This window comes from Haemaphysalis longicornis, unplaced genomic scaffold (genome assembly GCF_048455015.1).
Source record: "Haemaphysalis longicornis isolate Haplotype H1 unplaced genomic scaffold, Haemaphysalis longicornis Haplotype H1 scaffold_3, whole genome shotgun sequence".
NCBI classification, from domain to species: Eukaryota; Metazoa; Arthropoda; class Arachnida; order Ixodida; family Ixodidae; genus Haemaphysalis; species Haemaphysalis longicornis.
The window spans coordinates 115,540,346-115,684,524 of NW_027526335.1; the positions used below are offsets into that span (position 1 = coordinate 115,540,346).

The 144,179-nt window shown below is 47.2% G+C and overlaps 2 protein-coding genes across 2 annotated transcripts; both read right to left on the bottom strand.

Moving 5' to 3' along the window:
- Window positions 1–19,231: 19,231 nt before the first annotated feature.
- Window positions 19,232–75,545, bottom strand: LOC144175027 (negative elongation factor A-like). Its single transcript, XM_077704049.1, has 12 exons — window positions 75,304–75,545; window positions 66,078–66,249; window positions 62,704–62,865; window positions 59,246–59,338; window positions 52,352–52,491; window positions 47,831–47,897; window positions 46,707–46,816; window positions 42,005–42,104; window positions 37,353–37,482; window positions 33,690–33,981; window positions 26,131–26,230; window positions 19,232–20,987 (listed from the first exon to the last, which is right to left on the bottom strand). The coding sequence occupies exons 1-12, from the start codon at window positions 75,511–75,513 to the stop codon at window positions 20,812–20,814; spliced, it is 1,752 nt and encodes a 583-aa protein (XP_077560175.1). The 5' UTR covers window positions 75,514–75,545; the 3' UTR covers window positions 19,232–20,811.
- A 43,931-nt stretch (window positions 75,546–119,476) lies between these two features.
- Window positions 119,477–124,781, bottom strand: Octalpha2r (alpha2-adrenergic-like octopamine receptor). Its single transcript, XM_077704050.1, has one exon. The coding sequence runs from the start codon at window positions 124,632–124,634 to the stop codon at window positions 123,015–123,017; it is 1,620 nt and encodes a 539-aa protein (XP_077560176.1). The 5' UTR covers window positions 124,635–124,781; the 3' UTR covers window positions 119,477–123,014.
- Between the last annotated feature and the right edge of the window lie 19,398 nt (window positions 124,782–144,179).

Sequence of the window (144,179 nt, forward strand, 5' to 3'; positions counted from 1 at the left end):
CGACCAGCAGACTACGAACTTTGGGTCAATCCACTTGTATCCCCACCTCACAGGGAGCACCTACTTTAAACTGCTGATTTTCATCAAAGAAGCAGGCATTGAGGACTGCTTTTAGCTGCCTCTTTTTCCCTTTTCTCCCCACTCCATGCTTCCTATCCCATTTCCGACTCTTTACCGAGGCCTCGGGCCATGTCAGGAGGGCACTTCTCTCTCTCTCTCTCTCTCTCTCTCTCTCTCTCTCTCTCTCTCTCTCTCTCTCTCTCTCTCTCTCTCTCTCTCTCTCTCTCTCTCTCTCTCTCTCTCTCTCTCTCTCTCTCTCTCTCTTTTCAATCAATGTGTGGTCAGATATTTATTCTATATTTGCTCTTCGTGTATGTATCTTATTGCTTTCGCGGAATTACTGGTTCGCTCCCGTGTTCTTTGATTATTTTAATTATTCGTCTTCTCAAAACAGTTTACCGTTTCTGGAAATTATGCGAAGTTAGGTTAGGTTAGTTAGGTTAGTTAAATGTTTAAAATCTCCCCACATTTCTGTAGTATGCTGTATGGCGTGCAACATTGCTCGAAGTATTATATATATATATATATATATATATATATATATATATATATATATATATATATATATATATATATATATATATATATATATATATATATCATGTAACTTTATTATATTATTATTATATAGCAAAATCATGTAACTTTACTCTGATGAAGGCAAGTCCCGTTGCCGCTACGTAAGTAAACATTGTTTGTTATTGTTCTTGCTGTGTATCCGACTCTTTACTTATACTATTTCTGCGCGCTTTGTGAGTTTATCTTTTTCTAGATTTATATATATATACATATATACATATATATCTTTCTCTTTCTCTCGCTATCTCTGTTTTTGTTTCAGAGCTATTATTTCCACGCAATTTGTTCTAATTTTTTTACTCTTTAAATGCTCATTCGTCCTCCTTTGTCAAAACTTAACCTTGCCTCTGCCGGCTCTCCTTAATATAAACTTCGAAAGCCGTAGTAAACTGAAGTAGAGTTCCTGTATATAGCTCCCTGCGGGAGCTATATACAGGAACTCTAAACTGAAGTGGATGCAAGCGCCATCTTCAGTTGTGCACAGCCCTCTATTTTAAATTTTAAGAAAGTAAATCGCTTGAAGAATCAGAACCAGCAGGGAGACCAAAGTTCCCGTCTTACGTAAAAAGTTTTTACGGAAAATTTTAAGCTCAAATGTATAATGGAGATTAAAGTGCAGAGAAAGGCATTGCCTTATTACTTCACAGAGGAACCATGACGTTGATTAACGATGTGTGGGTGGCCATCCGTATCTTTCTATCCCCCTTGTACTGGTAATTTCTTGCAATTTTTGGCATAATACAACTTTCGAAAATCGAGAACACTAGCGGGATATCACTCATATCTTTCTATTTTATGACGCAACATCACAACCACACGTGCGTAGCGTTCCAGCTAAGCGGCCCTTTTTACGTGCATTGCGCACACTCTCCCGACACGAAAAAGTTGTCCCGTAAGGTGCACCTCAACAGCCTACGCGTGTGCCTTCGCAGGTTACTCCGGTCCCCCGTCTCTATCTTGAGCCCGACAACCAACAGCGCGACAAGGCGGTCGTTGCAAATAGCCGCTGCGGGGTTCCTGCTTGTGACGGCACGTGCCTTCGTGATTCCAGCTACTCATAGTTTTATCAATCCCGGCGTGATGCTGCTCATTAGAAGAAAAAGAAGGAACAGCACGGCAGGTCTATGCCCCCCTCCTCCCTTTGTCCCCTCTCCCTCTGCTTCTCTTTCCCCGCTGATTTCAGGCATCTTTCAGGCTGCCGACGTAGTTAGAGCGTGTCTTACACCACGCAGCCCTAATCTTTCCGGACTTTCCGTGCATCGCGCCGCCGTAATCAGCTCCATCGCAGCACTCCTCCCACAGTTTTCTTGAAGCCGTGCTCTGAAGCGTCACTAATCGTGAGTTAATTAATCACCGCATCTCCCAAGTCCGGAGCGGTTCGCGGAGCCTCCTCGACACGCGCGTCACTGCCAGCATCCGACTCAGATATGCGATGCGCGGTCTCCTTCTTCAATGAGTTGCGTCACAGCGGCCTTCTGCGCATCCTCCACAGTTTTTCTTTTTCTGCCGACGGCCCACACACTCTCACTCTCTCTTCTTACGGGCTTTTCCTTTCATCACGTCAAGTGGAGCTTCTTTGACTGCTTGCGTGTGGGCTTCGATGGTATACACTGGTTTGTATGATCAAAGACCCGGCTTCAAACTTTCGAGCTCACTTTGGCCACAAAGGCGAACGAAAAACAAAAAGACGACCGATTAGCCGCTTTCAAACTGGAGTGCTTGCTTGAAGAAGCAAGAATAACAGACCAAGAAAGTGCGGATGTAGCGCTGTCTTCTTTTCTGAGTGGAATAAAAGGAGGGAGGGGGGAGGAGGCTTGTCCCCTAAGCACCGAAGAAAAGGGTTTTAACTTCATACTAAGTGTTCTGCACTTTACATTGAATCTGCCTCCGTTGAACAGTGGCTACAGCGTTGTGTTTCTAAGCGCCAGATCCTGCTTTTAGCCTCCGCCGATCCGAAATTTAAAAAGACCCGCGTGTTCCAGGGTGCTAGGGGTGCTTTCTGGAACACGCGTGTTCCAGACCCGCGTGTTCCAGAAAGCACCCCTAGTTGTAGGGATCAATCAGCTGCCCTTCAGACCGCCCACTGTATAATTCCGGTGCAGCTTTGGTGTCTCAAATGTCGCTTTCAATTTGAATTGTTTTCCGTCAAAAAGAAACAGAAGTATTTGAAACAGTGCGATATATATATATTTTTTACATTTATGATGCAATATAAAGCGTTCGTTACCCAACAGCCAATTATGGCTCAAAAATTTTCGCTCACATCAGAATGACCGATCAGAAAGCTCCGTGGGGCTCACACATTCTGAAGGTGCTGATAAACACTGCGGCGAAATTGAAGTAAAAAATTACGCCATCAAGAAATAGTAACAAATATATTAAAATAGCAACAAAAATTCTTATTTTCTTGTCTTCCAGTATCCCTACGTCCAGAGAAATTTTACCGCGTAGTTGTACGTCTTCGTTGCCTTCTTTTTGTTTGTGTATAATAATTGCATACCACCGGTATCTTACCCATGTTTGAGTGTGTGAATATACACGATATGATTGCATAATGCCCTACTCTTCTTTTCTACGTTTGCCATGTTTTCATAGCTTGTGTTCTGTATCCTGCTACAATGCATTGTATCACAACATTGAACCCTGTACTAGACTTTGGCTATGGGTCCAAGCAGTTTTTTTTTACCTTTCATGTTTGAATTGGAAATAAAGTGAAATGAAATGAACTGGAGGAACTTTTGGCGTAGGTAAATATTGACGAAATAGCGAAAATATTGTGGTACGTAAAGCACTAAGGCTACAGTCCAGCCGATGGCCGAAATTTTGGGGCAGCCAAAGTGCCAAGGCTATAGTCGAGCCGATGGAAAATTTTGGGCAGTGAAAGCGGCAGTGCTATAGTCAAGACTATGGTGGAAATTATGCGGCAGCCAAAGGGGAAGGCTATATAGCCCACCCTATCGCGCCAATAATGGGGCAGCCAAGGAGCCAGGAGCCAAGTCAAGACAGTGTTGGAAATTTTAGAGCATGACAGTGCCAAGGCAATAGTCAAGCCAATGGCCGAAATTTTGGGGCAGCCAAAATGCAAGACGATGACGGAAATATATGGGGCAATGAGAGTGGCATGGCTACAGCCCTGTCAATGGCGAATATTTTGAGGCAGTGAAAGTTCCACGGCTATAGTAGACCGATGGCGCAAATTCCGGGGCAGTCAAAGTGGCGAGACTATAGTCAAGCCGATGGCGGAAACTTTGGAACAATTAAAGCACTAAGGCCAACGGCGAAATTTTGAGGGTAGTAAAATCGCTATGGCAATAACCAAGCCAATGGCGGAAAATTCGGGGCAGCTAAGAACGACAAGGCGGCAGTCCTGCCGATGGTGGAAAACTTAGGGCAGCCACAGTGCCAAGGTTATATGCCGATAGCGGAATTTGTGGGGCAGTCAGGGCGACAAGATTACAGTCTAGCTGACGGCGGAAATTTTATTGTGGCTAAAGTATCAAGGCTACAGTCCAGTCAATAATCAAAATTCAAAATGCCAAAGCTATCGTTTAGTCGACAATAGGAATTTTCGAGCAGCCAAAGTGTCAACGCTACAATCCAGTCGATATTCAAAATTCACATTGCCAATGCTATAGTCCAGTCGATAATGGAAGTTTTCTGGCAGCCAAAGTGCCAAGGCTACCATGCAGTCGATAATAAAAATTCAAAATGCACATTGCTATAGTTCAGTCGATAATGAAAATTTTCGGGCAGCCAAAGTGCGAATGCTAAAGTCCAGTCGATAATCGAAATTCAAAATGCCAATGCTGCAGTCTAGTCGATAATGGAAATTTTCGGGCAGCCAAATTTCCAAGGCTACAGTAGAGTTGATAATCAAAATTCAAGAGGCCAATGCGATTTGTGGTGATCCAGTCGAATTGCAGTGAGGCAAAACTGCAAAGGCTACAGTTCAGCTGATGACTAAAATTTTGCGGCAGCCTAGGTGCGAAGTATATCGACCAGACGATGTCAGTATTTTTGGGGCAGTGATTGTGCCAAGTACAGCCTACGGCGGAATCTTAGCGGCAGCCGAAATGCCAAGGCGATAGCGGAAATCTTGGTGTAGCGAAAGTCCAGCCGATAGCGGTAATTGTGGTGCAGCCAAAGTGTCAAGGCTATATTCTAGCTGATGGCAGACATTTTGGGGCAGCCAAGGTGCCAAGGCTATAGTCCATCTTATGGCGGAGATTTCGGGGCAGCCAAAGTGCCAACACTATACTCCAGCCGATGGCGGAAATTTCGGGGAAAGCAAAAGCGCCAAGGCTATACTGTAGCCGATGGAGAAATTTTGAGGCGGTCACAAAGCCAAGGCCGGTCAGACGATGGCGCAAATTTAATGCAGTCAAAGTGCCGAGGCTATGGTCGACCCGATGGCGGAAACTTCGAAACAATGACACCACGGCTGTACTCCAAATGGTGGATTTTTGGTGCAGTGAAAGCACATACGGTAAGCCGATGGTGAAAACTCTGACGCCGCGAAAATGCCAAGACTATAGTCCAGCTTATAGCGAAAACTTTGGGGTAGGTAAAGTGCCAAGGTTGTAGTCCAACCGATGGCGGAAACTTCTGGGCAGCCAAAGAGCCAATGGCGGAAAGTTTTGCGCAGTAGAAGTGCCAAGGCGGTGATGACAGTGCCAGCTAGCTGATGACGTGAATTTTGGTGTTGTGAAAGTGCTAATGTTATGGCGAAAATTGTGGGGCAACGAAGTGCCAAGGCAGAGATTTTGGGTCAGCCAAAATGCGAAGGCAGTTCAGACGATGGCGGAAATATTGGGGCAGTGAAGATGCCAAGGGTATACAGCCCTGCCAATGGCGCGAATTCCGGAGCAGTGAAAATGCTGAGGGTATTGTCCAGCCGGTGGCGGAAACTTTGGAGCAATGAAAGCACTAAGGCTATAATAGACCAGCCAACGGCGTAATTTTGGGGCAGTGAAAGCACAAAGGCTAGAGTCAAGCCAATGGCGGAATCTTGGGGCCGTGAATGTGCCAAGACTGTAGATCAGCCAATGGCGAAAATTTTGGTGTAATGAAAGTGCCAAGACTATAGTTGAGACGATGGTGGAAATTTTGAGGTAGCCAAAGTGCCAAGGTTATGTCCAGTCGATGGTGAAAGTTTTGGAACTTTTTACGATTACCGGATACAACAAACAACCGAGTTAGTTAAGCGAGCTCGAGTTATAATATCCAAACTTAAAAAAGGTGGAGTGCAACGAATGACAGTGCCCTAGTTCCAGCAAGATACATGAATGAATGCATAGTGCATGTACGGAACGAAATAATCTCGTTGTTGTAGTCTTTTATTAATCGAGGAAAGGCCATGTGGCCAAAATAGGGGTCGGGAAAGAAGGGAAGGAGTAGCCCAGTTAAACAGATGATGCGTCCATGAAGACCGCACAGAAGTTCCCTTCAGACAGCGGAGGACAGGCTAAGGTGAAGAACTACCATTAGGGAAATTTCACGACCGGAGTAGGCCCCAGTCTACACTAATCTTGACAGACCACTTTCTACGCCGAACAACCCAAGGAGAAAGTTAGGATCTTCAAATGGAAGGTATTCTCAGGCATCGGGAGGCATATGCATTGGTGAGGGTAGGCCGGTACAGTGAACACTGGGAGGGTGGCGAATAGTCATCCGGCAATGGGTACAGTAAGGAGGTGGAGACCCCGTTGGGTAAATCCATTTTCTAGTGATGTGGGGTGTGAGAGTTGCGTTGGCCCTAGCTTTGTTGACGAATACTTCAGCAGATCGATGCATCGGGGGAGCAGAGCCAGGAAAGGTAACGGAAGAAAGACAGCACTCCGTGCCTGACGTGCGTGACCAAGTTGAAGGCGAGGGCAGGTGGAGGGGGGCGACGCGTTGTCAACCAGGGGAGGGGTATTGTCAAGACGCTCTCGTGCTGCATCATGTGCAGCCTGACAGCGCCCATCCCGATCCGTACGTGTGACCCGGCACCCATGCCAAATGGATAGCGATATCCCATTACGAGCCCGAATGGTGTCATATGTTGGAATTCGTGCACTGAGCATGATCGGTGAAGCACTTGCGCAGCTCTTGGAGGGCTTGGTCAGAGTACGTGAGAATGCAGGTGCGTGGAGGTGGCGGGTTTGCAATAGGGAGGCGAAATGATCCAGTGCGCCGAGGATGCTCTGCAGTTCCGCTTACAGGGGGACAAGTTAAAAGCGTGACGTGTGAGGGATCCGCGCGTCCAGGTCCGGCCAAGCTATAGGCATCGCCAGGCCAGGCCCATATGGGAAGGGGAGAGGCTAGCATCCGTAAAAATATCGACCTTGTTCGGCAGTTTCGCTGCGAGGACGCGCTGAAGGGCTTTTTTTACGAGCAGTACGACGGGAACGCGGAATTCCCGTTCGTTTGTGAGCAGCTGTAACAGGCAGGCTTAGCCAAGGGGGAGGGAATGGTGAGGCCGACGGAAGTATTGGAAGTACACATTCGTCTACACGCACAGAGTGCAGTCCCCTGTTGTGTTCGTGCCCGCCGAAGTCGATGTTGTTGTACGGCTTCCTTTAAGGAGCTCTTCCATCGGAGGGACCGGAGCAGCACGTTCAAGAGCGTGAGTATGCCTTGGAAGTCCAGTGATCGTACGAAGCATGGCCTGGCAAAGCACCGCTAAGTGCTTCTCGTGAGTTGGAGAGGTCATAAGCCGGGGCGCCGTAAGTCAGACGACCGACGGCTACTGCCCTTCAGAGCGTGAGACACAGGGCCGTACCCAGAGGGGGGGTTTGGGGTTCGAACCCCTCCCAAAATCTTTTCCAGGCAGCACGTAAGCAATGCTTACTGTTTCTTTCAGCAAAATTACCCCCTTCCCAAAATCCATACCCCCCCCCCCAAAAAAAAAAAATTGTCTGGCTACGGCCCTGGTGAGACACGATATCGCCGCCAAATTTGTTGGAAAGGCGAGAGATTAGGCGCAGCATCGGTTTCCACTTTTTGAGCAGCTGCGTTATTCATTGCCGAGCACTGTTGTGGCTAACGAGGGGAACACCTAGTAGACGAATATGGCCAATGTGAGGCAATGGGTGTGTCGCAGATGTAGATAGCCGATGCTGACCGTGGACCAGGAGAAATTCTGTCTTCTCGTGTGCCAGCTCAAGGCCGAGGGTTGGGAGAGTGGTTGAGAGGCTGTTTGCCGCCGCCTGCAATTATGTAGCCATGTCTCTAGCGCATTTGTAGTCGGTGGCTTCAACCCACACTGTGCGGTCGTCAGCGTAGATAGAAAAACCAGCCGCAGTGTCTCGTTCCACGTTGCAGGCTACGCGTGCCATGGCCAAATTAAAAAGCAAATTAAAAAGCAAATTAAAGGCAAACGGTACACCCCTATCTAGATAAAAGGTTCTTCGGCTCCATCCAGGATGTGTGCTCTTAAGCCAAATTGGTCAGTTTTCAAGAAAATTCGAATCCAGTTTTGGGCCCTTTGGCTGGGGAAGGCCACAGCGAGCTTTTCGAGGATCGCCAATTTTCTCACGTTGTTGAAGGCTTTTCACACGTCGAAAGTGAGGGTGTAATCCGGACTGCCAGTCCATGATGTGTGATTAAGAACACGTTGGAGCAACCAAAGGCAGTCGTGCGTACTTAGGCGAGGGCAGAATCCGGTTTGAGACGGGTGAAACCACAGACGCACGTATTCCAAAAAATACTGAAGGCGGGTTTTGATTAGGCGCTCAGTAAGTTTGCTGATGGTAGGCATGAGTGAAATTGGCCGAAGGTTAGTCAGCACAGAGGGGTCTTGGTTTGGCTTGGGTGCTGGATGAACTAGCGTCAGTTTAGGTAATTGGGACGCCGCCCGAGGCCCAGTAAGCTATACCAAGCAGCATTAAGTGTGCAGACTCAGCTAAGTTACGCAGGTGGTGCCATGTCACACCATCATGTCCAGGTGCAGAATATGGTTTGTTTGCCCTGGCACGGCCGCTCGATGGAAACTAGGTCCGGCCTGCCGAACGCGCCTCTCCGCCGGTGACGGCGTTAGTTTCCCTTTCCGCCGCAGCGTCAGTCGTGGCGCTAATCATCGGTGAAAGATGAGCGGCAGCTGCCGGCTGCGGTCACGGTTTCAATACGGTGTAAGTTGTTCATGACTGCACCGACGGCCGAAGTCAGCATCCTTATAACTTATAATATTACGCGGTGATAAGTGAGGCGGAAACTCACAATATAGGCGTCACGGACTAACTAGTATTTCAGAAGTAGGCACAGCGCTACATTTGTTTTCCTTTTAGCGTGCCGCATGCGACGTTAGCAGGTGGCGTATTGCTAACGTCGAGCGCAATAGGCGGGTTTCTTTCTAAAGACTTTCCCAAGGCTTTCAGGAATAATATTTGGCATGGCAAGCTAGTCTGAGCAACCGCATTTGTTTATTACAAAACAGCTTACAAGTTGAGCGTACGTAAAAATTACATGAACGTTTCGTGCTGTGTCGTACACGCCCATTTCTCAATGCGCGTTTGACAAATGTGACTGGATATTTTCACACCTTGCTTTAACTGTGTTTTCAAAGAGAACTGGAATAATATAATACCTTTTAGGATCCATTGGTCCATTTGCTTTGGAAATATTGTTCGACGGCGCGTTAGGTTACCGGGTACACAAAATTATGGAAGACACACGAATGAAATGGACAGATCGAACGCAACTATGAACTGATTTATTGCAACAAGAACACTATTTACATGGGAACCAAAACACGGAAATGAGTACAGGATGCAGTAGAATGCTGTAAAACTTCGGCAGTCGTTCTTTGATTTACACTAGTTGCACAACGTAATATACAGTTGGAAAATAAATTAAACTGTATTAAATCCATGTGACATCAAAGGTAAATTTAATACAACATTTAAAGAGGGATTTACTGGGTTTGTGAGAAAATATGCAATTCATCTTCGCCTATGGTTCACCAGCAATCAGCTTTACAAGCGGAAAACTTTTGGCGAGAAATGTTTTCCTGAAAGCTTCAGTAGATTCTCTAAAGAGCTATTAACGTCGCCAGCCCAGGTGGCAAGAAGCAGCGTCAATAGCTTTTTTAAGAACATTTCGCAAAGCTCATGACAGGGTACGGGTCCCTGTTGCTGGCGCACCACATCAGCGGACAGTCTGCGAGGTGTGGGAATACGGTGTTTGAAAGGAGCTTACAAATTCGTCCGCTGTGTCGAACTGCCTGTACAGCGCGATTCCCCTCGAACTTCTCACTTGTTCACGAAATTCGTCGCAGCGTTTTTGCAGTTTTTGTAGTTTTTCGTTTAGTCTGTTTTCTTTCATATTAAGGCGGCGGGCATTTCTCTTGGTGTTATCGAAAAAGCCTGTCAGATCGAACGAAGTCTGGCATTCTCGAGTCTCAAAATTACGTTGGCCGCATGATTGCATGTCCGTGAGAGAGTACAGGATTGGGTCTAACCTCTTTCGGTGAGTGCGGTTGACCTCTTTCTTCATTATCCGTTAGGCCCAGAATTGAACGCTCAATCGTTCCATTTTCTGCAACCATTGTGCTCACTTGCCCTTGATTGCGTACTTGAGATGCCGACGCACACGCCTCGAGCAGCGGCCGAACAAGCGCCCTCCTCCTTTTCGGGCTTTCCGGCAGCACGTACGTTGGGTACGGCGGAAATCTTGTCGACACAGCTGTTGGCAGCAACAACTTGCCCTACAATCCCACCGTGTAGTCATCCTCTTTGAAGTGCAGCGAGCAAACGACCGATCTGGAGCTTGGCTTCCGTTGGCTGCCCTTGTTGATCCCTTGACGGGAGATGTTGTGCAGCCAGGCGTCTCGGAGTCGTTCTTTGGAGGGAACTCGTGGCAGCAGACGCCCGAGGTTTTCTAGGAATTCGACTTGCAGCGCGGCACGCAGCAGTTTTGGGCATTTCATAACCAGGAGCACACTAGTACGATATATTGCACGAGCAGTGCGCGGAATTCGGCGAAACGAATAGCTCAAAGCGCTCACGCGTGCTTCAACATTCCCACCGCTGCTGCTCTTCGCGCCCAAGCCGGAGTATGCGCCGATACGTGGCACCCCACCGCGAGTACAAGCGGCAACCGTAAACTTCGCTTCCATGCCCTCGCCCGTCGCCGACGCGCGATGCTGCAAGCCGCATTCATCCTTCCAACCGTGTTGCTTGCCCGCGTTAATTCCGATTCCACCCTCCTGAAGTTAACATGTGCAGATTATTAAAACTGGAAGCTGAGCTAATTCGGTTCCGTTCATAATGAAAAATGACAAGCAGCGTAAATGCTATACAACATAGAATCACGCAAAAATACACAAGTTATCACTGCCAAGCAGTTCTTTATTAAATCTATTAATATCCACGCAAGCGGCCTATCAGATTTCACACGTAAGATTTCACACATAGGGGAAACTCGACCGCACATGCTAAATCAAACCACGATTCAAACGAAATACGGAAAGAAGAAAGCAAAACAGGTGTTTCCCTCGGGCAAAGCAGCGCATCTACGTACGCCGCGCATCGTACACAGCGCATCTAAGCATTTTATGTCCCATGTTTAACGAGTAAATATCCGGTTTACTAATAAATGTGACCTTCTGCAATTTCTCAGCATTTGGGGACATTTTGGCTGGGATTAAAATTACCGTGCCTGAATTCAAACATGAGACTGCCCTGGGGCTGCTGAGCCTGTGTTTGGCAAGGTTAAAACACGGCCGTTATAGAATTGTCCTTCAGTTAGCATGGTGCATGGGAGCAGTAATGGAGTTTTATATTCCAACACAAACGCGCTGCTGTGTTTAAAGCGAATTAGCATTGTAACATGCTGCACAGTCATATTCCCGAACATCGCGGGAACTGGGTTGCGGGAGCGGCCGCATCGCACTCGTCTTTTTAAACCGCGAACAAGAATTACCGTCATCAAACAGATGAAATTCTTAGGCATTGAAGATATATCTTTGCCGTAAATTGTGGTGTCATTATTTTCCAGATACGTGTGTTAGAACGCGAGTAAACGACGTTTAAAGGGGCGATGATCGTCGATATTCCGTAGGCGCTCCGAAGCGAGGGCCGCGGGAGCCGTCACCGATGTGTGGCGCCCCCGCCGAAAGTAGCGGCGGCAACTGACAACTCCGCTGTCACGCGCCTGCCCATTGGCGGCGCGTGAATGGGCAGGCCGGACCTAGTTTCCATCGAGCGGCCGTGGCCCTGGTGAAGAGCCAATGCCCCCATGGTGAATGGGGCATCGAGATCTCTATCCACGTCTGGAACCATCATGGCCGGCAGCGAAGGGTGGTGACTAAGAGAGGCCTGAGAAAAAAAATTACGCCCACCTCCCCTCGCGGGAACCCTGGTGTGATGCGACGCTGAGGGGGGGTTCAAGCGCAAGCGGAGAGCAACCGTCGACCGAAAGGCTGCCGGAGAGCGGCACACCGGTTATATGCGCAGCGCGCCCGAAGGAGAAGAGACCGCGGAGAGAGAGAGAGTACTGCACACACGCAGCACCGCGCGCAGCTCCGCCCACCGGCGGAGAGAGAGAGAGTACTGCACACACGCAGCACCGCGCGCAGCTCCGCCCACCGGCGGAGTGAGAGAGCGCTGGGCCGCACACCCACAGATATTGAGAGAGAGTGTTCGCTCTTACCTGGGCACGCGCCGGCGCCAGTGCGTCTGCCGCGGCTATGACGCAACACAATCCACTTTAATCCAATCCAATCGAATCCAATCCAATGCCCCTCGCGAGAGAGTGTTCGCTATCGGAGAGGAGAATGGGTGAGCGGAGGAGAGTGCGGACGCCGACGACGACGGACGCACGCAGGAAGGACAGGGCCGCCGACAAGAGATGCTCTCAGCGTCGCATCTAAAATTACGCCCACCTCCCCTCGCGGGAACCCTGGTGTGATGCAACGCATCTCATGGGGGGTTCCATTGGCGTTTTCCGTCGTATTGATTACGCTTATAGCAGGGATTCTCACGCGAAGGGGAGGTGGGCGGACTCACCGTCGACTGAGACCGCCGGAGCGCGGCATGCTGCTTTATATTCACAGCGCTCGAAGGACAGGAGAGCGCGGAGAGAGAGAGAGTACTGCACATGCGCAGCCCGCACAGCGCCGCCCACCGGCGCCTAGCAACGGAGTGAGAGCGCGCTGCGCCAACCCGCAGCTGTTTGGGAGAGAGTGTTCGCTATCGGAGAGAGGAGAGGAGAGGCGCAGCTGTGCGGACAACGCCGGACAGACGCAGGAAGGACAGAGGGGGGAGCATGAGATGCGTTGCATCTAAAACGTAACAAGGCGATGTTCAACGTCCGTCCTCTGGCGTGTCTTGGAGAGTGACGGAAGCGAGCAACATGGGTTTTTGCTTGCGCTTGCCTCACAAGCTCTGAAATGAGCCCCATAGTTTGTAAAGCCCTCGTTCTTTACCAAGATTCCCTCAAAGGATATGCCAATGCTCGTTGGTAATTCCGGATGATTTGGTATAAGCGACGAATCCGGATCAGGCCTTGTTGACGTTTGCCGTTGGTTAGGTAACGAGTGGTGAGAGATTGCACGGGCTTCCAGAGGTTAGTGAGACGCGAGTCCAGGGGAGGTGTCGAAGAATCACATATGATTTTCTCTGTAGCGTATAATTTCGCACAGTGTATAGCTGCAATGAATTGCAGCAGGGTAGCATTTTTCAGGGATATCAATGTTGGCTTGAAAGGCTGTCCAGTTGATGTGCGAAAGGCATTGGTGAGCGCGAAAGCGCTTTCCTCGAAGAGTAAGGAGGATCGGGTAATGATCGCTTCCCCAAGTGGTGGAATAGGTGCTCCACGCACGAATCGCAGCAGTAGTAGAAATGGTAAGTTCAGGCGAACTGTTATTTTGCTGGGGATGAAGAGCCACGCTCGCGGGTAACGTGGGGTCATTGAAAATGGAGAGACCACAGTCCTCAATGGCTGCCTTAAAGGAGCACTGACACCAATTTTCGACGTTAATATTATTGCACAGCTCGCTTCCTTCACTCAACAGAATACCCTGGGTGAAATATGAGCCGCCTGCGACGCGAAGAACATAGTTTAATTGGATCTCATTTATCGCGCCGACGGAGCAGCGCGCGGAGCGGAACTCAGCAAATGGACATCAGCGTGACATCATCCAGGGAGAGCCAAAAGAAGTGACGCGGCAGCGCTCGTCAAAAGCTCGTGACGTCACTTTATGCGCGCGCCCCCACGAGTGGCGAGCGGGCGCCGGTGACGTCCGCACAAAGCGGTGAGGTCAGGCAGGGAGTCTGTCATATGCGCCGTTCGGGATGAAAGCGCGGGAATTTGAAACAAACGATTTTCAGGCCGTTCAATGTAATTAACTATCGCGCGCTGAAGTATTTGAAGTGCTGTTTCAGGTTCCCCAGGCCATAAAGCATCGATAAAAGCAATAAAAGTGCAACATAAAATTTTCGTGTCAGTGCTCCTTTAAGGGGCACTGACACAAAAATTTTGCATCTTGTTTTTTTTGTTGCGATAAGTAGCTAGTGACCTACTTATAACCTGTAGAAACCTCATTTGCTTCAGCGTGCGACGGTTGTTTAATTAGAGGCATTTTCAATGCGGCCAGTCGCAGTTTCGGTTTTAGCGAGTGCCGCGAAACGATGGATTTTGTGTGAACAAAGCTGACCAAGTGACCGTCGGAGGGATATCACAGAGCAGAGCCGCCGTAGCACTGTCGAATCCGCATCGACGGCAGTTTCTGCGAATGCCCCTACGTACTGATCTCGTGAGGGGCTTAATTAAAAAGCGACCGTGGATGTGACGCAGGCGCTGCGAGTGCAAATGCTACCGCGGCTAAAGAACGACGCGCGGCGCTCGAGACGGTGGGTGGCAAGACGCGCGCTGGGAGCAGCCGGCCGGTCTGCCTACAGGTCCGCCTGCAGATGTGTTCGGCTAAGCACTGCGGCGGATATTCGAGTGCCGCTCTCGTAAGCGGTGCAGATGACAATTTTTAATGCAACCCGCCATCGCATCATTAACTCCTTTCTCATGTAAGCCACCATGGTCGGGACTTGGGGACAATTTCGTGCAGCGGTAACAAGCTATCACTCGAGCTACCTGCGCCGGCCTGGGCAGCCTGGGCCACTTCGCGGCCGTGGCCGCCGCCTGCACAGCGACGTTGCGGCTAGCTCAGTGGGCTTTTCGTGCCTCCGGCGCGTTTTCGCATCCAATGGTAATAAAAAGTAATAGACAGTGCCTGGAATCGCTGTAGAACTTTGGTCGCGGCCAGCTGCCCGATGAGCTGACGAAATCACGGCGCCTCCGCCGCCAACGATCGGGTCGTTCGTTCTCGAGAGCAGAAGCTCCGCCCTCCGGCCCTCCGATTGGAGCGGCGAGCCGGGCGAGCCGGCGAAACACGCCGGCAGTGCGGAAGCGGCAAACACAAACTCGTGACGTGTTTGGTTGTTGTCTATTTACAAAATATCTGCGGGATGTCGATTGCGCGTGGTCCTCTGCTGGCTGCTCGGTTGAGTTCCGCACACATTAAAATTGATTTTAAATATGTTCTAGGCTGTATTCGCCGCTGATATTTTGCAGATGATGTATATGTGTTCCCACCAATCTATCTCCGAAGTTATCTCGCCTTCAAAATTTTGTGTCAGTGCCCCTTTAAGGCAGGAGCCTCGGCCATCGGTAGAGGCATATCCCCATGTGGTACTTTTCGCATTAAAATCCCTATGATAATAATGGGAGTGCGGGGGTACTGCAATGTGAGGTGGTGTAGCCAATCATAGTTGATGGATTTTTGGGAGCTGGTGACTGGACTAGTAATACATGGTGCTGCAATTGTTGGTTACCCATCAGGAAGCGAACCTGTACGATAAGCATTGGCCTGGGACGAACAGCTTGCAGCAACCTAGGTCCGATCGTAACAAAACTGCTGCTTGTTCGTCGAGGCTTGGTGGGGGGTGTTGTCTTGCCATGGTGAGTTGTTGGTGGTTCTGAATAACTGGTGTATCCTCCAAGTTTGGACATGGATCGGGTTTCTTGAAGGAGAATAAGAACAGGAAGAATTTGTGACACTCGACTGGAAAGAATATAAGCCAATTAATTGAAACTACGGCAGTTCCACCGTAAAATGCAACGCGACCGCTTCATTGTCCAAGCGTAGCACAGAGGGCTATCTTTCTAGGCGGTTCATCGCCTCCATTTCGTCAACCGGGTAAGGTTTGGAGGTAATTCATCATGGCCGTAGTTTGTTCAGCATATTTTTCTGTGGAAGAGCAGAGCTTTTTCATGTCAGCCATCCGAGCGTGGCATTCTTGCTGAATGTCAGCGCGAATTAATTTTAGAATCTCCATAACATTGTTCCTGTTGGTCACTTTTTGCGAGGTGGGGGTACGCAATTGAAATTAGTACTGCGGCTTTTTTGCTGCTTGGGCATGGAGGGAAGGGGATTACGGAGGGCCGACTTTGCAGGTGCAATAGCAGAAATAGAGAGGGGATAAGCCAATTTTTTGGGTGTGGTTGAAGTCGAGGAAGCTGCATGGGTGGGCGTGGTATGAGACCCCAGCTTGAATGCTGCAAGTTCAGCCTTGAGCTGCGAGTTTTCCTCACAAAGCTGGTGGAATTCAGTTTGGAGGCTGGCAAGTTCGGACAATACTGCCTGCAGAATGGTGTCGCTTGGTTGAGGACGTGGAGGTGGAGGGTGGACTGTAGCTGAAGCAGCTGACGACGCTGCAGGGACGGCATTGGTGCTGGGTTGCCATGATTACGAACACGATCAGCCCAGGAAGCCCCATCTCGCAGTTTCAAATCGGTGCGGGGGGAGAAGGCAGTGCGTGCCGGACGCGTGAGGTCCACTGCCAGATGGCCATCCTTTTTACAAGCCACACAATAAAGCGTGTGCTCGCACGGTTCAGCTTCTTCATGAACGCACCCACATTTACATCACACAGATTGATGCGGGCAGTACTGTGCCACGTGCCCGATGTGGCATGCGAAGCAAACCATTTGCTTGCGCCCGTAAGGAGATACTTTATAGCCATAGTATTGACGACATGTGAAATCATTGGAGAGGCGAAGGTTAAAACAGCTTGATTCGTTTTGCATATCCGTTGCGCTGCCAAGACCTAAGCTTGCTCACAGCAAATCCAATTCAAAGTTGTTTGATCTGAATCTCCAGGTTCCACTGTGATAACTCCACGTTAAGTGTGTGCATGGTTATGGGAGTGCTTGATTTCGATAGGAAGAGTGACCATACGGTTGTCGTGCTGAGAGCAGAGACTTGTAGTTGCAAGGAGGCGGTTAGCGTGCTCTTGGTCGTATAAGGCAATCTGTATGCAGTTTCCCGTGACACCGTATCGGTGCGTAGCGAGTTCAGCCATTTCGGGAGTAGGCGTAAGATTGCCTAACAGACGTGCGAGGGTGTATTGGGGTATAGCGCGCCCACCGATTTTTGTGAGTGGTCTCATCGAGAAGAGTGCTGTGGGCCTACTTGCCCGATCTAGGCGAGTGATTGCAGTCTCCCGATTGGGCTTGACTCGAGTCCACATTTCCCAGGGGCCATCTGTGTCACAGTTGCTGCTGTCTTGATACATCACTTGACCATCTGTGTCATCAAGGGACCGAGTTGTAGGGGTGGAGGCTGTATAGCTTGTGAGAGCGTCATCAGCGGAGAAGTCAGGACCAGTTGAACGGGGGCCAGCAAGGTACCACTGGGAGCATCAGGCGCCGATCTTGGAAGTTATGGGAACGTCAAGGAAGGCAGTATGACCGCCGACATCGTGCGTGAGCAAGCAGGCAGGAGGAACAAGCACGAGGTGTTTGAGCACGTGCGAGGGAACCCCGCCGCAGCTGGCTGACTTGCTGCCATGCAAGAGGCCTAGCTGGCGGGCACAGTTCAAGTCACCAGTAATGTGTCACTGCGTGGTCAGATATGCTGCAGACAAGCACGAAAAAGGAGCTGGCCACTTCGCGAAGCTGTGAAGTTCACACTCAAGGAAATAACTCCAAGAGGTCCAGCACTACCAGCGGTCGAAGACGGAGCCTATAAAACACGCCTACCCTGTTTGAGCGCAGGTGGCGCACCCAATAACCTCGTAACGTCCCAAAAGGCCAACTGCATGGTCGCTGCTTTTTATAAACGCTCCACTTTCTTTGGTCGCTAACTGCATATACAGTAAAACATCATTACAAGAGACACCCAAGGAACCTGAAAAATGTGTTTCTAGTAACCAAGGTCTCTTCTATGCGATGTAGCTAACATGGCAAACATAGGAGTTCACTACACTAACTGCATATACAGTAAAACGTCGTTCAAGGGATCTGAAAAATGTGTCTCTAGTAACCAAGGTCTCCTATATCCGATGTGTCTCTTATAACCAAGCGCTTCAGCGAGCGTTCCGTCATGTACCGGGAAGGCATGTTCCACTTGTCCTTGACATGGCTCATGAACAGGCTGAAGAGTGGGCTCTGGCTACAAAAAGCAACAATAGTACTGCAGAATGTTCAGCAAATTTGTTTTGCTACCATAAAATTGAACCTCCAAAAAAATTAATTCGTCAGTGATTATGTAGAAGCTTCAGGAACGATGAACAAGAAAAAAATGTTACCCTTTTGTGTTGATTTTGGCTTCGAGACAAAAAAGAAGCCACATGGCTAGCTAAGCCAGGTAGGCAAGGAACGTCGCTAGCAGCAATGGCGCCGCCCACGGCGGCCCGCGACTGCAGCGACAGATTTCCCTCTCGTATATATTAGTATGAAACTCTATGACCATTACCACGTATGCCAGCTGCCTCCTCACCCTTCGCCAGACGCTCCCCATTTTCTTTCGGCCTTCACTACTGCGTTCACTCACTCGGTTACACGGACGCCACCCCCGCGAAACCTTTGCAGAGCTATGTGTGGGAATTCAAGTGACGTCGCATGGGTAATCGTTGTGGGTGTCATTTACAGCTTCGCAGTCCGACCGCCTTCACAGCATGGATTGGAGCCCAATTTTTTTTGCCAAGTTCCTGGTCTTTTTTTTTCCCCCAAGAATGTTTTTATAGCAGTTATACTTATTCTTTTCGTAAATAAGGGTGGCTTGGCATCAGTTAGGTCGGCAAAAATGTAGGGCACAGCCTTTTCCCCCATTCAATTTCCTTCATACCAGAACATCTTCCTTCATACCAGAAGTGTCAGATTTGTAGCGATGTGATAACAGAATGTCACACCTTTGGGGCGGAAGGGGGACATGGTTGGAATCCCCTCTACTGCAACTGACTAATTCTTCGTAGAAGAACACTAAAAACTCCATGCTTCAAAATAAAGAACATTCTTCGAGCTAAACTCTGCATTCAAAACACTGGCACTAACAATATCAGTGAACTCAATATTCTTTGTCCCCTCCCAGAACCACCACACTAGTTTTTTTCAGGTACAATACGCGCGGTTTGAGCACCCTGCAATTTGCTTTACAGATACACTTTGAGATGAGAAGGTACTGAACAGACAAAACAAAATCCCTCTATATTCCCAGCACTAGTTCGCGAGCCGGGCTTTTTGCATACAACCTTACTGGGTGGTGTGGTAAAGTTTTCTCAGCTATTTTACCCTTAGAAAGGTTTAATTCATAAATCAGGCTGCACCAGACTGCGCAGAACATTTGCGAAAATATTTATTTCCATTCTTTCTCTTCCTCCCCTGGGCCAGACGTTCTGCTTCCAAAGACGAAATACATGCAGCAGATTATACAGCGAAGGAAGGTACAGTTACATTACGCCAACGCGACTCTGACTCTCCATCTTTTCAGCTGCAACAACAGACACCTGCTTGAAGAAGAAGAAGAAGAAGAGAGGAACCACTCGACGTTTTTTTTTAACGAGCTTTGTTACGTTCGCACCTCTAACCTGACTTTCAGGGCCCACAACAAACAGCACCCAGCATTTCCCTCAGACAAATGCCCAAGTACTCCATCGGAAATAAATACATTTTATGCGACACTGAAAAATTGGCTATATTTAGCTCTTCCCACAAGCTTGCCAGACTGTGTACGCACAGTACACATAAAAAAAAAAAAACTACACTTTTATCATTTTTGCAAGAGATGAATGCACAAGTTGCCTTGTGATGAAATACAAAAACGCAAAACGTGATACTTTAAACAATGTGAACCTTATATACAGTGTAGAAGGAAGGTACGGCAACTACTATACACAGCGTCTGTGGGCAGCCCTTCACTTTACCCAGAAACCACTTGCAAGCCATTCAAAGCTTCAACTGACCCTAACGTTCTATAATACAATTTCAAACGATAAAGAAAACGTGGCCCTTTAAACATGATGTTTGCATTGTCCTCAGAGAATGGCAGAGGTAAGAAAGAAACAATAAAAAAAAATATGGCTACAGAAACATTTTTTCCATAGCTGTCCAGCAATTTGACTGTGGGGTTTACTTTGTAAATGCTGACACCCCGTATAACATACTTCCTTGCCTTAGAAAGCTTGAAAATGATACCTGTGCGAGAAAATACATTTAAACTAGACTTCTACGTTGAATCATTGCAATAGAAACTGTAGGTCTTGTGAACACTTTGCACTGTCAGCAAAACAGAATTTTACAAAAGGGTAAAAGTAGTTGTACAAGGCTCCCCCTTAAAAAAGAAAGAAAAAAAAAAATAGAAAGACAAACCTCTGCATGTCTAACAACCAAATAAATTCACGAGCATTTAACAACGAAAGAAATTAAATGAAAAGAAACATTGAACTCACAGACATGGTGCTACTCACATTCTTGACACTTCGCACATTTCACAAAAAAAGTGGATAAGGGAAAAGGGGGCGGGGGGGCGGGGCATATGAAACAATGAAAACCAAAAACCAATCTGCACTCAACTGTACAATGCTCGCCAGATTGACTCACACGTCAATCAAAAAGACGAACACAAAACACTTCAGAAAACGAGCAAATCAAAGTTGCGGGAGTCTCAGTCCAAACATGTCGCACAACAAACAAGACGGAAGCCAATCGCACGTTGCTGGCTACCAAACTCACTGGCCAATATGTCCGCCCTATCAACGCAACTGCTTCTCATACCATCTAGAGAAAAAAAAAAAAAAAAAAAATGCACAAGGCCCTTTCGAGAGCCAGTCACGACCGCGATGCAGGCCTCTCTCCAACTTCCAACAAAGCAACTTCCAACAGAGCACCACCCAGGGGCGGAGACGGTGGGGCTGCTCCTCAGTCCTCGATCTCCTTGACCTTCCGCACCCGCTTCCACTCGCCCGTGGTGTAGTTCATCTGGAAGTGGGTCTCCACTATGGCCTGCTTTACCATCCCGTTCGGCTGCAGGATCTCCTCCTTGTTCTCGCTCAGCCGAATGGTGATCAAGTTGCCCAGCTCGGGGCACGGATTGGCTGCAAGGCACATCGCGCGAGAGGGAAAACAGCCGTCAGCTGGACCGCACATGGAGCTATGCGTGGAAGGTCAAGAATCCAACACACTTTTCACCTCGGACCCTGAAGACAACACAAGCCTTGCTTCATGTTAAAGCTTAGCCTCACTGTAATTTTCTTCCACCGGAAACGCTGCAGCTGCTGCCGTCACTGAGGAATTAGTGTTCTCACGGGCCATAAAGAAATTTGTCCCTGCAACAATGATACCAATCGTATCGCAAACTTCAAACAAATAATAGAGATATTAGGGAAAACATATGCAGCAGGGCCAACTCCCCAGCCACTTCCGGGCGGTTTTTCTACGCCGTCACAGAGTCTTGTTTTTGCGAGCGGTGGCCGCCGACCCAAGGTTCCGCCAAGAAACATGCACGACTGGGCGACGGTAGTGGGGCTCTAGGTCCCCCTGACTGTATAACTTCAATGACGACTTGCAGCTAACACACTGACAACTACGTTTTTAGTGCTCACCCATATTATGTCACCCCTGCCCATAATACAGTGGAACCGCGATAATACAACTTTCAAGGGACTGCGCAAAAGCGTCGCATGACCGGGGTGTCGCATGATCGGGGTACGGGTGAATGCCGGCCTAGTAGACGATCACACGTGGCAGGTGTGTTTGAACTTTATTCCCTAGACAAGAAAGAAGTCATCGCAGATGGTAGTAGAAGAGAACGATGAGAAATGATGGCGGCGACCGGACGTGTTCTGCTTGTGACGTTATCTAAATACAGTTCTTTTTTCTTATCTAAGGCGTTGTAGTCGCGACAAGGTGGGCAAAGAACTCATTTCAACTACTATATTGAGTACATTCTCGCGTAACTTGCAAACTCCTCACTAAAATCTAAAGTTTCTAAAAATAAAACGCCTATTTTGTGCCCCCCCTCCCCTTCACGGTGTCCACGCTAGCCCACCAGCTATGCACGGCGCGCTGTGCAATCCCCATGCCAACCGGCGCTATTTATAGCCCGCCAGCTCAGCACATCGCGTGCGCGAGATAACGTCGACGCGGTCGAGAAAATTGAGAGGGGAAAAGGCGAGTGTGAGACTGCCAAGACCAAGCAAAACCAACGATAGTACAAAGCGGTGATGGAAAAAAGGTGACTAAGAAAGCGGCGGAGCGACGACACAGCTTTGAAAGACACTGATAATCAGAGAGTAGAAACAGGGGGAGATAGCTGTGAAAGGAAGAAACTTGAATCGAGCAGGCAAGGAAAGCGGGTGTTGGGATGCGTCGGATGCGTTTTAACTTTTTTCAGCTCGATGGTAGCTTCAAATTCGCGGTCCTGCGAGCCACTTGTCTGGACTTTGACTTCTCGCAGTCGACGCGCTGGCGTTCTGCTGCCACGTGGGGCCACCAAAGGTTAGCTCCCGCACCCCATTATTCGCCTGCTTGCTTGAATCTGTTCAGCAAGTGGCCTGGCCCGCCTGCGGACCTTCACACATCAGGCAGAGCGTCAAACAAAGGTTAAGAATAAAGAAAGGTCAGGACGAGGTGTCGAAGAAGTGTAAAAGATGGGGAAAAATGCCGGTTTATTCCCGCCAGGGTCCATCGTACGAACTGGACCGCGTGCACTCGAGTGTCGTATAATCGCTGTTAATGCATTGTTCCTATGGGGAGCTTACCGGGACCGCAGTGATCCATCAAAAGAAGCGGGTCATCGTAATACCGAGGGATATATCAGTGGGGTTCCACTGTACGTCACTGTGGTGCAATATTTGAGTACTTCAACATTTCTTGCGTTTTTCAAGTTAAAGGAGCCATGAAGACAAAATACAAGTTGGGTTTATTAGAAAGACTGCTTAGTCCTGATAACAATGATACCAATATCATCGCAATCTTCAAACAAATAACGGAGATATTAAAGAAAACATGTGAAGCAGTCGCGACCCCCTAGCCAATTTCCCGCAACTTTTCTATGACGTCACGGAACCTTGTTTGTGCGATTGGCGGCCGCCTAACTGACCTGTCGCGACGACACATGACTGGACGTCTGTAATGGGGCCTCTAGCTCGATTTGACCGCATCACTTGAATGCTAACGTGCAGTTAATCCACTGAAAATTATATTTTATTGTTGGCCCGTATGACGTCATTCTTGCTCATAACACGTCACTGTGGAGCAAAATTTGAAAGTTTTTAAATACTTGCTTTTTTTTTTTTCGTTAAAAAAACATCTTTTGTGGCTGTAATGGAGCTGAGTGAGATGCTAAATCCTAGTTCTTTCAAATTAAACGAAGTTGCATTTTCTCTTCATGGCTCCTTTAAGAAAAGAAGCCTTTTGCGGCTGCAATGAAGCTGAGGGAGTTACTCACACATATCTCAAGCATTACAGTTACTGCAAAATGAACAAAGCCACATTTTGTCATTATGACCCCTTTAATTAAAATAAACCAGGAACATACCAATGCGACCGCCCTACTGTTTACGCATCTGGCATTGACTAGTCAACGTCTGATTTCATATCTAAAGCTTACCACCCATATTCAATTTGTGTTTGAACCACTTAATGCATGCAGATGCCTGAGCGTTTGCAAAACCTCCATTACCAAGCCCCGTAAACAAACTACCGTATTTATTCGAATCTAAGCCGATAATTTTTTTGAAATACTGATATATCAAACTCCAGGGTCGGCTTGGATTCGAGGATTTTGAAACACGCGCCAATTTCTATGTGAAATTGAGGGAAGCGGCACGCAGCTAGCGCCACCCAGAAAAGAAAGTATTGTAGCCATTACAAGACGAGCCATTAGCCACTTAAGGGCTGGGGGCGATGCCGCCATTTTGAACTGTGTGGATAGCGGCCTGCGTGCGGTGTGGAGTTTGGTTTTGACAGCGCAATGGCACCAAACAAGCGGTGCCATTATAGTGCCGCTTTTAAAAGAAAAGTTGTTTTAGCCGCAGAGTTGTCGTCGAACGTTCCAAGCCGGGCCGGACTTCGGCGCAGATGAAAAAAATGTCTGTCGTTGGAGGACGCAACGGGAGAGGATATTTGCGTGCGCCGCAACGAGGATGGCATTCGCCGGACCACGAGAAGGCCGTCACCACGAAATGGAGATGGCATTGGCTGCCTTCGTTCAGACGCAGCAAGCAGCTGCCCTTCCAGTAATGACGGAAGTGCTCCAGGCAAAAGCAAGGGAGCTTTCAAGGGAACGAGGCTTATCGCGGGCACACTTAAAAGCCAGTCAGGGCTGGCTTTGACTCAAATGTGCTTGATGGTACTGAGGACAGCGCACTGTTTGAAGATGAGTGATAAAGGAAGCGACGAGGCTAGCGGCGATGATGACTCAGAATGAGCACTGCATCTTCATGTTCAATAAACGTGTTTTCTTTTTGTGAACGCTGACCTCGCCTTTTGTTCGGCCTACATTCAAGGCAAGTTTTTTTTTTTTTTTGGCTTCGGACTTTTGGGGGGTCAGCTTAGAATCAGGGCCGGCCAAGATTCGAATAAATACGGTATAATGCTTGAGATATGTGTGCAGCTCAAATACTTGACCCCAAACCTCACTTCATGCTGCACGAGACCTTCGTCTAACATGCTTGCAGCTGTGGTAGTACCAGTAAGCTTCCTGTAACATGCTGGCATGACCATAAAAGTCAAACACAAAATATCTGGTGGTGATCATCGCGATGAATTCAGTGAAGTCTACGCTTGCAGCGCCATTCAGATGGCATGAGAGCTTTGTGTTGACAGACTCAATTCACTTCACCCCCTCCTTTTCCTGAGGCTTTGCACAGCCGACGACTAACGAGTTATTGAGAAATGGCACCGCTACTGGCAGCCCCGATGAATGTGATCCCCATTTCAGCTACACACCAACACACGATTAGGATGAAGGTGCTTAGTCAAACTAAGTTCTAGAACCCAGAAACTCACGTACCCGGTGCTGCAAATTTCAAAACCAAGTACCAAATGTTCCAATACCGGATCATACTGTGCTTAGCACAACAGGCCACAGCACAACTCGCAACAACAGTGCCACGGGTGGTCTACAAACACAAAAATGACCCGAGCACTTTGTCAGTTCCGCTTCAGCATTGCGCACGATAAATGGACAACAGCACAATTGTAACAATGTACTCTATTTACTAGCATAATGATGGTATGTCCCACTACTGTCATCAAAAAGTGCATTTTTTGGTCCACAGCATTCGCTGTCTAGTATAAAGTCATTTGTGAGTGAAAGTGGCAAGCTGCTGTGCTCACTAAGCCTACTTTTGTCTAGTGATGTCTTTATGGCACAGTGCAACCGACAGCAAGTCGGACTGCACATTTACAAGGCTTTGATGCCTGTTTCGGATGGATGGAAATGGACGAGAATGAAAGCTTTTGTGGCAAAAAAGTTAAGATGATAAGACACTGCTTCCAACAATAGTAGGTAACTAAAGTAGCGCTGATAAAATTGCAGCCACATGAAAGAGAGAAAAAAATCAAACTAAAAATCTCCCACCACTTTTGTTGATATGAGAGTTACAAATTGAAACTACGGTTCATACATCTGCTCCTGCGATAAGAAACTTCGCAGACTTCACAAGGAGCTTCTTATTACTACATAATAAAATGCCAATGTCAAAAAAAATGTTTCTTTTTTCGTTTTTCCCCAGAAATCTGCATCCCTCCCTTCAGCTTTAAAGTTTTAACTAGTTTGGCTACAACACATTTTAACACGAAGCTACGTGATTTCCAATAGCAAGTGGTCCACCTAGAAGCTAGCAGAAAGCACCGGCAATTGTGGGCTCCGGTATATTACTTTCCAATTAGAAGACTCGAAAAGAAGTGAAGAAAGGTCTGCAACATTGCAAGGTGCCAAAACTGTGTCTTTACAATCATGCACATGTAAATGCGCTGAATATTGTGCTTGATGAACGTTGCAAGCGCCGTTACCTGCAAAACCAACAGCCATAATTTGCTTAACAGAACTTATTATGTGAAACTCTTCATTTCATTCTGGAAAATTCTGATACACTTTCAGAAGCCACCAGCCGAGGTGAATCCAGCAAACTACTGAAAAAACTGCTCCCTTCGTTTCCGCAGTGCTTCAACTAAGCACAAACATGAGTTGTTTGTGACGGAAATGCGGCTGCTGATGGACGCAGCACTCACCTCTGGAGCCAGCCATGAAGCCCAAGATGAGCGCCTTTTCAGAGCGGGACACCTTGTTGGAGTTCTTGAACATCTCCTGTGCCTCAGACACCTGGTCCAACTGTTTGGGAAAGTGCGAAAGGCAGAGAAGAGATCCTCACGACTCTGTGTCAGATGCCAGATGCCAAGTGGCTGGTGCCACTTAGGCGCAATGGGCGCAACACTGCTTTTGTAAAGTTAAAACAGCAGAGTGTGAAATGAACAGGCAACTACTGAGCCGTGCTGTCACTTAAGTGGTTACTCACCTGCTAACATTCCTATGGAACTTATTACTTTGTGATCCACGGGCTTAGATACCATTGTGCATCAGTATGAAAGGCTTTACAAACACATATCAATGTTCGCAATGGCCTAGTTTGCTTGTTTTAAAGATATGTCACTTCTGTACTGAAATAAAAAAATAAAACTCGCTTGCTAGACAGCTGGCACCATCTAAGTGAGCACTGGATAAACCGAACTTTGTTTCTTGCTTATTTTTTATCTCAGTAAAAATGAAGTGACGTATTTCTAAAAGAAGCACACTAGGCCGTTGGGAACATTTCTCTCAATTTGTAAAACCTTTCGTATAGTGACACGCTGTTTTTTAAGCCCGTGGGTCATGAATTAGCAAGTCCCAAATGAGTGAGCCCCCTTAAGTGCTGGTCAGGTGAGTCCCCCTTTAAGTGCTGGCTGCTGTCACCTAGGAGAAGATGCAGGAATATACTTGCGCACAGTTTGCCATCAGTGAAGTTGATGGCCGGCCCAGCAGCTTGGCTCACTGCACTAACGACCTCAGACTTTTGCTGCTGCCTGTTGCATATATACACACACTGGCAGCAAGTATGTACAGTGGCTCTCCGCTCACCTATGTAAATACCTTGACTGCACCTGTACGCCAAGGCAAAGCATATCCCTAAAATTGAAACTGAGACAAGGTTTCGTCGCTTGTGGTACTGATTTTTTTTTATTTTACGGTTTAGCACGCTGAGGCTACGCATCACTTGTGGTAGTCAGGCAGTCTTTGCTTTACACTGTTCTCTAGCCAAGTTTTGTCCTCAAAAATTAGCACTCCACAGAAGTTGCCAGACACATTAATTTGGCATTTTCATGCATTTACCCGATCGTCTCTTTCACAAAAAAGACTCTGATGAGTATCGGCAATCCAGTTTCAGCACTTGCACAAATTGAAGTGCAGGAAAATGCATTTGGCCATGACAACCACTTGAGGTACGTATGCATTTTCCTTCGAAATTCCAAATGTGTCGCAATTTTCCTGAAATTTGCACAGTCTTCTTCTACATGGTTGTGAGCAGGACAAAATTTCCAAATCGCGACTTTGCTACTTCCTGGCTCCTTTGAAAATCAGTGATTTTATATATTTCCGGGTCCTGCCAATGACCCACTTTCTGCAAAAAGGGTCTTTATTTGGCTCTTCAGTGCATTTTAGCCGCCAAAACAAAGTGAACAAACAGAACAGAACAAACTTTCAGGCCGATGACGGTGATCAGGCAAAGCCTATAACAGGTCACACAACACATCAGTTACTCAAACACACCACCGTACAGCGCTCTTACCGGCCCAAATCAATATCTGCCTTAACCTTTTTTAATACCTCGCACCTGATGTTGTATAAATACCGCCAAAGGCTTCAAGCAACGTCGTCGGTTTGGAGTGCAATGCTTCAGTAGTTTACGGGAGCTTAAAATTTTATGCAGTGGTGGGAAGTGTGTATGACGATGTAGAATAGGCGTGGAAATGTAAAGAGGCAGTGAAAATGGTAAAACATGGTGTGCAGCGAACGCTCATTCTACGCCATTCGTATTCTCCGAATGCTCTAACTAAATTTGCATACTTTAGCTTTTTTTTTGTAGACAGTAGTCCACCGCTGTCGCTTTGCCGCACCACAGCAAATGAATAAAATTTGTGATACTGTTTTCTACTCATCAAAATTTCCTCATTTTTTCTGCGAAGGTACCATAAAGTTCTGAAAGAACACCTACGCAAAGTACAGAGATTCAAGTGAAAAATACGGGATGAACGAACTGTAGGGTCAGGTGTGAAAAACTAGAAAAATGTGGCCGCACCACCAACCAAAACTGCGGAGATATCCCGAAAAAATATGAGATGGGCGAACTTTCGGATCAAATGCGGAAAGGACGAATAAGTGAGCGCATCAACACATGAATAGATGATTCGTGTTTACTTTGTTCACTCATCAACGCTAAAGCCATCGATTTTAGGGGGTGGGCGATGCTTCTAGGGAGGGCGTTCTCTTGGAACTTTACGATAATTTAAAAAGTACTTGCTGACAATGGCAACTTTATCGGCTACTTTCGGTGATTTCCCGGCGCCTTATCCTACTCAGGATCTGGCAATCCTGGTTGTGAGTTACGTGCATTCCCTGCACCCACACTTTGGCTAGCTACAGAATGAGCAAAGCCCCAGTTATGCGGCCCGATTTAAGACAGCCTTGAAGTAAAAGAGAGTAGGAGGAATATCTCGCACCAAAGATTTACAAAATGCAAGCCTGTTTCTCAAGTTATCAAGTCTCTTTTGAATGCCCGATATGATAAAAATATACTTTCACTACCAATACTGCGACGCCTAAAGGGGTAAAAATGTTTTACCCTCCCTAGAGGGATGGCCTGCTGAGTTGGTATAAGGGACAGGTGAAATTGGAAAAATAAGTGGCCGTTTCACAATTCCAGTTTTCTTTCTTGCTAATGAAGCTCCAATAATGGATGGTTATAGCCCTGGCACGTCACCAGTGCCTAACCAGCTCTGCAAGAGAGCTCGACTTTCCTTTCTGGCAGATGAGGCACAGAATAAACAAATAAAAAAAAATTATGCGAGTGCCACTACTTCTCTTATGTTAAAAAAAAAAAAAAAATTCCTCGGGACACTTAAGTTTGCTTACAAGCTTTGAAGCCAAAAGCCTGGCGACACTGATCAAATACTACTTCACCGCTACATTGTACTTCCATCTTTTTCTTCAGTCCCGTTTTTTGGTCTTTTGGAGTGAATTACTTCAGAAGGCAGAGACTGGCGGCACTTCATGCCACATCTTCCTCAGAATCAGAGTTCTTCTCTTAATTCTTTTTCTTTAATTCACTCTTTAAAGCGGTAGCCATTTTCTGTATCACATGACGACAACACTACCTTTTGCACATGTAGTCAAGAGTTCGACGAAAGTTCGTCTGGTCAGGTATCATGATGAGAACGAAATGCGGTCACTGACCAAGTCAAGGTGAAAAACACAAAGACGTTTCGGAACCCGTACGGGTTCCTTGATCACACTAAGCAGGCAAGAGCCGTAAGTCGCTTCTTATTCTAAAATGTGACGTAATGAACGGGTGTAGCTTGCCGGCAGACTGCCATCTGTCGTATTGATAGTGTCTGCTGAGCCAGGCGTTCCGCTACGGCTCATCGTCGACTTCACAAGGTCGCCGCTGCACCGACTTTCGGGTTACCTACACCAAGTGTTGGCCCCGCTCGCCGGAAAGATAGCAACTCACATTGCCAATTCTTCAGCTTTCGTGGAGAAAGTCCGCGACATTTCCCTGGATGAAGACGATGTATTGGTGTCCTTTGACATCAAGTCGCTCTTCACTTCGGTTCCTGTCGACTTGGCCGTAGCGACATGCAAGGAGGTCCTGCTGGCAGACGAAATGCTCGCGGAACGCACACCTTTGGAATTTGAACACGTGTGTGAGTTGCTGGAATTTTGTTTAAGCAACACATACTTCACCTACCGCGAGCAGGTTTACCAGCCGATCCACGGAACTGCCATGGGAGCTTCCATATCCGTTACTACGGCAAATTTGGTCATGGAAGTCATTGAACAGAAGGCCCTCGCTGGTTTTGATCCCAAGCCCAAGATATTCATCCGCTACGTGGACGACTGCTTCTGCATCATCAATAGGAACGATGCCCCACGGCTCCTGCTTCTTCTTAACTCGATAGAAGCCTCCATACAGTTCACTGCAGAATATGAGTGTGACAGCAGCCTTCCTTTCCTCGATGTCCAGCTGAGGCGTACCGGAACTAGTCTTTCGTTTGCTGTGCACAGGAAGGCGACGCATACCGGACATTACCTGAATTTTACCGTATTTACTCGCATAATCCTCGCACTTTTTTTTTCGGAAAAGTCAATGCTAAGTTAGAGGTGCGAGAATTATGCGGGGGGAAAAAAAAAAAAATAAAAAAAAAATAAAAAATCCGGTGCACAGTGTTGCCAATCTGCCTCCTGCCAATCCCGCTAAATGTAGCGGTCGTTTTTTGTACATGTAAGCTCAGTGTTGCCAACAGCAGCTATTTCTTTTTATTATTTGCAACGTGAACAGTCTCCCGTCGATCAGCGATCATGAAATTGCCGCCTTTGCTTTCTGGCGCGCGCCCTATCTCGTCGTCGTCATGTGCGTGCCCTACCCCAGTAACGCACGTTGAAGTCGGTGACGCCGAAGTGCCTGCCTGCGGCGCGGTTGCCGTGTTTGATCGCGTACTCTATCGCTTTCAATTTGAAAGCGGCACCAAGCACAAAACAAAAAGATCGGCACCAAGCACAAAACAAAAAGATCAAAAAGTTCTCAAAATGGCAGCGAGCTATCCACCATTGACGCGAGTGACTCACTGACTGCTGCTGCTCAACGACGGGACCACGACGACGACACGACAGCGGGCTGCGCGAACGCCGTCTAGTTGCGCGCATGCGAAACCGGCTCAAGAACAGTGTGAGCAGCGTGTTAGGGCGCCTGTTAGGGAGTAGCCATGCAGGTGATTAGGGCGCCTGGATGGCCTTGGATACACAGCGCTCTCCGCCGACCGGAGAGGCGGCGGGGGAGGGCGCGCGTTGGAGAGCGCGTGCACCATGCGGGTTTCGCGAGCAGGCAACTTTCGCCGCTGCAAAGTTGGGGGTGCGAGGATTATGCGAGGAACCAAAAAATCCAAGTTTTGGTGGCTCACATTAGGGGTGCGAGTATTACGCGAGTGCGAGGATTACGCGAGTAAATACGGTAATTCGTGCCACCCAGCCTGTCACAAGCAATCCGTCGTTTCTTCTCTTGTGACGCGGGCAACACGTATTTGCTCAAGTGACGACGAAAGGAGGAAAGAACTTGAAACCATACATCAAGAATTACTGATGAACGGGTACCCTGAGAAATTTATTAAGAATGCCGAAGACCGTGTTCTCAATTCCAGGGCATCCCAGGGCAAGTCATATCGAAGACGCGCCGGCATCCCATACGTTCCTGGGGTGAGCGAAGCTTTAAGCTGTATCTTTTCAACGTATGATCTTCGCGTTGCCCACATGCCGTCCAACAAGCTGAGGAATCAGCTCGTGAACGTGAAAGCTTGGACAGCAAGAGATACCCCGGTGTTGTCTACAAGATACCATGCGCAGCATGTAGCTGCAGTTACATCGGCGAAACTGGCAACTTCAGAAGGAGATTAAAGGAACACCAAAGGGACGTGGGAAGCAACAAGAAAGCGTCGAATGCCCTGGCCAAGCATGCCGATGATCACGGTCATTCCATCGACTGGGATAACGCCGCTATAATAGCAAAGGAAAAGAACCCAGCCACGAGATTACTTTTGGAATCCGTGTTCATTCAAAAGACCAAGGACACTATCAATAGGACAGATGGCAATCTGCCGGCAAGCTACACCCGTTCATTATGTCACATTTTAGAATAAGAAGCGACTTACGGCTCTTGCCTGCTTAGTGTGATCAAGGAACCCGTACGGGTTCCGAAACGTCTCTGTGTTTTTCACCTTGACTTGGTCAGTGACCGCATTTCGTTCTCATCACTTTTGCACAATGAGGCACTCAAGAGGCTTTCGCATTAGAAGGGAGAGAGAGAGAAAAAAACAAACAATGGCTCCAGTTTACCACTCTTAGACATAGTTACACTATAATCTCGTTACAAGAGACACTTGAATGAAGGCGGTTTGGTTTGTTTTCCTATGTTCGACATGTTAGCAACATTGCATGCAAGAGACCTTGGTTACAAAAGGCACGTTTTTTGGCTCCCTCAAGTGTCTCTTGTAACCAGGTACTGTACCACTAGCAAAAGCAAACACAATGCACGCAGTGTTTTGTGAAAGTTTGCCCTTTCTCAGGATTTTGCAGCCTGCAATATAGTTGTACCGGCCCGATGATTGGCACCATCCTTTTGATTGCGCGGACGGGCATGAACAGGCAGCCCAGCAACCGCACCGAGTCCGAAGGGCCAAGTGCTGGCGAAGCTGCCGTGCCATCCTTGCCTGGTTAGTCCCATGGTGCTACAGTCGCTAGAAATTTGGCTAGTCTGCTGTCCGGGCCAGTCTTGCATTACAGCGGTGCGACGCCGCAGCGATGAAAGCGGGCGAAAAACAGCCCACCGGTCGACTGCGGCACCCTCTCAGTGCACCTTGCAGTGCAATCACCACGCTTGCCAGAGAGGCACTTTTAAGAACCAAATTGCTGTACCACTAAATTTTTATTAAAAAATTATTTGCTTACTTTTTCGCACCTCCATTATTTTTTCTAGCGCTTAACTTAAAGTTGAAAAATTAGTGTCGTCTGCTTGCACGCTGGTTTTAGCTGCGGTCATCTGCCCTATGCTGTCAGCAGACGATCAGAGGCGTCAACAGTACTGTTTACAGTTTAAAAATTCCTAAATAAATTTATTCGGACCCCAAAAAGGATGAAAAGAAATAATCTTGCCAGGAGAAGGTATGAAAACAACTATTTAGTTTTCCATAAAATCTCTAAGTAGCAAAAATTGCCAGTTTACTGACAGGGCGCTGCAGACGACTGGTGTGCTGTCTGTTTGAGGCTTTTGTCGCCAAAAGGACCTCGCTGAAGGCCTCGGGCGGCAGACTAGCCAAATTTCCAGAGACTATCGTGGTACCGCAGCGGCAAGGCCCCAAAGGAGCGAAACGATAAGAAAGGTGCAGCTCGTGCACCGTGGCTAAGGTCACACGTGACATGATGAACGACCTTTTGCTCTAAAAGCAAAAAATTAAAGCCGGTCCACTCAATGTGAAAGTTGTCGGAACAGCTGTACCACCGTTATCCGCTCACTGCTACCACCCAACGCAATTCAAATTTCCCGCCTTCGCAGTGCTCACGCACCCCCTTCCTGAAACTGCACCAGCGGGAGTTCTCTTCTTTTTGTGCTTGCTTTTCCTCCCGCACGTGCCAGCATTGCACTGCCATTTTTTTTTTTTGCTTACTCTCGAAAAACCAGCCCAATGACCGTTCTTAACTAAATGAACGTGGGCGCTGCCGGTTAATTATGTATATTTTGCCTCAAATGTACCTGCAGGTTTCTTCGCTCTAAACAATGGGGAGATGTATGACAAGCGCCAGCAATTCACGAGTTTCAAACGCTTATGACTACATAAACCGCTTGGCTTCCGAAGCCTCTGTAAACGACGTGACGACAGCCGCTATGATGGAACGCCGTGTGGCTCTACTAGGGTCCAGTGAGTGAGCTGCGACGACAAGGCGAGCCCCTAAAGTGATTTGCACTTCAAACAAGCTGACTGCTGCTCACCGAGAGGGAGAGGCCCACGCGCTGCTGCGACTGGGTGGTGACCACGACGGCCGTCTGAGGCGACACCACGGGCTGCACCTTCTGCACCGCAATGTGCTGCTGCTGCAGGGTCAGGGCATTGGGGTTGTTGCTGTTGGTCAGGGCAGCCAGCTCCCCAATGGTGGCCGTGGTCGTGCGCCGAACAAGCGGGGGAGGAGGGGGAGCCGCCACCGACACCACCGTGCTCGTCACCACGGGGGCCATCACCACTGTCGTCACCACCGACGACGCTGATGCCGCCGCGGACGCCATGCTGATGGGTACGGGGGCAAAATAAAGAAAAAAATTGCACCATACACCCTTTACACTGTAACCGCTTGTAGTGTGAGGGTGGATATAATGCGGGTTTTCGTGAGCACCGGTCTGCTTCCCGTAGAACTCAATGCATAAGCATACCACTTAAAACGCGGTTGCCCAAAGCACACATTCCTTGGCAGGTCCACTAATTGACCGGTGCAGCTGGGGCATCGTTGTAGAGTTGCCACACACACACACACACAAAAAAATAAATAAATAAATAAAATAAATAAATACTGAATCAGCGCGCGCTCCCTGCTCTCCTCCAACTCATTTCCACTGTTTGTCCGTTTGTTGGTATACCTTGAATGCTCCTTCTTGCCCACTGCTTTGTCATAAGGCAACCCATACAACTGTCTCTAGGCTGAAAGCTAGTGAGCTTGCTTCTGAGCCCAACAACCATGCCGCCAGCAGACACTTTATCATTGATGAATTTTGTGACCACTACTGAAGACATCACAAGAAGCTATTCAAATTTTTTTTTTTTCAAATTTCAGCGGTTAAACGCGTTAAAGCAACACCGGGGCTTTGAGGTGCGCCATAGCAGGCCGCTGCGCATTGATTTTGACCACCTAGGCGTCCTTAGCGTGCACCAAAATCTCGACTCATGGGTGTTTCTGCTTTCTGCCTCCATCAGAAAAGCAGCCGCTGCAGTCAAAAATGAAATAGCATCCTTGACTCAGTAGCACAACGCCTTAGCCACTGAGCTACCACGGCGTGTACATCACCAGAAGCTAAAGAAGAGATGTGCCATGGTCTGAAGTCTAGCAACTCTTCCTGCATGCTGACAGTACTCCATGAGTACATCAAGGCTCTCTGCACAGACAAGTAACCATATAGGCCGGTACATAGGTCGAGTGTGTTTCCAAAAAAATCCACACAAAAGTCATCCCTTGTTTTATATACAGTTAAACCTCGATGTAACGAAGTCAGTAAAATTTGTAATTTACTTCGTTACATTGAAATTTCGCTACATTGAAATTCGCAGTTATAATGAACTGTTCATTCCGTGAAGCATTTCCGGCAAAAGAAAACATGGCGCGCATACATGGCTGGCGCACTGTTTCTGCTTCTATCGGAGCTTAATCGTCTCTACGGGTCAGAGTGAACCGCATGGAGCGTTTTCTCCCCACAGAAATGCATCCCGCAAGACACAGGCACGCTGACGCAGCCGCGGAGACAACCTGCGCGATGTGAGTGGCTCCAGCGACCGCTTCCGCTCGCTGAAACGCAACTCGAGGGTAAGGTGGCCCCATCGAGGGGCATGCGAAAAAAAAAAGCGGATAACGTGGGCGAAATTTTCACTGCAAAACGTCATACGCGCTGCTTATGAAAGCGCCCATCAAATATCCTCGGCATCCCCGAGCGATTCGAAGCTCCCGCCATAGGGTGCGCGCCTCCCCATTGGCGAAATCTGTCAGGCTCCTAACACTGATGCAGCGCGAGTCACTTCCTGGCGCAGAAGCCGCTGCCACCGCGCAATCGCGGACGCGAGTGTGAAAAAAAACGTGCGCGCAAGGCTCATAAAGATTCACAAATGCTTGCTGGAACGATGAAACCCAACAAGCATGAGCGAACTCGAACGAACGGCAAAGTGGCGGCATGCGGCGGTGGCGGCCCCGCAAGAAGCCGCGACCGCTTAGGCTTACCACCACTTAGGCTTACGACCGCCTAGGCTTACCACCGTAAGCCTCTTAGGCTTACCACTTAGGCTTACCATTAGGCTTACCACAGCGGAGGATGTTTGATGGGCGCTTTCGTAGGCTTACCACCGCAGAGGATGTTTGATGGGCGCTTTCGTAAGCGGCGTGCATGACGTTTTATTGTGAAAATTTCACCCACGTTAGGCGCTTTTTTTTTCTTGCGTGCCCCTCGCATTTGCCCCTCGAGTTGCGTTTCAGCGAGCGGTTGGAAGCGGTCGCTGGAGCTACCCACATCATGCGTGTGGTCTCCGTGGCTGCGTCAGCGCGCCTGTGGCTTGCGGGGTGCCTTTTGAGTTTTTGTGGGGAGAAAATGCTCCATGCGGTTCAGGCTGATGCCCGCGTAGACTATTAAGCTCCGATAGAAACAGAAACAGTGCGCCAGCCGTGTATGCACGCCATGCAGTTTGTAGGCAAGGAACTCGCTCACAGGCCCGTGGCTCGCTGCATCCAGAGCATTGGGCGGCCCGTGTTGCCGTTCGTGTTTTATTGAGACCCCATTTCGGCGCTTGCATCTCCCAAAATATACCTCTAAAACTTAAATTTCGTGCCTAGTTCTCCATGAAACTTCGTTACATTGAAATTACGGCAAATGGGACTTCGTTACACACAGGGTGAAAATACATGGTGTGCATACACTTGAAGTTACGAAAATTTCCGTGGTTCGTTACATTGAAGTTCGTTACATCGAGGTTTAACTGTAGCAGTCATCGGCAGAGTGTAAATTGTTGTCTGGCAACAAAGCGTGAGCAGGCAGCGCAGTCCGTCGCCATCACCCCCTTCGTACGGACTGCTTTCTCTCTAAAAGGCCTTTTGTACTTTGCTTTTTGCTTTTCTCAAGTTTTTGGCTTTTTACTTGTGTGTGTGCGTGTTCACCCATGTTTGTGTTTGCTCCGGGATGAGTAAAAGCAGATGGTGTCATGCACTAATCATCATCTCCTTGCATGCTTTGACATCCGGGTCTGTAGCTTCGACAGAGTAATACACTACATCAGCTACTGCCGTCCTTAATTTGTACCCAGGTATAGTAGCCTCTCCAAATAAGGGCTGTTGCCCTTCGTACTTATGTTGAACATGCGCTTTTATTACTCGGGTAACTCCTCTTGGGAACAAAACTTTCCATTTCTACTGTGGCTCACATAAAAATTTTCCTTCCGTAATTATTGCACCCCTAACTTCACCTCAATATTTTTTAAATGAGAGTGCGAGCATAACGAGGAGAGATACGGTTACTCAGTTCCCAAACCAAACTAAACCGGCAGGTAGCAGTCACCTGAAAACAGGCTACAGACCTCAATACAAAACTTGCTACAGGAGGCCAAAGAGGGCGGCAAAGATTTGAGTGCTGTCGACAAAGCCCGTGCTGGCATTAATGTTGCGAGAGTGTCTGCTATGAAGCGGAGCCACGAAGACGACGACGATAAAAGGTTCCCCTGTGCAACGCGTGGAGGAAAGTTTGTTCAACAGCACGCACTTGGGAAGTTGATTTGGCTGAGCAGCACTTTGCATGAGGCCTCAAATTTTTGGTAGCTCCTTCTTTTTTTAGCAGTAGAGGAACGAGTTCACATAAACGAATCTCCCTCTGGTCTTGCCCTCAACTTTGGCTGTCGCAATTCTTGCCACGTACCTGGTGCCTGCGTCGACGCTGGTCCCAGGCGGCATGGCCTCGTGTGGTTGTTGTGCGGGTGCAGCCACGCTCTGCTCCAGTGTGACCCCGGGCTTGCTCACCACCTGGCTGCCGCTGCTGCCTCCAGAGGCTGACGGGGGAGAGAAGAGGGGGGAAAGAACCGAGGCATCACGACATGGGACAAAGAGCATTAGAAAATTTCGGCACCCGCGTTTCTCCGTAACTTCCTGCAATCGTCTCATTCTGAGGCAAAGTCAATGCCCTCGTTTGGCTCAAGATATACAGTTCCCGGTTAACGCTTTACTGAGAGATGAAAAAAAAAAAAAAAGTTCACTTGCCACGGAGAGCCACATACCAAAGGGCCAATATACACCGACCGCATGGACGTGCAAACCTTTTCGACTGCGCAGTCCTGTCATTGGATGCTTAAGGGGGCAGACTGGTCTTAGAGCTATTTTTTTTATCTACAAACCAATTGATGAAACTGCACAGCATATTGCGGTTTTTTTGTGCTGATTTCAAATTTGCCGTTAGGTTTTTTGCAAGTTGATTATTTTTTTGATAATGATGAATGGCCATTATTTTCGGTCACAATTACGAAATAATCACTCCATACTGAATGACGATTACCCCATGGCTAGGCAGACAAATTAACTAAAGAATACAGCGTTGGAAGAATTTTTTTGATTTAGCTATTTTTAGTCATTTTACAACACACTGAACTTCACTCCTCCCGCGCTCTGCCAGAAATGGATCCAAGGTGGTGTCAATTGAACACAATACTAATTTTCCAAAGCCTCCATTCGAAAAAGTTCTTTCCAACATTGTATTCTCCGCACATTCAGGTATCAAAAGCAAAAGAAAAAATTACAGTTGCACCTGCTCTATGTGCCTAGATATCTGAGGGCGAAATGCTAGCTTAGCGTTGCAAGAAAAGTGCCGCTTCATCATCAAATTCTGCGCGAACTGAGCTGTAGAGTGCGCTTAAAAATGCTATTTACAATAAAATATGGTACACTATGATGAGGAAATTTGCAGACTGATAGAAAAATGACCGTGGATGCCACAAATGCCATTTTCCAGAAAACGGCTTTTTTGACCGCTTTTCGGCCCCAAAGACCCGTCTGGCCCCATAAAGGTTGGCATTTCAGCTGCACCTCCAATTAGCAAAAATACATGAAAGCTCATCAACAGGACTGTAAAAGTAGCCTTTGAAGCCTCACTGACTACTGTATACCAAACAAAAGCCACAGGAGTAAGCCCCGAGTGGTTTGTTGTGGAGTTGTGTTTATTAGGGCAAAACGACCACACCAAATGCGAGTAAAAATCACGCCAACACCCGTTTGCACTTCCCATGAAGTGAGGCAACCACAAATATGGAGTTAGGTTCCCCTGAAATGCCTTCAATGTTCAAAATGTATCTTTTTATAACTTCTGCCTTTACTTCTAGATTTCAGGCAAGCCACACAACCCTTTTACCTAGCACAAATCATCAACCAGGACAAAAGCCCCTCAAACTGGTTCCAAACCAATCCTACCCTATTGTATCACATCTGCTTCAGCCTCATCTTTCCAGTCTGTTTTTTTTAAAACGTCTCCAACCCCAAGCCCCACAGCCAATTGACAATAAATATAAACATTGCCAGTGAGGCAGATGGAAATTTCAGGGGAGATGCGGGTCGTAAAATAGCTTAATTTTTAAGTAAACTCAGTAAAACTTGTTGGGCTTGCTGCTTTTTTCCCAATGATTTCAAATATGCCATTATTTTTTGAGTCAGTTAATTAGTTTAAAGATAATCAGAGATAATTAGCTATTTCTTGCAGGACCAATAGACAAAACAGTGGAAGTTAAAACTGTAACCTTCATATTTTCTAATACATACTATGAACACTGGTGAATGCACTATAGGAAGCGGGTTTTTGATACATCACCTGGAACTAATTTTACAACTCATTAAATTTGGTGGCCAAAGTAGCAAGGAACCATTTTGGACGTCCATTTCGAACGCCAAGGTTTAAAGGGCTCCTGGGATGGGGTTTTTGGGGGGTCAATGGTATCGGAGCGCAACGGCTATTTCTTGAACTAATCGTGACGTAATAGTGCGCTCTTGATTTAATCAATTTTTTACGAGCGTAAAAACATCAGAAAGCTGCAAAAAACATCTTTTGTGTGTGTGTGCGTTTACACAGTCACACATATTTTGTTTTATACCGGAGTGTAAAGCACTTCCACCCCAGGCCAAACCGGGCTTGACGCTCCTCCGTCCTCAGCAGAAGGATACAGTGAGCGCAGGAGCAACGACGCTCGCAGCGTGATCGCTCAGCGCTAAGTGTTTGGTGTCATCAGTTTTCTTTGCATTTGTTTTTTGGATGCTGTACCCGAAAGGATTCTTTGCACCATCTGTGTTTCGAGCGTAGCCACGACGTTGTTTCAGTTATGAGGTTGTAACGAACGGTGCGCCAAGGGAGCGCCGCGCCGCCGCCGAAGGCGGGAGCTCCTCACGCAGCGCTTGGACGACGCCGGGCACTGCTCGTGATCACGAGGCGCATGCTCAAGTTCGCTCAAGCGGGCTGAATAAATCAGTTCAAGCCCAAACGCTGTCGCAGTTGATTCTCTGCGCCGGTCGCGACAAGGGGAAGAGCATGCGCATCCCGTTACGACAACTCCTGCCAAAGAGTTTCATTTCATTGCTTCCCATCAAGTCATGATCGCAGGAAAGTGTGGTTTGGTGCGCCCGCCCTTCTGAATGAACCGCGTTGCCTAGTGACCTTAACGCGCTTTACCGTTTACCGTGTTAATTGAAGCAAGAGTAGCCGTTTGCCGCTGAAAACGAAAGGATTGCACTCTGCAATTTCTTCATTCTGGCGAATTCGTCTCAAAGCAAATGACACAAAAGTTTGTTGCCCAGAACTGTTCGCTTACGCTTGAAATAGTTTGAATCTTGGACGTTTCAGATTAAACTCTCACAATACAATAATTTTCTTTCAAAACAGCTGTATACTTCTGCTGTAGAGCTTAAAAAAATAGAAAACATGATGTTGACGCCGCCATCTAGTGGGAACAATTAGCACCAAGTATTGCATTAACCAGAATTCATGCCTCCGCTAAATATTTCAATATAAATTGAGTAAGATATATTGTAATGATTCCGCAGTTACCTATATTACCTCGCCCCAACACGGTTCTAAAAGCATAAAAGAGCTATGCTAGTTCATAAATGCATCCGAACCATTGGAAGCGTACGTGGGACGCTGGAGTAGGAACGGAGATTTTGCTCGCTCTTCTAAAAAAAATGTCATTTATCATACTCCTGATCATCATTTAGCAAGAATGTAATAAACATCAACTAAGATTGCTTGTATGAAGTGCCAAGCGCAGTGCATTTGCTGTGCCGTAAAGTTCCGAAAGAACACCCATTCAATTAAAGTACAGCGATATCCAGTGAAAAATACGAGATGGGCGAACTTTCGGGTCAGGTGCGAAAAACTACGAAAAGGTGGCCAAACAAAACTCCGGAGATATCAAGAAAAAATTCGAGACGGGCGAACTTTCGGGTCAAGCGCGGAAAGGACGAATAAGTGACCGCATCTACACATGAAGAGAGGATTCGGGTTTATTGTTCACTCATCAGCGCTAAAGCCATCGATTTACGGCGTGGACGCGTCTTTTCAGTAAATTGAATATTTCGCCCGTAAAAGGATGTGGGCGATGTTTCGGGGGAGGGTGTTCTCTGGGAACTTTACGGTAATCTAATCAAGACGCGAGCGTACATTTCGCCGGCGCAGGGGGCTCGCTACTACAGTCGCTAGAAATTCTAGCCTTTGTATCGCTATGTAGCGACGGTAAAAGTAAGTTACCGTTCACGAAACTCTCGCGCATGCAGCAAGGTCGACTTCCGCAGTCACCAGTACCTCCTGCTCAAAGTCCGTAAGGACTGAAAAGGTAGCGTTAAAAAAAAAGGGGGGGCGTCGTCGTCTCATGTGCGACCCACTCGCTGAAGTAACCATGGTAACGACGACGCTGGGAACCAACGCGGGTTGAACCGCCGCCGTCAAAAATTGCGGACATTCCGCCGGCCAACCATGAAATGAGTGCTTCGCCTCGGACGAGGTCGGACTATTACGTCATCGCAAGCTGCCGAGCCAACAAATAGTTCTGTCTCGTCGGGGTAATAACTTTTGTTAGTGTGAGCGAATATGCTTACTATTTTTGGAGTTGCTTCTACAAGAACTATAGAGTAGATTTCTGACACTAACAAAAACACTTTGAAATCCATCTCAGGGCCCCTTTAATGAGCTGTAAAATGAGTTCCAAGCAGTGCATCAAAAAACTGATTTTCTTATGCACTCACCAGGGTTCATTGTGTTGGAAAATATTAAGACTGCAGTTTTATGGCTAACATCGTTTTGTCTAGTGTTCCTCCAGAAATGGCTAACTATCTCTAATCATTTTGGTAACTAATTCACTGACTCAAAAAATAATGGCATATTTGAAATCGGTGGAAAAAAAGCAGCAAGACTGACAAGTTTCACAGAGTTCACTTAACAATTAGAGGAAGCTGAGGAATCTGACGAAATTAGACGATGTTCAAAACTCCCTTCAGGTGTCCCTCTATTTATTCCCCCAAAAGTGCAGCAGAACCGAGACTCACCTTGCAGCGGAGGGTTGGTCTTTGCCGCAATGGCCGGCAGGGCAGTGCTGGTGGTGGGGATTCCGTATGACGCGGCGGGAGACGCTGGAACTGAAGAGAGCTGCAGTAGAGAGGGAAGAAAAGACAGCAGTGAGAGAACAGTCTGGTCAGTGCGACGACGACAGTTTCAAGAGGGCTCCAAAAGTTGTTCCCCATAATTCGAAAGAGGATGAGGAAGAAGGGAAAGGATGCCAGCGGGCGGCATGTTCGACAGACCGGTGTACATCCCGTGGTGCTCAAGAGGCAACGTCCCGCCGAGACGAACGGCTGGCGCACCTAGAGGCATGCGCGACGCACAGAGTGAGGAGGAAAGACAGGCAAGTTGTTCAAACCGGCCAGGAGGAAATTCCCAAAACGTTACCCTCCTTCAGCTAGGAACAAACGGCAGCCTCAAGATTGCAGTTTTAAGCTCCGTTACATGAAACCCGAACACTTCCACTTCAACGTTTTGTTTCAAAAATCGACAGTTCCGTTTGCTGAGGCCGGCATTAAGAACAGAGAGGTCTGTGAGAACAGCCGATGAACTATCGACATTTTTCCAACCGACAACTGTACACGCAAGTAAGCGCTAAAGGTGAAAGCTGCTAAGAACGGCCTGTAAGGACGTGTGCACCGCATCGGCTGCAGCTGCGGCTCATGAAAACGTACAATACTCTCAAGTGATAGAAGGGGGGGAAAATACTTACGAAACGGTAGCATACTCTTCTACCACACTGAATGAGTAGAAGGCAAGCTTTTTTTTTAAGTTAATGAACTTCAGAGTGTAATAAACGCGTTCCCAAGTGCAGCCAAGGCACTCAGTGCATTAGCCCGCCGTACTCTGCCCATGCATAGTCATGGACAAATTAAATGCAAACTTGCAAGTATGAACGGGAAAAAAACAGCGCACTTTGTTCCTCTGCAAGTCAAATTGTCGCATCACTCCATAACAGCGGCAATGTTTGTAAGCGTGACGTTCCAAATACACCAAAACCATGTCATTATGTGATCTCCACAAACCATATCCTTCGATTTTCCGTGTTCTGTTTCATAATTCAAAATCTCAGTGCTCCCTTCAGACATTGTGGTGGAAAACTACTGTTTTAGGTAATGGTTGCCATGCTACAAAAGCAAAAGGATGGTTTCTTATGATTGACGCATTGCACACGGTACATGTTTTCTAAAGCAACTTTCTGCTTGTTTTTTCCGATCCCAATAACCCAGCTCCTCTACTTGGAAACGGCGCCGTAACGGAATTTTCCACACTCCCTGACACCACTGCAAGAGAGCCGAGCGTGGCAGAGCAATGATGCTGCCTTGATCGGCCGAGAAGTCCAGAAAGTTCGAGCCATTCCCTTATAGTTCGGGCTGCCCCCTATCAGCCTTCCAGTCCAGCACAAGACCCTTCTGTCCCAAACCTAGGCAACTTGCCGGACAGATTTGCTCTCCTTAGGGCTTTCCCGCTAACGTCTTGAACCGCGTGGGTAGGACCAGGGAGCTCATGCTCCTCGACCCTGAAACGAGGCGAGTCCCCCACTACGGGGCAGAGTGAATCGGCGGCCTCGGACGGCTTAACAAGCTCGTGTAGACATCGTCTCCCGACCAAGCTTGGGACAGCCGGTCCAAGGAATGTTCCATATTTTGACCAAGCAATAAAGCGTGGTTTGTTGACATCACCGACCCCCTAGTACATCCTCGGCACCTTCCGGTGAGCCGATCAAACCCTCAGTGGTGTCCTTGCAACGCCGCATTGGAGGCTGCGGCTTCGTTTCTCGTGTGCTGGCTTGCCAGCCGGGTAACACAGCCTCTCTATAGCCATGATGCCCATAAACCAACACCGATCTCATCAAAAGCTCTGTTGCAAGGGCACTAGCAGCTGATCGAAGGTAGAGACCAATACTGGCCAACGCCATGCTCACAAGCACCCCATGATTGATGACAGAGCAGCGCAAGCGGTATACCTGGCAGCATCAAAGTGCACCTTTGGATGGGGTGCACTCCTCTACGCCTTGGAGCAACCCAACCACTTGGTTTACGCTGGCCGGTGTCTCGACTGGAGTGCACAGCGGTATTTAACACGGGGATAAGGGATGGGGAAAACTGCACAGGTGACATCCAAGACAAGCCGACCTCTAAGCCATTCCAAATAGACCGCATTTCAAGCACACTGGCAGGAACCTCGAGTAAGGTACGCTGAATGACGAGCCCAAGAAGGGAGTCATGTAATGTTGATGAACAGAAGCTGACATACGAGGCGTTTGCAACCAGCGTCGGAGCGCAGAAAAAGAGCACAGTTACTTTGCTGTTTTTTTTTTTTCCGTCCACCTTTCCAACCTCTCAAGTTATGAGAAAACAATCGACGCTGGCCCACATTTGACTGAGTAGAGTTACCAAGTACCAGCTGCCGAAAAAGAAACTGCCATACTGGGTTGGCTGTTCTCAGGCAACGGAGACATGTTGCTTGCCAGTGACACCTAAGTGCTCCTGACAAGCATCCGCCTCAGGCAAATCGGATGAAACAAACCATTTCAACTCTACACACCCAACACCAAGCTCCTTGACACTTCATTGAGGGTGAACTGCACTCAAATTTTTGTTTTTCCAAAATTTGATTTAAATCAAGTTGTTTTTGCTCTACAAACCCCCATGGCGAAGTTCTAAGCCCGATAGCCACATAGCACAATAACTGCAAGTGTTCAAGGTAGCTCTGTAGCCGACGACCATTGCACCTGGCGGAGAGTCACCGAAACATGCTCCGAGGGGCCTGTGCTGGAGAATGGGAACCTGCCCCGTGGAGCTTGCACTTTGACCAGCACAGCGCACTGCTGGTCAAAGTCAGCAGAGCACACTGCTGGTCAGCACAGCACACTGCTGCTGGCTTTGCTGGCTACAGGGATGCATTCGCCGGGGGTTTCTCCGAGACGCTGCCACACTGTACACGTTTTAAAGCTAAACACATAGGTAGCAATATCGGCAATTTTTTAATGCAACAAAAGAGACTAGAACCGTCCATACTGTACACGCATTTGCGGTGATTCTGGAGTTGGCAAAACTGTTTTTTTTTTACTTGAAGGTAATATTTTTGCTCATAAAAATAGGACGAAACACACACTTAACTGCCTGTACATTTATCATTATGTCACTGAAAAAGGGATCAAGGGATCTATTAGAAATCCTTGACCACTTGCAGTCTGTACGCAGTATTTGCTGTATTTGAGCTGGCCTAACGACACCTGCACCCCTTACACCTCTCCAAAAGTTTGACGACCTAACTAGAGTTGTTCTATGACTTTTTCAGCACTAAGTGAGCCAAAATCAGCCTTGCTCATTGTAATGAATATATTGGCATGAAGATCGACCGCCGTCTCCACTAAGTGTAAAAGCTAACGAAACTGCTCTTCTCGTAAACAATAAATAGACTACGTTATCTTTTAAATTATGAAATAACATATCTACTTCTGCAGAGTGTTAGATTTAGTTTATCTGAAACTAAAATGTTATCAACTCCACATGTTCCTGGTGAAAAAAATAAAAAAACATTGGTAAATGCGCAACCTTTTCCGTGTTTCTTTCAGGACATCATCTAGCTTTGGAAGCTGACATATGGCTTCAAACCCATTTTACAATTCATTTGTCAATGTTCAGTGAGGTGAAAATTATTGGACAGATGTTCATACAGCCGTTTGCATGCCAACACACAGTAAAAACAGTTTGTGATTGATCGAGCCCACATGCGGTTTGTTCCCCTCAAAAAAAAAAAAAGTGAGATGATAGCTAAGGTGCCAGCTAACCAAAGCTGTTTTCTGATATCATACAAGCAAAAAACTTTGTAAACCTGGACCTGGCTTTTTTACCCACAATGCCAAGGATTGCTACTCCGGTAGGTATTCTGACGTAAAAATAACTGCCATACGGTCTGCTTTTTCTTGGTTGATAGCAAAACGATGTCGGAAAGTTCCCAATGTCGGAAAGTAATAGGCGGTCAAATGTCCAGCACCAGTCCCTATGTTGTGATTTTCAAATAATTGGGGTTTATGAATGGGTTTATGGGGTTTATGCATTGAAGCTACACTTGCCATAGTGGAGGACTCTGGATTAAGTTTGACCACTAACAGGGCACCTCTAACGTGCGTCAAAATGTCGACACGCAGGTTTTTTTAGATGCAACTGCATCTCATTCACTCGCCTTGCCCCTCCATACGGCGTTGTTGTCCGTCCACACCCCTCCCCCATTCTCCTCGCCGTGCGAGCTGCGCTCTCCGCCGCTCACCCCCTCTCCTCTCCAATAGCGAACACTCTCTCGCGAGGGGCATTGTATTGGATTGGATTGGATTAAAGTGGATTGTGTTGGATTGTGTTGCGTCATAGCCGCGCCACATTGCGTCATAGCCGCGGCAGGGGGTTCACGGCACGTTTCACGCGATGGGAGAATCAACCTAACGGAAACAACAACGGAACACCCTATGTGTCGCAACTACACAAGGGTTCCCGCGAGGGGAGGTGGGAGAAATTTTTTCGTTTTTTTGCCTCCATCAGAAAAGCAGCCACCGCAGACGGGATCAAACCCACGTCCTTGGGCTCAGCAGCACAATGCCATACCCACTGAGCCACCGCAGGGGGTCCTATGCTGTGAAGAAGCGTAACATCCCCCCAATGTCTTGCACGCTTGCAGCCTCTTCCTCACCTGTGACGAAGAGAGGAGGCCTGCTGCATAGTCTGGTGTCACTGGCGCTGCCGATGTGGTCGGTGTTGTCGGTGCGTCCTTGTCCTTCTTCTGCATCTCTGGCAAGTCCTCTGCACAACACAGCCCACCACATCAGCACTTTCGTGGCCATCAAAAGGACAGCACCTTTCAAACTCGGGAATGCGAGTGCCGGGGGCACAGCCCACCACATCAGCCCTTAGTTTCTTTTCTTTTGTGGCCATCAAAAAAACAGCGCCTTTTAAACTCGGGAATGCCAGTTCAGGAAAACTAAATGAACAGTTAGACATAGTTCAAGATGCCCAAAGAGAATTCGTTCCTTGAGCAATTCTAGGTACATTTCAAGTAACCAGTTTGCGCCCTGTGAGGTCTTGTGAACTGTGAAAGCGGATTGGCAGAGATCATAAAAAAAAAAAAAAAGATTAGGCTTAAAAACGAGCTTGCTAACTTGGGAGCACTGCATCCAACGTTTGTTAGGCAGCTTTCGTGACTTCTGCAACTAATACACCGCTTTTGGTCATGATTTGTGACATTTTATTCAATGTCCCCAAAGAACGAAAGACAAAGGCAGGGCAAGGAATAGGAGAAATTCTTGCCTTAATCAGTGTTCCTCAGCAAAACAACCTGTATAAAACTAGAAAGGGCTCAACTGAACCTGGATTCATGCCCTTATTTTGAAGAAAAAAATATGAGTTGAGGTTTTATATGAGGCATGACACCGTGAAGAGCTACCCATTAATTTAGACCACCTGGGAATCTTTTAACATGCACCTTAATCTCGATGCACAGGGGCTCTTCTTTCTCGCATTTACCAGAAAGACGGTAGCAACAGCTAAAAATTGGACCCTCAACCTTGTGCACACCTTTTAATGCCCGAGTACATTAAGCGGAGATGGGGGATTCAAATGTAACTGATACCAGTGCCTTCCCGTACCAAAGGGATTCCCACATCAAGTGAATTCCCGCATTCGGATTCCCGCATCAGGATTCGACTGTTGTTAAGCCACTGCTATATGCGGCCACTCTGTGATTATCCTCCCCAATCCAACTCGGCAATCAGCCGTGGCTCGCTTTGGAGCCGTTCCCGCCATCCCTTGCCTCCTCACCTGTGGGCTTCTTCCTCCGCTTGGCGTCCCGGCCATAACCGAGGGGCTGCTCATTGATGTCCAGCAGCTGCACAGGGGAGGGAAAGGGTCGCCCCAAAGTTAGGCGGCAACAGGTTAGGACCGAGACAGGCTCTCCGTACACAGCACAAATTCTAATGCTGATTACGTGCCAACAACACCATTTTTTTTCTGCGAGGCACGTTCTGTTTTTTTCCCATTTCCATTTTTCCTTTTTTTTTTTTTCTGCGAGGTATGTTCAGTGCATTGGTAGGTGAACTGCTTTGTACTAATTAATTTTCCTGAATTGCTCCGGGAGCTAGCATGCACTGGAGCCAGCTATTTTTATATCAACTATCTCCCCCGTCTTTTGTCATTAAAATTTCAAATTTTGGCATATTAATGCACCCAAGCAACACCTGGGCTGTGGGGCGTGCCGTTGTGGAGGGCTCAGGATTAATTTTGACCATGTGGGGATCTTAATCGTGTGGCGAAACCTCAACAAATGGGCGTTTTCGCTTTTCGCCTCCACAACAACCGTGGTGGATGTGTCTTTTGTGATAGAATGCCTCGAATCAGCTTTAAAATGGCACTAGAGTGACAACAATGTCTCCGATGTTGTCAGATTACAAAGCCCCAGAATAAAAATGTACCGCTTGCAGATGCATCAGTTGCTTGAGGGGGTCATCAACACGACATGCAAGCTCCGCTTTATTCGAAACATTCATCAGTGCATGCGGCAAGACAATTCTGTTAACTGGAATAGCGTTTCCATCAAAAGAACTGCGCATTTAAGAAGGCAGGTTTCAAATTGCCCCATTGATTCCTAACCCCTACATGTTTAAATTTGCACATGACAAATAAGGAGGTGCAGACAAAAACAGACAGTTGGTATGCCAATCTCGTGTAAAGGGCCCTAGTCCAGCATGAACTGATGATGCAACTATGGGGACACCGACCCAATGAAACTTAGTGGAACGATTTGCCTCTCATGGCCCGGCTACAAGTATTGTGCTTGTTCTAGGCAATTAATCTCACTTAGCTTAGGTTTACATCTGGCTATAATTGGTCAAGCAACACCACAACTGAGTGCTCTATGTTCGAAAGAGAAAAATGGGTGACCTGAGTTGATATTTATCTCGCTTTTGACGTTGCCCACTGAGCACCACTACGCGTCCGTTGCACTGCGAGAAGCTATGCTTTTCCTAATTACATAGCCTAATCAGTGCGGTTTACATTAAACTCGGAATACCCATAAAACTTGTAATACTCACAGGGTTCGTACGGGCTTCAAAAGCAAGAATTCAAGGGTTTTCAAGGACTTTCAAGGACCAAAAAACACATTTTCAAGGTCCCCATTTAATGTTTTATCTGGGACTATTTATAACTTTTTCAACAAAATGCAAAATTTTGATATTGCCTAATACCTAAGAACAATATTGCACATTTAGATAGGCGCTATGGGTTCCTAAATGCTCACCCAGCTTTATTTTTTTTTTTCATAGTTTATATTTAGAGGTTTTTCTTTTTTCTTGGTGTTTTGCTCAGGCTGTTTGATTTCAAAACTTAGTTATGTTGCCTGCATCTCCTGCTTTGTCAGCAAGAGTATCAGCTGAAATTAACTCAGCAAGTGTTGCTGCAAGGCAGGATGAACTATGTACACGTCCACCATTTGCACGTCAGAGCAAACACAGGTGGAGCGTATGAGGCACAGCAAACATGCAATGAAAGGCCGTCCATAGACTAGATGGAACATGCGAGATAGAGAACAGAAGCCGGCTTTTACGGGATTGTATGGTGACATGAATTCTATTGAGGAGTGCTGCTCCCAATTTTGCCTCGTAATAATGAGAATCCACAACTCGTAATTTCACGCAATACACTGAAACTTGATTGTTACAATGTTTCTTTACATTTTTAACACCTAAAATTCACGACAAACACTTTAAATTCTTGTGAAAAGATAGGGCCATTGGTTATCTCCAGAAAAATCAAGTGTTTTCAAGGACCCTTTAAAAATTCCAGGACTTTCCAGGCCTTGAAATTTACACTTCTAAATTCAAGGGTTTTCAAGGACCTGTGCGAACCTTGTACTCATTAATTTGCAACGGCAATATTTTGACGGCAACAAAAATGCATCTGTATTCACAATCCCTCCACTGCGCAAAAAATGCAAAAACCCGAAAACGGGTACCGCTGCGTTCCGACGGGTGACATCCGAAATCGAGCATGGCAAAAATGGCAGGGCAAAGGTTGCGCACGTGTTTTCCTAGAAGGACAGTAAGGGAGAAACGTGTAAAGCAGATTTATCCGGCTACTTCTGCTGAACACACTTCTAAAAAGGTGCCACCTGCATCTGGCAAATTCGAACGAACAGGTTGCCCGTCCACCACAGGCAGCAAAGCTTCCACTCAACAGTCATGTTTTGCCTCAGTGTACAAGTGCAGTCAAAGGGTTTGTGCCGATGAACACAAGAGTGTGTGCATGTGTGTATGTATACAGGTGCCCCAAAAAGTAAACGGAGCACGGGTAAGAGATTTTGAGGGAATTTCTCCGCCATGTGCCTAGCCAGCAACCTCCAAGTAACTTTTCAAGGAAGTCACTCTAAACTAAACTAGAGCCACTTATATTCTATATATGCTGGCAGCCCCATAAAATAGAAATTATTCTAATTTCACGAAGCCAGACTCCGTTTACTTTTTGGGGCACCTGTACATGCACACATATGCCAGCCAGTGGCAAAGTCATGAGATTTAGTAAGCACAATCAGATGAATGACTAAATTGAGCTGTCAGCTCCTTGGATGGCTAATCGAGTGTGGTACAGTATTTGCCAAAATTTTCTAGGTCAAGGCAAACATGCATAGGCCAAAAAAAATTCAAAGTACATGGTTACCTCTCAAGTGAGGATGAAATGTTTTATGCCAGAAAGCTGGAGAGGACACGTTCCTTCCTTACTGCCATGAAATAGTTCGGCCACAGTTCAACGTTAAGCTTTTGCTATGAATTCTTTGTGGCCCAAAACGTTCAACGTTGCTAGGAAATTTTGACAAAGAGTGTACCATCTCTAAGGTGACAGTGTCGCACAGCCTCGATCCCCGTTTGGTCAGCTTACTTTACGGTAAACTTTTACGCCCGGAAGAACAAAAAGGAGAGAAACTGCTAGAGAAGTCGCAGCTTTACTTATTTGCTCCTAAAGCAACTACCGTAAAGTTCCAAAAGAACGCCCACCCGAAGTACAGAGATATCAAGTGAAAAATACGGGATGGGTGATTGTTCAGGTCAGGTGCAAAAAACTAGAAAAAAGTGGCCGCACTGACTGCCAACCAAAACTGCAGAGATATCAAGAAAAAATACCAGATGGGCAAACTTTCAGCTCAAGTGCGGAAAGGACAAATAAGTGACTGCATCAACACATGAATAGATCATTGGCATTTACTTTGAGCACTCATCGGTGCTAAAGCCATACATTTTAGGGGGTGGGCGATGTTTGGGGTCTTTTAGTAAATTGAATACTACTCCCCAAAAGGGGGATGGGCGATGTTTTGGGGGTGGGTGTTTGCTCGGAACTTTACGGTAAGTATAATTTGCCATTCAACAAAATCCAAAAGAGCTTTGAAAGGTGTGTTTTTGTCCAAGAAAAAGGTCACTTAGCTGTTAATGCTGCTCTAATATAAGCCCCTCCATTCATCATTCAAAAGCGCACCTGAGGCAAAATTCTGAGCCAAGTCCCTTTATCAAATGTCCGTCTGTTTCCGACCCATCTCAGACTGTGACGGGGCATTCGATGTATGCGAACCAACTTTCCACCTTCCCTCTTTTGCACACTGTTTGAGCCGTCAGCCTTTAGCCAACCAGTGCCCACCTTTAACCATGCTCACCGAGTCGAAGAGAACTCAAAGTTCCGCCCACATGTCTCGTATTGGCTCAATTTTCTCTGCCCTTCGCAATTCTTCACCGGCCTACATGCTGTTTCACACTGTTAGCCGTGGCACCACCACCTATCACTAAATACCACCACTAAAGCCACGCATGTAGAACGAGACAACAGGGCACGGGAGTCGCTATGCATTCATGCACAAGTCAGTTCAGTATAAGCCGGAGCAACTCAACACACACCAGTTGCGAAACTCCCCCAAAAAACTGGTCCCCCCTGTGCCGCAGGCAAACAGGGGCCAGCATGAGGCAAGCTGACTAGCCTGCCATCTGTCGGCAGAAAGCTGAAGCAAATTTAGAGTGTTTCCAGCAGCAGCCATAAGTCATAAGCGAAAAACTGTGGAAACATAAGAATGCATTGTCTAATTTAATGTTTTCTAATTTGAAAAGCAAGCATTATTTCATTAAGTTGTGCTATTAAGTAAACATTCAGCAAAGTTCAGTTTTAGTCCCCTAGGTGTCGCACCAGTGCACTTGCCGTTGAGCATCAATGAAGCAGGGGTGCTCGCACAGCCCACATTCCGGAGTGAAATTTCCCAAGTGGTGCGCATCGAAGAGCTCTGGCGTGACCAGCCCCTGCGACTCGTACCTTGATGCCGCCGTCCTTCTTGTTCCCCAGGGGCTTGGTGAGCGATCGGCTCAGAGGGGTGCCCGAGCTCAGCCGGTTGCCACTGGTGGGGGTCTTGAAGCCGCCCGTCGGCACACGGCTCGGGATGCCTCGCAACGGACCTGCAGGGCGGTGTGTGACAGTGGACGGTACCTCTCAGAGAGGGAACCAGTGTATCCCCACAACTATGACCCCTTCCCCGCACCTTGCTTCAATCTGCTCCCCACACGCACAACTTTTCAAGACAAAGTCCTGGAGAGTGCAGAGGCTTAAAAGTTACACAGTCAATGTGGGGACATAAAAGGTTCACTCGCAAGCAAAAACTTGGTAAGACCCTACTATAAAACATCTCCTATCTCGTTTTTTTTTTCTTTTTCTGTTTCGTTCCCAGTGTTGGGTCACGTGTGGCTGCCTTATCTTGTCTGAGAAAAAAAGCGTATTTTATCACTTTTCCCCCTTGCCTCATCTACCCTGAACTCTGTATTAGAAATCCCACTGTATGTTTATGCACAGAGCTGCCCTGCACGACCATAATTACCAGGACAATAAATTCTGTGTGGGTTAATACGTTGCTTTTCAACTGTGCACACCAACCACCTCGATTCTGGTTCTTTGCTGCAAGAAGTTTGTTTCATAGAACAAGTTCACCGTAATAAGCTTGGTTTAATTTTAGAATTTCCATCGCCCTAGCTTTTGTGAAGACATGAAGACCCTTGATAAAGAAAACTTCCGATTTAATATGGTCTAACCAAGAAAGAAAGATGCAAAGTGCTAACTTTAAGTTAAGGATAGAAATTGCTTATCATTGATCCCAGAGGAAGCTATGGTGGGGGGCGTTATACGTACAGACAAACTATGATGTAACAAAGTCGGTAAAATTTGTAATTTACTTTGTTACATTGAAATTTCGCTACATTAAAATTCCCAGTTAAAATAAAGAGTTAACCCCCTGAAGCGGTACCTGCAAGCAAAAACGTTGCGCACATGCACAGCTGGTGTACTGACATCGCCGTGGATACCACCTGCACGATGTGGCAGCCGTGAAGCGAAGCAGGTAGCTCAAACTACTTACGATTACCAGAATGGCACAGTTCGTCTGAAAAAGAAAGGGCAACGCACCGTCGGAGCCTAATCGTCTACGTTGGAATCAGCAAGAACTGCTTGGAGCATTTTCTGGACACAAAAACGTACCGCGCAAGCCACAGGCGCGCTGACGCAGCCACGGAAACTACCTATGTGGTGCAGGTAGCTCCGGCGACCAGTTCGAACCACTCATTAAAGCGGAATAAGAGGGGAAAACGAAGTTGAGTTCTTCATGCGGGAAAGAAGCTGATAATGTGGGCGAAAACGGCACTGTAAAACGTCATACGCGCCGCTAAGCAAGCGCCCATCAAGTGTCCTCCGCGGTGCTTAGCCTAATTGTCCCTAGTGGGGCCAGTCGGCGTCCCGAGGCTCTACCCGAGGCCCAAGCCTGCCGTGCCAGAGCACCTCGAAGCTCCCGGCATAGGGTGCACGCCTCTTCATCGGCGAAAGTCGTAAGACTCCTCCCACTGTCTCGTGCGGCGCAAGCGGGCGCAAGTCATTTTTTGACCAAGGCAGAAGCCACTGCCGGCGCACAATCGCTGACGCGGCCGTGAAAAAAAAACACGCGCATGAGGCTCAGTGACCTACAAATGCTTCGTCGCACACTTGTTGGAACGATGAAGCCCAAGCGCAAGCGAACACGAACAAAAGACGAAGTGGCGGCATGCGGCGGTGGCGCCATACGCAGCTTGTAGGCAAGGAGCTCGCTCACGGACTCCGTGGCTTGTTGCATCTGCGGCATTGGGCGGCCCGTGCCGTCATTCGCGGCTTATCAAGACCACGTTTTGGCGCTTGCGTCTCCCAAATTCTACTTCTACAACCAAAATTTTGTGCCTAGTTCTCCATGAAACTTCGTTCCATTGAAATTTCGGCAAACGACACTTCGTTACGCAGAGGTTGAAATACATTGTATGCATACACTTGAAGTTGGAAAAAATTACGTGCTTCATTACATCAGGGGTTTCCTTACATTGAAGCTCGTTACATCAAAGTTCAAATGTATCGCTATGATTCTAGCTCCGATCAAGAATGACAAACAGAATTTGGCAGAATGCTTGACGATACCCTGCGCACCTTATTTTCTGCTTATTCTAGCCCGATCCAACTCATGAAGCACATTCTGCCCCAAATTTGACAAGCTTCTGAGGAAGGTTCGTTTCCATGACAGGCCCGAACCCCTTGGTCCTATTGGCTAAAGATGTGCTTATATCGTAACATCCAATATTTCGCTTTAACCGCAGCCATTGCAAATTGTACTCACAAGCCCTCATATGAGAAGCCTCCACACAAGCACATATCCGAATCTAAACCAAACCAAACCAAACCATTTTAATTAAACCACACATCTAACCAAAACCAACCTTTTCAAACATGTCTCAGTAGAAACGTTAAAGGGGCCATGAAGACACAATATGCTGAGATTTAAAGAACTAGCCTTTAGTGCATCACTAAGCTCCATTCTAGCTGAGAAAGACATTTTTTAACCAAAAAAAAAAAAAAAATGCAGGAAGCTCGCACTAACGCGTAAGACTTGAATGTAGCGAAGCTGTATACAACCTTCACGATCATCAAGATGGTTTAAGCCCACGATTGCAGCTGATTTGCTTCTTCTTCGTTGCCACAACGACATTTACTCCATCATTGTTGCTGTAAGTGTGAGCCTCCTTCCCTTTTTTGGAAGTGATAATCATTGGACAGCACCTTGAAGGGGCGTATGCTAAAATGTGTATTTCTTGTTCCAAGTAAGTGTTGCCATGATTACGGCGAATGCCGCAGTTTTTATTTTTTTTTTTTTTGGGGGGGGGGGGGGGGGGCTAATCTTGGACAATCTCCCTAGGTGGGTATGTTTGGCTTGACAAACGTGCCCCTGGGACGCTGGGCGGTCACCTCGACGCACGCACACAGGAGCACTTGGTGTTTTCTTAGTTTTTTGAACTGCTGGGCGGTCACCACAATCTTGGCCAATCTGCCAAAGTGGGTATGCCCGGCTTGATACACGTGCGCAGGGGCTGCTGGGCCATCGTAGCGAGGCACGCACGCACGAGCGCTATGCATTTTCTTGGTTTTGTTAACTGTGGGGCGGTCTCCGCGAGGCCCGCGCTCACATGTGCGCGATCGGCAATTTCGTGGTATTTTTAACTGCGGACATGAAAAATTACAATTTGCTAAACAGCTTCACTCTTAAAAAACTTAATATTGAAAATTTCAAATTTTGCGCTAATACAATTATGTGTTATGAGCCCGACTGACGTAATATGGTCCAGTGCTAAAGCCGTAGTTAACTATCAGTGGTTAAGGGGGGAGGTGGGTCTTTAGACAATTTTTTTTATTATTAGTGCCAGCTAGATGAAAATTGGCAGTCTTAAGCAGTTTTTTACACTGATATCAAATACGTAATTGGTTTTAACATAGCTTCATTTTTTCAAGAAATACAACACTTTGAAATTTATTTATTGAGACATTTCTTACGGGGGTTTAGAGCAATTTCGCTTTAGCAAACTCATTGATGATTTATACGGACATAATGCCAAAGGTCTACTCTGGGGGGCTATGCTATTTTTATTCATTTTGAAGACTTTTGCAAAGCATGAAAGAGGTGAACATTTGATATCAACAATTCGTATAAAATTGCCTCATTTTTATTAATTTTTGCAAGTAGGTAAACAATGACAGAGCAATAAAAATAGCATCACCCCCTAGATCAATTCAATACGAATACAATGGTACCACTCTTGTCATCCTAGCCTAAGAGCAACACTACAAAAACCCCCATAAGGCAGAGCTTGGTCTTGCAAAAAAAGAAACTGAGAAAAATGAATTTGAAGTTACAGATCACGGTAACTTTTGCTACAGCATAGCTACAACAATATAAACAGCATCATTTTGTAGCTCTATTCTTCACAAAGAAAAGCATACCAAGTATGTGACTGTAACGCAAAAATAACTCTGGAAAGATTGACGTAAATTCACACGGATACCGTACAAATTGCGAAGGAAAATTAAATTTTCTACTGTTACACTTCAGGAACTGTATATCCTCATTCACCTTTTCTGTCAGTGTCTTTACAGAATACAGAAAGGCACAAATTTTTGTGCTACCAATGAGACTAAAGCACAGCAGCCACCCAGAATTAGAGATTGTCCTGGAATGCATCTCAAACCTACAGCAAAGCTGTAGGTGAAATGCACTTCGGTGATCAATGCTTCAGTGATACAAATAGCATCAGCTGCTAGACCAATTCAATACAAATGAAATTATACCAGTCTTGTTATACTGGCTCAAGAGTAAGATAAGGAAACACCCCGCAAGGAAGAGCCTGACCTCACAAAATAAACTGTAGAGCTGCAGGTGGACTTCAATTTGGCGATGGATACCAGAGTGATACAAACAGCATCACCTGCTAGATCTATTTATTGCAAATTAAATGATACCAGTCTTATCATCCTAGGTCAAAAGCCTGATAGTGAAACACTCAGTAAGGCAGAGCATGACATCGCAAAATAAGAGAGAAAAATGCATCTTTAGTTTCTAACTCTTGCTACAGCATGGCCCCATATAAAAAGCGCTGTGTCACTCTGTCCCTCAAAAAAAAGAACCAAGTATGCGACTGTACCACAAACATAACCAGGAAGACTATATGCAAGTAATGAAAACTTTTGTAAACAGCGCTGGAAAACTGCACTTTTTGCTGAACTTCACCTACGGTAGTTCCTACTTTGCACTTCCTTCAACGTCGACGCAAACTAAAGAAAAGCACAAACATATTGTGCTGCAGACTTTTTTTTTCAAAAATAAAACCAAAGCACAACAGCTAACTAAATCTCGACGTTTCCACGCAGCGCTTCTCAGACCAGGTTCGTACGTGACAGGCGATCTCGGCACCGCCGTCGACGGCGTCTTCCATCGTGTTTTCGTACGCTTGCAGCGTGTAGTTCCTTGAGGTAAAGGTCTCCAGGCATTGCGGCACGAGACATAAAGACGTTGTGATAGAATCGCAGTCACTAACGGCAGAGAAAACGCACCCAAATTGAAAATACTGCGGCGGCGAACGCGCGCCTGCAAAAACAAAACGAAAACAAAATGGCGGCTCATCGGCGCCGGCCAATCAGAGACGCGGAACGGGGGGCTCGACTCGAGCGCGCGTGCTCCTGCCAATCAGCGGCTCCAAAACGACCTTCGGTAAATCGGCGGTAACGCTCGTTCTCCTCATGCCACGCCATTTTGAGATGGCGCAAAATACGCACAAAGAAATCAGCTACAAAGCGAGCCCAAGATGGCCGCCGCCGGCAGTCTGCTTCGAGTGTGGCGCGCGCGCGAAGTTCAAGCTTTTTTAGCCCGGTTTTCGGCGTTTTGCGGCTCCCGCTGCGTTTTCAAAGTCATTTTTGAGATTATTCCTGATGAAATTCAGCGGTGAAACTTTTAGAGTAGGTGCTTGAAGGTATAAAGACTTCGAAAATGTGTTTTTCCCAAAATGCGTTTTTTCGCGATTTTGGACCATTCTAAGACCCGCGTCCCCCCTTAACTGCATGTTACCATTCAAATGATGCGATCAAATGGATCTGGGGGCTCCACTATGCTGGAAAGTGGCTAGGGAGCAGTGTTGCGGAGTTACCGCTCCAGAACTGGAATGGCTCCAGATTTATTTCCCCTTTTCGCAGCCCCAGAGTGGAATGAGAATGAAATGGTGATGACCCTTGGAGGAATGGAATGGGAATAAAACCTAAGCCTTTTGTCCGGAAGACAATTGGGCTGAATTTGTTGATGATCCGTGCCAAACTTCAGCTGGGACCTACAGCCAAGCTGGCTCTTGAACCAGCAGAGTTTGCATAGGTGTTATTTGCAATAACTTCCCCTTTTCTAGGGAGGCGTTTTAGGGATGTGAGGAAACCCATGGAGGGGGAGAGGGCGGTTCCTGAAGGCGTTGACAGCTGAGGATCTTTGCTTGGCTTTAGTTTTGTGTCCTGTGGGCCTGACGAAATCATGAGAGAATCTGAGAGCCACTCCGGGTATCCATGTGCACTCAATGGTCAAAAAAAAGAGCAGGCGCTGCCACCTAACCGAAACCTAAGCAATGCAGCTAACCGCCAGCATGCATTGCTTAGAGAAGTGTGTGAGCCTCAGAGACATGCAGAAAATTGTGCCAACTTGTGTCTGGGTAACGAGGGCAGTCTTCGAAAATGTCCTGTACTAAACAGGTAGGGTCAAGACAATCAACAAACAGAATGAGGTTATTGTGGAAGATGTGGCAACTTCCGTACAGTGAATGCCAAACTGCGCTGTATCTTGGCGTGCTCTAGAGTCCACCGCCCTTGCAATGCTCGTCACTGCTCTGCAAAGCTAAGGATTACATGATACACAAAAAGCATAGTGAGGTAACACGTGACAGGCTGTGAAAGACAAAACGAGTCGACGGAAGCGCATTCTTCCTCTAGCACCGTGCAGGAGCAAGCTATTACAACACGCTGATTGGGAATACCGGAATGGAATCGCAGAAGTTCTAATTCCTCAAAACAGAACTGAAATGGAATGGGGCTGCCTATTCCACAACACTGTTACGGAGTCGCCACTGCCTCATCCGTTTTCCTTAAGATCTCAATTATTTGTTTGAAGTTTGCAATAAAATTAGTATCGATGTTTGGACAAAGCGGTCCTTTTTAATAAACCAGACTTGTATTTTGTCTTCGTGGCCACTTTAAGTAAACGTTTCAGGGCATTCATAATAGCTGCAGAAGGCATTGCCACACAAATCCCCCACGCACCGAGATCTGAAAAAGAAATCCCGCAGCGCTTACTAGAGTCGTTGAGATTCTTGGTGAGTCCTCGACATCGGATCGGCACTGACGAGGACGAAGTATTTCGCTTGGCGTTGGACAGGGCATCTTGGGCTGCAGCAACCAAAACAGGAAGAAGGGGTTGTCAAAGTGGCACAGGGGGACAAACATACTGCACTCGTTTGTCAAACAAAACTGACCGCTTCCACAGCAAACGTCAGACTTGCTCCCTCATCCCAGGCAGAGACTGACATTCCCTGTACACTTAACAAGGCAACTGCTGTTCTTGGAAACTTTCCAAGCGTGGGAAAAGCTTTCTAGGCACACACACACACCAACTTTTTTACCCTTGCCCCCACTTACGACTTCAGGGGTTGGTGAACGAGTACTAATATAGTCTCTGATTCCTGTTAACTAATCATCAGTTCATCACAAATTACTAGCACACCGTATCACCCAGGCTATGCACTATCAATCTCTGACCCCAGAATTCTATGTTCTGCAGTCAATCTGAACTTCATGTTTGCTACTTTTTATATAGGAAAAGCTACACTAAACTAGAGCAAGTGCTTTTTCACCAAGTACTTTTAAAGCTTTGCCAAACAAAAAAATTTCAAATTTCAAACAAGCAAAGGAATAGATTTGCAAGATCCATTCCACAGACCTCTTCAAACCAAAAAGGCTCCACTAAAAATTTGCTTTCCGCTACATTTCTTTCCCCAGACAAAGGAAAAACTGAGTGAGAGGGGACAGCACTACACTACTTCCAGGGTACTATTTCACTGCATTTAATCATAAAAAACTATTCTTTCATGTGATGGGAGACCTTCATATGCTCTCCCAGTACCTGGGTTTCATGGCGGCAGCGGTAAAGGTGTCTGTCACCGCCCGCATCACCGAGTGAGCGAACGAAGCAGCGAAGGCAGAAAGAAAATGGAGAGGATCGTCTGGGAAAAGTGTGAGGGAGAGGGCGGCACGCGCGGCTACATCTGTCTCACTGCCTCCCCCTTACACTTTCACCATGCATCGCCGCCAAGGAGCAACGCCACCTACAAGGAGCGCCCTCCCCCTCACCTTTCCCCCAGACGCTGCTCTGTTCCCCACTCATCCGAACCCCGTGACCTTTGCACAGGAGGTTCCAACACGATTTGCAACAACATGCTCGCAGCCGGCGGCGACACTCTGCGGGATAACAGCAAAGTCGCGCGTGCCGCCATACGTTTGCTAATCACGCGATCGCTTCTTGAGACACAGCAGATATGCGCCGTGACAAAGAAGACTGCAGTTCACGCTGCACCCAAATTTCGCTTTAGGGAGTATAGTAATCGCCAGTGCATTTTTTTCATGTCGTTTCATTATCATTTTTTTTTTTCAAACGTGTGGTTCCCTTTGGCATTGTTTACAAAGATGCGAATGAATCAATACTACTGAACAACGCCATCATATTCGACATCATACTCGACGCACGTCGTGTGATGGCTGAAAGCTAGGGTGCTGGAAATTAGGTGGGATCAGGCGTCGAACGCCAGGAATTGAACTTCTCGTTGCTTCAATGTGCCATGAAGAACAACCACAAGAACATCTCTCTAAAACAACTGCTGGAGGCAGAAGCACACTTCGCCAACCTTTCTGCTGTCATAATTTGTGGCAGGAAATTGAATGCTTCGTTATATGTGCATCACAGTCCAAAGAAGGAAAAAAAGGCGAGAGTAGCTGGCATCAGATATTTGCTAACAGACACACCCATTTCTTGCTTCTGGTACCATTACCGCGACGACGAATTAAAAACTTGGCGTCCGGCAATGTCTAAATCATTTACAGAAATGAAGGTGAAGGTGACAAATGTTTGCCGAAAATGCGCAAAGAATTTTTCTTTATGCATTTGTAACATGACATAGACAGTGACTGTGCTTGTAAAGCTCGCTTGTCTTCCCAGGCAAGCTCAAATATATTTCCATTTGAAAGTTAATTGTTGCGCACAAATTACTCTCACATTAAAGACGGCATTGTCTGAAAGTTGTAATCCTTTCAAACCAGATGGACTACCCACGAAATAAATAGGGAGGGGGGTGGGGGGGCGGTCCTAGTCCTTGTGTCCTTGTCTTGTGTGTGAAAGAATCTCTGTCCTTGTGTGAAAAGCTGAGGCTGCAGTCTTGAAGCCACTCAAAAGCAGCGAAAGAGACTGCTATTATGCAATAACGAACTTCTGAAAGTGGACATTTTATGGGCCAGCACTAGCGTATCAAATGTATTCAAGACAAAAAATAATGAACCCCACGAGCTTTGCGTCCATGCCCGTAGCAGAACCCACAATCAAATGGTTTGGGACCCACCCGCCTTTTATAGCCTTCCCACAAGCTACTCTGCCAGTGAAAAATCAAGGAGGCAAAAAGTTCAAGTTGGCGTTTTACACTACAAAGCTGCACCTGGAGTATGAGGCACGCCCCAATGAAGGGTTATGGATCAGTTGAGAACCACTCGACTCCGATTGATTGATTGATTGTAGGGTTTAACGCGTCGACGCAACGAAGGCGATGAGGCGCACTGTAGTGGAGAGCTCCGGATTAATTTTGACCACGTGGGGATCTTTAACGTGCGCCGAAATCCCATACACACGGGCGTTTTTGCTTTTCGCCTCCATCAGAAAAGCGGCCGCCGCGGCCGGGAATCGAACCCGCGACATCATGCTCAGCAGCGCAACGCCTTAGCCACTGAGCCAACGCGGCGGGTCCCCCACTTGACTCTGCCAAAATCTTGCACCCGCATTTTAATTTTTTTTAGACCCTCAGCTAAACAGTGAACAGTCGAACCAGGGATTTCATTGCGCTCAGCCACCTTTGCCACTGAGCCATCGCATCAGATACAAACATAATATCAAGGTTAGGTTCCACTAAAAGCATTTCTTGCATTATTAGGATGATAAGTGCTGGACGCCGAGGAACAGCCCTGACAACGGCGCTTGCCACTCGCATGTGGTTCACTGCATACTAGAGAAAAATCAGTTGCTGCAAATGCGTGCCATCATGGGTGGAAGTGTTCCTTTCCTATTTGGCTTGGCTAGCCACAAGGCTTCCTTTCGCTCTTGAAGCCAAAGCTAACAAGCGAAGGCAACATTTTTTTCTTGTTCATCCTCTATGAAGCTTCTAAATAATCCTCGACAAATAAATCTTTTAACGTTCCACTTTCCTACTGAAAAACCAAGTTTAAATGCTGTTTTAACAATAATATTGTTGTTCTTTTGCAGCCACAGACAACTTCTCCGAGCTTGTTGGTGAGCCATTCCAACTAACGACACAACATTTCTCTGTGGTAGATGACGGCACGCTCACCGAAGCACGGCTTACCCGAACACTGGTACCAGATTTGCCTCTAGTACTTTTATAGTACGGAACTCTATGCGTCCTGTGAGCTCAGCAGCAACAACTGGGATGCTTCGCCAGTGCGGCAGCTACGCAGAGGAGAAGGGGGAGCGCACTCACACTTCTGCAGCAGCTCGGCTCGCAGGGCGGCCGACTTGGGCTTCCGCTTGAGGGCAAAGTGCTTCACGGGCGGGGGCAGCTGGCCCACCAGGGCCGTGAGGGCGTGCTTGTTCAGGTACAGGCACTCCAGGGGAAGGATGCTCTTGTCCCCGTGCTTCTTCACTGCACGCCGCCAGAGGGAACACGGCTGAGTACCCCCGCCCTCACACTAATTCGGCCGCACCTCCCCAAACAAGCCGCACGGCCCTGCGCTGCAGTGCACGCAGCTAACAGGGCAAAGAGAATGCCCCGAATGTACTAATAACATGAAAGAAACGCCCGCACATAGTTTAAAAAGGCCATGGAGGCAAAATATGTTTGCTTCACTAAGGATAACTACAACACCAATTTTATCACCAACTTCAAAGAATTATCACCAACTTCAAAGAAATAATGCAGACATAAAGGAGAACAGATGAAGCAGTGGCGATTCTCCAGCCACTTTCCAAAACAATTTTCTATCACATCACAGAATCTTGTTCAAGCAATTGGTGGCCTTCCAAGTAAGCCGCCGCTATAAAACATGGCTGCACAATTATGGTGGGGCCTCTTATTGCATTTGATCGTATCACTCGAATGCTAATGCATAGTTAACACACTGGTGCTTTTTATTGCTGGCCCATATTACATCATTGCAACCGTCACCAGCCTGTCTACACCCACTGCAGGGCAAAGGCCGCTCTCCCATAGATCTCCAATTACCCCAGTCCTGTGCTAACTGCGACGAATGTATCCCCGCAAACTTTATGCCGCCCCCTGCCACACTTGCCTTCTCTAGGGATCCACTCTGTTACCCTCAATGACCCACGGATATCTTGCCTTCGTACAACATGCCCTGCCCACGTCCATTTCTTCTTCTTAATTTCTGCTAATATGTCCTTAACACTTGTTTGTTCCCCGACCCAGTCCGCCACTGGCTTCTTGTCCCTTAATGTTACACCTATCATCTTCCGTTCCATTGCTCGCTCAGTCGTTCTCAATTTAAGGTGAACCGTCTTAGTAAGAGTGCCGCTAAGATGCAGCTGTCATACAGTTTCTTCTTCAGGGACAATGGTAGGCTGCATTAGATCACTCCTGCCCATGTTGTGTCACTGTAAGCGAAGTTTGAACTCATTCAATACTTCTTCCAGCTTTTTTTCCCCCGGTTAAAGAACATCTATTGTGACTGGAAGAAGCTTTTTGTCTTCATGGCCCCTTTTAAGTTGGAAAACTGAAAGCAAGGTACAGAAGGACCCCAATAAGCTGGGTAATGTATCAACTACAAGGGGACTGACGGAAAAAAGTTGCATTAAAGAGTGCAGTGCAGTACAAGCGACAATTACAAGCTTCAGAGCCTTGGCTTGGAGATTAAGACACAGTGTAAAACAAAGGCATAAACAAAGTTGTACGACACGTGTTCAGGGTCAGGCCGTTCATCCTACCCAGCCAGCACATTGTGACTTCCTGCAATGTTTTTCAAAGTCCTCAAACGTCTGCACCGTGGTTAGCCCACCCGCACAGCTTATCCATCCATTAAGAAACGCGCAAGTGCAGGTATTTCCTCATACATACACAACTTTCGTGGACCGTCCCAATAATTTACTCCTTCAAAATAATGGTGGAAATATTAAAATCTGCTTTCGTGGGGCACAGCGAAAGTTGGAACTTCTCTGCAACGGCTAGTTTTGGCACACAAGAATTGCAGACGATAAATGTTGCCATTTCCAAAAAAGAAGAAAAGCCGAAAATAAGAAAATGTTCATTATTTCGCTTTTTCTCATTCCTACAGCAGTTTTATAAAACTTCCTACTTATTTAATATACACTTTTTCTCATCACATCTCGAGTCTTCGCACTCAAGGAAACATTACAAGCCAAGCCCATTCCAAAGTTAACAGAAACCTGCACTCTTCTCACAAATACAACGATTACATGCGGTTGCAATCTATCGACGACAATGGACTTGATTTGCCCTTGAAATCCCCTCAGCAGCCCTCCCACCCCATTCTTCCCCGGGGGCCACTTTACCTGAACCGATGAATATTTTAAACCCTGCTCTGGTTTTTATGCTTTGCTATAACAGTAAAACCCCATTAATTCGGATATCACAGGAGCAGAAAGGGTCCGAATTATCACAAGTACGGTCATAGCAAGTGAAAAATGCTTTCGATATCACCAAATCTTAAAAGTCAGTGTTGTCATCTGCTGACACAACGACACAAAAGTGTTCGACGCAAAATCCTTGGTCACTGTGGCTGTCGACTAGACCGTTGATTGATTGATTGTAGGGTTTAACGCACCGACGCTACACAAGCGATAAGGCGCACCGTAGTGGAGGGCTCCGGATTAATTTTGACCTCCTGGGGATCTTTAACATGTGCCGAAATCTAGAACACGGAGTGTCGACTAGACCGATGGCCATGGCAATGGGACCAGATGCCTCGTCCAAATTTACTGAAATTCTGCATAAACAGTGGCCGAAGTAACGGGGTTTCACTGCATACATGATTCGACAGGGTCAACCTGTAGCAGCAGCCAGAAGTGAAGCTATAGAGTAGATAGTGTGAGGCAGATTATTTGACACTCTTTACTCTGTTTTAAGCTCCACTGTCATTTTTATTTGCGGCCCCAAGCTCCACGGTGTAATCTGGCAATGAGCACAACTACAAAGATGGCTGTCACAAACAGGCTCGCAGCGCTACTTAATGCGAAAGCATCATGCGCATATCTCGGCCGATTTGCGAATGTAGAAACTTAAACTCTCAGTGAGGCCTCTCATATTTTCCAGTGTATAACCCGCTTGCACAAAAGTTGATGCGCAGTGGAGGGCGGGGGCAACGCAGGTTGGCAGTGGCTAGAGTTCCTGTATGTAGCTCCCCTAGGGTAGCAAAGTTCCGCCATCTTAAGTTCCTAAGTCATCCAGGAAAGCCACCCATCATGCATGTAGGAGCTGCTAAGCCAGTTGCCAATGGCACGACGTTAAGCCTACCACCACACTTCGCAGCTCGACACACAACAAGTGGAGTCGCTTGCCACGTCATAAGGCTCAACTTGAATGTGTCCCAACGTTAGGCTTAAACATAGGACACAACCACCATTTGAAAAAGTACTCATCTTAGTCGTCGTACTTCAACCTGCAGGTACCGGTACTAGGAAGACCGGAAACTATTACCACTCCACGGTCGGAAACGTAAACCTTGCACCTGCAATCTTTACATGCATACAACCTACATAAACATAATAGTATATTATCCCCGTATATGTGGAACCTTATTCCCAGTTCTCTTTCAGTCGTGGCTCTTCCTTCAGCAACGTATACCCATGCACAAGCCAGGGGAGAGACGGAAAAGCTCGCACCTAGCTTGCGGAGGTCGTTGCACAGGTCGACGAAGACGCCCGAGTTCTCCTCAATGTTGAAGTTGAGCGTGCCCGTGCTTGGGAAAGAGCGGAGCAGCTCGGCGAGCATGCTGACCCACTGGTCGCTGTCGGCCGAGGCCACCTCCAAGATGTCCTCCAGCTCAGCCTTCCACTGGGGACGCAAAAGACGCAACACCCCGTGAGACATCTACGGCCAACACATCCCTGCCAGAGAGCTTCACACTCTTATATACTCGAGGGAAATCTGCCGTCACTGCAATTGCATGCTGTCGTCGGCACCGCCACAACAGCCAGCGACTTTGCTTGCTAAACTTGGCTTGGCTTGCCACATGGTTTCTTTTTGCTCTTGGAGCCGAAAAGAACAAAAAAGGGTAACAATTCTTTCTTGTTCATCCTGCACGAAGCTTCTAAATAATTCCTGACAAATTAATCTTTTCGGAGCTCCATTTTTACAACATTTATACAACTTTACATAAGCTTGAATAATAATATTGTTGCTTTTTTTGCTGCCACAGGCAACTTTTCATCCTGTTCACCAGTAATGCCAAGGACAAGTGGAATGTGCCTACCCCATACAGCAGCACGCTCGCTAAAGCGTGGCTCCCTATAGGTAGGTGGATGCCACCTCAGTTCCAATTATTGAATGTTAAAACTGGTGACGTGAACAATAACCGCAGTACACTGCAATTGGGAAGCAGCAGGGCATGTCAACACATTGATGCTTGAGAAAAGCCTGCGATTGCGGCCTGTCTTTTGTCCCTAAAGACGACAGCCAGCACTTCTTGCTCTAACAAATTAATTTAGTGGAAAGCCCCAGCTTCTCCTTGACAACCAAAGAACAGGTGGGCGGCATTTTACCAGGCCGCGACTTCTGAGCATACGGCCACACTATGCTTCGTTCTCCTTGTCGTCATTGGCAGGAACAAGTTTAGCGCTTCTGACCTGTCGCATGATGCCCTCATCTGTCTGTGCACGACACACACACACCTGTACTCGCATCCTCATCAACCAAGTTCACAAAAAATACGCCATCCACAAAGCCCGCAAGTGGGATTTCGATTGGTTGTACCATATTTTGCCTTTTCTATTCTATACAGACTCATGTGTAGGCACAGGGTTTTAGTTTGATTCGACTGATTGATTGTGGGGTTTAACGCGCCGACGCAACGCAGGCCATGAGGCACGCCGTAGTGGAGGGCTCCGGATTAACTGTGACCACCTGGGTATCTTTAAAGGAGCACTGACACCAATTTTTGGCGTTAATATTATTGCACAGTTCGCTTCCTTCACTCAACAGAATACCCTGGCTGAAATATGAGGGGCCTGCGACGCGAAGAACATAGTTCAATTGGATGTCATTTATCGCGCTGACGGAGCAGCGCGCGGAGCGGCACTCAGTAAATGGACATCAGCGTGACATCACCCCGTGAACCCAAAAGAAGTGACGCGACAGCGCTCGTCAAAAACTCGTGACGTCACTTCACACGCGCGGCCCCACGAGCGGCGAGCGGGCACACCCTCTCAAGGAGGAACACCCTCTCAAGCGGGCGCCGGTGACGTCCACACAAAGCGGTGAGGTGAGGCCGGGATTCTGTCATATGCGCCGTTCGGGATGAAAGCGCGGGAATTTGAAACAATTTTCAGGCCGTTAAATGTAATTACCTATCGCGCGCTGAAGTATTTGAAGTGCTGTTTCAGATTCGCCAGACCATTAAGCATCGAAAAAAGCCATAAAAGTGTAACATAAAATTTTCGTGTCAGTGCTCCTTTAACGTGCGCTGAAATCTCAAACACACGGGCGTTTTTGCTTTTCGCCTCCATCAGAAAAGCGGCCGCCGCAGCCGGGAATGGAACCCGCGTCCTTGTGCTCTAGGCACAGGGTTTCCGCGGCAGTGTGCCAGGCATCAAGGTGACACCGCAGTGGTCCGTGGTTCGAATTATCCTAGGCAGAGCCTGCTCGGATTCGAATTAATGGGCTTCTTTGTACATTGAGTCCAGCCAAGTCTCTGTGGAGACTTGGCCAAACCATCAATTCTTACCGTTCGAATTACCGTAAAGTTCTGAAAGAACGCCCACCCGAACTACAGAGATATCAAGTGAAAAATATGGGATGGGCTAACTTTTAGGTCAGGTGCAAAAAACTATGAAACAGTGACCACAGTGCCAACCAGAAACTGTGGTGATACCAAGTAAAAAGGCCGGACGGTTGTGTCTATTTTGCTCAAAATCGAGAGATTGGTGGTGTTCGCGGCGGTGGTACGATTTCCCAGAGGGAGCTCCCCGCGCCTTCAAAGGCATTAAAGCTAGTGCAATTTTAGGGGGTGGGCGATCTTTCGGGTGTTTTACTAAATTTAATATTTCACCCCTGAAGGGGGCTGGCCGATATTTCGGGGGAGAGCGTTCTCTCGGAACTTTATGGTATCCATAAATTAGAATTATTGAAGTACAAAGTAACGAGCTTTCACTGTATTAGTACAAAACTCCATGATCCATGCAACAAGAAATGCCAGAAAATCAGCTGAACGACTGCATTAATGCTACAGCCAGTAAAAATTTACCCTGTCTGCTGTCAATGCCAGTTTTGCATTACCACAGTGCGTTGCACAGTGGTGAAAATGCGCGAAAAACAGCCCACCGGCCGACCATAGCGCCCTCTCTGCTCATTCACCGCGTTTGCCATTAAGACATCTTTAACAATTAAGTTGCTGGTCTAATAACTTTTTCTCATCCAATTATTCATTCTCTTCCTTTTTCTTGCCTGAATAAGTTTTTAGGAATTTCGAAGTGAAAAATGTGCATCATCGGCTCGCACGCCATTGTAGTTCGTGTTTCTCTGCCCTCCGCAATGAGCAGACGGTCAGAGGCGTGCACAGTACTGTTTACAGTTGTAAAACACCCCAAAGAAACTTATTCAAGCAAGGAAAAACAAAAAATAATAACACGAGAAAAAGCTATCAGAACAACAATATAGTTTTTAGAAACAAGTCTTGCTGTAAAGGGCACTGCAGTTGACCAGTGTGCTGTTCGCCAGAGGCTTTCACTGAAAAAAAAAAACGACCCTGCTGAGGGCCTCGGATGGCAGACTAGCTGAATTTCTAAGGAATGCACTAACACGTAGGATGTCCTGGAGGAAAAGCTTAGACCTCAGTGCATGCTAATAAACGTGGGCATGTCACTGATGCCACGTCAACAGCGGGACACACTGCGGCGAAACAGCGCGACTTAAAAAACAAAGACACAAGAAGGAGGAACCAAACAGGACAAGCGCTGACTATCAGCTGAGATTTATTGAAGAAAGACCTGCACTTTTATACATAAAAAAAGAAGAAAACACGAGCACTGCCCATGCGCACACATCATCTTCGTAACATTACCTTCATTCCTGCTTCTGTCTTCGTTACGCCGTGCTGTTCCGCCAGTGTTAGATCAGCAACCCACCGGACTGCTCGTCCTTAGGCGGAACACAGCCAATGTAGTGCTATGCTAGTTTTAGACTGCATCAATGCTTTCTTGTCAGTGTAGCAAATCCTCACCAAGAGGCCACAGGGAGTGCTCACTCCAAAACCCTGCAAGAACTTTTTCTTTTTCCTAAAGTTCCCCCTACAAGTAGGACGCAACTTTCTTGCAAGGAGTTTTCACGTACTAACGCATAAGTACGCGAGTGAGCTTTACTTGCAGGTTAATCAGCAAAGATGAATGAAGGCTTTACCAAAACTTTTGGTAAAAATCAACCTTTCTGCCCTACTCTACCAGCAATCTCTATGCCCAATGAGATCACATCATGTTACTTCACTTTTTTTAAAACTATCAGCAGGTTAAGGACCTGGGCTAGTTGGTGTTTTGTGTGCTCAACTGCACTTACACGTTACCCGGGGCAAGAAAGTTATGCAAAACGCAGAGAACAAGACGGAATGACAAGTGCGTATAAAAAACAAGCTTGTTTATAAATGGGCGAACTGCTTTTTACGAGAAAACACTTTTTTTTTATTTTGCCAGTTAATATGAAATAAACGGTGTGCTATTAGTGGTTAAAAACATTTTCTAGCTCCAACACCAAGCAAGAGACAAAAAAAAAAAAGAAAGAACTGGAAGTCTCTCCATTTCTGGCAACATTAATCTGTAACGAAATAACAAGATGCCTGCAGCTTGAAGAAAAAGGTTCACCGAAGCCGATGCTTTCATGAAATCCTGCAAAGTGCAACTGCTATGCCGTGTTTAGTCATTTCCCACTTCCTTAATGTCACCTGTGTTTTCGCACCGCTCCTAATGTCATGACCATTTGGCATAAAGAGATGTAGCCCCACAAAATGTGTTTGCTGTTCCTTGTTGTCAGCACCCATCTTGGTATATGTAGTGCAAGGGAATCAGCCACGCAAAAGAGAGAATGCAGCGGCACAGTGCCAGATACCAGCGTGACAAGGTTCCACCACATTTGGCGTCGTATGTGAAGCCAAAGTCAAGTACAGTTAAACCTGGATGTTAACGAAGTTGATACAAATTCACAATTTTTCGTTACATGCAGGTTTCTAGTTAAGGCTCCCGGAAATGAAACAGAACCTATATCAAAATGCTAGACATCATGAATAGTGACCTCTCCCCTTAAAGGAGTACTGACACAAAATTTCAAAGCTGAGATAACTATGTAGAACGCTTCCTTTTTATCAGGAGATATCTCCCAGCAAGTTTCAACAGCAACCATTCAGCAAAACATATTTAAAATTCATTTTAATCTTCGCCCGCACGAGAAAGCCCAGAGCGGACCAACATCATCTGCTACTTGTCCCAAACTGCCGATGTCGGGGCTCCCGTGACGAAGCCGACGCGCTGCTCGGGCCTGTGGGGACGGTGAAGACCTCGGCCGGTGTGGGCGCACGCGTGGGCTCGCTCGTTCGCGCTTCCAGAGCGGCAGCGATACGGCAAGAATAGTGACGTCACGTGATACCTCCTGTCATGGCGGCCGCTCGGCATTCGTTTTGTCGAAACCGAAACTGACACGAATAAACGACACCGTAAATGAATGTTTACGCTGCGCTCGACCGTCTAATCTGTCATTCTATGATTAGTGGGCTGGTAGGCACGCATAGCAGCGAAAAAAACGTAACACCAAAATTTCATGTTAGTACTCCTTTAAGAATTTATTTCACAGCGGTTTCCCACAAAGTTATTCAGTGCAGGGTGCTCCAAAGAATCAGGGTCGCTTACCCCTGAATTCGCAAACTTAACTTAAGCATCAATTTTGCATTTTGACACTCTTCGGTGCCTTAACCAGTTTCAAGGACCAAAGGTATACTGAAAGGGCGCCTTTGCGTGAACTCGATGCGCTTTGCCACACTCTTTTTGAGACGGTGCTAGCTGGGATACTGTCCGGACTACAATGTTCATCTTCCTTGCCAGCACGGACGGCACATAAAATTATGAGCTTGTCATGAATAGACAAAACTTATTGTCTTCTGGCAGCACAACTCATCACCGACAAACCTATACCTCAGAAAGCAGCGGGTATGCGCACATAAACACATCTACAGGTGGGATATCACCTAATACCCGTGCCACACGTACACAAAAAATGCCATTAAGTGCTGAAGGCCTTAAGATGCCAAATGACATTAACTGGTGGGGCCGTGCTACACGCGAAACCGCAAAGGCATTAAATGTGTTAGGTATGATGGTGATCATGACCAAAAAGAGAAATTCCCTTTAGAAGTCTTTAACGGAAAGAAAAACATCTTACAAGGGTTACAAATGTTTTTTTTTTTGTGAAAGAAAACGTTATGAGAAACAGTGTTTTCTTAAAAATGGTGTGAGCCATTTCTAAAAGTGGCTGCATCAGCTGCCATCGCCTGCCAGTGGTAGCCAAATCCGAAAAATTTAGCACGACGAGTGACATGATGTTTTGTTTTTTTCCGCTGTTTTAGTGAACTTCGTCTTCTTCAAAACTTCGGCACCATGAGTGCACAAAAAATCGCCTTATTTCGAAGTTCAGCTATGTTTCCGTGTTAACACTGTGGTGCTGAGAGTTTCGTTGGTTTCATTTGGTGCTTATCGCGTTCGAGGGTAGGCAGATTTAAGGTGTTCATGAATGTAAATGAGTTGTGCAAAACTCCTTAAACCAAAATGACATTAGAGCGAATGGCACTAGATTTTTGCGTGTAGCAGCGAATTCATGGCATTAAAAGTGAAGGCATTAAGAACTTAATGTCATTTTTCGTGTACGTGTGGCACGGGTATAACTTGCACAGCACTCACACATGAAGACGCACAGTAGTTTGCGGTGCAGGCGAAATTAGCTAAATTGGGGCATTTGTCCAGCCGATTGTTTAGAAAAAGTGTGAAATACCATGACTCATCAGCGTAGCAAATTCCTTACATCAAGGTTAACCGTCGCAACGCCTTCGTTACACAGAGGCTGCAAACACATGGGCTTCAATGGGGCCGGCAACGGGGAATCGAAAAACACTGTTAAATCCAGGAATTCGTTACACAGAGGTCCGTTACATCCAGGTTTAACTGTATACGTGAGACGTTTGAAGGAGCCACGCAGACAAAATACAAGCTTGGCTCATTAAAAAGGCTGATTCTCCTTTGTCCCCATAACAATGATACCATTTTTGTTGCAAACAGAAATAATTTAGATAATAAAGAAAAGATAACCAGCGGCGACTACCCAGCCACTTGCAGCGATTTCACTACGTCGTCACAGAATCTTGTTCGTGCGAGCGGTGGCTGCCTACCTTGGCCACGGCTAAGGAACATGACTGGGTCACTGTAGGGGCCGCTAGTTCCGTTTGTATCACTTGAAGGCTAACATGCAGTTAACTTAAACACTGATAATTATGCTTTTTAGTGCTGGCCCATGCTACGTCACCCCTGCTCACATTACACCGCTGTAGCGTGAAATTTGAAAGTTTTTCAGTACTGCTCGCGGTTTTTCCGTTAAACATCTTTTCGCGGCTCGATTGGAGCTGAGTGAGTTACCAGAGGTTGGTCCCTTCGAACTGAACAGTGCTGTATTTTGTCTACATAGCCCCTTAAGGGTAACTTGAAATCAGAAATAAGTAATACCTCTGCTACACTAGTGTCCGAATGTCAGTTGAACCAAATGTCCTTTGACTCAAATGCGAAGTTGTGCTGCTCCACTGGGTTTTGAAATGCCATTCGGCTCAAATGACATTCGAGCCGAATGAGCACCCAGAGAGACATTTGGGGCTTTCAAATGCCATTTCTAGCACTCCCGCGCACGACGCTCCAAGTCAGCATAAACAAATACATTACTGGCGTACTTAAAACAAAGTATTCTTAATTGTGGGACTTTGTTTAGTTCTCGTTCACTTAAATCGTGATATCAAGACGTAATAATTCCATACTCCCAGCCCCAGTGGGAGCAAGCAACAAACCAGCTGGCCAGACGGCATAAAACAGCACAAAAAAAAACCTCGACAGCGATTCAGAAATAAGTAAAAACCGTGTCAAAGCTAACGTTATTTATAATGTGATATCATTTTAATGCCAAAGACTGCTGCTAAATTTTATTGTTGCATTATTGTGTAAAAACATAACTAGGCAGCAGCAGCGTAACGTGGCACGGCGAGCGATTGTTAAAGCTTTCAAATGTCATCGAAATTGTAGTGGAGCACGGCAGATTCTGAATGGCGTTCGAACCCCTAATTTGAGTCAAATTTCATTTGGCTCGAATGACATTAGGACGCAAGAGTAGCAGGGGTATAACATAAGCAATGTTCTAGCCAAAATGTGTGTGCCCATTAAAGCCCCAATGAGACCTTGTGTGCCAACAACCACCACTAATATATACTAAAGGAAGGTCAGTAATCTATCTGACGGCAAGCAAACCTAAGCGAAACAGGCTTGCGTCTAACAGAAACAGCTTCCGCAATGTCTGCCGTTTGGGCAGTATTTTGGATACCTGGCGAAGTGTGTGATAGTTTGCTAAGACGCACATAACAGCAATAGTTTGCTAAGACGCACATAACAGCAAAAATGCATACATGCACTCATGGCAATTGACAGCAAATTTGTTTACGAGGTCTGGCCAGCCCTCAAAAATTTCAGTGTGCATTTGGACAGCTCATACTTTCTCACATTGATGAACCAAGTCACAGATTGCTTTTAAAAATACATAAATATACGCGCGACAACAAAACGAAATGCAACGGTGAGCATTGCAAATCTATTTAAAAACCTGGCAAGCAGTTGCACAACCTCCTGTCAGTACGCAAGAGCCCCGCAAATATTTGTAATTAAACAACCAAAAACCACGACAGTGCCCGCCACTTTTGCGGGCAGAACCACAATGATCTGCATATTACTTAAAATTCCTACTGCCGTCAGAATCTTGCGTATATTGACAAAAACAACAAAACGAACGCCGACACTGCGCGTCAAACCTAGGAGCTTGTAGCGAGCGCGATTCTTTGCTAGAAACGTTCAGCTTCGAGCTCGGTGAAAAACGTGACAGGTGTAGTGCGTGAGATACAACGCACCGCGCGAAAGCGGGAAAAAAATGAGGATTCACGGCTTGGAAATTCAAATAAAACATAAACAAACGCGTGTTTGCAAACAAGTTCGCAAAACATGCGGCGTGCGGGCGTCTTTCCACCGTGTGGGCGGGATGTCGCGCCGCGAAGTTTGACCGCTTACAGGACCCATCCTAAACTGCATCGATACAGTGTTGTCGCAAAAAAAGCAAGCCACATATCAGAAATCTCAGTTTTCCGTTCAATTCACAGCACAAAAGTGGCGCGCAAAGGCGGCACCAAAGCCACAGATAGCGCCAACTCGTCCGCGTCCACTAAGGGCTTGGCAAGCGGCTGTCGCGAAAGCGCAGATACACGGAGCAGGATAATACTAGCCTGGTGCTACAATCTCGACCCGGGGACAAGAACTGGCACTAATGGCAAGCGGGAAATTGCGCAAGCACAGCTGTGACGTATACATGCAGTGACGGCGCAGGCAGCGTAGGCGCTAAAGCAGCTTTAGGGACGCCAGCCCCCAGTGACAAACCACAGCTGGCGTGTTTACCAAGCAGCGCGCGCTGCTCCTATTGAGCCGTATCTGGCGGGATAACCTTTCAAACTGCCCCACTACATGCCACGAAGTTACGAAGACGCTTCAGGGTCACGCTAAATCTCAGTAAGCGTCTTCTAAACGCTCTGATTAGGCTGAAAAGCGAGTGGTAGAGCGGTCTTACCTCTTCGACATTGCGCCGCGGTATGTGCAGGAACGAAAGAAGCAGTTTTAGCTTAACCTGGGACTGCAGGTCGATGAAACACTCCCGAATGTTTTTTAAGACGTCCTGGTTTAACTGGGAGCAGATAGAATAGCCCGACCACAGGTCGTTACTTGTTCCCAGCTTATTATGCAGCCACAGCGATGTGTCGCTGTCGCGTACGTACGCCATCTTGAATCGAACAAATTTTCAGACGCCATTTTGAGAACCTCGTAGCCTCAAACCAGCTACTGTGACATCGTTTTAGATGGCTGCCGCTGTCAAACTTTGTCGCTAGTGAGAAGGCAAAACATTGGTTTCGGTTTCAGTTTAACGGTTTAAGTTCTGTTTTTGGCACGATGCTGGAATGATAACAAAAAATAACTGTTTCTTTAATTACGAGTTTGCACTTTGGTATAATTTCTTCCTGTTCAGTGCTTCCAAAGCTTATCAGGGCGCAAAAGGCTAAGGTGTGATCTCAGCGTAGCTTCGACATGCGTTGGCAAGTATCGTGGATGTTGTATGTATCTTTTCGGCGACACAGCAAAAAACTACAGTGGACAAATCAAATTTAATGTATTAGGTTTCATCGCTCCCGTAACAAATGAATAAGAAGCGTTGGTAGTGCTGTGGCCTTTCCATGCACACAGTTTCGGCTCCTCTGTAAATACGCAAACACGCTTTTTTATGGATGAGAAAGTTTTATTTCCTGCACGCCTAAGAGGAAATAAAACTACTGTATTAGCTGGTAAATTCTACAGCACGTTGAGATGTACTGCGAGGCATGTTAACCGTGTACGCTAGCTGTAAAAAATGCCTGTAATACATTTGTTTCGGGTCATCATTTTATTTTATTTTTTCATCTTTCAGATGGGAAGCCAACACTAAAGCCAGAATTCAGACGGACCCAATTCCCAGAAGTAACTTTTTTTTTTTTTTGCTTTCACTGGGCGCAGGGATAACGCTAGCTGGGAGCTGCGCCAGCAATGTTCGTTCATCAGCTTTGCTCGCTTTCATCTGAAAGCTTCTTTCCCATACACACATTAAGGTTGCCAGTCTTATCATCTTTCTTTACTTTTGGTTTGCAGTGGCGCACTCGCGCTCTCCATTTTGTCTTTGCTCCAAACGCGCTCATCTGTCGATAGAGCACGTCTTTCTTACTGGCGTCTCCTGTCACATTGCCGAGCAGCAGAGATTATTAGGCAAATTCTACTAGTAGCACCCACCCAATCTTCAGATTTTTGTGCGTGCGTGCATGCGTGTGTGCATCCGTGCGAGCGGGAACACCGTGGGCCCAAATTTGAACAATAGAACACGCTGAGGTGGAACGGGCACGCCCCGAGTGTTGCAAAGGGCAAATCATTACTCCGCCTTTTTTTTTAGAAGTCGGTCAAGACTTCTTTATGGAACATTGAGATTTTATACGCAACGAGATTCAATAGCCCGGAAGGAGAAAAAATAATTAATCATGCCTCGTATTCTTTGCTCTATCTAAGCACCAGATATACACAGGCCGTTATTCCGGAAGTTCGTCCGTGGGGTCAAAAAAATACATAAATAATGAAAGAAAAGAAAAACAAAGGAACATATAGCATTCACCCACGTGTGATTACTGCTAATATTCGGCAAGACCAGTCGGTCGTTTAGATATGGAGAGTCACCTTGGGCGAAAAAAGAAAACAAAAACCGGGGTTGATTCCTGTCATATGAATCAGTAAAACACGAAAGTGAAATGTGCAGCGAAATCTGCAGCTGAGCATGATTTGCGGGTCGGCGGCTGTCTTGTGGGTGTGCTTGGCGAGCGACGTCCTGCTGGCGAATCGCTTCAGCAAAGGTGTACTGGCGTCATTTCCGTCACGGATATGACGTCAGTGAAATATTGGTGTATCCCGTCACAAAACACTTTCATGTTAAAATGTAAAACCCGAAAACGAACAACCCTAAGTTTAACGCACTATCTAGTACTAAACGTTGCTTCCCCTCAAGGAGACCGTGCCTGCACGGTGGCACCCTTTACAGGCCGCTTGTTTCGTTGTACTGGCGTCGTTTCCGTGACGGATATGACGTCAGTGAAATCTTGGTGTATTCAGGAATAAAACACTTTCGTGTCAAAATCATTCCGCACTAAAACTCAAAGTATGACTGCAGACGACGAGGAAAGAAATTTAGGCACGCGTACGAATGAGAGGATCGGTACGTTTCAGTTATGCATACGCAGTTATTTTAAGAAAGCTGTCACACTAAAAGGTAAAAAGAAATCAAGTGCCACTATTCGCCAATTAATCGCCAATGAATGTTTGGGACGATTCGGTTACTATTTTGTGTGGTTCCGGCTGAGTTGCGACGTATGGTGCCTTCACTTTCGTTTTCACGCATAATGATTTCGCTCACGCGGAGTTGGCGCAACATTTGTTGTTGGGCCACGTATTATAAAGGGCCATGGCTTCCAGGCGCGTGCGTCCCTTGTCGATACGAATAATCATTTTTACTCCGGCGTACCATTCCGTGCCGTGTAAACTAACACCAGCCCTATACGTTTGTTTTTGTCCTTATGTCGCTTGGCTCACCGACTCTCGCGTTCCAGTAGTCTTTGTAGAGTTAATGTTTGGGCAAGTTGATTTAACATTATTCGGGCTACAGCGTGCGCGCGCTGTAGCCCGAACACATTGCGTTGTATAGCCCGAACGCGCACACGCACGCACGCACACGCACAAGCGCGCGCGCACACACAAACAAGGACAAGAAAGGGACATACGCAACACTGACTTCCAAATGAACTTTTGACAACACGTAAAGCCTTTAAATACCTAAAAGATACGACTACACAAAAAAAAATTGACGCGGCTTGAAATATTGGTGCAGGGCTGGAGAAACAGCACAGCTTACGGCCCCTCTTCCTTCGTCTGAGACACGGCTGTTGCACATCACATGGATTTCTGAACTTGCCGCTGAAGGTTCTGCATGGTCACGCCCGCATCGTTTCGTCCTCAGCCTTTCACATCTCTCCCAAAGTGGACCGCGTTAGCCCGTGCTAGAAGCGGCGGCAAACGGCTTCGCGAACACGGCGTTCATAGCGCGAATAACGCACGTGAACTGGCGAGAAGAACAGCACGCGGGAGATGACGCCACGAAAGCTGGGCAGGGTGTTCTCGAAGGTCGAGCTGGCCGATGCCGGATGCTCCTCACGAGGCGCACGCTCACGTGTGTTTGGTATTTTTTCTTGGTATATTTTTCCGGTAACGCTCGACGGCGGAACTTAAAGCTTAAACAGCTCTGCTATTAAAACAGCACGAAACAGATAAACAACAGATAAATAATTAGTCAGGAAAGCTTGCCCTCACGTGCAAGAGTTCATTGGCGAAGCAGTTGTAGGTGAGCATCGCCGGACACATACTACATCTTTCAGTGGCATTGTTTATTTGCATAGTTGCGGTGCTATGCATCGAAGAGGTCGTCGTCTTCTTCGCGGCGAGAGGTGGATGCAAAGTCATCCTCAGCAGTGTAGACTTCCACCAGCTCTTCGTCATCGATTCGAGACAGCGGTGGTGGGATCTGTAAGTCGTCCCGGGAAGGATTGGCACACTCGTATACCCATGTCTCCAATTATCCATGATGACTTTAGAGAATGCGGCGGCAGCGGTGACCTCTCCCAAACAGGGTCTCTGTTCAGCTTTAGCATTAGCAGTGGGATTTTTTAACAGGCGCGGTAGCGCTTCACAACAGCGCTGAAGTTTATTTATTTATTTATTTATTTATTTATTTATTTATTTATTTATTTATTTATTTATTTATTTATTCTAAAGCCACTGCGCGTGCCGAGGACGCTCGGCGGTCGACGCGAGGTACGCGTTACGGGCATTTCCTTGGTATTTTTCCATGCCACGGTGAACTTACGGCTTGTACACAGCTCCGCTGCTAAAATTGACGCCAGTCCCACGCCTGCGAAATTTGCTGAAACATCAGAGCTGACTTCGGCACTCTGGCGGCCACCTCCCGCACGGTCGGGGGTCGCTCACAACGCCACTCGCCGCGGTATGTTCGAAGTCGAAGTTCTGGTAGTTTACCAGGGCATATATAGGGCGATGGACGTGCACCGCGTGCCCCGGCGCACGAGTCAATATCGCGCACTGGACGGCCGTTGATGGCCTAAAGGGGTACCTTCGCCTGGCGTAAGGGAAATCTTCAACCGGACATTGCGAGCCCTTAAACAGCTCCGCTGTTAAAATGCATTACACTTAATCCGCCTGCCGTTGCCGTTCTGCGCCAACACCTGCACGCTTCGATAAAGTAAACAAGTTCGTTCACGGGGAGAGAGATATATAAGCCACACTGATACTGTCGTCACCGGACCTTCCGCTTCAATAATTTCTACGGTTGTCTGACTGGCACTTGGATTAGACATTGTGGGGATTTTCGCTGTCGGACTCTCCGACAGCAAGGACCCTTGCATTCTGGGCTTATACGTGCTAATTACGCAAAAGCATACAACCAAGCACTCGTGTCTCATTAAGCATTGTCTTCTATACAAATGAAATACTGACTCGGAAAACCCATGGCTCGGACCCGTTACCTCCGCGAGTTTGCTCCCATAACGAATGCTAGCGACGTTCATCCAGTGAGCAGGCGGGAACGGCACGGAGCGAGGCGTGTGTTTCCGAAGTAGTTCCTGTGGCTCAAACAAATAAAAAAGAAATAAAGAAATATTCACAAAATAAAAGAACGATGTACCCATAACTGTTGCATAAGTCGAACATGAATATTGAAGAAGGTGCGTATAGCCTGGCACCAACATCGACAAAGCGCTTTCGGAAAGGTGAAAAATCGCGCAACAACCGGTCTCCATACCGGAGTTGCGCTCAAGCTTCATTCGAATGTCATCAATTTTTTTAATGCGTAGCATTCTTTGCCGAGTACCCCCCCTCCCCCCCCCCCTTCTCAGCCAGGGCCTGTAACGCCCTGCATTTCCACAATAATGGAGATTAGGCGAAATTTCCCCCTTTAATAGTTTTAATGGTGTAAACGGAGATAATTGATCAAACAAAATTTCGAGAAACCAATAAATAAGAAAAACATAAACAAAATAGCGAAAATGGCGAATTTTGGAATGCCCCGCATTTCCGCAATGCGAATTTGGCGGAAGTTGCACCTTTAATCGTTATAATAGCGTAAATGGAGATAATTGGTCGAACAGAACCTTAAGAAACCATAAAATAAGAAAAATACACAAAAAATAGCGAGAATGGCGAACCGTGTAACACCCTTCATTTACAAAAGAATTCAGATTTTCACATTCTGAATCTGAATTCTGAATTCAAAGAATACTATGCATTAGTAGACAATTCTCTTAATTTCTGCAGATGTTTTATTCTACGCCTCCTTCTGAGCCCAGCGAAAAGGCACACCTTTGTGACGGCCTAAGGTTGTTGTCACTCTTGTTGTTTGCGAGAAAGAAAGTTCTTATTTTTGCACTGGTAAAAAAAGGGAAGAGCAGCTATCAGGACAGGTGCTTGGTCTCAGAAATGCAAGAGTAGACATTTCCGTTGCGGAAGCGCAGCGGTGTGTCCCCGAGCGGAAGCAGAACGGGTGCTGCCGTGGTATATGACCAAATCGGCTAAATTGAGCGGCGAGCTGTCGTTGTCGCATTAAAGAGAAGCCGTGGCCGTACTATAGAAAAAAATGTTCTATTGTTTGATGGTCGCAGTGGAGAACAATAAGTTAGACCATACCGGTGCGGTGGAGCATGGCGAAGTTAAGCTGTGGAACTCTAGACCGGGTGCTCGTCAAGATCATTTCACATTGACATCCGCGGAAATAGAAATTAGGGCCTATAGGGTATACGTGGGCGCAATGTTGAGAAGAGCTGACGACACCCTCCTGCATTTTCACTATAGGCAATGATGCGAAAAAAAAAACATTTTGAACCTTCAACGTGGCAGAGGACAACCGAAGGTTCATCAAACGATGGTCTTGCCGTATACATAGGATAAACGTCTGTGGCCGGGAACCCAAAGAAGGCAGATTTCGCGTAAGCTGGAATGGGTGACAGCCGAACAAACTGGTAAACAGGGATAGACAACAACGGCATTCAAGCTCCGAGGTAGCAATTTTTTTCAAGGCCAGAACTATTGCAAGAAACTTCACTTGTATCGAAGTGCCGTCAGCTAGGCGAACGAAATGAGAACGACGACGCAGTTAAATTGACAGTTTTCGTTCCAGCCCCTTCCGCACGTTGCGACGCATTGTTCACTAGAGAAGACAGGACCAACGCCTGCCCTGACTCTTCTTGTGAACGTTTAGGGCCTCAACTTTTCCTAAATCAATCCAAACCATCTATAGCCCGCATCACAGCGCACAATTCAAACTATCCAGGCATACGGGCTCAGCGGTACCGCCAGTTGTTTAGTTGTTTGGGAGTAAGCATTTTGTCCTTGTTGGGTAAAATGTCCAGAAAGATTAAAGGAAAGGGAAGTACCCCACAATACTCCGGAAATACAACGGTAAGGTTGAGATTTAGCTTAAATGGTAATGTTGGACAGTAAAAAACATGCCGAGGACGACTGGCTCGATTAAACTGAGCTAAAAAACAAGCTAATAGGTTGCGCCGCTATAAATGAAGGATATCTGCTAAGGCAGGATTCGAAAATGGTCAGAAATGTCGACGCTGTTCGAATCCGAAACCCAGAATCAAAAAGCGGCAAATACGCCCCTAAAATTGTACAGGATGTTATTTCCCGTATATCTTGGGAGGCCGAGACACCACGGTGAGACTGGGATAAACAAAGAACTCTATTTAGAGACGCCTAGTTACACGTCCGAACGACGCGATCATATATATACAAAATTAGGGAATATAACTGCCGCTTGAATGTACTCAATACTTTTTTCCCAACACTATTAACAACTGGAACGCGCTAAACCTAATTCTAAACCTAAAACCAGATTCTAATTTCCTAATAGCAATTGAAACAGCATTTTGAGTTGATAAAATAACCGACAAATTTATGTTATATTCAATGTGTATTTACTTTCCTTGGTTGCTGATGTTTATTTTACGTTACGTGTTTCTGCTTAGGTTGTAATTATGCGTTATCTACGTTCCTTACAATGCTTTGCTGTAAGTGTTTAGATTTATGTTGTACAGTGCGCAATACCCTTGTCTATAACACTGAGTTTAACTTGAATTGGTTATCTCTCAAAACTGCGGACTCAAACTTGTCACAAAAAACGTTGAGGTCAAAATATATGGTTAAGACTTCAGAATGACACAATAGTTTTCTTGAAATGTTTTTCGGCCTAGACACAATAAGGCTATAAGTACGAAACCTGTGTTATAGACAAGTGTGTTGCCCTCTGTACGGTGCTATGTGTAATTGTTGTTTGGTTATAATTTGCTGTTTTTCTATTTTTTTCTGCTGTAACCCCCTACAACAATGCCCTATGGGCGATGTAGGTACTTAATAAATAAATAAATAAATAAATAAATAAATAAATAAATAAATAAATAAATAAATAAATAAATAAATAAATAAATAAATAAATAAATAAATAAATAAATAAATAAATAAATAAATAAATAAATAAAATCAGCAGATGGGCTCCAGCAGAGTTAGAGGATGATGTATCCAAAAAGAGAACGCAATAAAATTCGCAAATAGTAATAAGCTGCCTCTTGTCATTCTGAACTTTCGCTTGATGACTCTGTAAAACACAGTGCAACAGTCGTTCCCCTATCATCGTCATGTGCTTTATGCGAGGGCGCCTAATCGAGCGCACTATCGAAGTTAATGCCGAGTACTGTGTATCACGTACTGCATCCTATAAAGCACGCGCATGCGGCCGGTTGAGTGCCCGCTACCGCTACCTTCAGGCAACACTTGTCACATCCAGCGAACTTTATCCGGTTCAAATTGATTAACTGCTTTATATTGGCGCGACCCATATTCAGTGAATCGTTTCCTTGCCAGCGCCTGACCGCAGAGGGTTATCTTATCAAGTGCTCGGTGAAAGCGAGAATTTCGTTTGTTCCGTCTCATATCAGGCCCAGCCCGGTTATCTAGTCTGACAGCAGAGAGAGTAGCCCGTCGCTCACTTGTCTGGAGTGCTGTTGTTTGATGGACAATGCTTCCGATCTGACTGGATGCTCCTGGGAACGAGCGCGCTCCCGGATACATGCATGCAGACCGAACTCGGCGCCATCCGATTCGTCAACGCTCAGCTGTGCACGTCATAGAGTTTATTACTATTTACACTAGAGAGGAATCTGGCGCTAGCGTCTATGCGGCTCACATCAAGGCCGTCTGTGTCGTCATGGGACGCCATTATACCATGTGCTCGCCTTAGTTTCATCATTGGCTTGGATTGACACGTTTTAGTGGCAATATATTCGAACACAGTGCCACAAAAACGCAAACAATGCTGTGGTATTATATAAGTGGAAAATAAAACAGGCCGTTTTAAAGCTAAGAAAGGAAATAAAGCGTTTTTTTTTTTGCCGGAGCGGTTGTGCCTAGTTTACTATTCTGGAGACCAAGCTGGTGGTTAACAACAATGCTAATATCTTGTGACAAACCTATTAGAGGCTCTTATTTTATTAATTTTACCACTATTTCAAATAATTAGTTGTTTAAAGTGCCTGGAAATGTTTTTGAGCGTGCCCACGAAAACGTCGCCTTCGTAGTGAACCGGTACAGCGACCGTCAGCTGCAGTTTAACAAGACTTGTGGGCGAAGACAAGATATGGACGGCCGCAGGTGCCCGCATCTGTCGTGTCTGGTCTTCATCGAAGTACGTTTGGTTTATTTTTTGTAGCGTGAACTACACTGGCCGAGGTTGAGCAGTTTCGCGTGGCTCCTGGAGAGCCGTGCTGCGCACGCGCGAGGAGCAGTGACGTCCCACGCCGCACAGAACGTTGCTCGCTGCCCGGCGTCTCTCACACATCCCCCGCGCCCAGCGTCTTCGCCGACCTCCGCTCCGCACGTGGGGGCCCGGTCCACTTGATGATCATGCGAGGTGTGGCCGATTGTGGAACCGATGCGCCTGTGGAACCAGCTTAGCTCTGGGGCTGACGCTGCGCCGGAGCCGCTTGATAAATACACATGTATTACATAATGCGTATACTGTGTGTGTGTCATTGAAGCAGCAGTAAGCATGATAATCAGGCTAATCCTAGAGAAGCAGGAAAGCTAAGAATAACCAGCTGAACCTCAGCTCACGCTACGTATATCCTTGCATAGCCGAGATAGTGCACTGATAATTTTTTTTCCATCAGCTACAACTTTCCCGGTGGCATATTACCCGCTCAGTCATACGTTTCTTCGACTCTGGCATGACCAACGTTAGATACGATTACCCAGAGCCTGCTGTTTCACAAAGCACGCTGTTGCCACCAGTTGCCACCAGTTGCCACGGCTCACGGCTACCACAGAACAGCTCGTAGACGTGTTAATGCATAGTGAAGAAAGCAAACCCAAAAAGCGCTGAAGAATACAATTGTCATCCCAAGCCCAAGCCAGAAGCTGGGATCTTACCATATATACCCCCACGCCGACATGAATTCCAAGGTGCAGTCTCCTTTTTAGTATACTAAGATACTCTACGGTGCACGTCACTTTGTTGATTGTGGTGCTTAAAGGAGCCATGAAGAAAAAAATACAACTTCGTTTAATTTGAAAGAACTAGGATTCAGTATCTCACTCAGCTCCATTACAGTCACAAACGATGTTTTTTAACAAAAAAAAAGCAAGAAGTATTTAAAAACTTTCAAAATTTGTGCCACAGTGACGTGTTATGAGCAAGAATGACGTCATACGGGCCAACAATAAAACATAATTTTCAGTGCGGTAACTTCACTTTAGCATTCAAGTGATGCGGTCAAATGGAACTAGAGGCCCCATTACAGACGTCCAGTCATGTGTCGTCGCAATAGGTCAGTTAGGCGGCCGCCAATCGCACAAACAAGGTTCCGTGACGTCATAGAAAAGTTGCGAGAAATTGTCTAGGGGGTCGTACTGCTTCACACGTTTTCTTTAATATCTCCGTTATTTGTTCGAAGATTGCGATGATATTGGTATCATTGCTATCGGGACTAAGTAGTCTTTCTAATAAACCCAACTTGTATTTTGTCTTCACGGCTCCTTTAAATGAATGCCTCCGCTCTCTTCAAAGATTTCCACGGCGCGGCTCTTAAATAAAAGTGGTTTATATGAAAATTACGCATTTCCGGTCCTCAAACACCTCTACGTTTAACAGGGCTATCCCGGCTTCGCAGCCACCTGTCTGCAACATTGTTCTTGTGGGAATCGGAGAAGCACGCGCCGTGGACACGGCCGCTGAGCCGCTTGTGGAGGATTGTTAGAGCGCTTGTCCTTCTCACAATCCGAACACAGAATCAAAAACTGTGTGTACTACGTACATCATCTCATTTTTTTAAAGCGAAGGCTTACTAATGCTAGACCGGTTGGTCGACCGAAAAACTCTGATAAGATCTCCGGACACACGCTGCGTGTGTGAAACTGGGCTTCCATCGTTTGAGAACGGTTACTTGAAAATCGCGAAAAGGGAACGGTTCTAGATCAGACAATATATACACATCGATAATGAAGAAGGAGTGCAACATTATACTTTTATCTCATAAACCACTTATCGGCATGCATTTAGATCGTTCGTACATGCGTTAACTTAGCGCACGAAAAATTGCTGCGTGGATTCATTTTTCATTTGTAATTTAGGCCTTTGAAGAATTGGCGATCGATTGAATTTCGGGCCCACTTTTAGCGAAGGTTTCGAAGCACTTTTGAGACAGTTTTGATGTGAGAAAGCTTTAGCGCTTGTCTCAATTTTTTCAGGAAGGGGTGGTAAAGTTGTTTTATCGTAAGCTCAGCTAAAGCGAAATGTAGGCCTACAACGACACGTATGAATAGACTGACAAAGCCATAACGTCCGTTATCGATACGTACATGAATTTGTTAACTGAGCCTCAGTGGCGCGAGCTAGCGTACGGACTTCCATACTTCAAATGCGTCCAGGTGATCCTTTTTTCTGATCTTGGTATAAGTTCGCCAGAAGGCATCGTGACTTCATGACTCTGAAGTGCTTTGTTGCAGCCCTGAGACCTTTTTAACTGACGCATGTGAGATATGGAACAGCCCATCTACAGTCGCTGAATGTATGCAGCCGTGCAGTGAATATTCACTGCATTCACTGCCTTTAGTTCCTTCCAACACTCCCGATGCATTTCTGCCATTCACCTTTTCTCTCTGCCCGCTGCAGTGGAATGCATCAAAGTAGAATATGTTGCTACTGGCTAACACAACCAGGTCTTCATCCTTTACGTTGGCTGTCAATAGAGAAGACGTGTAGAGGACTCGAGCTGCTTTCCGCCTTCCCGCGTTTGGGCGGAAATATTTTGTACATAAAAGAAATGCCTTAGCCTTGTTACTTGCTCGTTTTGTTAGCAATCCGTGAACGTGTATGGGTAGTAACCAACCGTGTTTTCATTTCGATCGTCGTAGCTAGTTGAGTATCGCTGCTGGTATGAGACTCTGTAATAAGAAGTGTCAACGACGGTAAGCACCAATGAAGTCTCGAAACTAAACCAGTGGCTCTACCGACGCAAGGGAAAGAATACATTTTTTCCTTTTCCCCATTACCCGAAATTTCCCATAAATCCAATTTGTAGTCTCGATCTTACACATTTAGTCTCCCACGCGCTCAATCAGATGGCAATGTTTTCACTTAAAAGTGGCCTCGCACGTGTGGTTTGGAGGAAGGGCGGGGAAGGGGGGGGGGAGGGGCTGGCTACCCTGTCCACGTCATGGTAGATCGTGTTAAACCAGGCTACCCGTTTCAAGGTCGGCCAGCCTTCCTTTATGCGATCACTTGCGAACCGGCGGGACAACTCTTCATACTGCTGAACTGATTGATACTGTCACTAGTGAAGCGAAGACGTTCCCCCTTCACGGAGTGTCCCCACATCATTCCTTTCAATCTACTTCCAATCCCACAACCCTCTCCCCACTACACCATTTATTTGAATAAATTGTTCTACAACTACCTCCCCATTTTTCTGGCTTTGAAGGCAACAACGACGCGCTGCCCAGCGCTCCTGGTCATATGGGAGGCGCTCAAAAAATTCGCTGTAACCTCGGAGAAACGTCGTAATGTATTTTGTGCGAAGATTCGTTGCCCACTCTACTGAAATTATTCACAAGAGCCGGCTATGAAAGATGCTCCTTACATTTAATGCACGGTTTTGGATTAACAAAACTTCGGCATCCCTGAAGAAAACGTCTTCCCCCAAATGGACAAGGCAGCGTGGCGTTTACGGATCGCATGCCTCGCTGTCAACGCACACAACGTTCATTTTCTATCAGGTCATTGGTCTCGGGTGTAGCCGAGGCCAATATTGCGTTCTTGCTTTCTTGCTTGCTTGCCTGCTTGCTTGCTTGTTGACTTGCTCAAAGTCAGACGTTTTATTGCAGCATTTCATGTAGTGGACAGTTTTCCCGGAAAAATTTAAAACAAATGGCCACTTCTACTTAAACAGCTTCCAACCTAGGAGGCAGAGATTGACTGCCTGTTCGATTGAAAATACTACGCCTTAAAATATATGAGCATAGCATCGGTCAAAACTGACCTGTTTTGCTACCCCAGTGGAACGCTTGAATATCCGTCAGATAGGGCTAACAGAAGAAGTGCCGAATAGATAGCCAACTCCAACCGATCAGTACACGAGAAGCCATCTGTTATTGCCAGAAATGAACCCGAATCCGAAACGATATCGTGAACACCACACTGAACCCAAGCCGGGAAGAACATAAAAGGTGGTACGGGATGACGGCGGAATGACTCATCAGGCGTACACTCCTAACACTTGGAGCCTTTTGTAATTACGCTAAGGATATATATAAAGAAATTCTGGGAATTGTATCCCAATATGCGTAAGCATTTCGATGCTGCGGGTCTTAATTTCTGTTTTTTTCCCTTGGGCCAACAGCGAACATTTATGTTAATATTTAACAATTACATATTCATACTTCACCACTTATGCATTTTTTGCGACAACAGGGTGCACACTGCTGGAACTCTTTGCCCATTTTGTTTTAGTCTTTCGGTCCGTTTTTTGTTTTCTTTTTTAGGGGGGGGGGAGGGGGTATTTATTTTGCTGGTTCATTTTTTGCATTTATTTGTTTTCAATTTTTGTTTTCATAATTTTATTTGCCAAACAATCTTTATTTACACTATTATAATGATTAATTATGCTAGCTTCGCCAATTACGTATTTTTGTGCAGATAGAGGGCTTACACGGTTGGTGCCCTAGGGTACTCGGCAGAGAATGCTCGCGCATTAGAACGAAATTTCACCCTATATGTTTTCGCTTTGCTTTTTGCTTGGATTGATTTTGTTGTAGCGCGTATTTTCTCTCAGCAATATGTTTGGGGTTTCCATGCTTTTTCATATGCGAATAAAAGGTACGGTGTTGTGTGCCGACTTACAAGCCTGGATTTCATTATTGTAATAAAGGCAGACGTGGGCTTTCAGGACATGCCGCATTGAAAACGCAGTTACAGGCGGTTATTTGAGAATGAACTGAGACAAGTAGTGAAAATAAAAACAAGAAGAAAATTCGCTTTTAAAGCGGGCTCTGCCACAAGCACAGCTGCGCTGAGGAAAAGCAAACCACAGTTAGGAGACGGGAGTCTGGTTTATCCCGGAGCGAAGTACTTATAATCGACAGTACCCGTTTCTGAAAGGAATCAGCTCAAGTTAAGTGCGTAAGCGTAATGCGTAATCACGAATTCATTCTTGTTATCGCTGCGCCTGTACAATTTCGATCGCGTAGGTGGTAGTCAGTAGCGGCATTGCGTTTTCCATCCCTTCCTGCGACAGCCTTCTCGGTTTAACAAACACATCACGCGACTACGCGAAAAGTGTCTAGTGTTTGAGACCAGGTGTGGACCCACTAGGTTTATTTAAACGTGGCTGGCTCGCACTCTGCGTATTGAATAAGTGGAACAGAAACGCAGCTGCGCTTATTCGCAACGCCGACTGTGAGCTACACGCACGCAGTGTTTTGTTTTGTTCGTGCCCTCATTCTCAAGTTCGAGGAAGTTCTAGACAGTTGGTTAATTTATTGACGCGTACATTCTCTAAGAGTGGAACTCCTAAGCGAGAAATTATAGGGATGCAGAGTAGGGGGATAGGAGAGACGACGCCTTACGCCCATAAAGAACTGTGGACTACCCGAAAACAACAACAGACGGCGACGCGATTATGCGCCGAGTGTGAGGCTACAGCTGTAGAACGAAATGGGGCTTCTCAGCAGCAGCAGAAAGTTCTTGAGGTGAAGCAAGGGATGCGAAGTAGGCGGCAATGGAAGAAAAATTATTGTGGCTGCTTATGTGCATAGAGATAGACAGAGAAAGAGAAAGAGTGATATATATATATATATATATATATATAAGGTTAGTAGAGACAGAGACACACGAGAAGGACATTGAAAATAAAAATAAAAGTTTACTGACGTTTCAGGGAGAGGACTCCCTTTCTTCAGAGTCCTCTCCCTGAAACGTCAGTAAACTTTTATTTTTATTTTCAATGTCCTTCTCGTGTGTCTCTGTCTCTACTAACCTTATTTTTTCGCGCTCTGTGTGAGTTTTTGATTCCAGACTATATATATATATATATATATATATATATATATATATGCTCTGTATATATATATATATATATATATATATATATATAGAGAGAGAGAGAGAGAGAGAGAGAGAATAAACATCTTTAATTACGAACGAGCTCGTTGATGGAGGATGGTGAGAGCAGTTAAGCCTTAACATGAAAATATGGCCGCGTATCTGCTCCTTTCTTTGCAAATGTCGCCGAAAGACGATAGTCGACTGGCGCCCCTGCTAAGTAAAGGCCTTCCTTTTCTTTCCCGCTCACCTCTCATGCTGTTCCTTTCCCGTCTCGGTCCTCTAAAGATAACACGCTGATGGTTTGCTGAAGTCAATTTATATCTACCGCGTTCTACTGCTCCAAGTCGGGTGTCTCGATGCCAGCGCTGCCGTATGGCGGAGACGCGCGTGAATTGAGGCACCCTACTACAACATTTATAGAACCACGATGCCCTACTGCACGAGCGTTACAAGCGGAACGTGAATCCCATCTAGGGGAACCTTTCGTTTCTATTGCCGTTTGATTTCTTAAATGCCGCCAGGAGGTAGCGCTGGCCACAGCAGGCGACTGTTTTCTGCCGTTGATGTAGTATTTCATGTGCTATCGCATAAACCAAGCATACATGAATTTTTTAATAAAGGAACACTGCGAATATCACTTATGTATTGATTTTCTGCCTTATATTTGCGTAATGTCTTGTTCTTGTTCAGCAATGTTGACAAGTATGGACACTGACACCGGAATTGACGGTTAGATTTGGCTGAGTGTTTATAAGACAATTGTGCAGATTTTATTTTACTTTGGCCGGGTAGCTGAATCGAGTCACAGGCGGAAGACAGACAGACACATTAAAAGCAGTAACATTCAAGGTTTTTGATTGCAAATGACGGATGTTCGACAACTAGCGTACGCGGATGACATTGCAGTATTCTGCACTACTAAAGAAAGCATTCTCGAGGTAGTACGAACAGTGAAACATTTTTGCTTGGCAAGCGGGAGCGCAGTAAACTGGTCTAAATGCTTAGACTTTTGGCATGGCAAATGGCAGTCCACACCAAGCGTTTTCGCCATCATCAAGTGGGTCACGAGTTCTGTTAAGCAACTGGGGTTGCCACTTGACTGTTATCAAGAAAGTGACCCGTACTGGGCCAAGCAACTCGAGGAACTTCGAGGAAAGACAGAAAAGTGGAAATGGTGGGGTTCATCAATGTTTGCGAGAGCCACAGCTTGCAATTTGTTTTTTTATAAGCAAGCGCGTGATATGTAGTGCAAGTTTTGCATTGTTCAGGGGCTAATGTTCAGAAATTTCATCGTGTGTTCGCCGTGTTTATCTGGTGTTCATCGTGGGAAAGAATGAACAGAGCGAACGTTTTTCGGAAAGTGCGTGAAAGCGGACGCATTTATTTTTTAGGTGGTCAATAGATTTCTGTTTCTTCGTGATGTTGAAGACGCGTTTCTTAGGACAGTTTGTCAGCTGCGACTTAGAAGACTTTTGCCTCAATTTGTTGTGAGCTCTTAGTACATGAGGGGCTCTGTACGAGGATTTTGTAAGGAGGTGGTGTAGTCATACCGTGTTCTATCAGTGCGTTTTTCTTTCGAGTATTTAAGGGGGGTGAGTCGGAAGAAACTGTACAAAGATATCGTCGAGAGTGTATTGCCAGTGTCAATATACCGCAGCAGGTATAATCTAAGGCCTGAGAGAGATGTACTTAAGCAAGTTAAAAAAATTATTCCTGAGCCCTCCAATACGGCGCGCCTCATCGCCTGCGCTGCGTCGGTGCGTTAAACCCTACAATAAAATCAATCATCAACCTCTCCCCCCCATCAACCCGTGGAGCCAGTGGCAAAGCAAAGAAAAAGAAAGCGAGGGCGCGCTTTGTCGCCCCTCTGCTCTGGTGGACAGAGGCGCAGACTAGGAGGATAAAAAAAAATATTGCCGAGGAGGATTGGGCGTTCGCTGGTGCACAGGGAGATGTCCTGAAACTTTCATACAGCTGTATATAGGCGGAGGTATACGGCCTCTTCTCATCACACTGAGGTTGATATAAAACACGGGCCCTGCGCCGGACGCCAATTCGAGTCAAACCCTGCCGTAACCGGCATGTAGTAAGTGAAACGATCCTGGCCAATCCCCCAAGTGGGTATGCGCCACAAACTGCGCAGGAGGCCGCCTGGTTCTTGCTGCGGCAGGAAACTAAACATCCCCCTCGCGAGAGGCACGATCAAATGCAGAGCATTTCCGGGGGCGCACGACGTTAAGTAGTTTGCGTTACGTTAATGTTGTTGCACTTGTTGCTGTTGGTTGTTGTATTGTAATTAAATGAGGAGACGTAATTACGTGGTCACGTGACATCATTTATTAGCAGGTGGGTATGACATCATTTATTAGCAGGTGGGTATGATTATTGTGGCGCAGTGGGAAGAGCACCATGTACCTCGCGTTCCGCCCACAGGCAGTGAATGCGTTGTATCAGCAGTTTCTTGACGTAGTTTGAATGAGTCAAGGATATAAGGCGCGTTCGTAGCCCTCCATTCTGTGTCGGCTTTGTGGCGTACTCTCCTTGTTTCTACGGGTGAGGTGAACCAAAAGCCGCCATGGGGTTTTCTAAAAGAAGTTGTAGATACTTTTCATTTTCTTACTGCGCGGTTTTCTCTGGAGTACCTGTTTAGTCTTTCAAGGACGGCTATGACGAACTCTTTAATTCATAATCTATTCCCCGTGCCTCTTTATCGCCAGCCATACTTGCGGGACCATACGAATAATGTTTCAGACCGTGTCAAGCGTATGTGCGTGCCGCCAAATGCCAAAACGTTTTTCTTTAAGCTTCATTCGCAAACGCTTCCAGTTAAAACATGGCTGCGAGACAAAGGAATGTCGATCCCTTGGTCAGACAATTGCCGCTTGTGCAACCAACCAGAAACTATTGACCACTGTTTTGTGCTGTGCCGTGACGCGGTGTTTTTCTGGGACGTTTTGCAACGTACACTAAAAAAGGACATTGACATCACCCCATACACCATTCGCTTCTTGCCATTTGAGGACGTTAATCGGGTGCCATATGACGTTTTTGTGCTCCTAGGTTTGTTTAGCTTGTGGAAGTGCCGCATGACTGATCGGCATGCTGAACCCCCTAGGCCGACCAAGGTCATTTTTAGGGAACATGCGGCATTGGTACGGAGCGTTTATGTTGCGCAGAGTGATCCCCCAGAGTGGCTGCATCTTTTGGATGCGTGCGTTTGCTTGCCTGAGTTTTGAATTGGTGCCGACCTTTGTTAGACTGACGTGCTTACCCTTTGCTGTCTGTTAGTGTTTATATTGTGTGTCAATTGTCTTGGCTGACTTCTCTCTAAAATTTCCATGTATTAAAGAAAAAAAAAGTCGGCTTTGTGGCGCAGTGGGTAGAGCACCATGTACCTCGCGTTCCGCCTACAGGGTCGTGGGATCGAAACCTGGGGCCGGTAAGTATTATTTTTTTTATATAGTGTAGGGGGAGAAGTGCGGACGACGATGGACAACTAGAACGGGTGACATCGTGAGTTAAAGAAATGCTCTGCATTTAAAATGCCGGTCCCAGGTGGAGTGAAATCTTTCTTTTTTAAGCTCCATACTGGAACACTGGAAGTAAATACCTGGATGGAGGAAAAGGTACGGTTTGTGTCATGGGTTGGGCTGTGTTTTCTGTGGCGAAAACCAGAAACAATTGAGCATGTGTTCTTGGACTGTTGGGGAGGGGTGTTCTTTTGGGACAACCTCCAGCGAACACTCACAAAAGATTTGCCTGTGGACACTTACGGTATTAGGTTTTTGAATGTTGAAAATGAGGACGGTGTGCCGTTTGACACAATTAGGCTGTATGGACTACATAGCATCTGGAGAAACGGGATGGCGGCACGCTACTCCGACCAAGATGCCAGTCCCATCCGACAGTACTTCGAAGAGTCAATAGGTCTTTTGTGCAGATACAGAAAGTTCAGCCCTCTAAACCAGAGTGGCTACCCACCATTGAAGCATTGTTGGTAATGAAAGAATACTGAAATCACCCCGCTGGCTCAAGAAGGGCTGCAGTTTTAGTGTTTATATTGAGTGTACACATCATCATTCACGTGTGTTTTGTTTGTCATCCTGTCAAAGAAGGCAACAAAGAAAAAAGGCAGACAGACAGACAGACAGACAGACAGACCGACAGACCGAATTTTCTGCGTTTTAGTAGCACAAGAAAGACTATCGTCTTTTATAATGAAACAGTGAGATGACGCGCCGAGCGTCATAAGGAGACAGGACGGCTGGGTGGCGAATTCCAGGGAATAAAAATCTCGTTGGGCCCCAGAACAGAACAGGTCTCAATTCAGAGCAACTTATTTGACGCAGAGCACTGAGCGTAAAGCATTGGTTCTTGAGCTCAGGAAACTGTTAGGAATAACAACCAGCGTTTCCGTACTCGATCGTTTAAATTCAGCAATGAATCTAAATGGTAGCTGAACTTTTCCTGAACCTGAAGATCACCAAGTGCGCAAAAAGTTGACATAATCTTTCTGCCACGCGCTAAGCAAATAAGAAAGCGAGTGAGCAGGTGAGCAAGCGAGCACCGACAGTCCTGAAACAAATGGGAGAAAACTACTATCCGATAGGTGCATTGCGGAAAAGCTAAGTTGCAACAAGGCGAAGCCGATGTGCAGGCGAAGCGTGCGACCGAGAACCTGAAGCAGAGTAGGCGAAGCGGAAAGGGTAACTACAATGGGCAAACTGAGTCACGACAAAACGCCTAGGCTGGGGCGAAGGGCCAAAAATCGCGAAGCTAGAGACGAGACGGGAAAGTTGAGACCATGGAGATTAAATCCCGGGCACACCTCGCCACCGCATAACCACCGCAGCAATCACCGTGCGCACGAGAGACGGCACCGTCATCCCGCGAGTGCAGTCCCTCCGAGTTCTCGGCATGATACTTGAGAGCAATCGCTGCAACGGCACTACAGTCAACCGCCTCACCACCAAGCTCACGACAGCCACCCGCCTCATCAGGCGAGTGACCACACGGCACCACGGCATGAAGGAGGCCAGCCTCCTCCGACTGATACAGTCATTCGCCATCAGCCACGTTGCATACGTGGCAGCATATCACCACTGGAAAACGCCAGAACGAGCCAAAATCGACGCCGCGATACGGAAGACGTACAAGGCGGCCCTCGGGCTCCTCGAAAGCACAAGCACGGCGCGGCTCCTCGAGCTGGGCATCCACAACACCCTCGACGAGATCGCCGAGGCCCACCGCACGGCCCAGCTCGAGCGGCTCTCAACCACGCGCACCGGTCGCTCCATACTCGACCGGCTAGGCTACGCATCCAGAGCAGTCTCAACCTCTAGTACACGCCCGCTGCCAGACGCCGTCACGCGCAGACTGCGGGTTAATCCCATACCAAAGAACATGCATCCCGAGTACAACCGCGACCGACGAGTCGCCCGAGCCAAGGCCCTCACGGAGCTCTACGCCCGCGACACCGGTGCCCTTTACGTTGACGTCGCCGAGTACCCCGACCGACCCGGCACGTACGCAGCGGTGGCAGTCAGGGCTACCACCGGTGACATCTACAGCGCCTGCAGTCTCCGCGTCCCGGTCGCGCGTCATGCCGAGGAGACGGCCATTGCCCTGGCCCTGACGGACCCTCAGTGCACCACAGTGCTAAGTGATTCGCGCTCCGCGATACTCAGTTATGCGCGAAACAGTGTGTGTGAAAGTGCAGTGAAAGTGCGAAGCAACACCACGACCCCATCAGTGTCCGCCACGTCCCTTCGATGGTTCCCGGCGCACATGGACTCGCTCGGCTCCAGCAACGGCCACGCCAATCGCAACGAGACGGCAGATGCCGCCGCGCGCGAACTCACCAACCGCGCGGCGACCCCTCTCGCCTCTCGTTCGGCTAGGCAGCCGGCCATCAACCACGAACCCCTCACGACCTATACCGAGGTCCTCCAATGGTACCGGCTCAGCCGACGAACTATGCCACCACCTCATCCTCGGCTCACAAGGGCCGAGGCCGTGCTCTACAGACAGCTACAGACAAACTCTGTGATCACACCCGTGTTGGCGCAATACGTGTGTCCGGGTGCCTACGACAGCGTGCAGTGCTGTGTGTGCGCGAGAGCAAACGCGACTCTGGCCCACATATTGTGGGATTGTGAACGCAACCCAGACGAGGCGGCCGCCCCGACGCGGCTGCCGGACAGTTTCACGAGTGCCATGATTTCGTCCGAATACACGACCCAACTCCAGGCCGTCCAGCAGCTCGAGGCAGCTCTCGCATGGCAGAGACTCGGGGAGGCGGCGAGGCCGAGGGATCCACCCCCTCACTGCCCGTCAGCCGAGCCAGTCGACGCCTGCGGCGCACACCACGAGGACGTCCAGGCCGCGTCACGATAGGGTGCCTCTCTAGGAGGCGATCCTCTCGTTCTGCAGGCTAGCCAATAAAGTTGTCTCTCTCTCTCTCTCGCCTGAGGGAGCCTAACATGAAATGTCAACAAAAGGAAAGCCGTGTAGAGGGGAAGCACCTGCCATAGGCAATGGTAACAATGACCAGAGAGAGAGAGAGAGAGAGAGAGAGAGAGAGAGAGAGAGAGAGAGAGAGAGAGAGAAGCCTCTAAGCAACTTTGCGGGCAGTGGGACGCCAAAACAGGGGGGAATGGCACGCAGCCGCAGCGAACGGCAAATCATCTGATGAAGCTGATGCAGAAGTGGAAACCCGCAGCACTAAGCCGCAGCAGAGCCGCGTCGACGGAACCTACAATTCAATGTAGAAGTGATGCGCTAAGAACAAAAAGGCGTAGAAGAGAGGAGGCGCAACAACGAAAACCAGAGGCGGAGTTACACCAGGAGTGGAATCATAACTCCGCTTATGACGCGAAACATAAATGAAAATTATGTCTGACACATTTTGTGGTGGAAGGCCGCGTCTGATGTAGATTAACCACGCGTCTGAGGTAGATCAACTAGATTCTTCTCGGGTAATCACCTATGAGAACGCGTCGTATCTCATAGCCGGTACTGATGACGTTTCATCCTCATCCTCCTCATCAGCATCAGCATCACCGTCGTTGCCATCATCATCATTGACGTATCGTCGTAGTAGTAATGCTGTTGCAGTAGTAATTCCTTTAATGCTGTTTTCGCCGTTTTGTAGAGGATGCCCAAGTCGAGGGAACGACCTCTTGACAACAAATAAAAACTGTCTCCGATCGTATAAAAACGTATCATCTGACGCTCTGGCCGAATACAACGAAGCAACCCGCCGTGAAATAGACTGGGCCAATACGAGAATAACGCAGAAAGAGAAGAGTTGGACTTCACGGCTTTGTCTGGAATCCCTGACAATCCGAACCTTACTTTGTCGCCCTATTGCCTTCACAAGTGCTTACTCTTTCACTATTGGCATGGCCAACAGCGCTGCTTGTGATGTGCGCGCCACCGAAGAGACCATTGAACCACTGAGACCGTTGGGCCATTGAGACCGATTCACAACGCCGAGTTAGCAGCTCTCCACCCCATTCCGCCGACTCGACGAGCACCCCTTTACTAAAGCACAGACTATTAGGGTCATAGGCGTTCCCCGTCACAGTCTCACAAGGCTACAAAAACTCGATATCGCTTTTTGAAGAACACAGGCCTATCTAAACGATTGCAGGGACGTTACTACAGTGCAACGTCCTTCGTTCGCTAATTTTGTCAGTCTACCGTATTAGGGTTGTGCATTTTTTTGTGGGTGCTTTGTTCTGTCTTTGTACTTACCATGGCCACGCCTTGTGTTTTTTTACTCTTCTTCCGCCTTTTCGCTCTTTACGTATGTACCGCTGTCATTTCTCTCCCTTTGTATTCCCGTGTCCCCCTCCCCATGTGTAGGGTAGCCTACCGAACACTTTCCTGGTTAGCCACCCAGCCTTTCCTGTAAAGTGCCTTCCTTCTTTTCTTACAATTCGGACCGCGGACTCGGAGCACACACTTAAGCGCAATGGCGGCAACTTCCCACACGTGTACGCACGTTACCTACGTCACATCTTGAAGCCAACATCACCGGCACAAGCCAACATGCTCATTTTATTGTGAACTAGGCTCCCGTACGGGAGCTGAGACGTCTTTGTTTTTATAAACTTTCTTGGTCGGAGTCGGAGTTTTTATTTGTTGTCATGTATTTTCCCGACCAGACGGGCTTCCGTTGCACTCTTGATTTGAACGACCACTTGTCAATTTTCCATTCCTTGGCAAATTCCTTGCGAGCAGTTGTGCCATATCATTGCTTATGGTGATAACTTCCTTCTGCCATGGGCAGTGTCCTATTCAAAAGTGGCAATGATGGCGGTCGCTTTCCCTCAGGACGCGCCGGTTGTGTGGCAGAGACCCTTTTCAGGGCAATACCACTATAAACTAGGGCGGAATTATACATTAGTCTGTACCAAAAAGCTCCCTTTCATGCAGATGTAACGCAAGTCCTAACACTACCAGTGCACATTTAGTATTGTTACGTGGTGGAAGAACAAGTGAGACGAAACATGCTTGAAGGTGAAACGATGTGTTTACACGATGTCGGTCACGAGAGATAGTCCGCGCAAGCTGCTTGCTGCGCACATCTTCGTTTTCTTCGTCTTCTTCTTCTCCCTGTAACAATGTCAGCCATGCATTGACATGTCACTCTAAGTAACTACGCTTTTAGAATGAACGAACGCCACAATCGTGCCTCCGAGCTAGTCGCGCAGCGTTCATAAAGGCGGCTTATCTTCGAGGCAGACAGGACTGGTAGGATGTCTCTGGAGTAAACAGACGACAAAAAAGGAGGAAGGAGCAGGGAAGAAATACTATTAACGACCCGCTCACCCCTGTCAAAGTCTAGAGGTTTACCACGCAGCGAAGGCCACACCAGAGGCAGAAATCAAACAAAATGTGGCGGGGATTGCGATGAGCCAACGAAAGGTTGTCTCGCACCTCGTAAAGCCTCATACGCTAATCCTAAACAATCACACAACGGAAGGCTTTGTCAACGAGTCTGTCAGCAAGCTTAGTCACGGGGACTTTGTAGAGTATGGTGAAGGGCCGCGTCTCTGGCTGCACACATACTAAGGCGGTCCCAGCGGATTTTTTGCGTCACATGAAGACTGAGGACGGTTGCTGAAGGCAGGTAACCGAAAATCAAGAATGATAATGCCTTCACTGATTGTACAGTCATGGAAAAAGAAAATCAAACGGAAAAATATGAACCGGAACACACAAACAGCACAGTTTCTTTCCTTGCAACTGAAATTTTCGCATGGCTGCACAACTGCGACAAAGTTTGGACACGCGGCTTCCCAAATATACCACAACCGTGCGTTCATGTGATCCGCACGAACCACATTCCTCGATTGTGTTGCTGGTTCATATTTTTGTGTACATTTTCGTTGGTGTATGGCTGTACATACGCCAGTAAGGGCCCAAAACGTACTACCGCAGCAGATATGTAACAAAGGTGGTTTTGAGCCCCGAAGTTCTTAATATGTATGTTACAATTTCGGCACATATTTGCTTTTTTACCGACGTCGTATTGTTGCTTGTATCTGAAATATTTACTTCTTAATATTGTCACCCACGACCACACGTGGATGCAGGGGAAGAAAAATATGGCCGTGTGATTATTCCCATTTAGACCTTGCTCATCCCAGAGCAGTCCTTAGGGCATGGACTTAAGAAAGGCTAAAAGTAGCCGCCTGGGACCATTTTTTTTATTGCCGAGATTTAGAAACCCAAAGTTCGGTTCATAACCTTGAGAAGTAACGGGCTTTGACAACAGTTTGCTAACTCCTTTCTTTTCAAGGAGACTGTTAACAAGGAAAAAAGTAAAATTTTAGAAAAAAAACAGGCATGTTTGTAAGCTTAGAGGATAGTTTGCTACAATGCGAATGGGAATGGGACAAAGGGGCAGAAAAGTTGAAAGCATGAATTTAGAGGCGGAAAAAAGAAGAAAAGGCCGATGGGGGCAGGTAGGAACATTATTTAAAGGGATTCTGTTCTGGTGCCGATAAACGCCTTCCCTCTCCACTACGTGCCTGGAAGCACTTCAAAAGCTATAGTTTTCGCAAGCACACAGCGGCACTGCGGGATTTGCTTGCTGCAGAAGACACCTCTCGTATCCCCTGTTTGGTAGTGTTGCGAATGCGCTTATCGCTGGAACCGAAAGAAAACCGTGGAATAGCAGGGATATTGCTTGTGTGACGTCACACACGCAAGCAAAGAAGAAGACCCACGTTTTGAATAACGTTAAGAAAAACAGGAAAACATTTTGAGCGAGCTTTTTAAGGTATATGATTAGTGTATATATTGGAGCGAAAGTTCTACTACGCTATTATTCTTGACTGTGCTTTTGGTTACAAGGCACCCAGATTAGAAAGCACAAACGAATGAATTGTACAGTACAAGAGCAATAACTTCGTTCGTTTGTCCTTTCTAATTTGTGTAGCTTGCACCCAAAGCGCAGTCAACAACAATACAAAACCAATTAGTCCAATTCCTTACTCTGTTTACTGCATTACATTCTTCGAGGTCATTTATCGCGTCGCATGTGGCCTTTCAGCCGCCGACACGCAAGCTGCGTCTGTCTTTCTTTCCCTTCGCTCGCTCGGAGCTTCGCCACTGCGGTACCACGTGACTAGGCGAGAGTGAAACGGCTGCTTCGCCGACGCTTGATAGCTCAGCGCTAGCAGTTGGGCCGTCGGTACGTGCGCTTCAGCGCAAGCGAACCACGTGACTAGGCGGGGGTTTAACGGCTGCTTCGCCGGCTCAGTCTCGCCATCGATGGCGCCCTGGTTTGACTGTCTATGCATGCTCTTCTTCTTCTTCTTCTAGATCATCATCATCATCATCATCCTCATAATAATCCCCACCACCCCCACCATTACCAGCCTAAATGCGCCCACTGCAGGGCAAAGGCCCCTCCCATTAATCTGAAATTATGCCGGTCATGTGATGCATGCCCTTTAGTTGAAGCGAAATGATGAGTCTAAACATTCAGTAAATATAGCTAGACGGCAGGTTGCGGGATCTTAAGGAAAGGCAAACTTTCACAAAACAGTATCGGCATAGCCTTTGCTGTTACTCATGATATTTAGGTTTGGAAGCGTTAAGCCTCAATAATTTTTTACTCGGTTATTTTATGTCCACCTTGTCTAAATACTGGGAACGGTTATTGACCACGCTTTAGGAACACCTTAGAAGTTGAAAATAAAGTTGAAACAGAAAGTGCAGCAGGCGCCCTCTAAGGTGCTAAAAGTTCAAGCGCATTGAGTTTCACTACAAAATCCTGCTAATGCATCGTTGGGGAGAAGCATATGAGCATGTTCATCGCTTCCTTCGTTGACGATGGAGAAAGCAAGTGTTCAAGGATATACACTTCTGGTAACGGTCCTCTAGAGCACAGGTTAGACAGAGTTGCGGAAGGCTGCCATCTTACGGGGAAACTCGCATAAAGGGTGTCGTATGACTGTCTCCAACGTGTAGCTGACTTCGCACGCAGCACTTACCTATGCAAGTATGCGTTTGTGATGCCCCTTCTCGCCAGTGACAAAGGAGGGTTGTGTCAAGTCGTGGTAGACCGAATGGATGGAGACGCTGGGGATTCGGACGAAGGCGCTAATACTTGCGGTCGCAAATGGTCGCGGGCTCCATTTAGACAATGCTGCCTTCAGAGACAGTGTGCGGAAATCATTAGTAGAGCGCGTTCTAGATGCCGGATTTTGTACAGGAGCTAGTACTTTATATGTACAGTTAGTGACACCATCCCCAATTTTATCGCCGGTAGTATTACGATGGCTCAGGAGCCACTTGAAGGCATATCACGACGAGTTGAGGCAGCAGCAATATGGTAAAGTGGTGTTATTTCCCCCAGTTATTATCCCCAGCACCCCGGCCCAAGGATGGCTGGAACCATTGAAGCGCAGGCTTTGAACCACAAAAGGTCACCCATCATCAACACGAACCCTGCTCAATAGTGTGAAGAGGTCAACGCAAGGTCGCAGGATCTGTAACCATGGAATAAGTGGGCTGATCAGTCTTATATTTCGTCCAGATATAGTAGCTGAAAACGCGCAACATACTGAACAAAGAAAATCACAGTGTTACTTCATTATCAGTCTCGGCCGCTTAGTTAAATAATGCCTTCTTTCTTGCGTGTTCGAAACTGTTCTTTGGACTTGCTAGCTATTTTATAAGTTTGATTTCATACTCTCGATCGTTAGTTCCTGGTTGCTCACAGCCGCCCCATCTTTTCTTTCTCTCTGTCTGGGCATTAATTCACATCGCGGGATAAAGCAATGTGCAATGCCTCCTCGTGCTGTCTGATTCTAAACTGCCTTTGGCGGCCTTCTTTTTTTATTTTTATTTATTCAAAGGTATTTTTAGTTATTCAAAGGTCTATTTTAAAGGTAGACGCACTAGAGTTGTGCTTGCCGAGGATACTGGCGTATGAGCGTGCGTCTCCGCGTCGATGAAGGCGCGGGATGAGGATTGCGAGTGGAATCTGTCACAACCTTTCGCTCTTGGATGGTTAGGTGTCCTCTCGGACTCGGGCTTCGATGAGTTACTTCATTGCATAGCTGGGGTGTCCTTACATTGGTCTTGGTAAACCTGTATTAACGGGGAATGACTCCTGGTGTATTCTTTCTAACTCAGCAAAGTGTACTGTTGGGCTAGTTGGTAGGCAGCGCTCGTCCTGTTGTGTTAGAGCGCAAGCTCTTAAGTGCCCGCTCCTGTGGTTTGGCGGCGCTGTCGTTCCTCGATGTAACCGAGCGAGCGAAGAGAACACGGAAGACGGACGAGATACAGGGAAAAGAAAAGTAAGTGGAAGATGTGAAAGTATGGTGAAAGTGGGAGTGGGAGGGCGGTATGCCGAGGCCGCATGAAACATTCTCGGCTCTTGCGCACGCCGTTGTGCGTTTGACAATGACGCAATCGCGTCCTGAGACGAAGGAAGTGCTGCGTCTGCCGCTGCAGCTGAACGAGCCCGCCCGAGTAGAGGTTCAGCGCCGCCGACGCCAGAATCCAGATGTGCACGCCACTGAGAGAGAGAGAGAGAGAGAGAGAGAGAGAGAGAGAGAGAGAGAGAGAGAGAGAGAGAGAGAGAGAGAGAGAGAGAGAGAGAGAGAGAGAACTTTATTAGGAACAGTTGGGTAAGGGAGGCGGGGTGGCCACCACGCTGGTGGTGACTAAAGCAGCTCGTTCAACCAAGAGCTCTTGGGTGGCCATGTCGGAGCTGCCCAGCGCCTCCTCCCACTGCTCGCTGCTGGTGATTGGGGGAAAGGAGTCTTGAGGGCATTCCCACATGCAACGGGTGAGTGATGCATACGCACCACAAAGGAGACATTCAGGAGAGGGGAATTCTGACGCGTGAAGGTGATGGAGAAGGGATCTCGTTGGGAAGGCTCCCGTTTGAAGGAGGAGTCGCCATGTTCGTACTTACGTTGTGGAAGAGATGCATGCGCCGCTGAAGCAGCAATTCTGCGCCTCGCAGAGACCACAACATGGGAGTAGCTATCTACTTGCGTACGGGTCTGTCAGCAATGTCCATCGAAATCTTTGGTACGTCCAATGAAGTCGGCGAGCTGCTGTGTGCCGCAAACTTGGACAAACCACTGACGTCGTGCACTTCCTGCGCCTCGCACTAACGGCCCATCGGTCTACACCGATGTTAGTGGTGGGGAACTTAGAGGTACATGTCAAGACAAACAGGAATTTCCTACCGTTTGTGTGCGAGAAAATCCCGCTACTCCCCGTCGTGACGCCTCCCAAGACTGTCACCACCTCATGAAATACTTGCATAGAGCTCGTCTTCGAGAACCAGGCATTGGTGCAGCACTCATATCATATCTCTTCTGAGACAATCATATCTCTTCTGAGTCGGACCCAAGAAAATTATCAGCATTCTACTTGAAGGCTGGACTTCAAGAGGAGTGTTTCTGGAAGAAGGCGTGATACGTGAAGAATAAAAGTGGTCTGTAACCATACATGTATGTCTGTCCGAAATTCTTTGCCTTAACATATTTTGCACAGCCAAAACAACTAAACAGCTGCGCCCCAATTTCGCATTAGGGAGTACGGTAATTTTCCACCACTTCTTTCTTGTTTCTTGTTCTTTGTCGCGCTGTTAACAACTTCAATATTTCTTTAACTCGCATGTTCGTGCCTTGCGTAGATTGGAGGGGAGCATTCCGTATCTTATGTGTGACTAAACTAAGGCTCTGACCAGATTCCTTAAAGAGGCCTCGAGGACAAAATATGTTTGGTCCATTACTGCTTTGTGTTAATTTCAATGATACCAATTTGATGGCAACCTTAGAAAAATTGCCTAGATATTAAGGAAAACAGACCAAGAAGGGGTGGCTACTCCATATCTCCTTCCCGGTGATTTTTCTATGACGTCACAGAATGTCATTTGTGCCATCGGCGGCCACAGACCTAATCTTCAAGAAACATGACTGGACCATTGTAGGGGTCTCTAGGTGCGTTCGATTGTATCACTTGAATGCTTACGTTCAATTAACACACTGACAACTATGTTTTGAGTGCTGGCCTACATCACGTCCCTCCTTCCCATACTACGTCCCTGTAGGGTGAAACAAAAATGGTCTAATATTCACTGCACCTTTTCAGTAAAAACGAAAAAAAAAAAAAACGTATGTAGCGGTTGAAATGGAGCTGAGTGAATTACCGAAGACCAGTTATTTCAAACTAAACAAAGTTGTATTATCTATTCATGGTCCCTTTAATGTCGCTGCCGCAGCCCTGGATATTCTTTAGTCAGTTATAAAATAAATAAACCAATAGCGGTCCATTTCGTTAGCCACCAGCTGCTACATCGCATCGCACGCGTTTAGGTTAAAGAAATGGGTCGTACACTGTACACGCATTCGGAAAGTTTTCCGGTTTTCGGAATAGGAATCATCCACGCCTCCTTTCATTCTGCCGAACTTCTACGCCGTCGACCATAAGCTACAGAAAAGAAACCATGCCAGATGTTCAAATATTCGATCGTTAACACTGAGACACGTTCCATACAGTTATTTTACTGTTTAAAAGTGGGTTCGTTGAGGCAACACTGCGGCCTTGCAGCAGGATGCTTGGAGGTCCTTTAAGGCTTTGACGGTGTCCTATCTTTTTTTGTTTGTTTGAAGCACCTACAATATTTCTCTGAGGAACTCGTTACTTACCTGGTACACACACATAGCAGGACACAGTCGAAGCGAAGAGAAGAAAGGAAACGTCATTGAATTTTGTTTTATTTACCTCAAAGGTATCCACAGCGGAATACGTTGCATAACAGGGGTTCAAATGATAAACAAATGCCAAGCAAACAATACACACGCAGCGATAAACGAACAACAGGTTCCGACACGCACTCAGGACAGCGAACTTCAACGGCGCTTCTTCTTTTTTTCTCTTTTTTTTTTCTTTCGTGCACAGTGCTAGCAAAAGTATTCCTTCTACCACCATCGCGTCCTGCACAAAAAGGGGTGATTGCAAAGAGTGCTTGCAAGAGGCAGCGGTTGCTTCAAAAAACGGGGAGAGCAACGTCACTGCGAGCTTGTTTGTTCCTCTCGGAATATTGCGGCAGAAAAAAAAAGAGAAAAAAAAACAGAGCAATTTCTTCCTGCTTGTGGAAGACTCCGACCCGAAAAAACACCGCTCTAAGTAGAGCTTTTTTTTTACCGCTAGTTTGTTCATTGTTACACTTCTCTTTTCTCGTATTATGATCCAGTGCAGGCGCCGGTAACAGTACTCGCGTATGTCCTGCCTGCATGCAAATCGGGAGATGGAATTGGCTGCGTTCCTTGAGCGCGAATAACATCTGGGTTGTTCGAGACGGGCATCGCAAGAGGCATAACAATGAAACTCATCTCCTTCGCTGTGGAGCGACGTGGAACGTGTCGCGCCAAAACGAAAACACAACAAAAAACAATGAAAATGAACTCTTTTGAAAGCGATAGAGGAATAAAAAATGTAAAAAAAAATGCCACACATGTTTTGCAGTTTTGGAGGTGTATGGCACGCCAAAAGGGGGCATTTTATTCGAAGAACCTGCCGGCCTGTCTAGCAGAACGCGCTGGACACAAAAGAGCAATGACACCGGGTCGGAAATGTTGGAAGAATTTTAATTTCCCTCGGCATTTTTGTTGTTTTTTTTTCTTCTACAGGCGGAGAAGCGGCTGTTACAAGGCCCTTTCTTGGGCTCAGTTTGTTCCATACGTTGCATGGTGTGTGGGGATGGGGGAGCAACTAGACCCGGGGGCCCAGTGGTACGGTGGCCATTCTCGTTCAAGAGCCATGTTGACAATGGTAGTCCAGATAGAGGTTTTTTAACGCAGCACTTCCCTGAACAATTAGCTAAATCGTGTTCACGCTGCTGCTGTTGGGCCTCGCCAGCGCCGAAAAAGTCAACAGCGCGATATACAGTTGTTCGAATGCCGTGATTAACGGGCTAATCGCCGTTCGAAATCACGTGACACGCCACTAAAGAGCTGAGTGCCAAATCGCCAGCCACAAGAAGTCACGTCTAGTGCAGGCCAAAGAGGAATGAAACATTTCTCAGCGTTTTAATGATCACCCTAACGGGCCGTATCTATCTCAGGTATATATTAGTACGAAACTCTATCGGTATTGGTACCCCATTGCACGGCCGCCCTTAAAATATTTGCGTCAGAAACGGGTGCTGTGTACCAAAATAGCATCCGGATGCGGGTAGAATTGAGGTAATTCCGACACTAGCACGTGCGAGATGGCTACATACCAGGCGATTTATCTCGGCACATGACACCTCGTGGGTCACCTGAATGCAACAAAAGTGTCACTGCGCATGCGCAAAGAAGCATTCCGGTGCCGCGCAGCTGCAGTTCTGCTCAACACTGACAGCATGTGAGGCGAACAGCTGTTACACTTCAAACACCCTACGTCGTGCGGAGCGGATATACCTTGCAGTTGGGAGTTTGAAGGGAACATCATTCACACCTATGACGGGATTTTGTGACATTTTGACGTTTGTGCTCGCCTTGCAGTGCCATATGACAGCGCTGCCACCGTGAGCACACGCCCACAATTTGACAATGCGGCGCCAGTGTGACCCCGTACAATTAAGGCGTGTCGCAGACGCCCGATTTCTCGCAGCGTGAACAAGCAAGCCTTCACAGCGGGACTTAGCTTCAATAAACACGACAGCCAATGTTCCCCACGCCTGGATAGATGCGAAAAGCCCCCAAGCACGATAATAAAGTCTTTGCAGAAAAGCATTTAAATTCGCTTGCTCGTTCACAATTGTATACCATGTGTGGAAAATACGATTGAGAAGAAAGCAACCAAAACAATAATGAACAAAAGTTTCATAGGTGCACTTTTTTTGGAGAACATTAGAGAGACAATCGTGACCCAACTAAGGCGTTTTCTCTAGGTAGTAATGAAAATGAACGAAAGCTACGTCAAAGAACAGCTATGTTGCTATTTAACTTTGCTGTTTTTGGTTCAGAACAGGTCTGGAAAATACGGTACCCCTATCGTTTTCGCCGCCAACAAATTTATCTGGGGCTTATCCAGTTGTCGCTGTTATTTTTTTAGATTTTCAACCACAGCAGGCGGCCATTTTTTTTAAAATGAAGGGAATGGACCTGAACTTCGTTTATCAAACTCGCTTATGTTACTGGATGTCCAATCAAGCAAAATTAAATGCACTCCCCCTCCCGTTCCCCCATAAAAAAGGAACAAATAGAATGAATAGGCGGAGGAGGTACAATTAGTTGTGTATTTGTTGTAGCGGCATTTTTCGTGCTATGTTCTTCCCTGTATACAGATGTAGCCGGATTTGCCCTTTAAACGTTTTGCAACCTGCATTGTCGAACAATTGTTGGGACAGGGTAGATAAATTGCTCCCTTAACCTAACATGATCAAACACGTCTATAACCACGATCATTATGCTTTCAAGGTTCAATGTGGCCGATATAAAACACTGCACAGAAAGCACACGGCATTCATTTGAACCGAACACGCTTTTCTTAAGTAGTGTGCAGTCGAGAACATAAACTGGCAACCACTGCGCCCCCAGCAACCATGATTTCCTGCCCCGAGATTACTCACAAAGTTTATACAATCCAATCCAATCACAAGTTTTAAAAAATTAAGGTTGGCTTCTGGGGGTGTAGCATAAAAGGGATTCCTACCACGCGGTCGTTTCTGCCAACTTGTCAACGTGATGCAAGATGACCAGCTTGAGTTATTCGCGGTATTCAAGAGGACGTTCGATTCCTGCTTTAGCTGTTTTGCAGTCGTCCCGGTAAGAAGCCGAATTAGAGAACGGGGATAACAAAAACAGCGCACAAATCAGAAAAGAGGCAACGAAACGCCAAGAAGAAATCAGTTTTGTTCTTTTGCTTACGACATGGGCCCGCAGCCACGAGTGAAGTACGAAAAACTCCCCAAAAACGTCGCCGCACCTAATAACGCACGAGGCAGCACGTACACGACCAAAAACCTCCGTTTCCTGTTTAGCTCGCCCGGGTAGTGCAAAATTGAATTTCGCGCCTTTATTACAAATTGCGGTAGCAAAACGTTACGCGTTTCGAGCATGCCGTCTCGGCATCTCCGGTATTGCATTTACGAACTCTCCTCGACATTTATGTTCTCTTTGTTTAGCAGGAGCGACAGTGATCCGTGTAGTACTGAATAGACATGTCAGCCCTTCGCGTTGCAGGTTACACTCTCGGTGACGTGTTTGCGTTTCTACTGCGAGCGCGGTACAAATATAACCGGTTGTATAGTGCGCCGTAGGCAAATGTATGAAACGCCGTGTTCGACAAGCACCATGGTATTCAGTTCTGTGTGGCGTATGCCGTCCAGCTCTGCTTCAGTTAACGATAAAAATGGGGGTTTCTGGGGAAGGCTGTCAGGGGTGAGAGGGGGGGGGGGGGGGGCGATGCTGTTCGGGAATAAGGGATGGGGGTGGGATGCTCCTGTGAATCGAAGCACGAGTCAACAGCAACGAATTCATCGCGTCTATAATAGAGAGCAGCCACCTGTGGTGTTCTTCTTGTTGTTGTTGTTTAGCATCCCGCTTTTTTTTCTCTTTCGCGTCGTAGAAAAAACAGGCCACGTATGCATGGTGTCCTACCGTCAAAACCGATTCAAACTTGAACACGTTTGTACTGGCCAAAACACATTGAGAACTCTCACGCGACGAACACACACATACACACGTACACGAACACACGTCATCACACTTTTTTGTTGTTGTTTCTGTCATTCGGGCTCTCACGCACGCTCGCGGTGTCGTACATCTAGAATCTTATGTATACATAATATATTTATATGTGTATATTTATATATCCAGTATGGTCATATGTATTTGCAACGTACTATGGTGTAACACTCATTATACTCGGCAAAGGGCAGGTCACGAACGGGCCACGAGATGGCAGCTCCTCTCACGTTTCCGGTCCAGCAGACGCGGGTAAGCCTGTATTTATATATATATATATATATATATATATATATATATATATATATATATATATATATATATATATATGCGTGTGCGTGCTCGCGGTAGTGTGTTGTGTATATGTATATATATACGCGCACGATACACTTGCAACCACAAGAACAATCACGAAAACCAGAAACAGCTCGGAACAAGGCTCGCGCCGACCGTGAACATCACGTGCTTGGTACAGGACAACCACAATGTCTACATTAAAGGCAAACCACAACAGCAGCAGCGGCAGCGTCAACAGCGCATTCGGTGATTACAAAGTCTGGTGCCGGAAGCGCGCTTAGAACTCTACGGGAAACAGATAGAAAGAAAGCAGCTCTACGACGAGTTTATATGTGCATCTACATATGCCCAACGGGGACAGCTTGTTGCTCATTCAGGCTATGTAACGATCAGCTAGCCAACCAACGAAATTAAACAACCGATAACTGCGACAAACTGTACTGCGAACGTACCTGTACGTACCTGCGAACGTACCTCTCTCTCCGGGAATTCACAGCCCCCGGTGGATTATGGGAAAGCGTACGACATAACGGTAAGCAGTAACTAGAGTAGATGTTCTACCTTCCCACGCGGGGAATAGCGGGGTAGTTGTGCGCGTGCTAGCAATGCTTTTACGAGAAAGCCTACGCCCTTAGTATTTCTTGCTCGTTTGGAATCGGGGAAAGGGCTTTCTTTTTTCTTGGCTACAGCATGCTTTGGTTGAAAAAAAAAGCCATCAGCAGAAAGTGAGCGCGAATCCTTCTGAACGTGCGTTTTAACAAGAGCAGAACATGGTGTACCCTGGCTCCGCCGGTGATACGGAATAACGTTACCCTACATTGTGAAAGAAAGTTCGGGAAACGCAGGAGGGCTCTTATGCTTGCCTAAGAACGATCATGGAGGTCCATCTTGGAGATTCGTTATATAATCTACTACGCCTTAGTTCGTTTATCTTCGTACTGTCCGTTCAAGCCAATCTCAAAAGGCCACAATGGCGCCCTGGTCAAGCAGTACCTCGCGATTTTAACTTACTTAATGTTGTTTCTCTTGTGTCTTCACCCATTCTCCAACCTACGCCAAACCAAAGAGGAAGAGTGGAAGACCGTATGTTACTGGAATCAGCAACGGTGCTTTGGAATATTGTACGCGCTTTTAATTATTTAAGCAGCATAGTTTCATGCAAGGCTGGGAAAGAGAGAGAGAGAGAGAGAGAAAGCTCTTTATTAGAGGAAAGAAGAGAGGTCTGCTGGCATGTTGACGCCGACATGCTACTCTGCGGGGTACGGGAGGAGGGAAAAAAAGTTGCAATAGGAAGAAAGGTGGAAGAGAGAGAAGATAGGAGAAAATAAAAGAAGTGAAAAAAAAAAAAAGGAGGAAGCGTGTGCGTTGGGGTCCGTCAGTGCGACACGTGAAAAGTCTATGGGCGGTTGTACAGTGCAAGAATGGTCTGGTCCTATATCAGCTCAGCGACGCCGATGTCATTGAGATATTCAAATAATGCGGTTAGCCCTTTACGCTGAGAGGAGGGAGATGGCCATGGTCCCAGAAGTGCTTCTGAAACCAATTTTGTAGACGCAGCGAGATATTCCTTGCAAAAGTCGCCCAACCTGTTTGCCCGGTGGACAAATGCGAGCTTAGAGCGCTTAATGCATACATTTATGTACCACACACACAAAAAAAGAGACCAACCGAGGGCACGTTTTCCCTCAGAGGTCGTAAGTTTGATTTCAAATGTTGATGCAGAGCGGCCGTTGCACTTACTCCCAACCCCTTTCAATACCATTGTCTTGACTGTGACATAGGAAGAAAAATAGGTTTTGATTTCGAATGTTATAGAGGTTCAGCTCCAATTCTGCATTGATTGTTGCAGGTGGAACGGTGCTGGACAAACGTGTTTCAAAGAAGCGTTAATGAATGCAGCTTAGACGTGTAAGCAACTGATGCACGCGCTATTCGCGCGGAACAGGGCGTTGATGCCAACAGCCCTCACCCCGATCACCAAACGAGCGAACAGGAAATAGAAGGAAGACGCAAATCCCTACAACTCATGCAGATATTCACCTAGACACTGGCCCAATCACCGTAACGCGCGGCGGACAAGTCAGTGACGGTCACGAGAAAACATTTCCGTTATCAGGCAGCAACAGCGATGAAAGCGATAAGGACAACAACACTGAGACGTAACACTGATAAAGATGTCACCCCTACGGTCATGTCTATTCTTCCTGCCTTTGCTTACCTTTCCACTTTCACTCTTCCTTTAAACATATACACACGCACGTGAAGTTCGTCTGCCCTCCGTGAGAAGCCATCTTGTCAGGGAACAACACCGAGGGTACGGGAGCGCCACACGTTCACTGCAGTGCAAGGCGTCCTCCCTTCATCGCGGGTTTTACAGCACCATTGAGAGACAGTGTTGTGGTGTTGGTGTTTCCGTGCTACCTAGGTGTTGTCGTCGTGGTGTACCCGGGGGTGAGAGTGTGTCTCGCCATTTCAGAGGAGGAGGTAATTAAGGAACGAAAGACTGACCACGGGATGGCTGCTAGTTGTCGTAAGATGTAGCGCTTACGGAATGAAATTAGGTACAGCGGGAGAAGTGAAAGAACGAAGAAAACAATGTTTGAAACTAGTGCGGCCTGGGTTGTTGAAAAATTGCGTCGCTATGAGTTTACTTCGTCATTTATAATCGCCCAAAGGTCAGCCCAGCCAATGGTGTCTAGGTCAGACAGCAGTTCCTCTCGCACAGCGCTCCGATGTCGCCCTTCCTGTACGAGAAGCAAGATTTCGAGCTCCTGAATGTAGTTAACGAAACACTGTGAAAGTAAACGTCTGACTTCTTTTGCGCACGTGCAACAGGCACGCCCACGCTGCGGAGTGCGCAAATGCTGATAAAAAGTTCAAAACCTGCACATAGTTGCCTGGGTTTATTCGAATTAATCAGCGCTAAAAATCGCGATATGTTCTATGCGTTTATTATTGAGTAGAAAATGAGAACTTCAGTGATAACTGGAGCTATGTCGCTTGACGCACGCAGCCACATACCATCTCATAACATTGTTCATTTTGTACGAGGCTGCAGGACTTTCCGTGCGAGGCTGCAGGACTTTGTATTGAAACGCTTTTATGGCACTACACTTGGAATTATATTTACTTCACCGGCCAGTTCCTTAAGGAGGTATGTGCTGTCGGACTGCTGTTTTTACAAGAACACTACCCGTTTTAGTGTTGGCATATTCTAATATGATTTCCTTTTGCTTTTCCCTGTCCAACTTCCTAAAGTCGGCTTTCTTTCGTTGCGCAAGTGCTTACAATGAAGCACGCTTTACAGACCTTACAGTGCTTGTTTTTGGCGCACACGGCGAACGGCAGGGAGCCCGCAAAATGTTCCACTGACTGCTGTAACTACCAAAATAGAAAGCAATAAATATATGTGTGAACATACCAGCTAGTTTGTGCAGGCTGACCGGAATATATCTGCTTAACTGTCGTTGATCGTCAACCATGCCCGGAAATCCGAGATGGGGACAAGCAGGACAGCAAAAAGCTAAACAAGTTCACTCGATGAATACAGTAGACGAAAATGAGGTGCAGTCATTGTTTTTGCATTGCGTGTAAACATGCCCTGCAGCATCCGTTGAAAGGGCATCATGTTAAACGAAGCGAGACAATACCTAATACCAGTATCTTTCACGCCTCTCTATTTTTTGTGGGCGTGCGCATGTCTTATTTTGTTCGCAACGTAGTCTAGCCTCCGCTTACATTACGTTTATCCATCAGCTATATCAACCAGAGGGCTGCAAAGGCATGGCTTCTTTTACCTAAGGTGTGCGAACTCCTTGCTAGGCGGTGCATCTAGTCGACGACGGAAACCTAGGGACCGAATCTCTGCATAGCTCTGGTCGAGTCACGTCTAAATCGGTCCATACTCGAGACAGAGTTCAGGATGGCATTCTCCTTTTATTCTCCTTTTCGGTTCGTTATCTACACGCAGCACAAATGCAAACCTATGCCTCAATGGGGCACGTTCAACTGGCGCGACAAAGAAATAAACACACGGACAAATAATAAAAATGCAGACCCTGTGTGTTTCTTCTCTGCGTGTTTTGGTCTTTGTCGCACCATTCGAACCCCAGTGTGCACGACCTAGCTCAATGATCTTATCTCATTCTCAGAATAAACCTTGCCGCTCACTCTAACCGAAATAAATGCAGCGACGTGAGCGGGCCACGTGGGCACGTGCGGGGATTGTTGCGAAATCTTATTGACGGAGTGGTCGTTAAAAGTCTACGAATCCACACGAGTATTTGCATAGTGGTTGACTTGCCTGCAAAACAGTTCCTATATTTTATGTATACCTTATGCTGCAATTCCGTAAAGCAATTTAGAGAGGGCGAATGCACTATATCTGCTACTTAAGGTGAACGTTTCAGTTACTTACATTGGCTTGAAGAGTTTCATCTGCACCTTTCGGGTGTGCCGAACAGAAGCGCAACTAGCTATTAACAAAAGCGTTAAGAGTGGTTAACAAGCGTGTTGACCACACATCAGTTACAACAATTACAAGGGCAGCTTCTCCTTTTTCTCACATCCTGCCTCGCATTTTAGGAATCACCCGTCAAATAGTGTCCATTTCTTCGGAGCAGCTTATGTCTTCTTTCATATAGGCTACTACAGGCTGCCTCTAAGCCACTGTCGTGTAGCAGCGTCACACGAACTCAGTCTCACGGAATGCAACACTTCGCGAATGGCACCTGCCAGTACATCTCCCTTCGTGAAGCAAATAAACAAAGACTAGAGATAATCACAATTTTATGGCAAAAGAAATAAAATGTTTGATATTTCGCTTATGTTTGAAGAAAGCGACTAGGAGCGCTTTGCGAGCGATCCGCTTGCGTTGCGACATCCGGTCGGCTAACTAGTCAACGCTGCGCTGGATAAATGCACAGGTCGTTGAAATCAAGGAAGAGCGTGGCGTGCGTTTGGGAGGGTGTGTGATGTGGCGTGTGTGAGGCTGTGTTCGTGCTCTGCCGTGCCGTCGAGGAAATGCTGAGGCGTGCGAGGTGATGTAGTCTTTGGTGCTGCTGTGCCCGGCTATGTGGGGCTCAGATAGGGAAGAAGGGTAGGAATCAAAGCGAATTCAAAAGAAGTACTTTCAGCGGTGATAACCGCAAATGCGCGATAGTTGAAAACGTGAAAAACAAAACAAACAAAACAAACCGCCCTTAAAAGCCTAACGTTCCATGAAGGATGCTGCTTAAAATTTTGACGTACCGAGCTGTCTATCGCTCCCTTCTTTCTCGCTTGCTAAGCACACTTGCTAAGCACACGGATGCATCGGCATTTTTTTCTTTGCGAATTTCGCCTTCTTTACTGCTCCAATTTTGCGCTTGTCGCCAAGTAACGTGGAGTACTCGGTGCAAGTAAAGCGAACAGCTAAATACAGCAATAAACGCTTTACGAGCACGGCGGAAGCAATCTGAGCTAAGTTTATCTAATTACCGTCGACCGCTGTCGTTAAAACGGCTTTGCTAAACGTAATAAATATTTGCGAGTGTGCCTCAGTTTTTTTTAATTGGCTCGCGAAATCACTCCGACCGCTGTGAATCGTCTTATCACGCAGTTTCTCCAGTGTTTACGGCCGCCCCTTAAAGCAGTTTAAAGCTTATTTTAACGAGCTCGAGCTTCTTTTACTCCCAAATACCATTGAATACGGGGTCCGCCTGGTGCATATATCAGGGGGCAACCGACTTCCTTTTAATTTGATTGCTTTTAGGGTTTAACGCACCGACGCAACGCAGGCGATGAGGCGCGCTGTAGTGGAGGGCTCCGGATTAATTTTGACCACCTGGGAATCTAACGTGCGCCCACATCTCGTACACACGGGCGTTTTTTGCTTTTCGCCTTCATCAGAAAAGCGGTCGCCGGACTTCATTTTAACACACGCAATTAAATTTCACGGCCTAGCTGAACGAAATACTCCTAAGGTTTTTTGATACTGCTTTTTGGGAGGGACAAAGAAATAAAATAGCATCAGTGTAGTAACGCGAATTAAAGTATTTACTTTGCTTGTTGGTAACTCGAAATTCGGTGCCGTTTTCGTTCCGGACAGTTCTCACTAGCAGCCCCTGTGAACGCATTTCTTTCTAAAACGTTTTTGCTTTGTTTTAGGCTTTCTGGCTTTGACAGTGTTGCCGACAATAACTTTACCCCACTATGATTCTTCTGTCACTGGCGCCGTCAACACATGGCCGTACACTTTATGAATCTGTTGTGCGTCCGTTTCAGCAATGCCATGAAAAAAAAAAACAAAAAAAAAAAACGTAGGTTTACGGTTATTTTGAGTGGGAGTAATTCGATCTTTTGTGAATCGTCGTGTGCACGTTTCCGGTTTCCGAACTCGGCTTCCATATAAGTGTTAGGCAAGTGGTTCACGTTAGGCAAAGTGTTTTTTTTTTTTCATTGCTCTTTGAGTTCACCGCAAAGTTCAACTTGTTTGAATCCTTCCTCTAGCGGGATGGGATGTTGCTGCAACAACTGCAACGCTGTCGAGTACGCGCGGTGGTTATTCTATTCTTTCTATTTTGTCCTTTCCCACCAAACGTGGACTTAGTTATTGTGAGAAACTAAAACGGGTGCTTTGTTTCTTTTCAAGAACAAATTAAATCTTCGAACGTGAATGTTGTACCTGACAAAGAAGCGCAAGACCGGGGGATTCGCTTCCCCTAATATAATTTGCACTTAATTATGGTTATAATATATGATCGACCGCACTGCGTGGGTTTCGGTTTTCTAGCCTAACCTGTTAAAGAAAGTGACTTTGTAAGGTCAAGAACGTTGTCGGCATATGCCAATAGAGATGTTATTGCTACCGGTAGTAATGTTGTGCACTTCTCAGCAGTTTTAAAAGCAACCAATTTTTTTTACTACACAATAGGCCAGACCCTCATTATCGGGTTATATCAATGTTTAAAATCGATGGGCATAACCCTGGCACTATATTGAAAGCGGGCAACCAGAAAGAAACCGAAGTTCTAGTAATGCCTTCCACGAATCTGCGTTTTGTATTCATTTACTTCGGAACTTTTACTGCCAGGAGTAACACTTTTTTTAGTTGTCAAAGTGTTCAACGGTTGCACTAATTACGAAGAAATAGAAACAGCGTGAATTTTTGAGCTCCCACCATCTTTGCAAGCATTTAAGCGGAGTCGTCTTCGTCATGCATGCGTGGCAAAGTCGGAGACCCTTCAATCCGTGACAACAAAAAACTCGAATGAGGCATTTGCTGCACACGTAGGCTGATGTAAAGGCGTCTGATAGCTTACTTTGACATATGTAGTTCAATTTTCGGAATTCTTTTTTTTTTTTCTTCAGGCACATGCAGACGCAACTCACTTGCAATCAAATTTTCGCAGGCCGTCTCGGAAATATATAAAACTTATAATGTTCGAAAGATTACTTTTGAGATCCGGAATAGGGACCGCCTGTAACTCACAGCTTTATCGTCTGTAGTCCTGCGCGTTAGTGCTAACCAGTACTATCAGGTAATACGGCAAACCTGTTTGCAACTGAGGTTATACCCTAGGGCAGGGTAGATTAACAGAGGAGTTTGGCACCGGGCTGGGCTGTAATGCGCTGGAATTTCTGTGTGACGTATGGTGTATGTAGAGTAGGTCGTGTGCGGCGGGGTCCTTTCGTCTCGTTCCAATGTGTAGCTTCTGTCTTAGGCACAAAACACCCTGGATAGGAGAGCGATGAAAAGGGGCGACAAAAAAGGTCGCCGCATTCGTCAGTGCATATATTGCTCGGTTCACCCATTGCGAAAGCAAGCAGCTTCGGCTCATGAAGGCAAAAACAGGTTCTGGTTCTACCGGTGTTGCGTACAACAGATATCCTGTGTACGAGTTGCGGAAAAAGAAGAATACAAGGCGTTGTTAGGAAAGGGAAAACCAACTATCTTTTTCCAATACTTTCGTTTTAAATAATAACAAAAAAGATTTCAACTATCTTGTTCTAACGAAAAGATGGAACAAGGTACAAAACGAGAAGCCGACGGGGCCTTTCAAGCGCCGTTTACCGTGTGCTCTGCGCGGTAGCCTATCCACTGCGCTACGGGGTAACAGTGTTGGTACCGGATAAACGGCAACCGTGTTGTATGTCTCTTTTGTCACCAGAGCTAAATGAGAGATGCAGGCCGCTTATGAGCTCTTTTACATTCAGCCGTGAAATGCTTTGCAATGACGTATGCCTTCCTCGAACCTAAAACACAGTGCACATGTGCAATTTCTACAATTTTTAGTTGTTAGTCAAAGAATCTTGCAAGGATATTTACAAGTGGGGTATATCTGCGCTTTCTTACTCTGGGTTGGCAGAATTCCAGGGAGAAGAAAAATGGTTGGAGATGTGTTACGCGACTTGAAACCACGATGGGCTCACAGAACCGCCTAAATCCGCACTTTTTAGCGCCAACAACGAACAAAATCAGTCATTCATGTTATAGATGTCGGTTGGTTTGAATTCCTGCACTATGAGGGCGTTGAATCTAACGAAACCGTAGTCGCCAACTTCGTTAAGCCGAACGCAAGTCGCTGCCGTCACTGGGCGAAATCACGCAGTCAACGTCCGGTCAGCCGACAACAACATATTAATACTTTGCTTTTGCTCATGTCAAAACTAGACTCTCGCAAGAACTACCCTGCCTGCCTTGTGCCGCTCAAGACAACCTCCTTTCGATTTCTGGCGCCTTGCTGACGATCGCGTAAGCCATCAATAAGCGTCGCAAAAATCGTAAGAAGAAATAAAAGAAGTATGGTGGCTCAAATAGACATTTAAAAAAAAAATCAATTGCAACGAGTTCGGTCCTCCGTAATTCCTAGTTTCCGGAATAGTAATTCCGCTGAACGTGCAGAATCCCAGTTCAAATCGGTCCGCAAAAAAAAAAAAAAAAAAAAAAAGAAAAAAAAAGAAACCAACTTTAAAACACTTCTTGCCTGCCCGTTGGCATTCCTGAACCTACTCCCCTTTCCATGTCTCCTCTTCCTCTCCCTCTCTGGTAAATTCATTTCGCTATACGCTCGAAACAGACGCTGATGGTTCGCCCCGCGTGCTGAGGTCGGTACCGGTTTGCATGTTTCCTGCGCTAACGACGCAAGTCGTTTGTCAAGGAGAGCCTAGGTATAATACGCCTTGACGCTGCGTCTGGCATTTTGCTAGACCAAGTCGCGGCCTTATCGTGTGCGCTAATCAGATACCGCTGATCAGTATGGCGTAACCTACGTCGTGATGTGTTTGCGGGGAATTCCTCAAAAAGGGCGGGGGGATAAAAAGGGCACGATTTTTAGACGCATCGAAGGTGCACTTTCGTAAAAGTTTCCTGCAAGCATCGTTAGCACAGGGTGCCGATTCTCATAATTGAATCATTTCCATATTGCTTGTATCTCCCAATTAGCCGCTAACGTATGTTATGTACTGCGGTGTTCCAGGTGGCCTTCTTATAAGGAGAGGAAATGCACTTAAGATAAAAACTGTTGCTGTGTACGTTCGAATCGAACATACTCGGAATATTATATGCAACATATACATAGCATCTGTCTGTATAGCTGAATGGTATGCGACCTTCATTGTGCAATGGCGTTAAAGCTGATAAAATTTTACCTTATGCGCGAAGGAGAAGTAGAGAGGAGGAGTGAGAATAAGACGGACAAGACCGATTTCTACATTTTTGGCGCAATGTTCTATTGTAGGGGTTATCTTTTACCCAGATTTTTCCATCTCCCATGGTTGCAGAAGCCACACGTCAGCGCTTTTGAGCGCCCTTTCAGCCGGAAGAGAGCGGAATGAATATTGAATACACATGAACGGGATCAAACTACTTCAGCCAAGTTCTGACCCAAGAATTAAAAAAAAAAAAGAGGGGAAGAAGAAAGAAATGAAACAAAATCTGGCTGGCTCAAGGAATTCAGCTTCGGCGAGGCCGTCGACGCGCAACGAAGATGGCGCACCGACGAATAGCGAGGCGCGAACATGGTTAACTGACTCAAGATTTCTCGTAAAACGGCAACTAAGGTCAGGAGTGATGTTATCGATTGTAGTTTGTTTATGAACTTGAGACGTTGCGGCTATGTCCCTCTTGCAGGTGCACCTGCGCCAGTCTTAGCGCCACAAGCCACACGCGTGTGCTCCCGGTGTCACGGAGACGGGAGAGGGACCGTGAGCAGAAGGGTCGCACCCACCCGATTCGAGCCGTATACACGTTGATTCCATAAGTAAGCTAATTTAATTTTGTATCACCGTGCAAGCGTTGCTGTAAGATGCGAAAGTGCTGAACTGAGCTGGTGTACGCTGTTGATTCTGGTGCTCTGAGAATGCAATCAGCTGACAAGTCTGTTTTTGACATTGAGGCCTCGGCCGACAGCATGAAAATGATAAGGCTGGCCGCGGAACGTGCGCAGTAATAAAAAAAATTAGGTCGCAAGAACAGGGCTATATTGCTTATTAAAAAATAAAACAAAAATGAAACGCGATAACTTGTCCTGGCATGTTCTCTTCACGTGAGCTTTTCCGGCTCTGTGGACCTCAGGGCAACGCAATCAACCCCAGCCACGTGTCGGTAGGGGTACCTCTAAAGCGCAACCTTTGAATAAAAGTTGAAATGTCGCTGAACATTAAGGACTGGGCAATTAGCCCATTTATTCTAACGCAGGTGAACTTCTTTTAGCTTGAAGATGATTTTTATCCGAAGGCCGCGGCTCGGGCATTGCCACTTCACCAGAATTCTCGTTTAGCAAATAGTTTCCTTTAGCTTTCGACGAATTCGGGTCTCCAGCAGTTGACCTATGTATTGTACCAGCCTACACCTGAGCATACATGGTAGTATCATTCATGGTAGCAGTAAGGTAGTCGAAAGCCGGGCAAGACCGAAAAACCCACGCCAAGCCAGAGGTTTTCTATCTTTTTTTTCACATGGTCATTGGCGAGCCAGGCGCGTAACATTGCATATTTTGTGACTCTTAATTACTTGTGAGCGTGTAGACGGCAAACTTTGTTTCCGCTTGACGAAACGTCAAAACTTACAACGAAAGGAAATTTTAACGCTAACGCCTCAGTTGAAATCGGTGTGATTACTGATAACATTCCCTGCCTCCAACCAAGCATCAAGTGCGACAGAGCGGACGAAACAAGTTCAAGCGCATAAAATGCGAATTAGAAACCCGGTTGTTTTACTCGGAGAAGTTATACGTTGCTATGGTAACGAAAAAAAAAGTTTCGTGTGACTTGCGATACTGCATTCCCATGAAAGCCAAATCTGAGCAAAGTTGAAGGAGCAGTAAAAAAAGGATATGCAATGTGGCGCAAAAACTTTTCCCTGTAAGATCAGTTTACGAAACTCAGCAACAGAGACCCAAAATTCCTATTCGCACTCTATAGGGGTAGCTTTCGGGAATAAAATGACGCTAGAAAAGCAAAGAGATGTTTGACGATACCGAGTCGAAGAACAAATAATTTGCTGTTTTGAATGAGGGGAAAGCTGCACAGTTGCATGGGTGAACGAGCATTTGTTTTTGTTTTTTGTTTATCACTCTTCGACGCGCGCGTGTAGTCTCTGCCGGCTTGAGAAACGGGAATAAAAACACGGAGGAAAGCAAGGGGGATATGCAGACGGGGTGAAAAACAAGTGCACGTCTCTTTGTACGCGATTGTGTGCGTGTACGTGTGCTTCGAAAGTCGATGAAGCGTTGCTGGTGACGACAAATACAGGCAAACTTATGTGGTGACGCCGTTTCAAAGGTATACATATATCTGCGGTTGGCGCCCACCGGAAACTCTCTCTCTCCCTTTTTTTTTCTCCCCTACAACCATGTGTACGTAAACACCGACAATAACTGCAACAGAAACCACATTATGTACAAAGCGATGGCTATATGATAAATAAATGTATATTTGCAGACAAAAACATTGATCACTCATTCATTGATGTTCCTCTGTCTGTTGGCTTGTGCGTGTGTGGTTCGGTATTTCTATGCGTGGTGTCTGCCCATAAGCGCGCCAGCAGACTGCCACTGTTTCCTGTGTGGCTGTCTCCAAGTGCAACCGGCTTCTTGCAGAAACTGGCCTCGTGGATTCAAAGTGGTTTAATGGATTTTTAAATTTTTTTACACTGTTTTCTCCGTTAACTAAGCTGGGAAGGAGTAGAAATAATTGAGAAGTGACGTAAAACGGAACGGACGTGATTTAACTGAATGGACCCAATTCGATGCAGCTGCTCGCGCTTCATCACGGAAGGCGTTCACGACGCGTTTGATGACATATTTGCCCGTGATTGATGACGTGTATGCTGACGTTTGACAACATGCGCTCTGAGCGCGACACATTGGATGACATGTGTGCGGACTTTTGATGACGTGTGCCAAGACAGTGCTACCACACGGCCAGAAAACACTTCGTCTTCGGCTGCCGCGTCACCAGCGAGGACGGACCCTAAAGTCGTGTTTAAACGCCCGCGGGCTGGCGAAGAACAAGCACAGAAGGCGTCAAACTAAGCTAACCCAGCGAGACAGTGTTATGAGGTGTGGACCGTTTGCAGTGCTTGTTGCGACTGCTGTCTTTCACCCGCGTAAGTTTGGTACTTGTCACAGCACTGCTAACATCCCGGTCGAAGGTTGTGAGAGTTGGCAAAAGGACCCTGATACGAGACGTCGGCCTTCCTACCCTGTTTCTGACAGATGGCGTACGCGAAACGAAAAGAGAAACGAACGTACTGCCTCGTTATTAAGCGAGCAGACCATCCGCCCCGGAACTACAGCAGCTTGTCTTAAATGGCCGAGTGCACCTCATCGAAGACCCTGGCGAGAACCTCTAAATCGTGTGTTTATTTCGTTTCTGAGTGTCTCGTGTGTGTGCGTGTGCGTAGCGAGGCATTAAGAAAGAAGAACAACGGAGTACTGTAAGTAAAAACAGCGGGCATCGAAATCGCGCACTAAGCCCCATTACACATATCCCTCGGTCAGTTCTGGAGCTTGCCCCGCCCTTGGGGGCCACCATGACCCGGGTATAGACAATACGGCGGCGGGGGTGGTCCGTGGAGTGTGCGGGGTTTCTCAGTGCGCACAGCGCGCGGCGGTGCTCTCTAAAACGGTACAGTTAACAAACAGGTATACACAGTCGTGTGCGGTCGTGGCACGCATGCGCAGCTCGGGCACAGCACAAGAACAGCAGCAGGGCGGCGAGGGGGAGCCGCGGACACTGCAGTCGTGGCACTGTCGAGACGCGAGACGCACAGGCCACCGACGGACAGGTCCCTGGGCGCGCGCGGAAGGCGGTCTGAGCGCCTTCCCTCGGTCCGTGGGGGAGAGCCTCCTCGCGAGGCTAGCGGGGTGATCGACAACAGCGGCGGGGATCCTTCGACGGGCGACGCTGCGCCGCGGCGGCTGCGGACGACGACGCCCAGGCGGCGCCCTGGAAGACGGTGCCGGGCCTGATGGCGGCGGCGGCGGCGCAGGATCACTTGAAGAGGATTTTACGGAAGGCCTTGCGGAAGTCCCGGTTGAAGATGGTGTAGATGATGGGGTTGACGGCCGAGTTGCAGTAGCCGAGCCAGAAGGCGACCGCGAACACCGCCTCGGTCATCTTGCACGACTTGCACAGGGCGCCCAGCACGTACATCACGAAGAAGGGCAGCCAGGCAAGGATGAAGGCGGCCATGATCAGGCCCAGGATCATTGTGGCACGGCGTTCGCGGGCTTTGGCCAGCTTGCGCTTGTGGCGGTCGGGGTCGGCCGGGCTGTGGCGCACCGCGGCGCACGGGAGGCCCTGCGGGGGCGCGGGCCGCCTCTTGGAGGTGCTGGGTCGAGAGTCGCAGGCGCCGCGCTTGTTGGCCGCGCCGCCGCCGCTGCCACCCGACGACTCGCCCCCGGCCGCGTTGGAAGACTCGCACAGCTCGCTGTCCTCGTCGCGATCGTTGAGCGACAGCGTGGAGCCGTAAGGGGATCGCGCGACCCGCGCATGCGGCGCGCTCAGCAAGCCTGGCGCATCGTGCGAGCAGCCCTGCAGAGGCGCCGCCTCGGACTCGTCGTGCCCGGAAGGGCCGACGTCCGGGGCCCTGAGCCCGAGGCCCTCCTGGCGGCGGGGAAGTAGCGGCGATGGCGGGGCAGAGCTGGGCTCTTCCGGCGTCTCGATGATGATCTGGGGCGCGGCGCTGGGGAAGAGGACCCTGCGCTGCGTCGTCGTCGCGCCGCCGCCGCCGCCGTTCATCTTGTGCGCCGCCGAGGAGTCCGGCGGGCTCGGGTTGCTGAAGCTGGTGCACGTTGTGGTCGTGGTGGTGGTCGACTTGTCGCGCGCCGGATCGTTGGTGAGCTCGGGGACGTGCCGGGCCTGCTTTTTGACGTGCCGCCGCGCGCGCGACCGGGCCGCCAGGAATATCCGGATGTACACAAACACCATGACGACCGCGGGAACGTAGAAGGAGCCCATGGCCGAGTAGAGCACGTAGCCCACGTCCTCCGAGACGGAGCACTGCGGGTATTCGGAGGTCTGCTGGGACTTCTTCCAGCCGACGAGCGGAGGCAGCGAGATGAGCGCCGAGAGGAGCCACACGAAGCAGATCATGGCCATGGCGCGGGAGGCGGTGCGCTTCTTGAGGTACTCGACGGCGTGCGTCACGGACCAGTAGCGGTCCAGGCTGATCAGGCACAGGTTGTTGATGGACGCAGTGCAGATGAGCACGTCCAGCGCCGCGTGCACGTCGCACCAGAGCGCGCCGAAGATCCAGTAGCCCATCAGCTCCTTGGCGAGCGAGAAGGGCATGATGATGAGCCCGATCAGGAAGTCCGACACGGCCAGAGAGGCGATGAACCAGTTCTGGATGGTCTTCAGCGTCTTCTCGGTGGCGATGGCGATGCACACCAGCATGTTGCCCACCACGATGAGCACCATGATGCACGTGACCACGAAGGCGGTCACCACGAAGCTCAGCTTCGAGTAACGGCTCGGGTACGGGGAGCCGTCCCACGAGTCGTTCCCCGTCCCCGGTTCGTCCAGGTACGTCGCATTGCCTTCGAGCGTTGCGTTCAGCGCCGCCACGCCGCCGTCCAGCCAGCTCAGGTTGGCCGCGCCGTTGCTCATGGCCGCGCGGCCTCGGCCAACTCCTCGCACCTTCGCTGCCCCGGGCGGCTAGGGCACGCCGCTCCGCCGCTCTTCACGGGCATGGCGGCCGCCCGCCGGGCGGGGGCCGCTGCTCGCTGGTCGTCGTCGTCTTCGTGCGCCGCCGCCGCCGGCTGCAGAGGTCTGCCCGCAGGTCCTCCTAGGCGCCTTCTCCGGAGACGCCTCACCGGTCTGTCGCCGCCGTCCCTCTCCGGGAGTTGCCGCTCGCTCTCCTCTGGTCCGCCGCGGGTCCGCGCCTTCCTCCTGGGCGAGACAAACAGGCGCAAATGCGTGAGAGTCGAGACTCAAGTGGACGAGCAGCGGCGGGGCCGAGATTACTAGCCCAGCCACGACACCCGTTGCTTCTACTGCGGAAACGCAGTGCCGTAATTCGACGGACGCTCGGCGGGCTGCACTCCCCTTTCGTTCGGTTCGTTCGGACTTTTGGTCATCAGTATTGACCCGAAAAGGTTCCTAGCCTATGCTAGCTGTTCAACACTTCGTGCTCCCGAAACGTGGAGCCCCACAATTGACTCATTGCTATGCCACGGCGGTGCCTAGGTTAAATGTTTGTAATTAGCAGCGTTACTCGCTGAACCCTTCGTCCCGAGATTTTTCTTTTGCGCCAAAATAAAGACAGTCGACCCCAGTTTCAGATTCAATAGTCACGAGTGTGGCGGGCCAAATTTCCTGCCTTTCAATGTTTTGCCGTGCCTGGCTATACTCCTCTAAGTTACCGTCAATCGCAGTACCAACTCCAGAATGTCCCTGAAAACGCCGTGAAATATTTTGTGCCATGCTGTGCCTCCCCCTCCCAGCGTCTATTTGAGCGCAAGAAACAGTCGTGCATTCGCCTTCTTCCGGGTTTATTAAACGACGGAGATTCGCAGCGTCAGCACCGTCGAGCCAGCGGAGCACTGCAAGAGTGTTTCTACCAACTAAACTGCTGACGCCACTTGATCCCCTGCCGGGTCTACACGCACATGGACGTGGCTTGCGCTGCGATTGGGGCTTTCCTCCTCTCTCACCACTGGAGGCGGCCTGCTAATCATTGTGCAGAGAGCGCGGCCAGCGCCCTCCAGCCTTCGTACGCTAAAGGGAAGTTGCAGAATCGGCGGCACGGCACGGCACGGCACGGCACGGCACGGCACGGCAGACGAAAGCCGGAGAAGCAGCGTAAGGACGTCTTACGTCAAAGAATTTAAGCCTGGCGAGCAGCTAGTCAGGTGGGGAAGGGCAGGACCGGCCGCTTATTCGCCGATCTGTGAGAGGCACGCCAAGATGACGAGGCGGATACGAGGAGAGGATGTGATTGATAGATGGAGGCAAGGAGAAATGAGGCCGCGACGTCGATTAGTTAACTCATTTTATTAATATGGGTCTTTAGTGTACTCGAGAACAAAACCAACAGCACAGGGAATTTGTTTCTCTCAGGTGCGAACGTGGACCTCGGATGTTAAATGGAGAAATAAATGGATGTTAAATGGAGAAATGGAGAAATAAAGGAACACTAATAACGATAAGAGGAAAGAAAAGAGGGAAGGAAGACAAGAAAGTAAGGGGTTCTAAAGAACACGGCAGAAAGGATAGGGTATAGAATGAATGGGGAAGTAGGTGATGGCGATGGGATAACTAGGGTAATGTAATAAAACGTTCGTGAAGAACGCCGGGGGTTCAAAAACCGGTAATGGGTAGTGCGCTTCATTGAGTTAGTAAGTTTAAACATGGGAAGTGCTAAGTTACCCGGTGGTGAGCGACGCAAGCGGAAACACCCCGGTTAAAGAACGTTTCTCGTATGCAACACGAGTGCGTAGCAATTTTCCGTACATTTTTTCTCTCATTCCAGTCATTGTTTCCGATTACGGTTTTGATACACCACCCCATCTAATGCTCACATATTCTGTCACGGATGTCTCAGAACCATAAATTTATTTGTCGACAAACCGAAGCAAAATCTACGTTCTGTTCGCGAAAAAGGTTTAAACGAAATTGGAGAATCCAGCTTCTTCCCAAATGTTTTTTTCCGTATTGCTGAGTAAAATTAATTTTACCTTATTGAAAAATGTGAACATGGGGAGTGTATTATCATCATAGTGTATTATTGTAATAGAATTTATGACAACATGATGGATGACAGCATCAGTGTTTTCTTTCTTCCTCGTTACTTCTTGATGTGGCACAAAATTGCAGCCGCCTCTGCAGTTTAAGTGAGCCGTAGTGGGAATCCCCCGCGTCGAGAAGGAGCGTTCACAACGAGAAGGAGCAATTCAATTCGTCATCGAATTGTTCAAGCGAACAGTTCAGCATTACATGGTGGGATTAAGCGGAAAAACACGAGCACACCAGAGGTTGAAGTCAAGGGTTTGACGGACAACCGTCTGGTCGGGAGGGTACATTTGAAAGAGAAAGAGGGCACCGACCAAGTAACGAAAAAAAAAAAGAGAAACTTAAAAGACGTTTCGGCTCCCGCACGGGAGCCTTGTTCACAATGAAAAAAAAAAAAAACGACCAAGTAACGAAAAAAAAAAGGAAAACTTAAAAGAAGTTTCGGCTGCCGCACGGGAACCTCGTTCCCAATGAAAAAAAAAAATGTCTGTCTCTATCACCAGAGGTTATTTCTGTCCTTTATCCGATGCATGCTCCTGCTTGTTTTAAACCAGCACAAAACCCCCCACAGGAACAAGCAAACGGCCATGTTCTTTGTTCCTGCATGCGGTCTGCGTGTGGTCTGCTATACACTTGTTTTGCGTGCGAGAAACGTTCTCTAACCACTGTGGTGCAGACGGTGAGCCCACGAGCCCACAACGTGCGCAGCATTCCCAAATGCACGATATAAAGGCAAAGTACGAGTAGCATACATCATCAATGTAACATATGTGTGCACGTTTTATAGTAATGGGCAGGGCGAAATCCGTATGACAACCATTATGCATCTATGGCAAAGTTAGCGTAGTACGCACAGGTGTTTTAACGCGAACGCATTAGCTGACTCTCGGTAGTTTGAAATTCCCGCTTAAACGAGAGACAGCACATAAAATGGCCAGTGGCGCAACGAGGAAAAGAAGTATTTAATTGAGTTGAGAAGAACATTTGGTAAATTACGGTTTTTATGGGAATCGAACCCAGATCCTCCGGAATGCGATATGAATACGCATACCCTACGCCACCGCAGCTCGGTGACTATGGCTGACTTAAGGGGGACGTAATGAATGCGCTGGGGCCTACGTCGGGAATTAGATCGTACTTATTTGATGAGGAGCAATAGGACCCCGAGAAAATTTTCCGCGAAACGTCCTTTCTTTGCTTGGCGATGCAATGCGTGTATGTACCGATGATGATGATGATGATGATGATGATGATGCATAGCGGATTTCCCTTTCTAACGGCGTGGCGCTGCACAGCGGCCTTAGTCGTAACGCTACTGTACAGTCCCCAGCCTCTACTGCTGTCCAATTCACTTTTCCGTGAACAAGCTTCCAGTTTCCAGCTTCCAAAAGCTTCCGGAAGCTGGATGGCTTCCTCACTAAGGACTGGACGGATACGTTTGCACTCCGTTACAATATGTCGCATGGTTTCTGGCTCCCTGCCGCAGCCTGCGCACAGTTCTTCGTGTACCGGCTCGCGGATACGCGTTTTTTTCCGCAAGCAACCCGCCCGGGCTTCAAAGAGCAATGCACTCCCTTTAGCATTATCGAAGAATTTTTCCTTTCTGATCTCCTCCTTTCCGATCCTGTAGATATCTGAGAACTTCTTCGCGTCCATTCTCTTTTTCCAGGTCATTGTCTCTGATTCTTTCACTTCCTTTTTTATTGCGTTGGTCGTTTCCCCTGCACTTCCAGGCTTCATATACTTTGTCCCGCGCCTTATGGTTCTTTTCCTCCACTGTGTGTCCACGCTTTTCATGCAAAGAAACCGTAACACTTTGGCCGCCCATCTCTGGTCATCAATTTTCTAAGTCGCTCTTCAAAACATATTTTGCTCTGTGCTTCTCCCACTTCAAAGCAGACCCATTTCATGTCTCCTTGCACTGCCTCATTTGTTGTTTTACTGAGTGCTCCTAATGACAATCCTACCGCCCTCTGATTTGCTTCTAGCCCTGATTGAATCTCTGATTTGACACACACCACTGCGCATGAAAAGGTGAGTGCTGGTACCGTTACTCCCTTTCAGATTCCTCTCACTACTTAGTATCTGTTATATCCCCACAGTGCACTATGCTTCATTATAGAGGCGTTTCTTTTGCCTTTCATTCTTAAATGATCCTCATGAGTTTTTAGATACGCCTGACCTTCGTCTATCCATATGCCCAGATAATTGCGTTCCGTTACCCACGGTATTGCTGCTTGTTGAACGATCGAATACCGTTACGGGCGTCTTCATTAAAAACCAGAACTCCCGACTTTGCTGTGCTAAACTCTAACCCCAGTTGAGTGGCTTCTTCCCCGCATATATCTGTGAGCTGTTGCAGACACTGTTTGCTATCTGCTAGTAGTACTATGTCATCTGCATATATCAGTCATGGGATACGTTGTTCCACTTCCTGTCCTTTGCGGCCATAACACAGATTGAAACCTATTGTACTGCCTTCAAGCTTTCTTTCTAGTCTTGCGATGTACAGCATGAAAAGCAATGGCGACAGATGACAATCCTGCTTTAAAGGAGCCATGAAGAGGAAACACAAGTTTGGTTCATCCAAAAGATTGCCTCGTTCGAATCATACGGACACCACTTTTAACGTAAACTTCGCTCAAATAAGCTACATAATTAGGAAAAAAGGGAATGGCCATGAGACCCACGAGCTCATTTCTCGCAACAGAACCTATGATGTCATACCAGACAGCTCTGCGATTGGCGGAGGACGGCAAAAGCAAACGCAAAAGGCAGAGCTCATTAGCTTGCCGAACCAGCTATTTGCGTTTGAATTTAGGGCAGATTCTTTTTAAAGCCCTAAGAATGGTGTGACAAACAGTGAAAGTTACGAAAGCCCACGTAAACATAGAAGTACCGATGCGTATACTGCTGTTGGTACTGCGCGCACTATGCTTGGTTTAGCTGCACAGGACTGCGGGGCTTTGGGGTTGTTTCAGACGACACTGGCCGATCGACGCAAGCGACTATGTCATACGTGACCGTATTTTTCGAGCGAGCACCATGTTTCATGAAACGATTGTGTCCATGAACAAAACAAGCCAGGCACAAATATGTTCACAAGCAAACCAAAGGCAGAGAACGGTTTGCCGCGGTGTGGTCGCGCAATCTAGGTTCACTAAAGGTAAACAAGGCCGTGTGATATCATTACAACCCGAAAAAGCACCATTTAGCGGGAAAATCAAAATTTTAACTTTAATTAATGAATTTCTCAGTGAATAAAGCATCGCTTGCATTCGGACAAGCGTTGGGGGCACTATAAGGCCCGAAATCTTTCGAATAACACTAACATGCGTTTTGTCTTCATGGCTCCTTTAAACCTCTATTTGTGACTACCGGTTCCGTGCACGTTTGGTCCTCCCAGGTAATTTGCACCTCGCTTTCATTGTAAATTCCCTGCAACAGCTGCATAAAGTCCTGGCCTAATCCCTCCCGCTCAAGTATGCTCCATAGAAGTTCTCTATCTACATAGCCCTGACGTCAGCAGCGCCACATTGCGGCAGCAACTGAAACCCGCGACGGTACGGCTTTGCCCAAAAATGAAGCGCGAACACCACTAGGGGGGGGGGGGGGTATATGCCATTCTGATGTTACGGCTAATGTTAAGCTCTGAGCTCTGGCGTCATCAAGCGGCGATGCTCGCAGCTCGACGTATGTCGAGTTTGACGTAGCCTCGCACGTAGCAAGTGTTAGCGTTATACCTGTGTACCCTTGGCCCCAACCTAACAAGGACCATTTGACGATGCCCTCAGTGATTGTGAAAAGGAAAAAAAGAGGAAAATGAAGAAAACAGAAAATGACAATGATGATAATTAGATAACAAGTACTGCAATTCGCATTCACTGCACCGTAACGAGCGTTTAGACGTCCTCGTAATTCTTCCTTCGTCTTAGCGTGCCCGGCGGCACTGAATGTTTCAAGATGACCGTAAAGAAAAAATTCAGTGCCCTTCTACTTTGGGAAGAAGGATGACCAGCGACGCTCTTGCGCATAATCTTAGAGTAATCTCAGGGGCTTATTATCATATCGTTTGTTTCCTGATAGCTCCGGTAAAACAACAGTTAGAGCCGTTTTCTGTAAACATACGTTCTCCGCAGATGACCATGCATTGATAACAGGCAGTAATTTTATGCTTTAAAGTTAAGTTATGTGTTACTGTAAAGTTACAGTTAAGTAAAGTTAAAGTTACAGTTGAAGTTAAGTTACAGTAAAGTTATGCTTTAGTTGAAAACAAAAAAAAAGGCTTCTACAAAGAAATTGCTCGGGCACTGAAGTCTGCTTACGGGCTTCGAAAGCGAAATCCAGCGATTATCGACGAATTCTTGACTTCTGCATCGTGTTTGCGACTTTTCCTTCGTTTTAATTTCTTCGTCTTGTGACGCGAATTACCCTTACGGGCAGACTTGGCGTAATTCACGCAGTGCCTTCCCCAGAGCGAGAGTTCTCCTCCACGTGACCTGTTCTGCTCACGCACCGTCCCGTTCACCTGCCACAGAGCACACATCAGGCGAATGATTGTTCCTTTCTGCCATGGTGCCGGGTTGGCCCTGGGGTTAGCGTATTGGCTGCTGCGCTGGCGAGCAGGGTTCACATGCCAAACTAACTAAGAAGTGTTCTACTTTATTTTCCGTTTACAGCGGCGGCCATTTTGGCACCACGCGTGTTGACGTCGACGACAACTACGGTCACTTTTCGCTTTGGTGACGCATCTAAGGCTTTCGCCGTAATAGGTTTTAGCGAGACGAGACCGATGTGCTGCGGAGCGAAGCCGTGGGCGGCGATAGTGGTGTAGCCGCATACAATATCACATTGGGCCTGCGCGGCCTGGTTACCACGTCAGCGGAACCACGTGATGTGTCTTCGCGGTCACGACAAGCAAAACATTTTAAGAATTCACGGAGCAAGGGCGCAGCGCCATTAACGGTGCCATCAGCTGGGAAGGGGCCTGATGAACCAAAGCTGGCAGTACGCTACGACTTGCGCCGCATACAACGGGCAGCTTGGGACGAATTTGGGCCACCCGGGAGTCTGTAGCCGACACCAAACATCGCATGCACGGGCGTTTGAAGCGAAGCTTACATAGAGTTCCATGTATTTTTTTTTTTGTGCGAGAAAGAAAGGGACGGGCCTTTGAAGAGTGAGGTGCTCTGCAGCGCGAGGCGTTGGAAAACGAACGTCCTGGTGTGTGTACGCTATTAGCAAGCAGTCACCCACAAGTCGGGCGCCCTTCAAAACATAACTTAAACAACAAAATTCTACGTGTCGTCATTTGGATATGCCACCTCTGAAAACAATAGGCGTCATTTTCCAGATCAAACCATAATTCGGACCTTAATTTACATGTATAATTACTGGGATATGCATTCTGAGTACATTAGCTATAATAGGGCACCATTTGCAATACCAGTAGGGTCAAAATAAAAGTGTGCGCGCGTATGCATGTGCCTCTCTTTGGAATTCCCGCCATCAAATCTCAAGAGAAATAAAACGTTTTCATACCTTTTGCCTTATTTCTGCGTTCCCTCCGTGTGGCGTTCTCAAAAGCTTCGCTGGTCACGCACCTTCACAGAGTGTGATGGCACATGTCTTTTTTTTTTTGTACTTTGCTTCCAAGAAGGGTGCCTACACAGCATTCGCAGCCAGGAAATAAAACCTCCTTTCTCTCGCTCAGCAGCAAAGGTCCGGCACCTGATCGTTCCAGTGAAGGGGCTCCAAATTTAATTTGAAGTGGCGTGGTACTATTTTAGAGGCAACACAAACGCGCCTACAAAGCCAACGAAGAGCCTTGGGGCGTTTGCCACAGATGCACAGGCACATGCCCCCTGCCTAGGTTTTCTAACACGTGATGCATGGGATTGCATCATTCTTGGCTGTGAACGACCGGCGCGGGCAGGGGTCATGCAAGAGCAATTACGAGTTTAGCACAAAACGCAGCAAGGAGTGCCTCTCTGAGACATTAAATGGCCTAGTGTGCTGTGCCCTTCAGGCCCCCAAGCACAATAGCCCCGAGCTGAATGGCACAGGGATGGTGTCGCTGTATCGTCGTGGTTTCGAAAGCTTAATGAGGAAGTAGCGCCGTTATTACGCACACTTTGCGCCGCGCGAGTGTGGAGCTCGAAAGCGACGTTATACCAGCTTGAAACCGGCGTTAACTTTCGCGTGTGCTCCAGGCGGGAGATTTAAAACCAGGTGGCCGTGGTGCACGAGTGACACGACCAGACAGAATGAACAAAAACAACGTCATGGCAGTTTGAAGGTGTTTTTACTCTTTAAATCAATCACCAGAGGCCGTCAATACGCATGGCGGATCTTTTAGCGTCATTTCTTTCTATTCCTACAGATGACACAAGGTACCGCCAGCGGGTGTAATGACTCCTAAGGGCTGTAATGGATCGATCACTGCAGTCAAATCTAGGCGCTCAATAGCAGAAGTAAGGTTAACCGCAGAAGCATCACTTCCTAATTTATGCATTTCCAAAAGTTAGGCTTAACTGACTTGTATTTATCTGGCGTCTCCCTGTACAGTAGAGTATCCAAACGCAGGATGCAGTTACAAACCTAGACTAGAGTCGATAAAAAAGGCAGAAACGGAACGCAAGTGCGGAAATGACCCGATTATTAGGGCGAACTCCATGCAGGTGAGTGTGACAGCGCCACCAAAACCAGTATTTTTGTTGAAACCAGTGGGAAGGAAGCAAAAGAAAAACTATTGATTGATTTATTGTTGGGTTTAACGAGCCGACTCAACGCAGGCGATGAGGCGCGCTGTAGTGGAGGGCTCGGGATTAATTTTGACCACCTGGGTATCTTTAACGTGCGCCGAAATCTCGTACACACTGGCGTCTTTTTTTCCGCTCCATCGGAAAAGCGGCCGCCGCGGCCGGGAATTGAACCAGCGTCCTCGTGCTCAGCAGCACAACGCCTTAGACACGGAGCCATCGCGGCGGGTCAAAAGAAAACCTAATACATGAACGCGGTCAGCATGAATTCTGTTGAACGGGTATGCAACTGATAAACCCGAAAGTAAAAGTCCCAGCATGCGTTGGGGTTTTTTGATCAGCCAGTAATCTATGTCCCCAGCTAAAGAAATAAATCAGCATTTCAGTCACCGGATTTTTAATGTGGTAGCTTTATATGTTTCGACCTCCGAAAATCGGGCGCCGCTCGTCGTTTCGCCTGCGGTGGCACCAAATATCCCATTGACCGAGTTACTAAAACACCCATCCACAGTTCTCTTGCCGTTGGCTGCGAACGTTGTTATGCGCCGTCCTACCATTCTCATTGAGTATGCGATGCTACGATGTATGCGATGTATGCATTGAGGACCGATGTTAGGCCTAGAGTTACGCTTTGAGGCCTAATGTCGTCAACCGATACCCCGGCTTTACGTACAGTGAGTTTGACGTCGTACCACTCGAGTACTGGCCACTCAAGGTATCCCCCGTAACACATATAATGTACCTGAGGTGACCGATTTTTTTCATCTATAGCATCTGCCACGTGTTGCTGTGAGACTTCGTTCTTTTGCCGTATTTCTCTGTGCCGTATTTCTCGCCACATCCTGGATTTCCACTTACGTGGTGTGCACCGTGGACAGGAGGTATTCCGGCAAATAGACAGAAAAAATTGCCATTTTGAGACCCACCATACAACAAAGAGGCACTCGTCGTTATTGCGCTATAACGCAATAACGGACAACGCCACACAGCCTAACGGCACGCACAGGGCAACTTCGTATACGTCTAGTACGTGCAAATAACCGCTTCTCACAACTTTCCGGACTTTAGCGAAAATGAAACTAGAAAAAAAAAAGAAAACAGCTAGGAGGACATTAAGAAAGTTCTAAAAGGGTTTTGCTACACCTTCTTCTCTCATCTTATTTTCTTTCAACCTTTGCTCTCCGCGCAGGAAAGACTGATATAATCCGGATATTACAAGGGCTGAACTGATAAACTAGAAGAAAACAAAGCGCCCCGGGGGAACACATCTCACAAAGACAGCGCATACCCCGATGGATACCATATCGCACGCACTCTGAGTTTCAAACAAAGCGGAACCAAAGGCGCAGTTCTCCTCCCAAAATAGACGTATACAGAAGCAACAAATGCCACGAACGGAGGACAGAACCTTCAAAGCCGAAACACGATATTGCAAGGATGATACATTCTCGTCGGGCGATATTTCCCTCCAGGCGCTCAGCGCTGCGATGAAACCAAAGATCCGGGCTCGGGATGCTAGGGAAGGAGAGGAGAAGGGAGCTCGGGGGGAAAGAAGCGCGCGTAGCAAGCCTCATCGCTCCGGATAAGCAACGGGTAGGACCGGAGAATGAAGAGGAAGTACCCAGAAAAAAAGAGTCGGAAATGAGAGAAGAAAATAAAAACAGAGGCGATGAAAACAGGAGGAGCAGCAAAGGGCCGCCTCTTTGCTCGGCAGAAACAAATGCCGCGCAGCGTAGCGTATCGCCGATAAATATTGTGTCCGGCGTGGGTTGCATTCGTCAGCGCCGCAATCGCAACAGCATCATCCCGGCGAAGGATCCGGCCGCCGCTCCTCCGCATCTTTCAAAGATGGGCGCGGACAGCAGAGGGCTTGCCCGAAGGGAATGCCGCGGCCGGAAGGAAGAGGCTGCGCGGATGGTGCCATGTGGGGGAATGAATTTCGATCGGGGGGGTAGACGCCTTTCGCAGGACACGCGTGAGCGTGAGTGAGAGAGATAGAAAGTGGGACCACTGATGACAAAGTTTTAGAATGGCGGGCATGAATTGAACTGCAGATTTATGTAGACGGTTGGAACGATGAAGGAAGAGTAGGAGCACGACGAGGACCTGAATAGAAACTTTCTTTTTCGATTATTCGTTTGCTTAGATAAGGAAAGGCTTTACGTCCGCGTATACCGAAAATACAGGGTGACGTTGTAGACTTGCAGCGGCCAGACGGGACGTATATACAACAATATGAAACATGAAACAACGGTAAAGCTACGAAAGAAAAAATGTGGCGCTTCACGGCGCACACTTCTCTTCAGACTGTTCGTGTGCACCCACAAACTTCAACAAAAGATGTTTTTAGACTGTTCCGAAAGCTATTAATAACAGAGCAGAATACAGCATCAATCTTGCCGTCAAACTCTTAATTGAACTCATAGTCGCGTTATTCATCGTTATATCTTATCGAACTCACCACTCTCTTCTTCGCCATTCACACCACACCCCTGATTGGGAGAGAGAGAGAACCAACTTTTGTTGAGCCCATTTCAGGCGACGCTCGCAGGCGTCAGACGGGGTGGAACCCTATTCACGAGTCCCATACGAGCCCAATAGCTCCTCACCCCTGCACGCGAGCTCTTGCGGCGTCGACAGGCCGAGGCTGGACATCAAGATCTCCCATCGCTCGGGTAGGTGGGGAAGGGAGAGGGGTAGGGAAGGCAGGGACGCCTAGTGAAATCCCCCCGTATACAAACGGAACGTATCCGCTTGTCAATATTCCCCTCCTTATCTCTATCACCGTCAAACTCCTCATCGCGTGCGTTTTAATCACCGGGTGTATACGAGACTTTAAGCGTGCACGGATATTTAGTTCTTCCGTTTCGACGGAAGCCTGTTGCCTTGTAACCGTAAGTTAATCCCTCTTTTCAGTCACGGCCGAGTCTTCAGGGACGAGAAACGCATACTATACACACAAAGCCCCACGATGTCGTCCATAGCATCGGAGCTTGCTTGCGCAGCGAATGTGCGCCTACCACCTGCCGGTTCACCGCCTCATTGAATTAGTAGCGTCGCACTTGGCGACAGGATAATTGTATTGAGCGTAACGCGATTCTGAAGAAGAAAAAAAAAACAATTATTCACATTTAGTTCAGCTTTTCAACTACACGGGTTGTTGTTACAGGAGAATTCATCGGCGTTTACACCGTATATACACGCACACTTCCTCACTGGTGGGGGCTGACGAGTGACGCGTTATTAAGCTGAACGAGACGCGGAATTCTATTTCCACGCTTCAAGAGGGTAAATACCGTGTCATTATACTTTGCTATTTCGCCGGCGCCACCTCCGCCATGATGATCATCATCGTCATCGTCATCAGCAGAAGCACGTTTGCGTCCACTGCACGACGAAGGCTTCTTCCATGATCCTTCAATAGTTCTCGTCCTGCGATGCCCTATTTCATTATTTTCCATTTTGTCGTTGAACCTCAGAAAGAGTGGGACGACTACCCTTTATGAAGGTGATATACTCATCACCCCATAAATGCTGCGCCCTCATAATGAAGCTGGTCATCTCCGGTTGGGGAGGAGGTGATAGATGATGGCTGTGACGATGTATCTTGATGTGCGCACGTACGAAAGAAAAATATTCATCGCAGGCAGGCACGCATCGTATTACAGTCAAACCTCGTTATAACAAAGTAGTATAAGCACAATAAATTAGTTCGTTATATCCGATATTCGTTGTAACAGTAGAGGTAAGAATCGGCTCTAACAAATCGGCAATATGGCTGGCGCAAAAATCATAGATAGAAAAATGCATTATCCTAGGCTCGGACCCACTATAGACGCGGGAATCCTTACCTGTTTCCTCGTGGCATTTCAATCTAAATGGACCGGAACAGAACATAAAATAACAGAAAAAAAAACGTTCGTTTGACAAAACAGGCCTGCGTTACTATTTATTTGTTTAATTATTCATAATCTATTTATATTGTTTATCTATTTATTTGGTGGCTTTTCACAGCTCTGAGTAGGATAAAGTTGTCCTCAGGTTTTACGCACGAAAGGGCCTTTTCTACTTGTGCAGTTTTGAACGTCGGGAGCTTTTCCAAGTTTCTTCAAAATATTTGTGTTTTCTTTTCATTATTTATTTTTGCGTTTTTATGCTAGCTTTCAAGCCTCGCGCGAACCAATAACTTATTTCTTCGTTACAGCCGATATCACGCAAGGCTCGCGGTTTCAGCTTCGTCATAAAAAGGCTGTCACTGAAATGAAGGGTGACCAACCAAAGTTCGTATTTAGTTCGCTGTAGCCGATAATTCGCTATATGAGTGTTTGTTCTAACCAGGTTAAAATGTATAGGATAAACTCATTCGGTTTAAGAACGTTTGTGCCAGTGTCATAAGAAACATGTACATTTATTTATTTATTTATTTATTTATTTATTTATTTATTTATTTATTTATTTATATTTATTTATTTATTTATTCATTCATTCATTCATTCATTCATTCATTCATTCATTCATTCTCTGCAATGCAATTGTAAGGTTGATGGCTATAACAGGCCGGGCAAGATGTCGGTTTATCGATAACACTTCGACCCGCCCGCCAACAGTTTCCCGATGATATGCATATCCAAATATCCCCGCTAATGCTTAAAGCCCTTGCTGGCGCGTTTGTGCCGACCGTTCGACTACGAATATCGGCGAGACCGCAGGAGAACGGCGCATACACGCTAAAGAAACATCGTAGCAGGACGCTGTGCACAGACGCACTCGAGAGGAGGCGAGGCCGCAACACAGGCCGTCCATTGTCCCTGTCTTTCCGTAACAGACAGCCATTCTTCGTGCGCCTTGCGACGTGCCGTAATAGATGAGCGCGCCGGCCGCAGGAGGGCGGACGACACAGCGAGGCAGCCGAGCGGGGAAGCCGCCGCCAGTCTGTTTGCCTCAAGGTGCGTCTCCGTAGGAACAAGAGAGAGCGGCGTCCCCCTTCATCTCCTCCCGAGCCGTGTTCCGGGTGTCCTATTTGTCACGGCAACCGCAAACAAGGCATGACGGCTGTATAGGCAGCATCCACCGACGACGCGTCTTCCCTACCCCCTCTCACAGCGCGCACCCCTCGAGATTTCCATCCTTCGCTGTCGTTCGCCCTTCGGCGCGAGAAATGCGTGGCTCTGTTTATCCACCACCTTCCTAAGACGTTGCTTACTTTCTCTGGTTCGTAGGAGCGATTGAGGTGGCGGCGACTGGCCCGAGGGCAACATTCGAAGCACAACCAGGCAGCGAGAGGCAAACGGAGACCAGAAAACAAAATAATTAAAGGACGATTCTTTGCAGATCCGTTATAGGGCCGTAAGCATCAAAGCGTCGTCGTCCAGACTACAGCCCGCTACTATACGCGGCGTCATTAACACACGTTCGACGGTCCCTGTGCTCAGCTTTGTCGCGGGCGCCGTTGCTGATCGCGGAGGCAGTGCACGCCACGGCAGTGCGCAGGCGCGGCGTGTGCTCGAATCACGCGTGCTGTTTCTTTTTTGCTTTACTATCGTCCGTTCTATCCCGGTGAGCGCTCGCCTCTCCGCGGCTTCAGACACGTGTGACACGAATTCCTACGATTCGATTCCGCCTAAGCTTACCCGTAGCAGAAACTCAAAAAGAACAATTAGCGTAGAGATCCTCCCCGAGACTCCCCGATGGATGGCGCATGTCCGGAAAATTTCGCGTCGCTCCACAGGGCCGCGTCGATCTGTCAACAGAGAGAGTGGCAGAAGAGCACAGAACGACAGAAAGCTAGCTGCGAGAAAGGGGAGAGCTGTCTTCGCAACAATGCCGACGTTGCCATGGTGACTTCAAGCGCCGACGCGCAACGCGCCACCTGCCTGCGCGCCGTCTCGACGTGCTCTGTGACTCCCGTCAGCGCTTACACGTGCTGTATAACCGTGTGTGCAGCAGTGCAGGGCGGAAAAACATGAAGCTGGAGCAAGGAGTTCGCATTGGAACGAGCCTCAAGTTCGCGAGGGGGGGAGGCACAAGATGCATTCTTAAAGACCCGCCAATGAACCTTCAAACAATTTTTAGTATACTAGAAAGCTATTTGCGAGAGCACCTAGCGGTACGAGGTCCAAGCTATGGAAGTAAGTTAATGCGATTTCCGTAATCGGTGAAAACTCGGTTTAATTGTCCGTAAGCGAAGTATAAAACCTTAGATCATTGGATTCGTTGCATTCAAACATAGAAGGCAGACAGCAGATACACTATCTGCGATAGCTGGAATATAGTACATACACCTTGTTCTCTGCCTGACCTGCTTTGATAAAAATGAAACGAAACAAAGGAAAAAGAAAAAAAGAAAGAGTGAATGCCATGCGAATATCAAACGGCCCAGGACTGCCCACCATACCCTGCTTTGAGCCATTTTGAGAGCTACAAGCTCACGGCGTATACACTCGGGCCATTGCCCAACAGGCTGCTGTCGGCGCCGAAACGCCGACCTAAACACGGGTCATATTTCGCCTTTCGCCGCCAATGCACAATATTTACCCGTATCGGCGATAACACTAAGAACGGGAGGTGCATCGTCTTTTTCCTCCGCTGTTTGCCTTCACGTATAACTGCAGCTTCGCGAGGCACGCCAAACGCCCTCACAGCGAAGCCGTTGTTTGCGGGGAACACGGTTATCGTGCACCCAGACTCCGGCCATGAAGAGGAAGTGCGGGAAAACAGAGTGGAAGCCACTTCGCTTCCGCTGCGCTTATTTGTCCTGGACATACAAGTGTATATATTACTCGCTGGACGCATCGACGGCTCGGTGGCTCTAAGTGGAAGTTACGTGACACCTTGAAGGGGCGGCCCATGCCCAGCTCGGGACGAAGAGGCTACTGCGTAGCGATCCGCGGGGCGGTACTAGACGCTGACGTTCTTCGACCTCGGGTTCATTCGGAAGTTCTGGGTGGGCGACGACAGTTTTTCAGGCAGCTAAGAGAGTTCCTCGATTCGCTGATCGTCGACGCTCAAAATTTTCGGCCAAATAAAGTCTTCTCTCTCTCTCTCTCTCTCTCTCTCTCTCTCTCTCTCTCTCTCTCTCTCTCTCTCTCTCTCTCTCTCTCTCTCTCTCTCTCTCTCTCTCTCTCTCTCTCTCTCTCTCTCTCTCTCTCTCTCTCTCTTATGTCTCATCTTAAATATACCGATTGCTGATGCAACTCCCGGTGAAATTCCCGGATGTTAATTCGACGGTTTCGAAAGGCCAATAATTAAGTCGATATCAGGCAGTGAAACGATACGCAGGTCCCCAAGTGATTCGAAAGAGATGGCTACTTCGAGCTAATGTGCCAGATAACGGCGGAACGTACTTGTCCATAGTTTGCAATCCGCCATTGCAAACCGCCCTACCTGTCCCATCGCCGAGCAGTAGTCCAAGGCCAATCGCCGGGTCCGGCTTTACCCTGCAGCTTTGCTTTGATGCATCGTAAGAAATTATAATGCCGTTTTGTGAATTGGACCCTCCATTTGAAGGGCTATACCAGGGAGGGCGTGATTGCTATAATTTTATGGCGCAGTATACGTATATTTGTTTCTCTCTGGCACTTAATTTAATGTATGCCTGAAGATAAAGTATTTTAACCCGGTAGAAAACCTTGGTAGAAAACTCCCACTTCGTCAACGACTGATGCTACTCCTCAACAGAACTTTTATTACATAATAGAGTCTTTTGTAATAACGTTTTACGACCAATAAATCGGTAACTCAAGGAAATATTTGCTTATTCGTGTGTACCATGTTTGTCCTTTTACAAAAAAAAATCATTTTTTTGTCTAGAACAAGTTGGTTTATGATAAACGGGCAAGCAAAATCTTGGAAATTGACACTGCAGTATTGCCTATATTTTTCGCAGGCAGAGCACACGCACTGATCTCCACGTCCCAGCCAGAAAACACAACGTTAAGTCGTCGCTGAGACCTGGTGCGCGGTACAACACGGTTAAACTGCAGGCTGGATGAAGCGCTCCCTTTGAAAAGCAAAACGGCGAGCAAAAACGTTTCTGTGGACGATCACTTGAAGGCAATCCGGCATTCAGCGTCAGCGAAGCCATTTATAGTATCTCGATGTAGACGAAATATCGGCACATTACGCTAACATGATCCTCCTCTGATTATTTTCAACTTCACATCTTCATAATTTCTGGTCAACACCGCTGCAATCCGCTTTCGGTTGGAGACAGGTGGGGGAATTTATCATCAGTTGTTTGTCTAGGGAAAAAAAAACTCGTTAATGCCGCTTAATGAACGGTAGGTCCTAAAATAAATGCATAGAGTAAACTGTCACTGCAGGAAGTAATGGCTGAACACAATGATGGTCGCGCACAAAAAAAAAAAAAAAGTACGCCGAAATTCATGAACCTTTGTGCGGAAACAACACAGCAAGTGGCAAGAGATACGGGGCACGAACAAAAAAAGCAAAACATATCAGGTCTGCTATAAATTCCGGGCCATCTCCACTAACGTGAAACCTGGGGAGGGGCGAAGCGTGCAGTGTACAAGTGTATTCTTGGCGCCTTGGCGTTTTCGCCCACCGAGATGAAACCGTTAGGGGGTAGAAGCATACAGCTTTGCTGCAAGTCTTGTGTCTTTGAAGCACGAAGGATTCTAGCGCGAGACGTCGGAAAACTAGTGTCCCGGTGTTTTAGCACAATGACTACATGATACTACGACGACATGAGACGACGACGACATGAGACACCGACAGTTCTAGCCCCGAGTAGTTTGCCTAGGAAAAAGAACATCGTTAATAGCACTAAATGAGCGGTAGTTCCTAAAATAAATGCCTGGAGTGAACTGTCACTGCAGGTAGTAATGACTGAACACAAGGCCAACCCTTTTACGGGGCTTCACCCTATGAAAGGGTTGGCCAGCTTAGGAATGCTTCCGACCGGTATGTCTGAAAGATTCATGTGGCTTGCTGAGATCCAGCGGGAATAATAATCTTTCCTAACAAGAATTATTTGGAGAAACATGAATTGCATATAGAGAAGGGAAAATAGTCAATCAAGGTGAGGACGAGATAGATAATTCGGGGCAGAAGAATGGGTTCCTAAGAGGCATAACTGGAGCGGTCGGAAGTTTGGAGCGGCCTTCATCCTGAAGTGGGCTTGATGATGATGACGAAGACGATGACGACGATGATGATGATACCATATAATTGAAAATAAGTTCAGAGAAGAATCGCGTAATTAAGCAGTAGATTAGCACGGTGCTGACCTTCTTTTTAACCCCCGGGCCGTGCCTCGAGTGTCTACGACATGTCGAGAGTGGTCGACCAGCGTTGAACCCTCTTAAGCTCCCTATGGCACCAAGACTGCTAGAACAGAGGCCCTCGCTATGCATATAGCGAATCAGAATAAAAAATGAAGGGCTCGTTGAAATAAGACAGAAATAAGGGTTGACAGTCAAGAAAACCTCCAAAAGCAAAGGGGAGGATGTGGTAGGTCATTGAAAGAGATAAAGAATTTGTGAAAAAAGAAAGTCGAGAAAACTTCATATACACACATATTATATATATATATATATATATATATATATATATATATATATATATATATATATATATATATATATATATATATATATATATATATAAACTGTCCGTCTAGTAAAGGTTAAATAGTGAAAACGCAATAAAATAACTTTACTTCGAAATATCACTTTACATCGACGTCTGAGACTAGGACCGCCCTTTATCAAGAGATAAAGGACTCCAAATAAAAGACGGTCACCTTCCGAAACGTCGATGCAACGTTATGTTTTTATTGTGCCACTTTTTGCTATATATATATATATATATATATATATATATATATATATATATATATATATATATATATACACGCATCCGCACACACACACACACACACACACGCACGCACGCACGCACAGCTGTTTAGAGGTGGTGCCGAGGTCTGGTCGCATTCAGCCAGTAATGGCAAAAACAAAATAGTTCGATGCGCACAACAGGCTTTCCCGTGAAGGTTTGTTCATCGACGTAAATCTGGAGGTCTGTTTTTTGTTTAATATGATAGCCCGGACAGCGTTCGTGTCAAGCGACAGCTGCTGCACGCTTGTTACCTTTGGGTTTTCAACTACAAGCACCTGTTGGGGACACGTTACGAGGAGAGAAAGGAACAGAATAAGACAGAAACGCGTAACGCTGAACAAGAAAGAAGTGCAATGTCTTGAGATACCTTGACGGACCTATTTCGTTTCATATGTCTTCACATATATATATATATATATATATATATATATATATATATATATATATATATATATATATATATATATATATATATATATATATATATATATATATATATATATATACACGCACAGAGAGATAAAAACAAATTTATATAGCTAACCACCTACAGGCGGAGACAGCAAAACAAAAAAACCCTTGAGTGTCTGGGTCTCTAACAAAGGAAACTTGAAAGGGAAGTTGGTATCCGGTGTTCATTTCAGATAAGGTCCCAGAACGGAAGCGTACTTGTCGACGTGACCGTTCGCCGCCACGAGAAGAGCAGTAATGAGATATAGCAAAAGAAAAAAAAAAGTTCCCTCCTGTAGCCGAAGCAGAAAGGTGCGGAAAGTTGACCTTCCTTGAAGACAAATAGAGC

Coding starts and splice junctions, on each gene's coding strand:
- LOC144175027 (XM_077704049.1), bottom strand. CDS start 75,513: ATGGCGTACGTACGCGACAGCGACACATCGCTGTGGCTGCATAATAAG. Junction 62,866..66,077: donor CAACGACCTCCGCAAGCTAG/GTGCGAGCTTTT, acceptor GGCGGCGTGCAG/TGAAGAAGCACGGGGACAAG. Junction 33,982..37,352: donor AGCGTCGACGCAGGCACCAG/GTACGTGGCAAG, acceptor CGTACCCATCAG/CATGGCGTCCGCGGCGGCAT.
- Octalpha2r (XM_077704050.1), bottom strand. CDS start 124,634: ATGAGCAACGGCGCGGCCAACCTGAGCTGGCTGGACGGCGGCGTGGCG.